Source organism: Echiichthys vipera (genome assembly GCF_963691815.1).
Source record: "Echiichthys vipera genome assembly, chromosome: 17".
NCBI classification, from domain to species: Eukaryota; Metazoa; Chordata; class Actinopteri; order Perciformes; family Trachinidae; genus Echiichthys; species Echiichthys vipera.
Genome location: NC_139842.1, coordinates 23,282,502 through 23,426,680, shown reverse-complemented (window position 1 = coordinate 23,426,680; position 144,179 = coordinate 23,282,502). Strand labels below are relative to the sequence as shown.

Sequence of the window (144,179 nt, the reverse complement as noted above, 5' to 3'; positions counted from 1 at the left end):
CACTTACTCTTAATCTACTATTGAATGCTTTTACAGTCATACGACAATAGAAGTATACTGTAACAATAGGCCAGTCAAAACGCCGGTAATGTGTGATACAGTATACTGCACTGTAAAAGCCTGTGCGCATCTTCACACTGTCTGCTTCTCCCTCTTCTCATTAAGATAAGACTTCTCATGAACTCTGAATCAGGTGCGGACATTACAGCTAAAGTTTCCCTTTCACACACGCAGGACACAACAGGAGATTGACCATGACAAATGCGTTCTTACTTACTGGAAATACTCCGCTTGGTTTAGGTGAGGGTTCCCGCCTTGGTAGAGCTCGCAGGAGGCAGGACGTGACTCAGATCACACCACGGTCATCTAGCCGGTCATAAACAACTGAGTCTCTTGCTGTTCCTTGAAATTGTTTGACAATATCAACTTCTTTTCTTACCGACAGAGATTCCTGCATCATGTGGTCTCTCCAGTTAGACAATTTTTTTGCTGTCTTTGTGTAAATCACCCTCTTCTTCACTTTCAGATGTTTGTTTTCTTCCGATATTGTGAATGCCACGTGATAGAGGTGTCATCAAGACACCTACACTCTTGCGGTGAATTCTCCACACCATGAGCTGCTGTATTCACACATGGGCTCAATTGACGATTACTCTGTCTTTGTACTACTGGCAGGGTAAAGTCTGTTTGATGTCTGATCCAACTTATTGCATTCTCACATGCAGCTCCTGTGGGTAAAGTCTAGATAATTTCAGGTTTGCAGTGCACGAGTGTGAAAGAGCCTAAAAGAGTCAAAGTGGCGATGTCTGAACTATGGTAAACACTTAGTAGATTTGCACCTTTGTAGAAACTGTAGAGTCTTTAGAAGAGAAACAGGCAGCACAAGTATGGTGGATACGCTCCGTCCAACTCAGTCAGCCTGAGGCATTTGGCAAAAGACGTTTTATAGCAAATCCCACACTGATAAGAGAAGCCAAAACACACACACGGCAATCACAGTATGTTGTCAATGAATCCACAGAACAAGTGGTGCAGCTGAAATATATCTAACAATGTAGTGCAAGGTAAATAAACATATTCCTGGATCTGAAATGATATACTAAAACGTTGGTACCACAGGAGTAAAGCAAAGACAGCTGTGTCTCACAAATCAAGGAAATGAACAAGAAGGAAATTTGATGTTTTAATGATTGGTTATATTGATACTTATACTTCATACTAAAACCACAACAAAGGAGAGTATCATACCTGTAATTCCAACACAGGAGACCATAGGGATATAACAGAGGCAGTAGTAGAATACTTTTTTCATTCCACTATCCCACTGTGTCACATGGCAAATGATCCACTGTGCTCTTTGGATTTTCTGCACCATTAATCATCCCAAATATAATGGTTTATATGTTACCCGTGGATCCATGTGTAAACCACAGAGACACAAAAAACCTTTGAGGCCGATCCAATGTTACACATGATAGTCTCCTCTCTCTCAGGTTTTTTGCAAGCATTGTCTCCCATAAACACAGTAAGGGTGCTTCTGAAAATAGAACCTTCATTTTTCTTTCTTAAAAAGGTTCATCACTATTAGCTTTGCTAGAACCCTTTCAGCTGCCAGACATGACTAACTTGTCTCTCATTCAAATTCATCTTTGCTGAAACTTCATCACTTTAAGCGGCATCCAACTGAAAATTGGCCAAATATATTTTATTCCCCCCTTCTAGTCGAGTAGACAGTAATTCAGGCCATTTGTTTCATTTTGCTACGAAGCCAAACGCAGACATTATTCATATTTCCACTGATTTAAATCTAAATCACCAGAGCTGAGACAGGCTCTGCATATATAAATCAGTCAGGCTGATTCAAGCAAAGCGGGCGGTTCCTGTTGCTTTTCTCTGAAGTCCCTCAAAAAAGTCTGGAAGTAGATGATTCTGCGTGAACCGCGCTGAGGCAGTATGGCACACATCATTGCTTAGCATGCATTCCCTCTGCCTCAGCCTAATTCATTTCTCAGGCCTGACGCCTTGCTTTTGTGGGGCTTCAGAGTCTTTTCTCTGTTCTTTTGGGGCCACAACCCCCATGTGTGAGTGCTGATGCAGGCCCCCGGGGGTCACGGGAAGGGGCCCTCTGTTTAAACACAGTTGTGCGCTCTGCCGGCAACCCGAGCATTCCTCGGGGCACAAACAGGTGGTAAATTAGGCAGACGGTGACGGATTGCCACCCCGGAGAGAAAGAAATATGTTTTGTTTATTCAATTTTTGTTTTTCATCATTGCCGTAGCTACGGAGACGGAGGACACAAAGGGATTATATTCTCGCCTGACACCCTCCTCTGCACACATGCACCCTCCCTCTCCCAGCCACCAGGAGGACAATGAATCAAAGCGCCGCGTGTTTACTGACGCTCCGGGATAGTGCTCAAAGGCAGGGCGCCCCCCCAGACTCCCTGGCCACCCCTCTGTGCTCACCCAAGGGTAACAGGTCCCTGATCATTCACTCAGCTGATAACCAGAGGGGACAGGGGCCTCAGTGCGGTAATTAAGCGAGCTCTAATTTCATTAGCCCTTGCTTGTTGGTGGCATGCGGTGTCAAGCTGCAGCACACTACCCAAAGAAGATAAACCCAGCTGGAAGTTTGGCTATGAGGGAAGCTCAGTTGGCAGCCATTGTGCGAGAGCAGGATCATCTCACACTTATCTCCTCTCTCACTGTCTCACCAAACAGTGTCAGCATGCACCATTTTGTAGTAGACTGTTTGACCCTGTGCTCTCAGTCTCTCTCTGGTGTCTATTTAGCTCAAACCAAGTGGCAGAAGGTGTGTGCGTGTGGATTTGTGTGTGTTTAAATATGCTGCGCAGACTGAGAACATACTTGAGAAAGAAAGCACAAGAGGCAGACACTGACAGGGAGACTGAGCCCGGATGCTGTAACCGAGTCTCCTCGGCCTGGAGAGGAGAGCGCTATCTCTGCTGGATTCTCACGCTGTGAAGTTGGACGGGGCTCTGGGAGCAGAATCCGGATAGCTCATGAGGTCGGAAACAGATCCCGATTCTCCTGGAACTTTTTCTGTGGCTGGGAAGACAAATAGTGGCCCCTCCTCCCTCCCCCTCACACACCCTTTATGTGTCTGGATGAAGGAGAGGGCTGCAATGAATGGCAAGGCTGTGAGAGCTCGCTCTACTCAGCCCAACAAACCTTCTTTCTTCTGAAATTGTGTGCAATTTGCTCACACCATGCATTGACACACATACTCACAACACCCCACTCCTCCGGTTCTCTTCATTCTTGGCATTGATAGGGGATGACCGGCGAGCACTGAAAGTGATCATGTTCAGCCAGAAAGGCAAATAAAAAGGCTAACTTACCTAGCTATGTGAATAAATACATTTGGATATTATGATTACTAAAGTATTTTGCTAACCATGCCCCCACATTGTATGACCCTTGTGTGTAGAACAAAAGCCCATTAACTTGAAATGTTAAAGCATTAAATCAGTTCTTGATAGAAAATGAAGAGCTAATGAGTGCATCTAAAGTCATTCTCATCTTCTAATCCAAGTGACCCCCCCCCCCCCCCCACACACACACACACACACACACTCACACACACACACTTAAACTTTAATAGTACATTCCTAGCTAAACCCATGGGGTACAGCACTTCACTTCAAGCACAGATTAGCTCCATCGCTGTTGAGCTGTTTGCCTCTTGTTGCAATCACAGTGATGAAGTAATAGCTGCTTCAGCTGACAGGGAATCAGTGCAGGGGACTGTTTGCGAAGGGAGCTTTACTCATTTCCTGGTATGAAAATATCTGTAACAAGTGGTGTTCCAATAGTTACCAGGTTGAGCTTGCTTTAGCCTCGGGTCACCAGTGTTCTGTTCAAAGTCCAGCTTAACACCTGATGGACCAATTGGAAAGGATTTGTTTCAGCGGTTATATTGTTAGCAGATGGGCCATTTTTCTATTAAAAAAGTCTCTTTTGGCCATTTATGTTGGCAATAAAGAACTTAATATCCACCTCTTCCTCCTCAAACTCAGAACTCAGCCTGACCACCTGAAGGAAAAGTGTTTCTCTGCCCCTCACTGGGAAGTGTGCTGTCAGATGTTCTCCACTGGGTCCCTTTGTGCTGGCACAGGGAGCGCTGTGGAAAATGTTGCTGTAATAGGCAGTATGCTCATAGATACATAAACGGAGATGCTGAATTGGCCGCTGCTGTCCATTTGAGGGACACATCAATTCGGGGATAGGTTCTCTTAATACATGTAGATCTATGGAGGCAGGAGGTCTATCCACTATTTAAATCATCATTTCTCGACAATTTCCAAGTGGATTGGTTTGTGATAAACCTGTTTATAATCCTCAATACTTGGTTCCATTCAAATTGTGTTTTCGTACCAAAATACCTTTTCTTGTGTTGTGTTTATCATTATCATGTTCATTTCTGCTGTAAAATTGGGTATTTTAAACATTGTGGTCTATGAGGATTGACTCTCTTTTTTGACTCGCTTTTTCTTGAGTTTTTAAACACACTCTATGGTCAGTGACAAACAAAGTCAGCAGTTTCTGAGTCCTGTTTATACGGGAGGTTTTAATGAACCAATTATACAATGTTGCATAAAAGTGTTGGCATCTGTTTGCTGCCTCAGACGGATGATTTATTTAACACTATTAACTACAGTATATAAAAGAAGATATCATTACACTGTTTTATTCATAATGCTGAGCTGTACATTTTTAGGTTAGTTTGTTTTGCATTCATACTGCAGTTTCAGCTCTTTATCCATTACTTTTAGCTAACTAGATCATTTGGATCTGTGGTCACTTTCTAACACTCAGTCAGGTGTTACAGCTAAGGTTGTCATGAATTGTACAATTGCACACTTCGTTACAATACTCTCTCTTTTTTTATTAAGAACCTTCAACCTTTTCAGAGAAAGTCACTTCATTTTTTTCCCTGTTGTTTCATCTGTGCAGCCTTGGGTTGAAAATCTGATATTTGATCTGCTTTTTTTTATAGCTTCGGTACTTCGATACTATCAAATGTGGATATGCACTGTTTTAAAACACATAGATTTAGTATCGATCATTTTGACAATCTTTGTTACTGATACAATGTGTGGATATTTTTTCCCAGGGGTATAAGTATCCCTGGTTTGGCTTATAATATGAAACAGTTGTTTATGTAGGTGATCTGACTCCGACTTTCTCTTCCACCAGCTGTCCAAGTGCACGTTCTAAAAGGAGACAAGGCAGGCGAGTGGTGGAAGTTCACCGTCAACATCATTTCTGTCTACAAACAAGGTGAGCACCGTATCCGCCGCGGGGACCAGCTGCTGTGGGTGCGCGCCAAGGACGTGGCCTGCAAATGCCCTAAGATCAAGCCCGGGAGGAAGTACCTCCTCCTGGGTACAGACGACGATTCCCCCGGGCAGAGCGGTGTGGTGGCGGACAAGGGAAGCCTGCTAATCCCTTGGAAGGACCTGTGGGGCCGTCGGCTGAGGAAGTTCCAACAGCGTGACAAGAGAGGAAAGTGCTAAAAGCTGGTGGAGAGGAGAGAGGGCGAGAAATTGAGGGAGAGGGGAAGGCAAAACAACATCTCCACTGGGATGAATGCAAGGAAGAGGAGAAGATGAATGGAAAAAAAACTGGAAGAATAAAAGATAGAAAGACACAGGTGAAAAGTAGGAGAGATGGAGGAATGACTGAGTGCTGCTGCTCTGAGTTGGAGCGAAGAGATTTAGTGTTTTTTAGGAACTTTTGTGAAGGAGCTCATTCTACAGTTGTTCTGTTTCTGTTTGTCTTTCCAGGTTTGTTGTGTAATTGCAGAGTTTGCACCGAATGTTACAGATATGTCACACCCATATGTCCCTTAGTAAGTTGATTTAAAGAGCAATGCATCTACTGTATCCCCCTTTTGTCTTTTAAGAGGATCTATTTCTACTGTGGAAAGCAATATCTAATTAAATGAAGAGACATTCCATGGCACTGAGGGAGTCCACTCATGTATGAAAAGTTGCTCTTGTAACCTGCCAAACATCGGATAAACCTTTTCAAAAGCTAAAAGTGAAAAAAATTGTGAAATGATTCCCAACTGTAGAAAACAATAGGTGCCATCTTGCCTGAGAGCTCCCTGCCCATGTGTGAGTGTTACCTCAGTGAAACAACTGGTGTGTTGTGGGAACAAAATGCCATAATGACGCTCTGCTCATTCTGTACAATGATCAAATATCACATCACAAGCACGTCTCTGCTTATCCATACATCAACAGTATGTTGTGGTTGTGACCTCTGCAATGTAAAATACCCATACGTGCATACATAGATATTATTTTTAGTAGATGATGCTGTAGCATCAACTAGATGTAGAGTAGACATGTCAACCATGCACTTATTTTTACTAGGCAAAGGTTTTAGAACATATGAGATATGTTCACATTTCCAAAAAGAAAGAAAAAAAAAAAACTATCGTATGATGCAAAAAAAAAAAAGCTGTATAGTTCAAACCCTGCTTGGTCTGTATAGACTGATGTTTCTGGTTGACAGTAACAACCCTGTTTGAATTTGTCACGACTAAAGAAGAATTAGGGTTGGGCGATATGTATGAATTTTGGCCACCGTTATCCCAGCAACCAGCGATTGACGATATATTCACCCAGGTGTGTGCGATGGCGGCAGCTACCAGCTGGGGAAAGGTTTTCAAGTAGCGAGTTTATTATGAAATTAAATAAGCAAAATGAACTCACATCTGCCAAGGAAAGACATTCTTACACTTGTTTATCAGAAAAAGTTTCACTAAACTTAGATGAGCTTAAAGTGTAATCCCAGCGTCTTTTTTGGCAAATACTCTCATCAAATAAACGATCAAGCCAATTTTTTTCCGTAACAGAGATATCCCGGACAGTTGCTAACAGCCAAATGCGGCTAACATTGATTAGCTCGGGGCAGTACAGTGAAGGCATTAAAACGTCTTTTTTAACCACTAATACTGTTCAAAATAACAGCAAACCTCTGCAGCAGCATGAGAAGAGTCCCTACACATAAACCACGTCTGGCTGTTAGCGACTGTCAGCGACTGTCTGGGATTTCTCTGTTAATAGTTGTTACACAGAAAAAATTGTTTCGGTGGCTTATTTGATGAGTGTATTTGCTGAAAAAGGCTGTGGGATGATTTTACGCTGGAATGTCACTTTAATTGCCCTATTGTCGTAAAAGACTTCATTCAAACTGCACAGAAACAAAATGAAACTTACCAAATCTGTCTTTGTTAGTCTTTCAACTTTTCCCTCTGGTTTGGTAAAAATGAATCCTTCATTCATTAAGTGAGATGTGAAAATATGCCGACTCTAAACGCAGCTTTTCCCTGCTGTCTGAGGAGCGGCAGCCGTGGCTCATTCTTCTGAGGAAGACCTTTGAGGAGACCAGTAAATCAAAATTATAACAATGGCCCAAGAAACTATAATGTTGCCAATAGCCTATATATCCGTCCGATCGCCCAACCCTAACAAGGATTTAGTGTCTACTCTCTAATAAAGGACTAAATGTAAGTTGGATGTCCCAAACATCTGCAAGTAAGAGAAGTGATGAAGTGAAGCGTCTCACAGAGTATCGACCTATCAGGCAACGCTCATACCCCTGACATACTGCATGCTCATTATTTCCTGTAGCTGACTGATGGCTAACAATGATTGTGAATTACGTACACATTTAATTTGTATTCAGTATTCAGTGTTGTGGGAAAATAACCTGTGGAGTGATGAGATATCACAGATGTTTATTGTACAGTGCATTCAGCACGCTGTGTCAAATGTTCAACACCTCAAAGCAACTTTTTTTTGAGGACTGGATTCCATTATCAAGACTTGGTACTCGACAAAAAGGCATGACCGATTGTCTACGTGTTATATAGCTGTATAGTATTACTTTTTTTTCATTTTTTTTTGTTAAACATTAACTAGATCTATCTCCATGTGAACTTAACTAGAGTTTTAAATACTAGAGGCTTAATAAATGACAGACAAATAAATGAATGTCAGAGAAATGTCTCATGTTTACGTGAGCACCCAGACTCAGTTTACATAAAATCATGCAGTGCATAAACACATACACAGGACTACACACAAACACACACACATGAACACACACACACACACACACACACACACACACACACACACACACACACACACACACACACATACACACGAATACACACATGAACACACATGCATAAATAAAAGGGTACACCTCAGTACTCTGTGCATCATACTGTATGTATCTGAATAAAACAACGCACTTATAGAGTCTCTGCCAACACATGCGTTCCGTTTGCAGAAAGGTACTCCCTACCAGACTTCTGCTCTCCATGAATATTATATCTGAATAATTATCTGCTCATGTTTATACATTGGCTTGTAAATGTTGTTTAGCAGTGTCCATTGCAAATGGTTGTGTAATGTCTTGTAATACTAATATATTATGTTTATCACAAATGAATATATTTAATGACACATGGAACGATGTGGCTTTTGTGGTTTTTATGTTTGATCTTTTATTTTTTACTTTTTGCATTGAATTGTAGATGGCTGTAATGAAAAGTATTGATGTTTGGCTATTGAACAGCCTGATAGAACTGAAAATTAATTCATCTGAAATAAAGCTGTGTCAAAAAACAAAGTGGGGGTGCTTTCAGCTGATCTTTTAGTTCTTTTCTCCTTTTATGATCGAAAACTCATTACTTTCAGAAAGCTGCAGCGCACTGCAGGCAGACCTTTAAACTACTCTGATTGCGTTTACTCAAACAATGTGCTCTGATACAATTTAGAGGCAATGGCATTTTTACTTCATCTGTTGTAATCGTTATGTTTGTTGTATAAAATTCTGCTCAGCCAACAGCGACTGAAATAGTTAATCTAACAACAAAATTATAATTACTCAAATAAAATAATTACCTGGAAACATATACTGTTGGACATTTTGGGTAGCATTTGGGATTACAGCGCAGAAATCACAGTGTAATTATTATTAACACAGGGTATTAACACTATGGGCTGTGTATATATTATGTAAGCACCACATAAGAAGATAAGGTTAGAAGATAAAAGGGTAACGATTTAGTGTTTTAGAGGACTAAGAGTGTAAATTACAAAGTTACAATGCATATTTCACATTTCTGAGTACCTATTTAAAAATTACAGGGTGCTGTTATATTATCTCTATCTATTGACAAGGCAAGGAAAATAGGCAAACAAGATAATGAGTAAAATGTTTTGGTATAATTTACTTTCAAATTATGAGATTTATTTTAAATTGTAAATAACAAGTTTTTTTAATTTACAGAAGTTTTTGATATTAAGGTTGTTGTTGAGGAACAAAACCAAGCAGGGTGTGCCTTTAAAGCCATGGAACAGTTACATTTATGTTCGTTGAATGGTGGTGAAATACACAGGGGACAGTATCATACTGTTGGAGTCCAATCCAAGATCCATAACAATAAAAAGTGACGTCAGAGAGGAACCTCGATGAGTTTTTATTCCCTGTCATATAACCAGATCATGAACGATTGCGGAGCCAAACACATATACTTAATTTCGCAATCACCCAACGAATTCTGCATCCAGCTATTCATAAATTCAAGAAATGACAAGTCAGTTTACTCTGTTTTTATTTATTTATTTTAAAAGCACCAGGAACTAGAGTACAGACACAGTGATGAGCATCACTACAATCAAGACAAAGTACTGATAATGTGTGAGATAGCTCCTTTAGAGTATTCAGGCCGAGCAATTAAGCAGCCTCTTTTCACCACTTTTTACTGTAATTATAGTTTGCTGACAGGGTATGTTAAAGTTTATGCTAGTTTTTTAAAAAAAGTGAAAGTCTGATTTCTCTTCATGACATTCTAAAGATGTGACATGTAGCCTGTGCCTGCTGCTCAAGTATGTATCGATAATTCGATGTGATCATTTATCATTGGAATTATATTGTGATTAAATCATATTCAGATATCAAGATACACAATCCTCATCTAAATTAATAATAACAAGCACATACCTCTGTTTTTTCAGAATCAGATGTGAAATATTTTGAGTTTATATTTTGCATCTAAGTTCTTAATACAATCAGAAAATACTCAGTATTTTTCATTTGTTCTGTATTACGTTAACACAGGAGTATAGAAAAATACCCTTTACCGTGTGGTTATTTCATATAGACTTCTTATTTATGAAATTACCAGAAGACATGCTATATCATGATATACCGTATACTGTATCAGAGTATGAAATTACATATCTGGATAGAATGTTTGGCCATGTGGTCCAGTCCCATCTGTACCCTGTAATTATTTATTATTCACAGGGTAATTAAAAAAGAACTAACAATATAATTCCGTTGGGGCAACCTCAAATGCAAATATGCTACAGCCTTCCCTTGTACCTATGGGAACACAGTTAGTATCTTTTTGATACTACAGCATATAAAATATAGTACATACAAAAGATTTAAACTGTCATTTATGAACATTTTTCATCTGCTGTAACACAAGGTGCAGGAGTGTAAGTAATAAAGGGCTCAGCGGGCTCAAGGAGCACTTTGAAAAATGATGCAACAATAATGTAACACTGTGGAAAGAAGGACTCCTTAGAAAAACTTTTTAAACTACTTTAACTTTTAAGGGATGGTTATCCCATTGTAACAGTTACTTTTTTCAACCTCAGAAAAATATGTATATTGCCTAAAGGTAAGTTGCCAGTGTGTCATAAAAGTTGTGAATCCAACAGTTAAGCAAGTAAAATGAATTAAAACATTAGCTTCTGCCAAACAACTTCAACCATATCCTGCAGTGCAGAGCATCATTTGTGTTGGATCCTGTGCCTCTATAAACTTCACAGACAATAAGCACTGGCTGTAAGATTGCTATAATGCAGGCATATTACAAAAAGGGTGATATCAGCGACACGTCTAATCCAAACCGCAGATGTTATTGTTGTAGCTGGGAGGTTCTGGCATCAGTGGAAACCCCTTAACCTATTCCTGTGGGAGTTTTACACAAAAACACACAATTCTGAACCTGCTCCAAATGACAGTCCATCTGTCTTGGCTTGAGGACAGAGTATTGATATACTGCTCCCGCAATGCCCAGTGCAAAATACTCCAAAGGGGCCAACCAATTATACAGTCACTGCTGAACGTTTAAGCTGTGTTCTCCATTAATAGAAAGGCTGCCAGGATTACTGCTAGGGTTGTCACGATACTAGAATTTCAAATTCGATACTTGATACCATTTTCAATACAAAGGGGAGAAAATTAGAAAAAATGAAGGTCGAATTTTTAAAATAAAGATGAGAACAATCCGGCTGTTAAGTCTGAGGTAACAACTACTTCCAGGTCCAAATGCTCTATTGAAACAACAACAGCTGAAAATGTGAACACATCTTCTTCATCCATAAGAAAGAGGTAAAATGACAATTACGTTGTTTTAAAAACTCAGTTTACACAATGAGGAACACGATACTGTGGCGTAGAAATACGAGGCTCAATGTGGCTTGGACCCAGAAATCATATTTTGAAAGGATGTGTATAAACATTCAAATTCTCTTGTTTATGTTATTGTGTTGTAGAGCTCAGGGGCTTCTGTGGACATTAAATGATTCCATGAAGGAGGTTAAACTTTGGATTTAGTTGGTAAATAAGTTGTGAGTCAGGTTTCTCCACAGTGTAAACAGGGATCTGCTCCATGCTAATGTTTTCAGCTACAGTCCTGTTTATCTCCTGTGTTTCTGATGACCTGGCTCCTTATTATTGTTGCTGATTAAATAGATTTGTAATAGCAGCTGTCACTGTTGCTGGTTGACTTTTAAGACACGTTATTGTGTCATCCTGTTAAATTAACGTCTCTTAACGTTAGACGGGCAGGACTGATGACGTTAGCTGCTTAGCTCCGCTGTTAACGTCAATGTTTATTATTAGACCCTAGGCGCTTGTTTACATCCTTAGCCTTTCCCTGGTTGTTGCTCTTATGCTAGATAGTTCCCAATCAGCACTTTTGCTTTGTTCATTATCTACTAAAAGCGTTAGCAAAGGTAGCTGTGTTCATTCAGCTCAGTGTTGTTAACGTGATTAACCAGCGATCATGTGCTCAGAGAGACGAGCTGTAACTTCTGTCTTGTTTTGTCTGCAGCGCTGTTGGGTAACGTGGCGGAGACGGCACTGTTGATGACAAAAGTACTGATACTCTTACAGGTTAGTATCTGATCCGAAACTAAGTGTGAGTAGTGATTATTTTCTGTGTATCGTTTTTTTGACAACCCTAATTACTACCCATAAAAAACACTCTTACTAATGTTAGATGGAGGCATATTTAATGGCTTCTCTGACACAATGAGATCACAATGTCATTCAGAGCCTGCAAGACTGTTGCACAAGCTCACTGTGCAATTTTCTCTCATGATTTGGGCGGGATGGGAGAGTTGAAAAGAGATCTGGGTGTGTGTGAATTTCCCTCTCAGTATGTGCAAAGACAAAGCTGGAACAACAAACCCGCAGACATGATATGATTAAAGCTTTTGGCCTTTATACTACGCAAAGCAGGGGTCAGGGTTCCATCAGCAGCACCAACTTGGAACTTTCCACACAGATGAATCCCTCAAGTCACACCACTGCCATTGTCTCCCTGTTAACAGAGAGAGAACTCCTCCGAAAACAAAGTCAGTCAGGGCGGCGCTGATGATGCGACACGCTGAGGTTGTCCTCGGTGTGGTGGCGGGGTGGCCCTCTGCCCTCTGATGGTATGCTGTGCTGACAGCTGCCAGGAAATGGAAACAGCAAGTGGCTGAGTGAAATGGCTTAAACTCCCATGGCATTTTTTCTATATGTCTGCTGCTGAGGACAGGGTGGAAAAGACCCTGATTTCTTTGTCAGATTGGACCCAGAAAAACATTTGTAGGGTCTGAATTTATGTCTTTTTCCTTATTGTTCCTTACCCCCTAGTTTTTCCCTGAAAGGTAAGCAGTGAGTGTTACGAGACCGCTGCGGCTGTCTGCAATGTTGAAACAACATCACATCAGGGATTATGTGACTTCCATGCGTTTAGCTGCATTTTATAATGCTGCAGGGACATTAGCAGGTCCTTAGACCAAAGTGGGCCCAAATCGCTAAAACAACTTTCAAAATTGTTGGTTTATTTGTGGAATTTCCTTCTCTCTAGAATGAAAAAAACAGCACGAGTTTTGTCCAAAACCATAAATCTACAGACACACCGTGGTGAAACTAGGGCTGCGATTGATTATTTTAGTAATTGTGTTTTCCACTGAGTATTCCATCCATTAATCGAGTAATCAGATAAGAAATTAGTTTTGCTTTATTAAAGAGCACTACTCTCCTCCAAATACTGGAAAATGTGGACTGGGATTCCCTCCACATGGCTCTCAGCCCAACACATGAAATAATTTTTTTTCACATACAGAGGGAGAGTGACTTCATTCTCTGCCCGGGACACCATTACTCCACGATATCTTCACATCATTATTGTATTACATTATTAATGTCCTGAATGTTGAGCACAGGGCCTTTAAGATGCATACCATATAATCTGTCAAAAACTACTAAATAAACCCATTTATTGCATTGGTGTCATAAAAGTCATATTAAAGCAATATACAAGTGCCATATACAGTCTGCTGCGTCAGCCTTTAGGCGATCAGCTCCACGGTGCCATCTCATCTGCATGTGCTGCCCCCCTGCAGTGAGGCGGAGCCGGAGCCGGATGAACGTTGCTGTGTCCAGTGTCGCTACCTTGTAACGTTGTCAGTGTTACCCTGTGTCAGTCCGCTCTGTGGAGACTGGATACGATGTGGTGACGTGGTGCTATTGTGCTAAGCTAACTGTGTTTTACAGTAGACACACTGTACAGAGTTGTCCTTGAGTTTCAGCTTGAAACACTCCCAAACTTTGGACACTTTCTGTCATTTTCTCAGTTTTTTTTCTCTGCTCCCCTCACTATTTTCTCTCTCTTCCTCCACTTTGCTATCTGCTACATCCACCGTTGATGTGGTGTCCACAGCGTGAGCCTGTTTTGTGACTAATAATCATCTGGGGGGAAACACAGTGCGCTGTATATAACTATATTCAATTTGTTAATTTGTTAAACGAAGCTTTGATGCAAATAATTTGCACCAAGATTTTTACATGAAGCGTCCCAGACAGCCTTATTCCAATCAAAACCTCATCAACAGGTCTAAAAGAGCCTTTTATAGGAGAGGAAAAGGGAAAAGGAGGTATTCAAATAGTCCAATAACAATCTAATTAGCAGGTAATTACAGTGTATTGACAAGACACTAACTGCAGTGTAAATGAACAGTGTTTTAATGACTAAGATTGTTTTTTATAACAGAGGGAGAGAGCAACCTAATTATTGAGATCTACCCAAATAAGTGTGGTGAGACAGCTGAAAGGCCTGTGATACTTAAGTGGATTAGTTGTTTGGGAAGAAGGAGGAACACCAGAGGGGATCAGAGAGACTGATTTGCATCCACAGATCTTTAGCACCACCGTTTCTAATCTCTATTCACAGATGAGCCCAGCACCTCAGGGGAAGCAACTGTCCTCTAACTTTTCTCCATGAGTGCCAACACATTTCAGACAGGGAGGTTCAATCATTTCAATCAAGTCCCATCAGATTTCAAGTCCGATTTTATGCACAAGATCTCTACCACCACCACTTTAGCTGGAAAACTATATGCAATCATGGTCTTTTGTTTTCTGAAACCCACTTGGCCTCCTGCTCCTTTCGTCTTAACCCTCCGTAAAACCAGAGCACAGATGCTTTTTTGTTTGCTCGTGAGGACCCGACAAAAAGGGGAACAATATAACACTGTGTTTTCTCAGCTGACGAAATGTATTTTCAAGTCCCGTTTACTTTGCTTCTTGCGAGGACAGGCCAACAATCATATCATTTACAAATGCAGAGCAAATTTCAATTCACACAAGAGTGTATACTGATTGCCATGACATATCAAAAACACTATCAATACTTCTGAAAATAAACCTCAGAAATCCTCCTTGCCATGTGGACATAATGAGACGGCAACATGCTTCTCTCCTTCGCTGCTAAATGTTTTTCACATGTCAGCTATTTGACTGCAATCTATATACACAATCAGGTGGAGTGGTGCATTTTCCACTCCTGTTTTTTAGCGCCTTCTTCCATCCGGCGTCTATGGCCACTCATTTGCTTCCCAGCCTTCATTCAGTCAGGCTTCAGCAGAATGGGGCTCCAAGAAACAAAGAGTGAAGCACCTTTGGGGATGGAAGGAGGGCTTAAAGAGGTACTTGATATCAGCCCACTGCGTGACAACCCCACACACACATGCATGGGCACATGCAGGCAAAAACACACTGTGAAAAAAACATATATGTGCACGCGCACACATACGCATACACACACAGTCACTCCAAATGTATTACACCATCCGCTTTTGACACCTTCAGAGCAATCCCCCACCTCTTCACTTTGTCATTCACTCTCTCCAAAACTGCCTCTCCATTTCTCTTTCTTGCAATGCACATGGTTCAAAAGCTGTATTTCTGGCTTACTAGATTGGAGCACAAAGGCTCTTCTTATGCATCCTGGAGAAGCTCCACTAGAGAGGCCTCGATCCCATCCTGGATAGGAGAGCGCACACAGACAGAGTTAGTTCTCTTTTTTCTCATTACCATTTCCATACAGGATTAAGCCACTTGGCTTTTGGATGGTGTGTACTATATTTTTCACCCTTCCCACCCCACCTCCCCCTTTATTGTCAAGGTCCAAGTGAAACGATCAGTAACACCATCAGCTGATAAACTAGCTCTTTTCACGCACACTGCTGGGTCCAGAGAATGCCAGAGTGGATGGAGTCTGCACCATGAGGAGAGTCCTTCAGCTGCCTCACACTAGCACCCTGTTTCCACCCAAGTCTAAACACTAAAACTAAAAGCAATCTGACATTTTAAATGCCGTTTAAATATGACTCCAAAGTCAGAATCTCTTTTTTTTCTTCCATTAAGTCAAACATAGTTTTTATTTAAGGTTTCCTGCAATGCCCCTCAAGTGATTATCTCTATACTATATTGTAAGTGGTGAAGTTCGTTGTGCCATGGACTCAAATTGCTTAATTATGATCGTTGCAATATGTATTTCTTGGCTGGGGCCCTTCTGTGTGGAGTTTGCATCTCCCAGTGTCTGCGTGGGTTGTCTCCTGGTTCTCTGGTTTCCTCCCACAGTCCAAAGACATGCAGGTGTTAGGTTAGTTGATTACTCTAGGTGTGTATGTGATTATATGTGACTGTGAATGGTTGTCTGTCTCTGTTCGTCTCTATGTGCCCTGTGATAGACTTCCGTCCTGTCCAGGGTGGACCCCGCCTCACGCCCGATGTCCTTATCGGCTCCAGCACCCCAAAACCCCGATAGGGACAAGAGGTTGAAGATGGACGGATAGATGATATCAGCCTACAGCCATATCACTGCTGATCCAACATTTCCTACATATGCTAGCTCACATTCAAATAATTTAACCAGCAAAACGCAGGGGGACTTTTAGTATAAAGCACAAGAAACACAATCTATTCATCGAGCTGAATATCTGACATCTACTGTAAAGTAAACTAATCCAATACATGTTGGGCTATAATATCCATAATTCTTAGGTATGTATTTATCTGAAGCCTCATTATTCATCTTCAAGGATGTGGAAATGATTATTCTAATTAGATGATTTTTATCTGAGATGAATTTAGACAAAATATGGAAAAGAGACAGGGAGGCATGTGGAAATGTGGAATTTTCCTCCTCACTGCTCGGCTGTATCCTTCTTTCCTTTCTCTCCTCCACCCTCCCTTCCTTCTCGTCCGAATACATTAATATCTGAAAGTGTTGGCTCTGACCAAAAATACTCATGGACTAAACAAAGTGCAGAGTGACTTCAGGGTCTGGGATCTTCAAATAAACCCTGCCTGGGTGTCATGGGGACCAGGAAGTGGAATTAACTGCTATATTAGCTGACCTTCATCTTGTTGTTTGTCCCAACCTGCCTGGCTTGGCCCTGGGCTGGCCCGTAACCACGGTCTCCGGGCCCAACAATGCGGGCATTTCCCTCAGCGAAAAACACAGGCCTCTGGGGTTTACTGAGCAAACAAGATGAACCCTGCCAAACACTCCTGGCTCCCACATTTCACAATCACTTTTTCTATCGCCATTTTTCCCTCTTTGCTCTTGTCCATCCATGGAGCTTTGAGAAGCTACCAGACAGTTCTGGGTCGAGTGTGAGACAGAAATGTAGGAAAACAGAGCGCTGACCTATGTAGAGATTTAGTGTTAGAAAAACCTGCGGTGGACCCATAACTCTTAGGATGTCTGGCTTTAGTTTCCAGAGTTGCTGCAATGTAAATGTTAAACTTTTTATTTCATAAATGACAATCTTAAAAGATTCCCACCGCGCAAACTGCGATGTTACAGTTTCTGATGATCTACTTAATAGTCACAACACCAGGAAATGATTCATATTTATACATTAATTATTATAAATGTTGCTAAATTTGCAGAGCGTCAGCAACCATACTGTGAGAATCCCATGAACAAATCAAAATATTAACCTGACAAGTCAACTACGTAGTTTGTTACACGGAACCATCTGAGATGCCGTCATTGGGCACTGTTTGGAAAAGGGAAGGCACTTTCAAAAAGTACCTGGTGATTGGATGAGACTGCTGTCTATCAAACTCTTGCCATAGCCAGTCCAGAGAAGAGTGAAAACTTTACCAGTGTCGTTCTCTGCTCTTCTTTCAATGAATACTCTCCAGTTCTAATAAAACTGATGCCATTGTAGCATCTAGACTAACACTTTAACTTTTTGTTAGTTACATCGCACGTACCGAAAACACGCCTGTAGCTGCCAGTAGCTCCTAACAGGATGCTGATTGGTCTGAACTGCTGATGGTTTGCATTACTTAGAGCCTGACAACAATGTTTTTTTTGTGTGAACTTATCATGAGAGTCCAGCTGCCAATCAAAGTGATAAAATATGCCTAAAGCTTTTATTCTGATCCAAAACCCTTTCTGCAACATGTATGAGTCAGAAGGTCAAACATTAGGAGCAATGTTATGAAGAAGAAGTAGTGTGTCCTAGTTGTGTGCATAATGCATTCAACAGTACGTACTTTGTATGGACAGCTGCTTTTAGTACATACTAAAAGTAAAAACAAATGTAGAGCATCCGATTTGGAGCTTTCTAAGATGAGAAGATTGATGCGACTCTTGTGTCCGTCAGTTCAAAATAAAGCTACAGCATGCAGCCAATTCAGCTTAGAGTAGCACATAGCCTGGTAACGAGGGAAAACAGCTAGCTGAGATCTGCCTACCACCGCATCTAAAATTAATATGCTTTAACCATAACTCATATCCAATGAAAATGTCTTCATACACTTTTCTTATATGACCAGAAACTGAATTTCATTTCAACAAGCTATAAGTTTTAAAGGTCTGGGTCTGCTTTCTTCATTAGTCCTTATGTTGTTCCATCCCACAGAACCTGACATAAAAGCAGAGTTAAAGTCAAGTGGTCCTGAGTTGCTAGTAAATCAGACTCTTTGCTTGCTTGAATTAATACAGGAAGACATCAAATGGTCAGGAAACAGAACTGTTGTATAAAAACCAGTGGAGAGCTACAGGAGAAAAAAAAATCTATTTTACTGCAAGGCCATGACTTTTCCGCATTTCCTGTGAGTAATAAAAGCACTGCATAAAGTTCATCAGAGGAAGACAAATCTGTGTCGGCAGGAATAAAAAAACAAAACAAAACAGAGCTAAATAATAAACTATAATATGTCTGAGGATTGAGGGTTATAGCCCAAATCCCTCCCCACAGGGCAATAAATAGTGGACGTAGAATGTCAGAAATACGACAAATATCAATGCTCAGGATCAAAGAGAGGAGAAGGAAATAACCCCCCCTGTTAAGATACAAGGTCTGATGATGCTATTTGGTCAACTGTGTGTATGTAAGTCACAGGGTGGTCGGATTCAATCTTGTAGCGGCATCAAAGTGGGGCGGCCATCAAAAGCCCAGCATCAGCACAGGGATCAAACATGCCTCAGTCACAGCAATCATCCGCAGGGTCACAGGAGGAGGACCTGGGTCAGATCCCCAGCCGGGAGGAAATCTATTTACACACACCTTCACCTTCAGGATGGTGACCTTGGGCTTCCTGCTGTATTTTTTCAGAATTATTATGTGAATTTCTATGGATATTTTCACAACAGAGTTGAAATCAATCGGGAAATATTTTAGATTTGTGATTTCTATCAATTTGTACTTGTATTCTTTCGCCCCCTTTTTGCTTATTGAGTTGTCCTGCACAAATGCGACACAGTGTAGAGGATGAAGTATAAATTATAATATTCATAATAATATTAATACATGTGAAGAAATAACCTTTCTTTAAAGAATAGTTAAAGTGTTTTATATTTCTGGCCTCATTGATTTTGTTAAAATTTAAGGTGAATCAGACAAACATTTTTTTCAATATGAAAAAGATATTGATAATAATGGTAAATTTGGTCAAGTCTCCAGCACCACTCGGCAGTTCAACAACGTGGCTAAGGCCAGCAACATGCAAATGCCATAACGATTTCACCGGCCCTAGGGTTCTGGAATGTTCACATGAAAGTTGTAATGTGACGCAAGCGTGAGCTACATTTTGTGTGTTACTAGTAGGTGTGCTACAACATACAACAACAAGAGAAATTTTCAGTTTAGATTCACTTCTGCATAAAATAACAACAGCTAACCAGTTTGATGAAGCTCTGGCTCAGGCATCTCCAATCCTCCCGCCTATGTTTTTCTTTTTTTTCTTCTTTGTGTGCAGAAAGCACATGTTTCTTCACAGATGCCATGTTTGCTTACTACTGTGGTCATAGAAAGGCTCTGATTAGCTCTATGCACTGACATTTGTTAACTTCACCGCTGTGTAAGAGCGCACGTTCAGTATGTTCAACCGGAACATGCGTTTGCGTGGAACATGTTTCTTCCATAAGAGAGCTAAAGCCAAGCCAAGCTAAATGCTAACATGCATTTTAGTGTGTGTGCTGAACAGTGTTCCCACAGGTGATCGGTCCCTGACCTGCAGAGCCAAATCCCTCTGGCAGACTACGCAAACTGCCACCTGTAAAGTGTAAAAACATGACTCTATTAATGTGGTCAAAATCATCACTGAAACTCATGCCAATGGATTTTCTGATTTTAAGAATAGTCTTTATGTAAACAAGAAACGAATAGCTGAATCTGTGTATTGAACGACCACATCCGACTCCATTTTTTTGTTTAAAAACTGATTTGGGTACAGCCCTAGTAAAATGTTTACCATCTCATGTGGGATCCAAATTCCACGGCAATCCATCCAATAGATGTTGAGATACTTTAAATCAAAGTAAGATGGTGATTTTCTAACCATCTGTGCAGTTATTCTCTCAGTCACAGCTGTATACGCCAACAACACTTTGGTGCGAACCATTTCATTTCAGTCCAGTCAGGCCTGTCCTGATCTCCAATAAAGAATTCATGTAGGAGCTGGTCCACGTGATGCACTGTGCTCAGCATTAAATCAATAACAAGGGACCTTTCGAGATAAGTATAAAAAGAAATCCTCCAGGCCCATCTAAGGGAAAGCACTGTGATCCCTGCTGAAAATGACTGACCAGAGGAATATAACCACTTGGCATTACACTTGCCCTCTGCAGCCAGAAAAGGAAAACAACTCAATGCTCTGGACTCACTCTCTGCTCATCCAGTCATGTTAAAGATTCCTGAGTGATGTGTGCTGCCTGCTCCCATCTGGACAACAACTCATTTTTCGATGATGAAAGAGAGGACAGAATGTGGTAAACCTGCACGGAGAACTACAGCAACAGCCATGTCCTATGTCACATCTTGTTTAAGGCTTGCCACACAGGCTTCTACGTGCCTGCAACTAGTCATGCATGTAAATCAACAGATCCCAAATTTGTTTTGCTTGGGAAAACAAGCACTCTACGTTTAGGCCAATTTAACAGCTTAGCTGTCCTCATGCGAGTGAGGGAAGCGTTGATAAACCAAGTACGTCTAATGACACAAACTCATTACCAGAGTGTGTCAATGCATCTCAATGCGTGTGCATCTCACGGGGGGAGGTGTGAATCTTTTAGCACTTTGATAAGCAGTGTCTACATGCATGTTTCCTGCAAATTATCTGCATTAATAAATTCATTCTCTGCAAATAAAAAAGCTTTTGATAATATAACTAAAAAGAAATATATGGTGTGTCATGTAGATGTATTTGAAAGAACTAAACTGAAGTCTTATTTGGATCTAAACTCAATCAATCAATTTTATAACATGGAATTGTTTAAGGTACAATTCCAGTGAAATGCAATCCCATCAGCTCCTTTAACTTGTGCATGATTCATCATAAAGCAGAATGTGGGAGAAGGGTCTAGCTGCAGAGCTCCAGGCTCGGACCCCTTGAGTCCCCAGCTTGGAGAAAGCAGTGACACCAGATTTTGTTAACATGAGGATACAACAGCATGCCTCATAGTTCATTAATGAAGTTTGGAAAAGCCACGCTACCTCAACCAATAACAACATAATGTTAGCAGCACTCTCTGTCCCACAAAATATGTTGAGCTTGCTAGCAATGATATAACGTTACACGCTATGCAACATGAATAAAACTTCCCACGCTCCTTCCCAACAGCAAAAAAAAGTACTGATCCACACACCAAATTTTTTTCACCAAGTTTTATATTGATCACATATTAATCACAAATAAAATAAAAATAAAATGCATAAACATTGAGAGCCAGTTTGTAACTGGTATGCTACCAGAAACGTTATCCACACTTCAACTGTTCAACTGACCTTTAGTTAGACTTTAGATAACACACACTTGACTGTCTTGGCAAACACAGAGAGACTGAATATAGTGCAAAATAAGAGGCGTTGCATTATTTAATATTGTTCTGTTATTGCGGACACATGAGGACCCTTGTTGTGGCCAACCAGTATCATGTTGAATGATAATCTGGTCATATGGCCCAAGCCTAATAGACAAAAGATGAGTCACATTTTGTTTCCTATCTTGTTCTCACTCTGACTCATTCTCACCTCTGTCTTTGGAAGCGATCACAGCAGAGGCCTCACTGACCTCTTCCTTCACTAATGCTTGTTTTTCCCCCCTGCAGAAAGCCTCCACCACTTTCATCAGCCAACCTTTCCTCTAAGGCGCAGAGAAATCATTCTCACTAACCCTTTTTGACACTGAAGACAGTCACTCTGTGGGGTTTACTGAGGATGTGTGCAATCCTTTATTTCTTTGATCCAGACAGAACGCTGAAGGATGCTATATACAAGCAAGGAAGAGGGGTGAGACATTATCTGTGTTCTCTGTACTGGACCAGTCTTCCGGTTTGGGCGGCAAAGGGACTCGTGACAGACTTATTCCCCTTCAATTTCACACGGATTTTTCTCACATCACCAAAATTGTTCCACTAGGAAATCTTTAGGACTGGGTACCATTCACATTTTAACTGATACCAACCGATTTAACGTGAATCGGCACTAGGTGACTTAATTCGGTTGGTACCAAGATCTGTTACCATCCCTAAAGGTCAAAAATTTCAACTGGAACGCAATCTGAAGTCAAATTTGCGACTCAGAAAGTCGGGGAAACCTCACCAACCCTGAACTCCAAATCCAAATGGCTGCTCTGTGCATCAACAGTAAAACTGTGAAAGTAAAAACTGTAGTAATATATTGTTTTATTTGTGTTTCATTAAATCAGTCGTATACACACATTACTCACTATCTCCATATGTGGACTGTAGCATTTGTATGTGCAAAATACCACATAATGCATTGTCATCAACCAGCACTGCTAACTAGGGCTGCCTCCAAATGGTCGACCAAAAATTCCTTAGTAGACCAAAATTTCAATGGTCAATTGGTCGCAGGAAAAAACAAACATTTGGAGCCATTTCTTGTCAAAATTAAGTGAAAATCTATGTGAGTGAAGGCTTGAGAGCTTTTAATTTGAAGGGTCAGATACAGATAGTCGTGACACTCACTCACTGTCAGTTTTTTTTTTTTAACATGGGAGGTCCCTTAGCTGTACATCGCGGTTAGAGAGTTAATAATTAATAGCCAATCATGTCCGGAAAGATGTCTGAAATATTGGATCATATTGTAAAGAACAAGGATGACCCTAAAAAGGTCACATGAAAACTTTGCAAGAAAAACTTCACCTCACACGTCCGCGACGAACACGATGTGCCCCATAAACATAAATAAAATGTAAGTAACATTAGCCTAGTCTAGCTACCTGACCATGACGGCCCGTTCCGACAGTCTCCTTGCTGATTTTTTCTGACAAATTTAGCATTAGAATCTGAAATAGCATCTTATATATATATATATATATATATATATATATATATATTTATATATACTCGTCTAAAGGTGGTGGAGAATGAGCGAGCAAAGATCCTGTGGGACTTTCAGATACAGACTGACAGGATGGTAATGGCAAACCAACCAGATATCGTGGTGGCGGATAAAGGACAGAGAAAAGCTGTGTGGCGATACCAAGCGATGGGAACATCTGCAAAAAGGAACACGAGAAACTTGAAAAGTACCAAGGGCTCAGAGAGGAGCTGGAGAGAGCCTGGAAGGTAAAGGTGACAGTAGTGCCCGGTGATCGGAGCACTAGGGGCAGTGACCCCCAGCATACTGCTCAGAGCCCTCAAGCTCCCTGGCCTCTGGTAGTGGACCCAAGCTTAGAGAGAGGGTCAACCACCTGAGCACCCGCGGAGGGTGAGAAGAAGATTTATATATACCTACATATATATATATATATATATACAGAGAGACAAGAGAGAGAGAGACAGAGAGAGATAGAGAGAGAGAGAGAGAGAGAGAGAGAGAGAGCAAACCGCACTGTGAAACAAAAGTTTTCTGACATGTATTACAACGTGGTCAACATGGGTGTGACGTTAGAGGAAACTTTCGTTGGCCCGCTGTCATGCTATCTTGATTTTCAACATAATTATCTGTAACCATCTGACAGCATGTCTTGTGGGGTAACTGATTGTTGCTAGTTTGAAATACGCAAGGTGGCTATTAACACATATTTCATGTTAGCCTGAGTCTAACTGATGCTTCATATCACTGAATGAGATTTGTGGTTTTGTTACATCAGATTAGACAGATGAGTTAATGACTGACCTTTCTGTCAACTTGGGGGAATGAGGTCAAAACAATGTCCAGACCTTGACATCCACAGAAACAATCCTTTTGATGGAGCAGGAAGGGATTACCGGTGCGACAGCTGAAAGACATTGAAAGATGGTAATCATTAACCCACTTTGAATAAGACGTCAGATCGGAGGGGTCAAGACCGCATCAATAATAGGAGAACCACAGGCACCAGAGTCTGTACGTGACTTTTACTGGGGCAGGCAGATCATATGGAATAGATAGATGTGAGCCCCGAATCCCTTTTATTAGACTATTTCACCTTGCGTGCTGCATCAACAAGAGGGAGAGTGGAAACAGTCTCCATGTAGACTCAACAAACTAAAGGCGTGTGTGTGTGTGTGTGTGTGTGTGTGTGTGTGTGTGTGTGTGTGTGTGTGTGTGTGTGTGTGTGTGTGTGTGTGTGTGTGTGTGTGTGTGTGTGTGTGTGTGTGTGTGTGTGTGTGTGTGTGTGTGTGTGTGTGTGTGTGTTTGTGTGTGTGTTTAATAGAGTGTACAAAACTAAATGAACATGGTACGTGTATCTGTAGACTGATTTCTATGTCCAGCATGCGTGTGAAGCTTGACTGGGTTCCCCGCACTTCTCTCCAGGGGAGGTGTTGTGAAAAACTCGATGGACGTCTCTCTTCCCAGCATCTGGCTCTTAGAAGTGTCTGTGAACACATGGGCCCATTAGTTCCACCTCCGGGTGGACTCCCGCCCGATCCACACTGATGTGATCTCACAGGGGCCCGGGCCAGCCCTCCCTGGGGACCCATAACCACCCAGGCACCAGAACAAATAGCTTAGCGCTTACGCACACTTCTTTATGGCAGGTGATTCCTTGCCCTGTTTCCAGAACATGCAGGAACTTCAAAGTATCACACTCAGACCGTTGTTCTCACCCTTGGCTTCCACATCTCTAACCTGCCACGTAGTTGGATTCTCGGCCATAGCCATAGTGAGGCAACCACAGAGTGAGGTCACTGAGGTGGGTGTCTAGGTGTGCTTTGATGTTAGAGAAAGAAATTGAGTAATGAAAGTGCGTTCATATATACTGTAGGAAATAAAGAAAGTTATTGCACTGCCAAGAAAGTGAAAATTTACCAAAATGTTGTACTATTCCTTTAATAAGAGTTGAAAAAGCCTGTCCTACCATGGTTACTGTTGCTACTGTACACCTGTCTGGCTTTACATTCTCACACAGCACATAATGCCGTTTACAATGATACCAATGACAGATTTACCATTAGTAAATCAGTAAATCGTTTTTAAACGATCCTTAATTCCATACAGAGGTAGACAAAAGTAACTTTTCTGGCTGTTTCCTACGCTAAAACAATAATATTCACTGGCAGATTTGATCAGCTATAGCTAGCTAGCTAGCTAATTAGATTAATATTTGCTTTATGAGTTGGTTGCAAGTGCAGACTTTTTAACATCTGAGGGTTGCTTGTTTTTAAATGGGAACCATTGAAATGGTCTTAAAATATGTACTTAATGTCCAGATACATTATACAGTTATTTCCAGAGTTATGTTCTAGGCAAAGAGCCAGCATGCTCAGTTGATAGTCAATGTACAGTAGGGTTGTCAAAAAAAATAATCGATACTAAAGATTTGTATCAGATTAGACACTAACTTGCAAAAGTATCATAACAGTGCAGCCTCTGCCTCCTCCACTTGACATGTAACGTCACCCAGATGCGCTGCAGACAGAACAAGACAGTAGTTGCAGCTCGTCCCTCTGAACACAAGTTCATCACGTTAACAACACAGAGCTGAATGAACACAGCTAGCACTGCTGCTGGAGGCTCTTCAGACCAGTTTTAGTAGAAAATGAAAAAAGCTAAAGTGCCACTTGGAAGTATTTAGCATACGGAGCTAACGACCAGGGAAAGGCTAAGGATATAAATAAGCTGTAACAGCAACCTTAACGGTGGAGCTAAGCAGCTAACGCCATCAGCCCTGACCGTCTAATGTTAAGAGATGTTAATTTAACGTGTCTATAAAGCCAGCCAGCAACAGTGACATTTTTTAATATTGTAGTGTCATGACAGTGATGGTGCTGTCGGTTAACCTTCTATGTTGCATCTTCAAAAGTGCACCAAAAATGTGACACTGAATTTGGAACAGCACATTGTAATTTCTGCATCTATTATTGATTTACCGTGTGTGCCCCTAAAATTTCTGGATGCACCCCTAAAATTTTCAGCCACAGTGCTCCTAGTTAGTCTGGAGCCCTGTCGATTAATCACTGCAGCTCTAGATAGACCTAATACCAATCAGAGCAACTTAATTCTGTAGCACTGAGCAACACATTTTAGTCAGGCTCCGTTTTCATGCAAAAAAAAGTAAGGTGGAGTTGTCCCAACCTCAAATTACAGCTAAGCAGTGGACTTAAATGTGTTTCTGAAGACATTTGAGACAAGAAATACAAAAATTACAACAATAAAAAAATGCTGTCCAAAAGCTTTGGTGGACATACACCCTTGATGGAACTGAGCCACTGTTAATGTTATCTATTTCACCTGTGCTTTTCCTACTAAGATGTCAAAATGTCTGTCATGAAAAAGACCTATTGAGTGTTCGGAGGAGGGGTTTAGCAAACGGGCATTTGTCTTGAGAAGCTGAAAAGGTTTATCAGCTAAGAATATATATTTTCTTTTCTGTCCATCACATTTGATTCAGTTTGACTTTAGCTCAAAGCAAAGACTGTGTGCCACAGTCAGTCATGTTGAGTGCCCATTCAAGTGCTGAAAGATGGGCCAGTAGGATGCAGAGAGGAGGAAATTGATGGCTGAGGGAGAGATGTGGAGGGGGGAAGGTTATCCACCAGCTGAGGAAACACGGCGGCTGGCATGTCCAAGCTTTTTGTGGTAAAAATCAGCTCTGGGGCCAATGAAAATGTTTATGTAGAAAAGTTTAAAACATCCACACGGGAAATAAGAAGACTACTCTTCGTTGACAGGAAACATACATCCTCTTACACACACATTACTCAGACGCAGCAAAGGACAAATTCCTCCTGACACCGTGGATAGGACTTGTGAATGTGCTGTACTTCCACCATAGGAATTAGATGTCACAATGGCACAGTTAGCTGTTGAAAGCTTTACACATCGCAGTGCACTGATTTCAGAACCAGATACAATCATTATGCAAGCCTCCACTGTTTTCTTTTTACCCTGGTATGAATTTGGAGTCCCACTGTGCATGGCTGCAGACTTTAGGTGACCACTAGTTTCATTTCATGCCAGAATAATGAAAACCCACATGAATGTATGGAACAGGCTTAACAGTTAATTAACTGCAGTGGACACTTAGCAAAATTCATACTTTGATCAAACCGTTTATCACATGCTATGAAGAAAATGATTCAGTTACACTGTAACTATGTAATGATGTTGCTAACATTACATTTTGCTAAGTACAGACATTAAATTTCCAGGTATTTGGCCATAAACCAAAGTGACATTTTACTTGATGATGACACTAGATGAAACTTTAAGGGGATGTTATGACAGTTCACTCTGAGGGAAACGTGAATATATTTATCAAATGTCACAGTAATCCATCAAACAGCTGTTGAGATAAGTGCTGGGCAGTATACCAGATGCAACGGTACATTGGTTTGAATTTACCGTAGAATATACATTTTTCATATACCGCTACCTTGCACAGCAGCCGACAATGTCACAAGGTGCTGCAATAGCATCCAATTTGTCAGAACTGAAGAGTTTTCCTTCATTGAAAGAAGAGAAAGATATGTTTTCTCTGTTCTCCTGACTGACTATGGAGAGAGTTTGATAGACAGATGGTTCATCCAATCACCTGCCGGGTATGTTTTTAAAAGAGATGACACCTTCTCAGATGCTGTGAAACAAACCATCTGACAAGTCAGGTAACATACCAGAGCATAGCTGAAACAATTGCTACGGCACTTCATTATAGGCAGCAAAGTGTATAATATTGTTCGCCAAGAGCACTACGGTTTGGGCAAACTGTGAGTGTCCTAGGGGATCCCTAATGTATACACACAGTTATGATTTGCAATTTACACCACTAAAGGGCATGCTTTTAGATTCTATGTGCTCCTGACAGTAGAATCAGGCTGTTAAGTCTGATGTAACACCCTTTAAAATATGATTTCCCGGTCCAAACGCTCCATTGAAACAAAACATACCACGGCCCAACATGTGAACAATTCCGATCTCCTCTGTCTTCTTTTTCATCGATAAGAAAGAGGTCAAATGACATGTTGTTTTTTTAAAACTCAGATCTGTTCAAACAACAGGGAACGCGTCGCTGCAACGTTGTAGAAATACGAGGCTTGGGCCGGCTTGGGCCTGGAAATCCTATTTTGAAAGGGCCACTATAACCCTATAATAAGGCTCAGTCATTATGGGAAAAAAAACATGCTATACCATGAAACACCAGAATCATAAACAATACCGTGAAGCAAGTTTTTGGTCACTGCCCAGCACTAGTTAAGATATTTCAGGCTGGACTGACTGTCAGAGGTTGGCTGAACTTAATCTTGGCCCCGTTTGAAATTTCTTTCCATCATGGTCAAGATCACTAGTCATCCATTCCTTCCAATACACTACTTCACTTCAAGTCACTGCTCCTAATTCCATCTGCTATTAGCGGCCATCTTTGCCAGTGTAGAGAAAGGCATGTCATTTTATCTGCCAGGCTAGTAAATATGTCAGATCCAAATTTCCTGAGGCATGAATGGCAGTAGAGAAAAGGCATTACTGCTAATGGAATTACAGAGACATGTCACAGAAGTGTGTATTTGCCCTTTTATCTTCTTTTAACGCCTTGTAAGGCCTGGATGGGACACCGAACAAGGGAAAATGTGTCTCAGGGTTGAAACCACAAGAGATTCAGGTCTGTTGAACCGTCACATATAATGGAGGGGAAACAAACAGAAACTGTGGACCTGGGGATGACATCACCAGCCAAAGCTCTGTTGCCAGACGCTCAATGTAGGGAATATCTTTTTTCCAACACTTGGCAGGGGAAACATGTACACTCCGATCTCCTTTTATTGCTATTTACCTCCTTGCCAAGCTTTGTTGAAAGCACATAGTTTCACAAGATGAATGTGAAACTGAAAAAAAAGACCCAACAGCACAGATTCTACCACCACCCAGCCCTCCCTCAGGTTTCGGCTCTGCATATCATCTGTGTGCTTCTAGTTGTCCTGAACCCAAGTCTTTTAGTGTTGATTCTTCCCACCTATAAAGGATTCCTGCAGGGCTGTGCACTCAGCTTTTAGCGTTGTATCTCATGAAGCAGCCAGAGAGGTGCAGCAGCATCACTGCAGATAGCTCAGGTGGTCTGACCCACAACAGAACAGCACTCAGCCACCCCACACTTTTTCTAAATATGTACACAAGTTCACAGGAGAGCACCAGTGAGCCCAGAGGAGGCCGTGCTGGCGCTCGCTGCTACACCCTCGAATCATAAATCCACCATCGGACAGACAGGTTGAGCCGGAACGTTTAGACACTGTGGGCCAGGTGATTTATGGATCTATGTAACCTCTGGAGTTTAAAGATAACAAGAGCAAATCTCGCCTGGGATGGAATACCTCTGCAGCACACTGATACTGTAAAACCACTCTAAAGACATTTCACCCACTCAACAGGAAAGGGTGAGTGAGAAAAAATGTATGAGTTATGTGATAGAGGGGGTTATATATTATAAAAGACCCCCAGCACTTATATTTTAATAAAGCACTGAAATAAAGCCTGCGTTATGCAGGGAGCTTATAGCCTCTTTTAGCAGCTGAAAACAGAGGGCGTTTAATGAGAAGTCGTTAATGGAAATATTATTGGAGCATACTGTTAACAGCCTCTTTCACTACTCAGGCCATAACCATTTCCTTCTGACTTCTTTGTACATGCTGTTTAGATCGAACATCACTCACTCCCCACAAGAATCCCCTCCAATGACCTCCAACAGCTCCCACCAGCTCTCTGCTACACAAACCAGCACCTGCAGGACAGACGAGAGTGCCAGTAACTCACACGGTGGCAGATCCCAGTGCAGGCCTTTATGGGTGAAGGCTTTTCTGCACATAGAGGATTTACTCTGATGACAGAACCCTAGGCCTCGCATTTAATGGAGTGCAAGGTTCCTTTTAATATTTCTACAGGTGCTATGGACGAGGATACTGTAGCACAGGGGGTCTTCCTTTAATGGAAAGCCTCGTAAAGCTTTCCATAAAAGCTCCTTTTTAAGCGGAAAAGATATATGAAATACAGAGAAAGGAAGATTAGAAAAGCGTGACTTTTGAAGATGCTGTAAAACCAAGGGCAAACTATTTAGCTTAATTTATAGAATGTCTGCAGGTTTGTTAAAGTGGACCTATCATGCCTTTGCCTATTTTCTGTCATGTAAATATACTGTTATAATTTCGTTCATGCTAAATATGACCACGTTTCAAATAATGAGGTAAACATGTGCATGGGTAACTCCATAAGCAGATCTGCTCAGGATAAGGACTGCTATCAACGACTTCTTTCACACAGTTTTTTCTACTTTCTCGGCAGTCTGACATCAAGCCTTCACAGATTTCCAAATAAGTTCATGTGCTTCAGTAGAATGTGCTACTGTTTACTACATGTAGTACACATAACTAAATCTACTTAATTAGAGTACAGATACATGAAAAAAGTGATAAAGTACTTTACTTTCCACCACTGCCCAGTCCACTGCTAACGACATGTAGCCACCACACGCAGACAAAGCTGTAATATTTGCTGCTTGTGTTGTTCATTGCTCCCTAATTTAGTATCACAGTCCTGCTGCAACATGTCTGGTTCTGTTGTGTTTGGTTTATAAAGTGTTATTTGTGATTTCTGATGGTAGAAAGTGCTGCTGTATTCCTCCACAGTCCACTGCTAACGGCATGTAGCTACTGTACATGCTAACGGCAGTAGTATGGAGACCAGGAGAAGAGAGAAGACCAGGAAAAGTCTGACCAATCACATCAGACTGGGCTTTTTCTCGAGGAGGGTTTAAAAGAGACAGACGCTGCAGCAGAGCATCTCAGACAGAGGGTGCAGCAGCTATGAGCGATACGAGAAAAATAAAGTGTTTTTTTTTAATTATTAAAGCATGTAAACATGTTCAAGGAGAAACACAAAATACATGTATGAACCCGAAAAAGCGTATAATAGGTCCCCTTTAAAATACCTTTTCTCTGCTGTTTAAGATCTATTGTAAAGCTTTCCCTGGTGTTTTACTCATACTCTTGTGGCAGTGTGTTTTCCTTGCTGAAAAAGTAAACGAAGAAAACCCTATCCACCAGTGTTATATTAGCTGTAAGTTATAGTGTGTGGTAAAGAGAAACCTCCTCTCATCACTATCTAGGACATTACAATTTGTCTTAATTACTAAATCGTGTACCCTTTGATACCAAAGACCACAAACTCAACTAAATAATTAGGGAATGCGGACAGATTGTTGTTATTCCGCTTACACCCATTTCTGTGGCTCACACAAAAAGCCCTCTCCGTGTTAGGTGTTGTGTTTAAAGGCACTGAGGAACAATCTAGTACTGTTTCCCCAGCCGCATTCAGCTGTCATCATCCCAATTCACAAGGCCTAGATGAGCAGGAAGACACTAATCATGTCATCACCGTTCTGCATGGAGCAAGAGCCCTGTTTAGTGAGATGGCAGTTTGTAATTGTGCTGTCCTCCAGAGCTGTGGCAATGTGGTGGGCCACGGCAAGAAAAGCAGCAGATTAACTTGGACTTATATCTTGCATTCTTTTGCAATCCCTTGCTGAACCTAGCTGCTGCGTCCTGAACGTTCGCCTCTAATGATGTTCATTAATGACGGAGTTTATGTTCCAGAAATACTTCAAAGACCTCCACGCACACACAGCGTAAACAGTTAACACACTAATGAAAACATGGTGCCACACATCAATTTTTATGTCTACAGTTTGCTTGTACTCCTAACACACAAACAAAGACACAGGCACACATATTGTAGCAATTGTTCTGAGCCATTTCTGGATGCTGACTTAACTTTTTCAGAAAAATCTGTTCACAAAACTGAGTGTCTACTGCCACGCTAATGGCTATGAGGCTTTACTAAATGCTAAGTGCTAATATAAGCAGGATGACACGTTCACTTCCCTGAGTGTATTTATTCCAAGGGGAGAAGTGAACGTGAACCAGAAGCATGAAGAGAAAAGATGAACAGATACCAAACGTGCGCTCACTTTTCATGTCAACGCCACACACAACAGATGATCTTTTGTCCGTAGTGACTGTGGAGGTCACTAAAATCACCACTGGTCCATCACAATTATTGGGCTTCATGAAGAAACTTCAGACACTTAGCTGCTGTCACATCAGCGATATCTGCAGCTCTCTGGCCTTTCAAACTGAGCTGACACTGCGGAGTGGGTGCAGCTGCCCTGCATTCTGGCCAAGAGGCGGCCAACAGAGTTTACAGCTTACAGATTGCCTCATTAATGTTATCAGGGTCCCTACTAGCATTGGGTTTAAATATGAAATATTGCCGAAATGGGCGCTTTCGTGTTTTACTTTGATACCAAATCCTCCCCCATCGTCTTGTCAGTAACTCTCCTCCTGCTTCTCTGTGCTGCTGCTTTACAAAGCAGGGACTTTCAGTTTAACTGAACAGGTGTGAATTACAGTTACAGCCTTCAGATTTTTCTGTCAATGACGAAAAATATTCGTCACCTCTGACGTGAACAGAGATTATGATCGATTCTTTCGCCCCATAGTCACTGAAGTAAATATTGGACCCATTTTTTACAAGGTACATATCTTTAGAATATTCTGACACAAACATGTAATTTTTTCAGATGTACAATTCTTGATAAAAATGTACTTGATACTGTTACGAAACCTGTTTCTGTCTCAGCAACAAACTCTCGCAAAATCTGGCAACACAGCGAAGCTGTCTTCAACTGCTGTTTGCTAACGCACTAGCAAACTCATTTTCATAATCTTAAAGATGGCCTGTGTAAATATCTAATGTAAGCAAAAGAAAATATTAATACATTATACAACTATAACTTTAATCCGTCCTCAAAACACTTGCAACCCTTGCAACCCTTGCAACACTTTCAAACGAGGCAGGGTCACTGAGGAGACAGGACGTGTATACCGTTTCATACTATTGGCTTCAGTTATATCTTTGTATCTTTGGTATAATGTTGACCATGTCCCTGATCTTAGATTAGCATGTTAGCGTGCTAATTGCTACCGTCATTAGTACTACACACAAATGATATTGAAGTTAATGTTACTCGTTTTGAAGGTATTTGGTCATAAACCAAATTTGGACATATATTAGTGCAAAGCACCTGCAGGCAGTACTGTCCAATATGTTGTGCACAGCTCTGTCGAGGGGTTGCAGCATAGAGACAGATCTGCATCTTCATATACCCCTGACAACCACTTGAGATATTTTTGGGCTGCACCACAGAGGTTTAACATATTGCCTGTCTTGCATTTGGAAGTGCACATACCAGACAATAACCCAGCTATCACTAGGGCCACCTAGTCTTATTGTTTTTGGAAGGGTATGGGGACTATTCATTGCTTGGTTTGGTCTCAGTCTTCAACAGAACTCGCTCTGCCTTATGCTGTTACTCACTCTCAACCATCTTTAGACTGTGTGAAATGTATTTGGACTTGTTTCAGGTGGACTTCCTCGCTGCACAAGCACACACATTCATATGAACACCTCCAGCAAACGGGTGACACAGAATAGGAGCCACCACCCAAGGATATCCTGGTACAAGCTGTTAGCATGGCATTCCTGGCCACTAGTATACTTATTATCTTTTGTATGTAATTTGTATACATCTTAGTAAGTTATTGTACATACAGTTTTGACTTTAAAACACATCTGCAGTTTTGACGAATTGAATATTTAGAGAGTAGGAGTATGAAGCAGATAACAAAACCCTCTCTAAGGAGACACTGTAGGAGTAATCACAGTTATGGATCATAGTGTTTTACATGCATGGATTTTTCTGCATAAACATTTCTGTGTTTTGTCAGAGATGGCTGGTGAATGTTCATCTGTGAGTGGCGCTCAGCCAATGAGGTGAAATGAGGAAAATCTTATTTTGTGCAAAAACAGAGCTGAGCGCTGCCACTACATCATGTGGAATTCTTTGTAAACAGAGGTGTTACAAGTGCATACCAGAGTTGTCAACACATACAGAACATGCTTTATGTCCTGCCACAATAGTATTACACACCTTCTGTCAAAAGGGGAAAAAAATCCAAATGGACTGAAACTACAGATTTTCTCATGTCTGCAATCTCCCATCACATTTTTGGATTATTTTACTAAAATGACCAATAAAAAAAACACAAAATAATAACTGTACTGATAATAAATCACCCACTTTTTGTACAACCTGTTTTGTTCTAACCAGAAGTGTGTTAAAGACAATAGCTCAATATATATTACCTGTAAAAAAAACATAATAGATGTTTAACTATGTTCAACAGATCGTTTTACCCTGGGGTGTCTATGTAATCCAGCAGCGTAGCGACGCTGTGAAGATTAGAAGTTTATCCAATTAGCCTTGTGCTGAGACTGGCTGAGCCAATCAGCCACATCTAAAGGCCGCGGCCACACTGAAGTGCTGCCGGGCCGCCACACATCAGTAGAGCCACAGAGGAAAGTGAGAGGCCCGACCACTGGAACACTGGCTTGTCCTCTGTGTTTTTCAACAAACTAATATTCAATTAATGCCCTGTTTCTCAAATTGGCTTTGAGCTTAAGTATTAGGGAGGGGAAAGCTTAGGTAATTCAAGCATGGATAATATTAATACTGCTTGGAGAGACCTCACACTGTGTTTTTTCTCATTTCTCATTTCCTTATGCAGACTTTAAATAGAGAAAAAAAAGGTAGATCTGTTAGGTGCAGGTTCAGAATTTCAATGTTTTGATTGAATTTCTACATCGTCTACAAATGTTGAGAGATGTACTGATCCACTTTTTTAACATTTCTGCTACGATTCCAATACCTGAATTTATATATCTGCCGAGAGTTACACTAATTGCATTGCAATTTTGAATAAACTTAAAATGTAGTCCAAAGCAATTTATTTGAACTGTAGGTTAAGTAGACTTCACTTACTAACAGGTGTAGGCGGAGTGAAAATTGGTAGTGCAATGTTTGAAAAACCTTGAACAATTCAAGGGCACTGCAACGCATTATCAATTACTAGTAAGGAGATTTTTATACATGAGTTCAAAATTAATACAGTAATTTCAAGAGTGTAATGGCAAATTTACTACTTCTTTATAAGGCAAGAACTGTATAGATAAATAAATATCTATACTGTCCAAATAAACTATCAAATTAAAATCAACAACAAGAGTGACTGCTCCTTAAATCTGCTTGAGACATGATGGATGAACACATATCAAATGTTTTTAATACACAAATTCATTTTGATCAAGTAATAAAAGGTGAGGCCAGAGGTCTGTTTGTGTCGGACATTAAATACAGGAAGTGGCAAGTGGCTGCTTTGGTTACCATGCTGCTGGAATAGCTAACGGAAAGATCAGCCTTATCAATTTATACAACAAGCTAGGTTATTACCGCTAGAAGGAATGATGAAATCATTTTAATCATTGAATGTGAGTGTGACTGTCACTGTCCGTTTAAAAAGCCAGACAATAGTCCATCACTGTGAAAATACAAACGGTGTTAATGTTCTGTTTATGGGCCCGAGAATGGGACTCTTTGGAGCAGCTACTCTACCTCTGTGCTAAAGATGTTAGCATAAGAAACTAGCCTTAGATTGGTCGAAGTTGTCCCAGCACAGCCGGAAGGTCATTCTCCACCATTAATACGTATATTTGGTTTCCAATGACTGACTTACCTCAGTATGGCAACCTGGCACGGATACTGGATCAGACCCAGCACTCCAAATTTTGCTTGATTTATATAGAATTTCAGGTTTTCATGAAAGTCATCTTCCCAAACTAACTTGGTTCTTGCACTAATATGTTTTACTGAAATATGATAACAAGATGGCTGAGACACGGTGGTCCATAAAACATCCTGCTATTCAAGACAAACATCTGTATTGGACTGAGTCTTGTCAGAAGCACAAAGTACAACAATCTGCCTGATATCATTCATAATTAGGAGATCAACTTAGCCTATTTAACAGGATGATTCTGGCTCACCTCTGTGGTTTTCACTCATGTATCCTACACTGAGCTCCCACCAACATTTCCATAATATTTTGCCATCATTCTCTTCTAAATACTGCCCTCTGCAGGGCAGAAGTGGTACGGCTTTATGGGTGAGAACAATAAGTCCACTTTTAAATTGATGCGCATAAAGGGAGGCGGTATTTTTCTGGTCATGCTTCCTACTCAAAGATTAATGTTACACACAAGGAGTTTTAAAGACATTTTGAATTGCAGTTCTGTGCCTTTCATGTTCACCCCGCAAAGATGCCACCATAGAAGGTCAGCTGCAGTGTGCAACTGAAGACTCTTTCAGTGAAGGTGCCACAGGTCATTTATGTCTAAAAGAGAATTATGACTATTTTTCCCCATATGTCACAGGGGCAAAGCTTGGGGGACATAGTCATGAATGTGTCTCCACCCGCACAGCTGGGTGGTCTGCCAAGCTGAATGTGACCCCAATAAAGACCTTTGTGCTGAGCGGCTCTGAACGGCGCCTTCTCTAGCATGAACCTCCCTTTTGTTAAAGTGTCAAGGGACACTGATTCACAACACATTATGCAAAGCACAAAGTATAAGATAGAAGGCTTATTGAAATGTACTGCAAAGGCATCAGCTGACCTTCGTCATATCAATGTGATCTTTTTGTTCTGGAATGAAGATGGAAATTTTCTTTGGTTTTTGTGTCATCAGTTCATATAAGCTGCATGACACAACGTACAACTAAAACCTGCATGTGATTCTTTTTAAAGTCACCTTATGAGGGTTGCAAAGTTCATTCTGGTGTGTATGCAGTCAAAACAATATAAAAATGTCAGTCGTATATATTTTTCATCATATGCTGTATGTTTTCTATCATGATGTCAAAAAGGGCCACGTTCATTTTGCTCTGAAGTTTTTAAGACAATGAAAAAATTCTCTGTGCTTTCATCTGTCAAGTATTTAATTCGAGTCATGTGTCCTTCCGTGTGAAATCCAGGAAGAAATGTGTGGAGCGAATATTGAGGCTTGTGTCGATGATGTACGTGATGACAATGTTCAAAGCCTCGTGAGCCGGCCGTGCCACGTGACTGACTCAGGAAATGGTTTGCGGCTTGGCGCGCCATTCAAAATAAAAGGTGCAACAAAACGCAATGGCGTGCTGCTTTTATCTCACAATTTGTGAATTTGGGATTTTCTTGCATGTTTCTTTGCTAGGTATTCAAGCTCCTTCTGTCCTTGCGATGGAACCAGCAAAAAAGAGGGGATTTTCCTCTGATTGGAACATTTTGAGCTGATCTCTCATAATAAGGTATGCACATATTAATAACTACAGTAATATGAATAAAGTGAACACATAGCCTATCCCTTCTTCTAATTTATTCTTCTCATTTCTGGTATTTTAAAGGTGAAGTGTCTGTTGTGTTCCAAATAACTGGGATACAACAATAACACCTCATCTATGCTGAGGCATTATAGAGCCCTGCATGAGAACAAGACCATCCAACCAATGTGGACCGAGCTCAGGGCTCAGGCTCAAGACAGCTTACTAACATAAAATGACATGTGTATTGGTTAGCACTGTCGCCTCACAGCGAGAAGGTTCCTGGTTCGCATCCCGGCCTGGGCCTTTCTGTGTGGAGTTTGCATGTTCTCCCAGTGTCTGCGTGGGTTTCCTCCGGGTTCTCCAGCTTCCTCCCACAGTCCAAAGACATGCAGGTGTTCGGTTCATTGATGACTCTAAATTGCCCGTAGGTGTGAATGGTTGTCTGTCTCTGATCGTCTCTATGTGTCCTGTGATAGACTGGCGTCCTGTCCAGGGTGGACCCCGCCTCACGCCCGATGTCAGCTGGGATCGGCTCCAGCCCCCCCGCGACCCCGACCCCGGGATAAGCGGTTGAAGATGAATGCATGAATGAATGAACGAACATTAATTTGAATTTTAAATGTGTCATCAATGATATCTGTAATAGAATTCTGCCTTTTCTTGTCATCAGGAGGGAGGAATGATGTGGCTGAGGCCTTGGTCGACATGATGGCTGAGGATTCCCAGCCCTTCACTAGTGTGAAGTGAACAAAGCAGGACAAAGGGTTTAGAAAGCTTGTTAAAACCCTACCTATGTTCTCCCCACAAGGCAGATTCGTATGTGAAATGTTCACACAATTCCAAGAGTGTTTTCTTATTTCTTTTAGGCTTTGAAAGATAAAAGGAATCCAAGGAGAAAGCCAAAGTCCTTGAGTTGAAGGCATCTGTAGTGAGTTTAACATCTGATATGTGGACGTCTACACACTGATGCCTAGCTGTGACATGCCCTGTTATAAATGTGAGCACCTCTTTGCATTCTGTTGTTTAAGGGGTGCTGCATTTCCCTGAGCCACATACTGCTGCAAGTAAAAGCAGCACTTATGTCAGAGTGGGGTATTGCAAGGAAAGTCACTTGCTTTGTGATTGATGGCGCAGCAAATATGGGTGCTTGAGCCAGGCAGCTTCATTTGCTTCACAAATTGTGTGGTGCATACTTTAAATTTGCTTCTTAAAAAGGCTCTTGATCAAAGCACTGTGTTGTCTAAAATCTAGGAAGACAGCGGGCAATTTCAAGAAAAGCACCACTGCGAAGGAAAGTTCTTTTATTCCATTGCAACATTCTTACGGACACTGTTTTGTTTAAGTTGCTGCTGCAGTGACACTTGAATGAATCACTATTTCTTGTCTAATGTCCCAGGAGAGGCTGACACAGGTGTAGGAGGTAATGGGCCAGCACTGAAGCTCATTCAAGAGGTGGATAAATGCTGGAACAGCATAAACCATATGCTCCAACATACTTTATGTATGACCTTAGGGCACCTGTAGGAGCAGCTTTGGCAGGCCTCCACTATCATCTGAACAGTGTGATATAATGGTAGGATCTCTAAAATTGCTGTCCCCATTTAATGATGCCACAGTTGAGCTGTCAGAGGAGAAGAGAGTGACAGGATCAAAAGTCATTCCTTTGTTATCAGTGCTACACCTTGCACTGAAGGAGGAGGACATGGGAAGTGTCCAAACTCCAGAGACCACAGGAGTGGCTGAGAGTCTGAGGAGACAATTAAGGGAGAAACTCTACACTTTCCAATCCATGAGCATTGTTGACGACGGTGCTCGATCTGAGGTTCAAAAAGATAGGCTTTCAACAAAGCAGCAGATGCCGAAAAGAGGCTCACTTCAGGATGTGGTGCTGTTATTAGAACCAGCAGCACCTCCTCACACATGGTAATTAACACATTGTAATTGTGCAATTGTAGGCCTATTAGGTCACTTATAGACTGCTTTTCTATCCTAGGTAGCAAACTGTGGCACCGTTTGGACACCACAGTACTGCAGATGAGCACCCAAAATGTCCAAACATACCTGGGTGAACATTGGAAGACTGGAGAACCCCGGGACTACTGGGACAGACAGAAGAATGTATATCCCAACTTGTACAAACTTGCCTTTGTGTTTCTTTGTACCCCAGCTTCATCTGTGCCCTGTGAAAGGGTGCTTTCAAAAGCACAGTGGAAAAGTTATTTTTGAATAAAAATGAATAAAATGATGTCCCTGGAGACACGAGCACATTCAATCACAATACTCTCTCCATTTTGTTTCAACTTCCCCCCTCTGTCCCTGCTTTCATTCAAAAAAACAAAACAACAGACACATTATAAATGAGTAGCCTGCATTATATGTTTATTGGCATTATCGTTCAAAGCTTCATGCCATGGTGTCACACTCACTCTGTCTGTTTTACATGTATCATCCACTTGATGGCACAGTATAGAAACTGAAGCACCGTGGAGCTTCAGCCCAGGAGTAAACCAATTGGATGGAAAGCTTCAATCCTGTATGAGGCTCCATCGGCCATCACCATTCAATTCACACAGTAAAAATGTGCTCTACCATGTTATTTCATATAGCCTTTTTATTTATTGATGGCAACAAGGTGGCATGGTGGCTAGCACTGTCGCCTCACAGCGAGTGGGTTCCTGGTTCAAAGCCTGGCTTCTCTGGCTTCCCACCACAGTCCAAAGACATGCAGGTGTTAGGCTTATTGGTGACTCTAAATTGCCCGTAGGTGTGAGTGTCTGTCTCTGTTTGTCCCCATGTGCCATGTGATAGGGTGTACCCCACCTCACGCCTGATGTCAGCTGGGATTGGCTCCAGCCCCCCGTGACCCCGATAGGGACAAGAGGTTGAAGATGAATGAATGTTTATTTATTGGATTACCAGAAAACCTGCTATATTAGCGATACACATTGTTATCCAGATATAAAAATGACCTGTATCATTTTGCCTTATCACCCAGCCCTAGTTATGATATACTAAAGAGCTAAACACAGCTTGTCAGTTATGGGGAAAGTGCAGCCAATGAATCAGTTATGAGTGTTTGTAAAATTACAAAAAGGCACACAAAACACCAGCATATTTTATGGAGCCCTATTTACATAAACAAACAAACTTATTAACTGTGCAAAATTCAGTTGAATATAGTATTTTTTGCCATTAAGAATACTGTATTTCCTCTTAAAAAAACAAAATTAAATTTAAAATGAAAATAGAATAAAATACAGTATATTAGATTACACGTAAGTTTGTAGTTGCATGTGCAAGTTTGGTTAAAGAGAGCGCAGTGAGTTGTTTTGGGGAATTTTTATCCCAGAGTCAAACTAATAAATGCCCTTTTAATGTGCAGCATTTGGAGAAGTGTGAAGTTATGTCAAACAGCAAGGCTATCTTTTCTGAATTGTTGATTGTCACATGGGTCACTCATGAGCAAGGGAAGTCAAATAATAGATAACAAATCAAATACCATAATGATGATCCCAGAGGCATCTGGGAATGAACGAAACTAAGCAACTAAACTAAAGGGAGGGGGGCACAGTCTTATACTTTGAAAACACCTGCTCTAAAGTGCTGATAATGTAAATGACTCTGTACAGGCAAATGGTTGTCTGAAGAAACAGATTTCATTTTGTGCTGCATAAATGTCTTGTCTGCTCTCTTCCTAGTAATTGTTCCGAGAGAGTCCAAAGTGCATTCAGAAAAAAACATACAAACTGTGGAAGAAAACGTGACTGAGAAAGGGAATAACAGGACAAGGTCACAGTGTACTTGGGACATAGGCCTGATAAGCACACATTCTGTTTAGAGAATAATAGAACTGTATTTGGGCATGATGACGTCTGGACACAAAGTAGACCCTACTGATGGTAAATGTATGAGTGTGTAGTGGAAAGACCCGATGGAGCGTGTAATCGTTGTCAGCACACAAACATCAGTATAAGAGGGTAAGCTCTGTTAAGAGACACTTGGAATTTGGAACTCTGTGATGAGTGTGTTGACCTTGATCCAATCAATTCCCCTTGATGGCTGTGAGACTTCTCTCCCCTTGATGGCTGTGAGACTTCTCTCCCCTTGATGGCTGTGAGACTTCTCTCCCCTTGATGGCTGTGAGACTTCTCTGCTGACTCCTTCTTGTAGACCTTTCTATTGGCTTCTCTCAGGGTGAACGATGAGCTTTAGCGCCCCCATATGGCATTGACATAAATCACAAGTCTCACTTTAATTGATCAAAAAGGAAGCAGCCTGTATGTGCTATTTCCATTTTCCATTCAAACGATACCCTTCCTCTCAGTTACTTTGACAGTTGAAAACCGTCTCAGAGGCTGATATGACATGAAATTGTCTACTGATTCGCACTGCATCGCTCCTGCAGCCTGTATCTGATGAACTAAACAGAAGGGATCATGCAATGTATGAAGTATCATTTCATATCAATTCAAGAGGTTAGGGGCAGTAACAGCTGGAAACTAAACACTGCAAATTACCAGTGGAGTTCAATGGCTTTCTTGTTAACCGAGAGTAAATGCAATAAGATTCTAAAATGCAAAACCATAGTGGTTCTTTATATGGTCTGTGTACAACAGTTGTGTCTCCTGGGCTGGAAGAGGCTCATATTCTGGAGAGTAAGTGAAGTCTTGTAAAAAGAGTCTGAGGTATTGGTAAAATTGTTTTTTTTATGAGTTTCAGTGCAGTACAGGTGTATACACACTTGATGTTGTGTAAAAAGAAAAGACAAAGTGAAATTGCAGTCCATACTTTGAGCACTTCTGGCAGTGACATTTTAGGCAAGTGTTGAAGAAATGCTGTAAACTAAGTAGAGAGTGTGGTCATCAATTATCAACATGCAGTGGCTGAACAGAAGAGAAATGTGAATCAAATCCATATTCTGCGTGACCACCCTTTGCCTTCAAAGCAGCATCAATTCTTCTAGGTGCACTTGCACACAGTTTTTGAAGGAACTTGGCTCATAGGTTGTTCCAATCTTGGAGAACTAACCACAGATCTTCTGTGGATGTAGGCTTCCTCAAATCCCTCTGTCTCTTTATGTGATCCCAGACAGACTGGATGATGTTGAGATCAGGGCTCTGTGGGGCCATACCACCACTTTCACGACTTCTTGTAACTCACTGTTTCCTGTAGACACTCATTATTGTGTACAGTATATATATATATATATATATATATATATATATATATATATGGATCACAGACAGTGTTTCTTAGCCTTTTTGACCGCAGGAACTTTCCCCAGGGACTGGGAACCTTTTGAGGAAGTCGTTGCATTTCGACTGCAGGGACCAGGGTTTGCAGGGATGACTGTCACTGATTGATCAAAAACACACATAACGCTGCTTTTTCATCTTGTGTACCACTAAGTAAAGTTAGGCTTTGCTCCTTTTAAAAAAGACTGATCTCACGAGCAAGAACACTGAACTGCAGGCTGCAATGTCTAGTGTGTGTGAGTGTGTGCGTGAGTGTGTGAGTGTGTGAGTGTGTGTGTGTTTGTGTGTGCGTGCGTCCGTGCGTGGGTGTATGCGTGCGTGCGTGCGTGCGGAGATGAGCATGAGGAGAGAGAGCATCACAGAGCTGTGAATGAGAGACATAAAGTGTTATTTTCTGATTGTTTCACAGTGGTTACTAACCATCAACACTCAGCGAATGATTTACTGTGGAGACTGACACTCTCAGTTTCATTTTCCTCCTCTGCATTTCTTTCTTTGCATCCAAAGTGCAGGAGTATGCCATCGCTGTGAGACAAAACCTTATAGGCTTATTTTTTGCTGAATTTTATAGACATGAATATAGATACTGAAGAGACAAATCCATCTCAGCCAGTCAGAACAATGTGGCCTGTCCTTTGTAACAGATGCTCATGTACTGTGACAGTCCTGGTTCTGTCAGCGTGATCATCCCTGTCACCATCATCTGTTACCGACTCATTTGTTGTTTTGTCCCATTTGGACCCTTTCTCTGAAATGGAAAGGGTGCCATGTGTTAGATCCCACTTACCCATGTACAGGAGGTACGGGTCCAGCTCTCATTTTTAATAGGGTTTGGTCCCTAGGCTTAGGAGTCAAAATTCACTATAGTTTAATCATCAAAAGAATTTATAAGTAATGAATCTATAAAGAGCTGAGGCTGAGTGGCTTTGATCTTATCTGAATTTGGGTGATGAAAGGGCTTTAAATGCCCGGCCGAACATCCAAACCTTTGTGGGTGGACACAGAGAGGGCAGCTCCCAACTCTGTACAAAGTTCCAAAGCTACTCTCTGAACTGATATCCAAAGTCCCCAGGTTGAGCAGAAAAGTGTTCCAAGTTAGACTGTGTGATCCCAACTGTTGAGGATGGACGCCTCCCTACAGGCCGCTTTCAGGCCTCAGTGGTCTCAATACTACGACCCTACTTGACAAATGTCACTATGAAAACTGACCAGTAGAGGGAGCCATAACACAAGTCATTAGAAGCTGCAGCTTAAGTCTTCTGTGAACTATGTGTACTCTTTAAAAAGCACATTTTCCTAAATTATAAAAACAATAGCAAAATATTGGTGTTACTGGCTGTGTAGGGTGTTTAACAGTGGCACTACTGACAATTACAAGCCCTTTTACTTGCAGAGCTTTTTTCCATTCTAGACTTTCTCATTGAAGCATCATTACTGGCAGCTTTCACTCTAATGAGAGTATAACCCTCTGAATGGGATGGCAGTTGTTGCAGTATTCACAGTCCATCCTTCCCTTATTCATTAAGCCTACATATGCTGACTCATGTTATGACTTGTTAGTAATTACAAAATTTCATCTAATTATATGCCATATAAGCAGCCATTACCTGTCTTTTTGCAACCAAAGAATGATGGGAAATTCACGTGTTTAATGCTGCAACGGGACCGAGGATGCTTCCTGTTCACACGACCCACAGTTTGGGATTGACAGCCACCACCTGAGACAGCAGGAGAGTAATGATGGAGGGAAGGAGAGATAAACCCACCAAGAGACTTTAACACACACACAAAAATGAGTATTCATGATTCGGTACAGGCGTGTGAGACATACTAATAAGCATTTCTGCTGCAGTTATAATGTGAGCAGGTTTGGTTCCTTGCTGCATGTGTGTGTCTAGGTTCCTGCTGTAACTGATAACAGTTGAGATACAGTGAAAGTAGGACTGGTTATGGATAAAATAGGGCATGAATAGAAATAGCTCTCGAGCATGGTCTCCTCAGCCTCAGGAGGGACCGCTCAGTGCTGTGTCAGTTGCCTCATGTGTGCTGTTAAGCCAATGACTGTCTCTTCTCTGTCCAGGTGCGTGTACGTGTTTGCTCGTGTGTGGGAGATCCTGCCCAGGACTCACAAGCTCCTGGAATCCATGAGAAAGCATAAGGCCTCTGCCAACTGCATTAAGATTAAAGGCACTGACAAGGAATGTGTTATTGCCAGCTCAGATGGGGCCTGCATAATCTGGGGCCTGGTGGAAGCCAGAACTCGCCCACTCAAGCCCTTCTGTTTCTTTTTTGGTGAAACTAATTCACGTCACTGGAATGGTTGAGTCAGTTTAGTTCGGATGAAGGTGATCGTCTTGTTAAACCTTCAAAAATGTGCCTAGAACACTATTTATCTGTAACAAAAACAAAAAAAACATGAAGCAGTATTGATTCCCTCCTGGGGCATGCAGTTTCCACACTCTCTGTCTATGTGGGCATTTTGAGAGGAGTCGGGTGGTCCTGGGTTACACTGATCAGCACAGGACACAAGGCAGGGCATTACTAGGGAACAATAATGAGATGCTCAGAACATGAATTAAAGAAACTTCTAAACTCTAGACCTGTATTACATGCTCGTTTAGATGTAGTTGATGCTCCAAACATTCAGATGTGTAATATGCGAACTGTAAACTCTTGGCTCTGGTCATATTTTACTGTAGCACAGCAGTCATCACGGGCCATACTGATAGTGTGTTGTTCTTTGAGCTCCAGTAATGGAGTGCTCGGGTAGATGACTCAGACCACCAAATGGTCTCTGTTGCGTACTTCATCTTTGGGAATGACATGTCCTTCTTTTAAGAGACACAGGCAAATTACCTCTCCATTTATAGGCAGAACATGACTAAAATATTAGACCACCACGCAACCGCACAGACCTCATTATATGTGCTGCAGCACTATAAAATATAATGTTCAAAGAGTTGTGCTTTGTATGAGATAATCACATCAAAGACAATTAAATATAGTTCACACATTAAGGAAAAAATACATCTACTGTGTGTACACCTGTTTTTTTCCCCTGGTGATCCATTTTCTTAGTGTGATCTAAATCGTTTTCTACATCAGGGAGAAAAAGTGTGAAACTAAACACCATCTTGCGACGGGATCACACCAGCCGCAATGCAAAATTGGGGCGTAAAGTTTGTGTGTGTGTGTGTGTGTGTGTGTGTGTGTGTCTCTCTGTGTGTGTGTGTGTGTGTGTGTGTGTGTGTGTGTGTGTGTGTGTGTGTGTGTGTGTGTGTGTGTGTGTGTGTGTGTGTGTGTGTGTGTGTGTGTGTGTGTGTGTGTGTGTGTGTGTGTGTGTGTGTGTGTGTGTGTGTGTGTGTGTGTGTGTGTACCCCAAAGGTCGACAAACAAACTGACACTGGAACAATTTAGAAGCAGTATATAAGAAACTGTCGATGTTGACCTAACGTTAGCGGATGAGTTTTCTGGTTGGAAATAAGAACGTAGTGTTCCAGGTCCAGCACTGAATCATTTAGTGGTTCAGCACTGATTACAGAACTTAAACAGTATGAATATTTAGCAGTGTATCAGAATAGGCCTACTCAAAGAGGTACTGCTCACTTAAACGTGTTTTTGAGCTGTAAATTAAATGATATGACTGTGCTGTGATAAAACACACCAATGCTAGTGTTAATATTGACATTTCTCACCAAATTTATACAAAGGTTTATTGTTTAAAGTGGCTCAACACGTCCCCTCCTGTTTCAGATCAGCCCTAACCCTGAAAGTTCAGTACTGAGGTCAAATCGAACAGTTGGGACTTCTCTTTGACAACAAATTTAGTGTTAAAGGCTTCTAATCTGGGCGGCACAGTGGTTAGCACAACAAGTAGGTTCCTGGTTCAAACGCCCAAATCCAGGCTTGGGCGTTTGCATGTTCTCCCCGTGTCTGTGTGGGTTCTCTCCGGGTTCTTCTCCAGTGTCCTCCCACCATCCAAAGACGTTCAGGTGTTAGGTTCATTCATGACTCTAAATTGCCCATAATTGTGAATATGTGTGTGAATGCTTTTGACGTCCTGTCCAGGGTGTACCCTGCCCCACACTGATTTCAGCTGGGACCCGCGTGATAGGACAAGCAGTTGAAGATGGATGGATGGACTTCTAATCTTAGGAATCTTGCCCCCTCCCTGAGTCCCTTTTAACAGAAAATAAAAAAAAATAAAAAAAATTCTAACCCAAAATGAATCCCCGGCCAAAACGTTTTTAATCTAAAAAACTAGAAATGTGAGTCAAAAAGAACCATTTTTAACGTGTTTGTAAGTCCTAAACACAGGATAGAGAAAAGTTTAGGTCAGACTTTGGACCACTTATAAAAACAAAACACCCTTGCCTCTCAGGGCTTCCGTTCATAGTGAAATGGAATTAGACGTCAGTGTTAGCCGTGGAAGAAATCCTTTTTGCAAGAGAACTATTAAAAGGCCGCTGACTTTGAAAACGGAAATGCTAAATTGCTCTAAAAAATAGCATCAAATAACAAATGAAAAAGCATGCAAAAATAAGGAGACAACTGCCAAGCACAGAGGTGATAAGTGTTCAGCCATGAACTCTCAAACATGCACAGTGCTGCTGTATATGAGAGATGGCAGCAGCTCAGTTATATGTTACACCCAGTCCCTATAGGGGCATGATGGCAATACTCCGGTTAATGGCTTTTTCATCACACCTCCCCTCTGTTGTCAGTGACTGTGGGAAAATACCATATAGGCACATTAATATGGAAGTCGTCAAAAATATGGAGGATGTCAGAGGAGTATAACTAGTGTAGTTCCTCCTGGCCGAGTGGAGCCTTACATTTAGTTTGTGGTCATTGTATCAGAGTGAGATCAAGCGGGACGTTGGTTAAAGTCCCCCACTTACCCATTGGCACAATCAGATAAATGTGAAACTTATTTTGTACGGGGCCTAAGCTGATTTTGTTATGCTTACCTAATGATGCTGCTACAGGCCTGGTCTGCCGGGGGATGATCCTGTCCCTGATCCTCTGAGCTTCTCTCCTCTCTGTCTGTATCATCCATGTCTCATCAATGCATGTTACTAATTCAACTTCTTCCCCGGAGTTGTTTGTGCTTTGTCGTCTCTCAGGTCTCTGTTGATCGTGGTGGTGCCTGCTGCAGTGGTCCTGCATGACGCTTCCTGCTGCTATTATTACTTTTACTCATATAAACTATCATTAGTCTGATAAATTATAACATTTGTAGCCATAAAAACATCATCAGTAATTTATCTTATTGTATCACAGCTGTTATTACCACTACTCATCATTGATCATGTTTGCCATAATATATCACTTTAGCTGTGCTTGTTTCGACTATTCTACTGTATTAACTGCCATAAAATATAAGTCATATTTACATTACTTTAAATATCATTATAGTTACTGTTACTTATGTGGTTGCTTGCATCTCTGGAAGTGTCTCTCTGTCTGTCTTTGTGTCTGTCTTTGTCTCTCTCTGTCCATCTGTCCGTCTTTTCTCTCTTTCTCTCTCCTTTTCTTCCTCCCCAACCGGTGCAGATAAATGTCTGTCCTCCACAGAGCTGGGTCTGTCTGACGTTCCTGCCTGTTAAAGGGAAGGTTTTCAATGCCACCGTAATCTACGGGGGAATTGTTGGGTCTCTGTAAATCATAATTGAGTCATAGAGTGTGGTCTATACCTACTCTGTAAAGTGTCCTGAGATAACTTTTTCTATGATTTGGCACTTTAAATAAAATTGAATTGAATTTGATCTCAAGTTAGATTTACTTGAGTTAGAGTCTGTCGTGTTCGTTCACATGAACAGGTGGCATGTTTGGTGCATGGTGTGTAAGAGAGAGGATGATTATTTGCCTCCTCGTCATTGAGGCGGATGATGTCAGGAAAGAAGACCTTTGCGTGGTCGTAAATTCAAGTTGTCGTATTCTGAGCACAGGCTCTTCTGCTGTGTGCACTTGTGGCTGTTTCTAGTTCTCAGCTTAAAGTAGTATTCTCGACATTCCTCTCTGGAAATGGAGCCTGCTGGTACTCCACACCACCATCAGCACCACTCTGAAGACAAGCAGGAGGGAAGTAGGAGGCTCCCCTTCTTGGCTCAGACTCACTCCCCAGGTTGCATTAGCAGTGAGGAGGAGAGTAAGTCATATTACTTTTGCTCACTGCTGCAATAAATCTGCATTTCTTTTAGTATAAGTAAGACAGCCTTGTGCAATAAAGCCTATATCCGTGCAGTGAGAAAAGGAGATGGATAAGCCTGTACTTGATAGCCTAGGAATGATAGCAATAATCCAGAACACTGTAACCTGTAATAAATGCCTTCCCAGCCTTAGCTAATGAATTTCCTCTGTAGACTGCCGAGGTCACACACATTCACGCAAGATATGCGTTCTTCTCCCTTCTTCCTTTATTAAAAATTCTTAATTGGCTGAAATCAATTGCCAGATACGTGGCAAGCTTGTGGAGTAGCTCAAGTAATTTGAAGAAAAATAAATACTGCCTGAGAAAAAGGCATTCAAATGACCTAAAAGTTGTTTCTATGACTCCGTTTTTCCAAACCTTCCTCATCCATCTCAGCACTTTCTGAAGGTGTTCATTAATATTCCGACACTGCTGTCACAAGCCAAAGCCACCACTGCTTTCATCAGATAAGGATGAACGATTCACACAGTGTTCTGTCCTGCACTAAGTACAGTTTTGAGGTCCTTGTACTTTACTTGAGTTTCTCAGTGTTTTGCTACTTAATACTTTACTACATTGCAAGACTTAATCACTGGCATGTCCTTATTTACAGGGCGATTCTTGTCTTGCATGCTTCATTTCTGTTTGAATTTATACATCTGAAAAAATGCTGGAAGCTACCGTCTCCACTGTGTGACATATTTGCAAGACCTACTCTTTTTATCCGTCTGAGGTATTTGCCCCTTTGTGATCTAGGATACTATGACATGAAACAAAAGCAGTGTCAACTGGGGCTCCTTGTCACATTTCAGGGGTCTATGAGTTGTTAGCATTTCCACAAAGAGAGGGAGACATTTCCCCTCTAATCCTCTCAGATAGTTTCATTTAGATAACGGTTTGATAAAACAAATAGGAAAAAAATCCAATATTATTATGGGTTAGTCATAAATCACCTCATGACCCCTCAGATTTATCTTCTGACCCTAGACTGAACTACCAAACTCTGTATAACGCAGTGAAAACTAAGTAAAATGCTTTAATGCGTCAGTATAACCAGTCTAATAGCCTATCATGTCAGATATGATAAAATAAGCTTCAAAGGGCATTTTCTATAGAATGAGACTATACTTTTGATACTTTCAGTTCATTCTGCTGAAAATACCCTGCTACTTTGATACTTGATACTTTGATAATAGTTTGAGTTAAACACTTGAACTTAATGATCAGAGTACAAGTCAAATAAAAACATTTCCGTGTCAGATTGGTTTCCAACACTGCCCACATGAATCCACAGTGTGCACTGCTCTCTTATCTCCTCCAAGTGCAGGAAAGTGGGAGGTGACAGCCACACAATCACAAGCCTTTTCCAGGCGAAGTTGGGAGCGATGGGCGGGAGACGAGCGCTCAGTGCTGCAGCTGGACGGCGGAGCGGCTCATGCTGTGCCGGGCATGACGAGATGCAGCTTGTGACAGCGGTGCCGGAGTAATAATGGACGCCTTCAGCAAGTGCTGGGATGGACGAGGAAGGTTTACTGTCAGCGCAGGGTGGAATAACAGTAAGCTGTTGTGCCTCCTGGCTCGGCGATGGTGTCACCTCTGCGCGCTTTTCCCTCTGCTGTCCGGAGAGGGGACACTGGCACAGAAGTGACACACATGCTTCGGAATTTACACAATTATCAGTCCGAGAATAGACGAGCGAGGGAGTAGAGATACTGTCATGGAGAAACAGAGCAGAGTTAAGGAGGAAATGCCGACATCTAAGGAGGAGAAGCGCAAAGAGAAGAAGCCGAAATCTGGCAAGCTTTTCCGAAGGAAATCTTTGAAGTCCGTGGGGAGTTTTATGAACAGAATCATCAAAACTTTGGGCACTTTGACCCACTTTGGAGACGCTGACGCGCAGGACGCGGAGGACGACGACGGGGGGTTTCGGAATGGCGCACCTTGCACCCTCAGCGCCGGCTCTGGAATGATTAAAGAGGACGCACAGGTGACCTGGGAACGCGTGGTGAAAAACACTTTGAGCACGTCTTCTTCCCTGTGCACCGGCAGGGAGAAACTACTTAACCAATACGCAGACAAAATCCCAGGAGTCCTGGGGCTGAAAAACCACGGGAACACCTGTTTCATGAACGCCGTGGTCCAGTGTCTGAGCAACACCGACCTGCTCGCAGAGTACCTGGGGCTGGAGCTATACAAGCTGGACCTGAGTCAAACCAGAGTCAACGGGGTGGTGAGAAGTGATGAGACGAGGATTGCCAAGGGAGAAGTGACGGAGCAGTTGGCGTCACTTGTCAGGGCTCTGTGGACTCTGGAGTACACCCCACAGCTGTCTGTGGACTTCAAGGTACCCACTTCACATCAGCCAAAACACAGTCTACAGGTGGATAGGAGCTCAGCAGAGTGTACTTACTAACACAGTGTAGGTTCAGTGACCATACTCACATGAGGCCCTTGGTACCTTAAATGCAGAGTACTCACTGTTGAGTCAATATAATCACATGTTATGCACACAGTATGCCACCAACACCACCATGGATTCAGAGGTGTCTGAATGTAATGTTCAGACAACAAAGGGATGTCACAAGTCTTACATCATTTTCTATTATAGCCAACCATAGCAACCATTCTCTTCCTACATGCACTAACAAGCATGCAGTGCTTCACCCTGTGACTTCATTGTTTTCCTGTCCAGTGATGATAAGGCTGTTAATACAGTCTCAGGGCACAGGGTCAGCAGGTGACTTTCAACACCGCTGCCATAGAAGACCCTTTATAACGACACTCTGGCAATAGGAATAAGGTTCACACTGCTGACATTGTTTAAGGAGCAATTCCAGTAGGAAGTTAATCATCACTTACAGTTGCAGGTCCATGCGGCACTACATGGTGTTTTGTTTCCTCTCACAGCATGGTGAGTGAAGTAAGGTACAGGTGAACGTTCAGTTGTACATTAAAGCACATTATTTTCATTATCCATCATTCTGCCCATTTTCCTTATGAATCATTTTGTCCATAAAAAAGTAAAACAGGCAAAGAGCTTAAAGTGATGTCTCCAAATTATATGTTATATCCAACCAGCAGTCCAGAAATTCCAAAGCTTTTCAGTTTATTATCATGTATGACACAGAAAAGCATGGCTTTCTCACTTTTAGGAGACATGAGACCAGCAAAGGTTTGGCCTTTCTGCTTAAAAAATGACTAAACCGAATACTATCCAAAATAGATGCCATTTAGTTTTCTGTCTATTGATTGTTCAATTAATTGATTAATTATTGCAGCTCTACACAACGGTGTGTTGTTAGAACTATTTCTGTTGTGATGTAAAGTACGGTGTCTTAGGAAGGAGGTGATTTACCGTAACACTCTCCACTTAAGAGCCTTCCCTCCCTGAGGATCAGGGGCTATGACGACAGAGCCCTATCAGGAGACCCTCAGGCTTTCCTAACTCTGCCCACGCTCTTATCTGCCTGCAGCTCTTTTCTCTGGATTTCTTTGAGCTATAGTTCAAGGCAAGACGTAGATAATATGGAGCAGAGAACAAAAAAAAACCCTCCACAATAGATCTATTCTTGGAAATGCTAATTACGCTGTAAGAAATGGTACAAGCATGGCCACTAGAATCTCCTGACCCCTACAGTACTACACTTTAATTCCTTTCCTCACACTGGAAGATATTGTCACTATGAAGCCTACCTAATGAGCAACTACGTTATTTTGCTGCATGTGAAATGCAGTCAGAATCAGTTTTTTCGTTGGTTCGTTTTTTCGTTTGCTCTCCCATCTGCTGTGGACAGACTCTACTCTCCTGTCAACCAGAAGGCTCTCTGCCAGTTATTACCCATATCCACACTTTCCTTTTCCTCTTATCTCATGAGACTCCGATATCAGATACTTTCAGAACAACCATCAGAGGAAACAGCATGGACACATCTCGCCAAGATTAAAAGATAGATTTAAAGAAAAATACTAAACATTCCCCCTTGTGTGTGATTAGATGTTTCCTGCGTTAAAGCGCACACACACACACACACACACACACACACTCACACACACACACACACACACACACACACACACACACACACACACACACACACACACACACACACACACTGCTGCCTCTCGGCTGTGGTTTGTGACCGTAGGAGGTCCAGAGTTCATGCCGCCTAGGCCTTCTGAAATTGCCTGTTGAGTAATACCACAGCTGCCTGCAGGGAGGCATTATAAAATAATCAGATAGCTCCAAGGCTGAGTGTCTGAGAGGCAAAATTAGCTCCCAGTTGCGGGAACTCCAGACAGCACACGCACCCCTTATAAACAATCCTCCATGAACGACCCGTCCTTATTTAAATGCTCAATTAATCTAATGCTCTTGTAAATTGATTGTCATTCTTTGCAGGCCTCTGAAAGTCAGGTGTTTTGTCAGAAGGGCATTGGAAAGGTTTATCTGAAGCACCCAGATAAAAGCACCGTAGTTCCCCTCTTCACATCAAATGAATTTTAGTTCAAATTCACAAAGGGAATGCGTTGAAAGAAGTCTCTTTTTTTGACAATTCCTTTCAACGGGACGTACACTGCACTTTTTTATTATTTTAAATGAATAATGTTGTTTGTGTGCATCTCCTCTGTAAATGTGGACTCATACTCTTTGATCAAAAGTTCTTTAAGTTAATGAGTCAGCAGTGGCCTCCTCGCAGGTCAGTTTGCTTCAGAGTCCCAGTCAGGAGACAAAACAGAACAACAAGGTCCCGCCCAGTACCTGGCGCTCTGTAACATTCCAGTGCCACCTGTCTCGTAGGACAAGAGAGGTGGAAAGGAGGGAGGCTGCTTTTTATTAATGTTCCCTAAAGATTCGGCATGACTCCGCTGCTTTGTGCTTACGTTGTCCTGAGCGTCCACTCTCACACGTGTCTGATGTTTCTTCAACCTGCGAGCAGTTGTGCTTTTGATCTGGACAGCTCATGAGTGCTCTCTGCATCCCCCCTGGCAGGATGGTGTGTTTGCACAGAGGGGCCTGGACAGGGACTGAGTCTGAAAGTCAAACAGTTACTCAACAGCCAATTTATCGCTTTCCATAACATGAGAGGCCTGAGAAAGAAGGGGAGTTAGGGTGAGCCGAGCAGGAATGTTGTCCTCCCTACAGTGGATATCGGTGGGCCTGCTTAGGGAGCTAAATGTGTGTAGTGACAACATCCTGTCTTGCTCACAGGTATGTGTCAATATTTGCAGTCTCCATGTTGATATTTAATGATTATCTATGTTGCTGGTTGCAGGAGGTCAGACTGCTCACTGGAGATGTACAGTAGAGCAGTGATTCTACACCAGAGCTAATGTATCCAGGGGGCTTCTACAGTTGCCAGTAGAGTTTTCTCTGATACAGATACCAGTGTCACAAACGCCCCTCATACTGCTAAAAAGGCTGGTTTCACTATCAGTGAGTGTGAGAGTCTATTCACTGATCCGATACTTCGTAATTTAGCCCTGAAAAAATATCGACTTCTAAAGTAGTTAATGGTTCTTTTCCATAATGACTGACTGGATAATACAGACGGGTCTATGGCATTCATGCTCTGTATGTAATTGATCATGTTTTACAAAGGGTTTAACCTGAGCCAGGCCGTACAACAATGATAGCAGTCATATCACATCCACACAGGTGTTTTTGTTAAAACAAAATCATTTCTAATTTAGAAAAAAAAAAAACACTTAGTATTGGCCGGAAATGGGGATGGGAATTGACAAAATTTTATTGATACCAATGCCATTATTCAGTGCGTTTACATGCACATCAGTAACTCGAAAATGACCTCCCCCCGGTTAAGGGAATAATCAGGTTATCATGATAGGAAACAGGTCTTCTTGGCAGTGATGTTACTTGCTGTGGCAAAATCCTCCCTCGGTTTAAAGGTAACCCTCTATTATTGTTGTTGTTTTCACGTTGCTTCCTGGTTTATTCTATTTCCGGGTCAACAGCCACCGTCGCGGAGTGGTGAGGGGGGAGTCCTAACCCCGGCACATGCGCAGACAAGAAACCCGATAATAATCCGGGTAAAGCGTTCACATGCGTGAAGGAATGAGAACCTGGGGTACGGTGTTTACATGGTGTTTGAGAAACCGGGGTATGCCCTTAACCCGAATATAATCAGGTTTTTGATTGATTCCAGTTATCGGGCTGGTTCTTTATCAATTCCCTATTGATTCCTGATCAACTTTCTGTGAGGAATAACAGTAGGCATAGACAGGGTTCACTGTTATATTATCCAAGATTGAACATAGTGTAGATGAAATGAACGATTTGTTTGTCTTCTTTTAGGTTTTCTTAGTCAAAGAAAAAGATCTGCTGAGCCTGTCTGTGTGGGGCTCATTTCTATTTTGTTTTATTTTTTAGAATAGAAATTAGAATTTAAACAAAAAATAAATATCCCTATATCAAGTCTGCTGTAACAGTTGTGTTGACGGAGAATACCCACTGGAAGCAAACAAACTTGCTCATTAAAAAAACATTTTGTAAATAAGCAATCTGCACTTTTCACAATTTACGTGACGTTGTGCCTAGCAGCACTCTGCGTTTGTTTGTTTCTGTAATCCTGGAACCAGAGACACAGAAAAGAGCACGTAAAGACGAAATACAGCTTTGAGTTACAGTTGAAATACTTAGACCCTGGTCTGACAGAGCACTCTTTAGCAGCCTGGGGCAGCTTTTTGTAATTGTTTTTCAATGAGAGTGAGGTGGTTGGGAATATAAAACATTCTCTAAATGATGCAAGGGGTAGTTGGAGTGTTTCCATATTTCGTCTTTATCTTTTAGTTAGATAATTACACACATTACAAACTGGCCAGTGGCCATTATGTCACAGAGAGCAATAAAAGACACAGCATTTTCCACAGCCTCAATTATATCACAAAGACAATTGGCACCTTCAAAAGGCTGAAGGTAATTACTGTTATTACTTTGCTGCACAACAGCTTTAGGTCAGTGTGTGTCCATGATTCTTGTGGTTAATAACAGAGCACTTCTGCTAAACAACCCAGAATGTTTCAGGGCATCAATTTAAAAAAGGAGCTGCTGCACTACAGTCATCTCCAGTCCGTTTGATATAGAAACTTTTGTTGTCTGACAGAATACTGTGTGTGTGTGTGTGTGTGTGTGTGTGTGTGTGTGTGTGTGTGTGTGTGTGTGTGTGTGTGTGTGTGTGTGTGTGTGTGTGTGTGTGTGTGTGTGTGTGTGTGTTAGTGTGTGTGTGTGTGTGTGTGTGTGTGTGTGTGTGTGTGTGTGTGTGTGTGTGTGTGTGTGTGTGTGTGTGTGTGTGTGTGTGCCTAAGAAGGAAAAAAAGCCCAATGGGATTTTTTGTTCATAAACTCTGTAGTAAACAAAAGTTTTTCATACTTATTATTTAAGCAAGATAATAAGATATTCTTCACAAATTAACACCGCTTGTTTGACTTTTAAAGCTTAAATGCAATATCCAGAAGTAAAAAACTAACATTAGGCTATAAACAAACTAACGCACCCACATGCATCCAACTAGTCTGTCTCAGTGGATGTGCAGTGCTCTGATTAAGCCTGTCTGGGCGCTGTTGGCTTTGTACCGCTGCAGAGAAGTATGATTAGTTTGAAGAAATACACACAAGCAGATTGTTTGTCTATCCCAGAATGATAAGCTGGTGTAGCCAGCACATACTGCAGTGCTGTGGACATAGGTCTGGTAATGTGACACCAGCTTCCAACTGAATTCCCTTTTAGGTCATGATGACATTTGCAGTCTCATTTGGACACTCGTTAACAACCACCTAAAGACAAGTACAAGCTACAAAATGCAAGAGTGGTCTATTTATTAGTGATGGGAAAATGAAGCTTCATGAAGCATTAGTTGTGTTTGTTGAGCCCACTAGATGGAGCTCTTGGTTTAAAGAAAAAGGCTCATTGAATGGTGATTCAGCTGTGCCTTCAACCTTTTGTTGAACATACAGCATCATCTAGTGGACTCAGGAAATTGAGACATGTTTTCATATATCTTGAAGCCTCATTCACTAACATTCACGGACATATCGGAGAACAAAACAATAAAATCTCTTAAGCCTGTGTTAACTGCACACCTTATTTCTGGCATCAAATCAAAGACCCATTCAAAAAACTCTTTGACTTCAAATGAAGGAACCAGAAGTGAAAAAATGCTGACTCTTCCAGGTTTTAGGACTCTTTGTCCACCTGGCTCTTAGTCCACATGCCAGAGACACACGGCTGTCCAGCTGTATCGGCTAAACAAGCAGCTCTATATTTGCTATCCTTTCATATTTTAGCGCCCAGCCTGTCTTTGAATTATTGTAAGGATCCAGTGTTGGCGTGCTCTCATCCCTCTTTGACTTTGAGATCCATGAGGCAAAGGAAGCTTCACTTTTAAGACAAGATCAGAAGAGAAGATTAGAGAACCTTATCGCCCTGCCAAGACTCCACCAGCAGTTTTTCACTGTTTATGAATTTTTATGTGCACTTCTTGCACTTGTCAGTAACCAGATCTCAGAAACTACTTTGAAGGCACAGTCACAGCTTTACTTTAAATGAGTTATTACTCCACACTTACTGAACTTCCCATTTCAAATGATTTCAGAGAAGAGTTGACTGCAGTATACTGATCTGCTCTCTGTTGTATACAAACTACTGCACACCTGCAGCTTTATATTGGTTAGCACTGAGCTGCTGCACTGGAGAAATATTGAGCTACATGCTTTGCTCCAGGACACTTCAGTGCTGGTTGTTAAAGGAGCAACAAGTGTTTGAATTCAGCATCTCTGCCCTTCTTTTTGAGAATGGACTTGCAGCTCTTCATTGACAGGCCTCTATCTTCATCATCAGACCTGCTACATCACGTTATGGTGTAACAGCTATAAGAGGCATATCACATATTAGTGGATTATGAAGCAATGATTACAGTCTGCAGCCCGCTCTGCCATAATCTCTCATCACTGCCTTTGCTTCTCCCGGCTGCCAGCTGCGGTTCATGCAGCTAATTCCTGCTTAATTGAGTCGGGTGCCATTCACATCTGAAGTGATTATACTGTGTGGGATGTCTAAAAGTCTTCAACCTACTTTTAAGAAGAATGTTATTCACATGTCTTTCATGATGGAAAAGTTGAAATGTAGATCCTTGAAAGTAGAGGGGAACGCAATACTTTTTGACAGTGAACCTTTTATTAACAGGCCTGTTTTTTATACGTGTTATGGTAGGTGGCCACAGGCACCGGCATTTCTACACTTCCCATTCATTGTCAATGCAAGCAGCTGTGTGATGCATTGTGGTAGCGCGGTGGTCCTCATTTACATAAACATGAGGTCCAGGGCGTACAGCGCAACTTGAAATTCCCAAAAACCTTTTAAAATGAACCATTGTTGGTCTAAAATCAAGACAGATTCAGCAACTGCATAGTTTATTTCTCACCCCTCTAGTCCAAAAACACTGCTGTGAATGCAGTGTTTTTGGACAATGTGTATGCCATTAGAGGCATATCCAAGATCTGAAATAACTACAACAGTCAAAGCGCGGACCAGGTGGAGACAAGTGAAGCGTGAAGAGTGTTTGTGCAAATTTGCAATTCTGAGATTCTTCTGATCAGCTTTCTGTGAAAAAGGCCGGGGTAGAGCTGCCCGACAAACACACCTGAGCTGTCAAAACCAGTAAACAAGTGGTGTTTGAGATTCACATTTCAGAGAATGACTTATTAAGGCAATTTTATTTGGCTTCTTCAGGTAACCACTACGGCTTTAATTCTAACAAGCTGTCCCATTCTAAAAGCTAGTTAAAGCACCACTGTTTTCTCTTTCAGGGAGGACAAAATTGGCACCTTCTGGATAGGATGAATATATTCATAGCTAGCAGAAAGTTGCTTTGTGGCAACATCATCCTAACTCATTATGCAGCTGTAGAAAACTGACACTGCATGATGTGTGATTTTCCTTTCTCCAGACTATAGTGTCCAAGTATGGGTCACAGTTCCGTGGTAACTCCCAACATGACGCTCTGGAGTTCCTCCTGTGGCTGCTGGACCGCGTCCATGAAGACGTCAACCTGGCCTCCCACAACAACAACAACAAGAGCAAAGCTCCCGGAAAGGTAAGAATGGAGCAGGCTGGGCTGATGTAGCAGCTGTTAACATGATAGTCCTCACTGAACAGGAAACATGTGGCCCTTTATAGTAACATTTTATAATAAAAGTTCACGCTGCATGCCTAATTGATACATAACTAATGCATGACTCATTATGATTAAATACGTGCATTAATGCATTATATATCCCAAATTACTGTGGCTTGATATATAGTGAAGTCATTTTACTTAATGTGATGTCACAAGTCCTGATGGATCATCATTTTAGAAAAGTAAATTCACACTTAAGACACACATGAAATGGTGCAGGTCAGTGTCTCAGACTATTACATTGATCACTTTTCTCTGCTTTTGCTGCGTGAAGCCTTTTGAATGTTTTGAGATGTTTTTCATATCACTAATGACTATATGTGTGTTGTTTATTATCAAGCTAGCAAGTCTAACCTCTCTGATAGTGATGTCCACAAGTCTTTTGATAATTCCACAGACATCACAGTTTACTCTGCAAAGGTAATTTGTTCTGCGGTGCAGTTTTCATGCCACTGAATCCAGTGTGGCAGTCTAAGGTGTGCAACCTTGCTCTGTGTCTGATCCATTGCCTGAGGACAAGGAGAGTTCAAGTGTGGCGAGTTGGTGTTTGATTTTCCCTCAGCACGTCTCGTCCTTGAGGTAGGCCTGCTGGCACGGAGCATCCTGATCCATCCTTGGATGGAACTTTGAACTTCTCTGCAGTGAGCCATTAAGGCAGAATTTTCATGTATTATTAAAAACATGTTTTTACTTTTATATAGACATCCCTCTTTTTTGTAGTTTTAGCAGGGTGATAACCAGTGGCATAATTTATGAGAAGCGCTACACTTTCTGTTGGTGAGTCATTGCAAATAAATGTACTCAAACCCAGTGCCCTTTGTTTCCTCAGGCACTAACTGCAATTATTTATTCTGTAGTTTCATCATTATGGGATCGGGAGATACTGAGATCAGGAAGTCTTACACACCCAAGGCTATACATTGGATAATTTAAGATATAACACCCTTTTTCTATGAAGTTATTATGACCGACCTGCAACCTTTTCTTGCACTGACTACTACTTGCACTGGTTTTTTTTTTAAACTGAAGAGGAATGCACTGTCAGCATAGCTGACATAAAGCCAAGGTCATATTGAAAGTTTTGGCTAGTCTGTGTGAGGAGGGCCAGCTCCTTTTTCTGGCTCAAGTGTAGAATTTGCTCCTCTTTTTAATTGCTGTTGATACGTAATCCTTCCGTTAGCATCTTAATATAAAGCAAGGTGTGTGTGTGTGTGTGTGTGTGTGTGTACGTGCGTGTGTGTTCGATTCGATCTACTTCACACTTTGCAGGTGTATTAGTGTGTACCTAAGCAATACAATTTTGACATGCAACACCAGCGCTGTAGACCATTGTAATCAGGTCCAAGTTAAGTCCAAGTCCAGGTCCAGTCAAGTTTGAGCTAAAACCAAGTCCAATGGCAGTCAAGACCAAATCAAGTCCAGTGCTAATGGAGTCCTGTCATATTATTTGGCTTTATTACCAACTGTTTACAGAAAATCAAATTTGTTAAATAAAAAGAATCCAACACACGATGATGAATAAAGGATAAAGGCCAGACCTACTGTACATATGTGTTTGTGTTGTGCATATTATGGTATGTGCTTTTCAAACATGGCTAAATACATATGTTATATGTTGATGTCAAATATGATTACAAAAATGTAGTATCTAGGATCACATGTTTTGGCTTCACTTTTGAGGAGCTGTCAAGCCATCCGTCTTTTATATACAGCCTGCTGTTTGGGGCCCATACCACAGGCCAAGCAATCAACCCTTCACAAATGTTTTGAACAGGCACTGCACTTGAGTAACTCACTTGTGAGTAAATAAGGCAAAATGAGTGATGGTGAGTGAAATATCTGTTTATGACTATCTAACAGAGCGAGTACTATGGACCATAGTTCACCTTCATCTTCTGTAGGTGCCCAGCTCCCTGTGTCAGTGAACAGCCCAGAGTTTCTCATGTGTCTGTTCATACAAAGTACTGTGACACACTCACATGAACTGAGCTTCCCTGTTGTCGTGATCTGAGTTGTCCTTTTATTCTGGTGGAGAATTAACAATGGGGTGAGGTTCGTCTTTGAGTGCACATTGGTCCACGAAAGATATGACAGGAGGTCAGGAGAACTGTCGATGAGGTCTGCCATGATAAGTGAGCAGCACCTGAGGGAAAATGTCACTGCACACAATAAACCTTTAAACAAAAGTTGACTTAATCCTACATCCTGCTATTTGCTGATGTCAGCATCATCATTCATTTGACTGAAGGAACAGATGGGTTTGCTTGCATCTCCTCTAGAGAAACTTAGTTTTAACTTGTCAGAACAAAAATCCTGTCCCCGAATGGATGGAAGCCAACATGACAAACATTTTTGATATCCAGCAACCAGTCACTAATCGAGCAAATACTAGCTGAAGTGCCACTAGTGCTAATGGTGCCAATGAAGCTAAAGTTGGGTAGCTCCTATTCTAAAATACAAGCAGTGCGCTTTTGTTTTATAACTAGCACCAACAGAGGCAGGATGAAGCCAAGGCTGGTGGGAGTTGTTTGGAGGGAGTGTTGGATATATCTGAAACAGATTCCAGTGCAGCACAGGATGGAATTGCCCAGTAGTTTAGTGTGAACTAAACAGGGACTGTAAGTCCTGTATCCATGGTGACTTGAATGCCTATTATGCAAGCAGTAGCGCCTTGATGGCAACATTTGTTGCCCAGTCCAAATGCCACTTTTGGCCAACTGCCTTGAGTTGACAATTCTTATCCAAAATCTGCTATGTAATGAAACAAGCAAATCAATGTACAAGGCCTGTCGAACAGGTCTGCTATTTTGAAAATTAAAGTTTTAATTGGCTCTTAGAGACTTGCAAAGATAAAAGCAAAAGGTAATGTCAGAAACAAGCACATCAATAACAGCATTAACACCTGCAAGATATGTTGGATCAGCTAAGAGTGCTAAAGTGCGTCCTGTCAAGTCTAATTTTTAGCCTTGGCATGTTTCAAGGGAGGCAATGTGGGCCTGTCAGTGAGCAAAAACATCTCAATAACTATCAGATAGATTAGACAGGACAAAACTTATTGACTTAAGTGATCCCCTGACTTTTCTTCTAGCAGAAGTTTGGCATTTTTGTTTTTTTAGAAAAATGTCCTAAAAGATTTGGCTGGATGGCTGTGAAACTTCAATGAAGCCATGAAACCCAAAGAATGACTTCTAATGACTTTGGTGATCCCCTGACATTCCACACTAAACCACTATGGTGAACGTTTGTCCATGTACAAGGTATCGATGCACTAAACTAGAGCCTAGAGAGTCTGGTTTGGTCACTTTGGGTGGCATTTCTGTGTTTTGCAGATGATGTTGTGGCTTCATCTAACTGTAACGTGCGATATGCACTAGAGCTGTTTGAGTGAGATGCAAAGCAGATGGTGATCGGTACCTACAAGAGGAGGACCATCCATTTGAGTGAAAGATGGAAAGAACTGTGAGGACCACTGGCTACATGCCTGGCTGCAGTACTGCCGAATGGTGAACTACAAACCAAATTTCCCAATTATCAGTCTTTGTTCCAACCTCCTTCGTGGTTGTAAGCTTTGGGTGGTAACCAAAAAAAATAGATTGGAGGTACAGGTGGAGTATGCAAAGAATGTCATCTTTGTACAAGTTTGACCACAATCTATTGCATTGATTGCATTAATCCAATTGATTGCTGGATGTGCTGCTTTGTATGAATATTCAACTGCAGTATTAGCCTCCTGTCTATTTAAGGATTATTCCATTCCCTTGCTAATTTTTGTGTCATTTCGTGGGACTTTGAAAACCTCTGACATATTTGATTAGGGATCCTTTCAGAAGAATACAGTCCTGTAATAGCATGTTCTGCATATGAATAAATATATGAATAAATATCCCTTGCAGTGTGTGAGAGAGAGAGGGAGAGTGACAGGGAGTGCAGCACTATGGCCTCTGTCCAGAGGAGAAAATCTCTTGTGACAGTTGTCTCTTATGTTTGTCCAGGCCCTCTGCCATCAGCCAGTGTGGGCTCTTCGCAGACACCAAGGTTGTCATGGATTTCAGTTTTATCAGTGAGGAAACATGCGGCCAGATAGGCCTCTGCTCAGTATCAGGAATGGGAGGGAAGTAAATCTTCCTCCCCATGAATCATAGTCTATACCTTGCCTTATTCTCTGTTCATCCCTGTGGTAGCTCTTACAGCACCTCTGTAAGAATGTACAGTAAAGCTGTGGTATGCGGTCTACTATCAATGCCCAACAGACAAAGGGGCTTTGTGAGGGACAGCAAGGGCCTCACTGAGGGCAGGAGATTGTGGCTGTCGAAATCACACTCCTCTTAGGGTACATCCACACTAACTAACTATCCATACCTTTGGAAAGAATGAAGCAGGCACCCTACCATGCCTTTTGTGATTTCATCCTGCTTGATTGGGTGCTCCTTTCCCTTTGCCATGGCTTCCTTCGGCGATGGATAATGCTCTATTACGTTCCAATTTGCTGCCATTCTTGCTTTGCAACGACTCCCAATCTGTGCTTTCCACCACTGTTACAGCCTATACTTGTGTTACTTTCAGTAACAATTCCACTTCACCGTCGGTCCAAGACAATAAATCTCTAGTCTTACTTTTCACCATTGTTGTGCTTCCCCTGAAGTATTTTCAACTTGCCCGAATGGTCATGTTTTCAGATGTGGTAATATAGACAGAGATTATTTCTGATATGGACATAAAACACTTGTGGACGGAGATCGTTTTTGTCTTTAAACGCCATATTAGAATGAAAATGTGATCATTTTTTGTCTGTGATGGTTTGTTTGCTTGTTTGTTTATTGGTTCACCTCAGTGTTAATCTCCTCTGCTGCCACACTCTTGGAGCTCTGGTGGTGCTGGCTGGCAGAGTCATCCAGGGTCACAGCCAGGCTGATTTGAGGCGTCAGCCTTGTTTACCAGTCCACGCACGTTCCCACTCACAGCCAAGGAGTCGGCGAGCTCCATCCTCGTCTGCTGCCAATGCAGGAGCCTGTGGGCCGATGCTGATTGTTTTTAAGCCTGTGCTGTTAGTTACCACTAAGCTTAGGAGAACCAGAGCCCAAAGAAAGTTAGGAAGAGTGTATGCCCCCCCCCCCCCCCCCCCCCAATCCATTGCTCCATCCACAACCCCCTTTAGCTGGCACTGTAGTGGCAACCACTGAGTGGTTGGAGCTGAAGTATTTTGTATTTGTAATGGAGGGTGACGGCTCAACATCCTACACACACACAAACAGACATACACTACACACAGTCTAACATTTAGCGCTGACTCCCCATGGCTTTGACTTGGCGTACATTCTCTCTTGGTTTGTTGATTGTTCATCGCTTAGGAAACACAGTGCAGTGCAGCGCAGTGCAGTGCAGTCTCTCTCTCTCTCTCCCTCTCTCTCTCTCTCTCTCTCTCTCTCTCTCTCTCTCTCTCTCTCTCTCTCTCTCTCTCTCTCTCTCTCTCTCTCGCTGCTATATGAATGTGCCTCTTTGTAAGTGGCAGAAAGAAAGAGACACTTGTTGTGCAGCCCTGGTACAGAGAAGGAGAGGTGAGACTAAGTTTTCTGCAATAGTGTGGCAACGGGTGGTGGGACAGTGAGCAGTAGTGACAGCCATAGAGATGGGGAAACAGAGAGAGAAACGGCAGAGCATGAATGTTTCACATGTACAAATGTGTCAGGTTAAGTAAAGGAATTGATTTTGGAAGAGGGCCAGGCCCTCCATGGACAGGAGATTACCACAAGACTGGACTGCACTACATTTATCATGATCAGGATAAATGCATGTGAAGGTTTTTGGCATTCTCCCGTGTGACTGGAGTCTCACCTACAGCACCACAGTCTGGCCTACTGGTTTACAATACAACAATACCATGGCAGAAGAAGAAAAAGACTGCATATTGAGAGTAGGGAAGCAAAAACGGGCTGCAGCTATCGAATCTTTTTGTAATCAAGTATTCTACCAATTATTCTTTTCTCTCCTAATCGGATAAAAAAACAAATATTATAATTCTGTGTAAAAATGTATTATAATTTGCGTTATTTTGCAAAATAAATAAATAATGTCTAGGGTTGGCCTATTTGCTGTGGTAACCTAACAGGGCTGTGTGTGTGTGTGTGTGTGTGTGTGTGTGTGTGATTGTTTGTTTGTGTGTGAGCGTGCTCGTGTGCATGAGGGGGGGGGGGGGGGGGGGCAAGCTGTGTGTGTGTTAAAAGGCAGTACACTCCAATTCGCAATTTACCATGAAAAGTTTACTATTTAAACAATTCAAAGTAGTGCATACATTCTACGTGACACAGGTGTTTACTCAAACAGGTTTAGAGGACAAATAGATTTATTTAGAAAATGAATTAGAGAAAGATATTATCAGGAAGAGCGAGTCGCTCTCTTCTTGTTTACTGTAACAACGAGGAACGAACAAAACTCCACTGACACATTTACTCAAAAATAACTATAAAGACTGATCAGGGAGTTGATGTTATGTTTAACATTCATGAAAAACTAAACATAGAGGCGTTCACCAGGGCCGCTAACGTTACGCATTCTTTTCCTGTTATTCAATAACTACGGCAACCACCCTCCTTAAACCAGAACAGTGGCGCTCGGTGAAGTGGCGTTAACAACGGGCTGCTTTCAGCTCAGACGCTGACTCATCGATGCTGTGCTGTTGCGGTAGAACAGTTTTAGTTAACAGTGGACACATTGGACATTTTTGTGAAATGATCCCAAACATATTCACTGCCTTTTCCGGATGTAGTGGTGTGTATCCGCAAAAACAGTCAGTGTGGAACAATGATCCCTGCACTGAACAGGCCGCATAACGCGCCAGGCAGAGATTTTGCCTCGATGCATTTCTGAAATCGAGTAACTCGAGTTACTCAAGTATTTGTTTCAGCCCTAGAAGCAAATTGCGAGGAATTTCCTTAATGGAATTATTATACGTGTCAATCAATATTCAAAACAGCTGTACAGGTGTGGACCATAATCGCTAAAAACACAATGAATTAACGACACAGAATTTCAATTGTTATAAGGAATTAATGCCCTCACTTAGAATGAAAAACAACCTCCAGGCTTTATTGGAGGACATAAATTAGAGGAAGCTGAACATTCTGTATCAAAAGAAAGGGCTTTAGCTTTAAATACATATCATCACTCAGTAAACATAAAATAAGTTACACCAAGCTCATATTCAAGTTTTAGTTTAGCAAAGAAATATCCTGTGGCTACAGTATAGGATGCTTTCATATAACAACCTTTCACTGTGTTTACTGTGTTACTTTATTAAAGGAGTAATGGCAAATACAAACAGTTACTCAGTTGGGGGTTAGCAATAGCTCGCTATCAGGACTGTGCTCTCAGGTCTGCCACAGTGGGCACATCCTCGATAAGCCTGGTCCTCATCCACCTACACAATCACAATGTGTCCCCTGCTTGTTTATCAGTTGTGTTTTCCTTCCTTTCCCCCGCCCGGAGATTTGATTTGTACTGTGTGGGTGGTTGTGTACTTAAATTAGACACACATCCAGACAGTGACCAAGACACTCTACCAAGGTTTCCAGCTTGGTGTCTTTTCTCTCCTTCTAGCAGTACATGCCCGTAAATGCACCTCTAAACGTGCACTTGCCTGTGTGTCAGTGCTGCTCCCCTCTCTTGTCAGCGATGGATGTGAATGCTTCTGGTGTGTGTGTGTGTGTGTGTGTGTGTGTGTGTGTGTGTGTTTCCTCTCTGCTCTGCCTTTTTTTGTCTGCCCTGCCAAGCTAAAATGGCTTCCTGTGGCTCAGAGGCACCAAGCTGGAAAAGCAGTTTGAAGGGCAGGGTCCGAATATGACCGGTCTGTGTTTCAGGCATACAGTTTGAGGTCTTCTCTCACCTCCGACCCTGATCAGTGTTGATTGGCTAAGACCCTATAGTCCCAGTGAAATGAGAACACATTTTTTAATTTGGGTGAGTACTACATTAGAGTACTTTTTTACAATTACTATCACTTCTCTTACTGTAAAACAATTTCAAATGTTTGATTACTCATCATGAACTTGGACGAAAATGAATCCAATTAAATGAGACGACTAGCCGTGGCAGTCATATATAACGACACGTCTCAGTACAGAAGCTAAAGACGCCCCAACTTCTGTTTCACCCCAACAGATGATGAGTTGTCTGTGTGTACACGAGTCTAAAATGAACTTTATGCGTTCATCTAAATGGAGTCAATAACTCTCTGTCAGGCACAGAGGTCGGATTGGCTTCTTAAAACAAAGGAGCTGCTCACTGTGGCACAGACACAACGATCCAACTGTTCTTTAAAGCTTTGTGATGCATGGTGTTGTCTGGAACAGTCAAAGGACATTTCTATAAACTGCTCTCTGCAGGGAGCCCAGCCCAGAAAACATAGTCTTATTAAGTTGTGGTGAGCTTTGAAATGAAAGGAAAGAAAATTACCATTTGCTTTTGTGGGATGTTGACTTCTCTGTGAGGATACATGGCTCTAATGACTTAATAAGTGAAATATTTAAATCAGCGGCACACAAAGCCTTTTAAGTTTAACTCAGAAGCACACAAAGCGTCTTAAGAGTCACTGTTTGAACTCTCATAGATTTGTCTTCAGACGTGCTTCGCCCGAGGAGAAGAATGAAACTCAGAGAAATATAGTTCAATCAACAGCCTGATTTGTTATTTAATATGAAGAAATTCTCTCGCACGAATCATTCCCAACCATGCTGGGTCTGATTGGCAGACAGCCCCGACCCCAACAATTTAAGTGATTCAGATGTGCTGAGTGGACGCTTTCCAGGGAGTGTGTCAATTCAATTGCCTGAGACCGTTGTTGATAGAAATGATTTAAGCATGGAGACGTGCCTTTCACGCCGCGTCCAGTTTTAATGTGTTATCTTGAGTTTAATGGAATCAGCCTGTGAAGATAAATGGATTTTTATCAATCCACCCTCACCAACAAATGCCAGTTTAGAGAAAGAGCTTTGATTTGATATCAGTGGCAAACTTTGCATTTCTACAGTACTATACCTTTTATACTATGAACATATTTATTGTTATTTGAGATGGCCATTAAAACTCTGCCTTTCCAGCAGGTACCAGATGCTCCTGTGTGTCTCTGTTGATTGATGTGTGTGGTGTTTTCATCCTCATTTGTGTCGCCACAGTCCTCAGCGGCAGCCGCACAAGCAGGAGGGTAATAATAATCTTCATCAGCTCAGGAGGCCGAGCCACCTTCATTAGAATTAATTTCCTCCTCAGCTTCTCCTGCTGCTCTCTTTAAGGTGGGATAAATCTTCATAAAAGACATCTCACAAAGTCATATACACCAGTAAATGTGATATCAAGTATACAAGATTTCAATGACATTTTTACCAGGTTTCTTTTTAGATTTTAAGACAATGCTGTTTAAACAGTCTATGCAGGAATGAAGCAGAGAGGCAGACAGACATGGCTTCAGTGAGCAGTGATTGACTGGACCTGTTGGGCTCGAGTGTTTGTTGTATGTGAGTGTGCATGGAGTGTGAACTGACAGCTGTAGCTGTGCCAGTCGGGCACTGCTGCAGTGCCCTTGAACAAGGCACCAATCCTCCAAAACTGCTCCAGCAACACTGTACCATGACTGACCTTGAAATGCATGTGCGCTGTCTGCAAAAGATGCATTTCAACTGCTAATCACCTTGTTTAGATTGACAAATAATGAAAGTAATTTTATATTTTGCATAACTTCTTATACATGACTTGTATTATACTTTGCAGTGCCTTTTACTACAAAGAACACATTACTTGTACACTGAAACAAACGTGTGTAGCTGATGCTATCATGGCCTGATGAAATTGTTTGTCCAGCTGGTGGGCGGGGCTTTGCTTTGCTTTGGCTCCACTTGGACACAAACTTTCCCATTTTACAGCTAAACGCTGCACTAAAATATGTTTCACTGTATTCAAGAAATATGCAACACAGTAACAGAATCTCAATTCATATTTGATCAGCACTGTCTCGTTTCACAGTTTGATAAGAGTTCAGATCAGTTATTGATTCTGAAACTCCTCTGCTCTGATTGGTTGATTTTCTTTGGGTGCGGTGGAAACCAGTAGATACCATTAGGAGCACACAGAGAGAGGACTCTGGGAGCAGAGGGTGGAGGTAAAGATACATGACTTTTTCACAGATACTCTGTTTCATTGTGCTGTCAGGGTATAATGTCCGTTTCAGCAAATATGAAAAAAACAACATATTTTTCATAGAAAGTTACCAGCTTCACCTTTGGAGGAATACTTCCAGATTTTTTTGGGAAAAAATCAGCCTTCTTGCTGAGAGTAAGATGGGAAGATTGATATCATTCTCATGCTAGAATGGTAAATATTAAATAAGTAGCATGTAGGATTCAGGGGCAGAATTTTTTTTTTTCATTAGTATATATTCGCAAGAAACTCAGAATTGTTGTGTTTGTATCCCCCTGCGTCTGTGACAGCCGTGTCTGGAGGCATTATGTTTTCTGGTTGTCCGTCCGTCCCATTCTTCTAAACGTGATAGCTCAGGAATCACTCAAAAGTGAACTGAACACCTGATTCTAATGATTATTATTAACATTTTGGATGTAAATTGCAACTTGACTGGCTGACGGAGGCATACAACGGCAAGCTCCTAATTCCAGCTTGGATTGTTGGACAAAACAGTTCAAACATGGCAGAGCATGTGAGAAAATACAGTGTGGCAGTTAATACAGTTCTTACTGTCAGAAGATTCAAATAGATGAATAGATAATGAAAAGGTGTAGACAAACAAACCAAGACCATTTTTATTAAATATACTCAGTGTCCTCCATGACTCAGTCTTCAGTCACATCATTTGAGGGGTTCACAAGGTGTTTTTGGTCGAGTAGACGTCATATTCAGTCATCACTCAGTCATCACTCAGTCAGCTCATGTCTTTAAAATGTGACTCATTGTCATCACACCCAAAACAGAGAAATATTTGCAGATTTCTCAACCTTGTTGCTTGGTATACTGCAGCCCTCTGTCAGTCAGAAAGTGTGTTGACATCATGCATCAAGACATTTTAGGCCACAAGAGTAGAGCCTCCCTCCAGACCAGCTACTCATCTTTCCTTTCTCTTATCCTTGTTCATGTTGCCATGTCTGATGCAGTCCCCTCTGTCTCTCTCATTTCTTGTTGAAATTCATTTTGAGGTCTGTGCTCTCTTGTCATTAGGTTCTTGCTCCCAGGCGAACAGAGCCAGCACACTCGCTGCCTCCACAATGGCTCTCTCCTCGCAGGAGGATTCAATCAACAGCCTTTGTGACGTGAAAAAAGAGGATACCACAGCCATCAGTATACAGCCGTCATAATTCATTTCCATTTTTGACCAGCACTTCAGTCTCATGATTTTGAAATCATAGAGAGCACTTCCATTACATCTGTTGTTGAGATGGAATTGATCAACTTCTTTTTTTTTTAATTGTTTGGGTGCCATGCTCCTGAGTGTGTTACATGCAAAGATGCCAAGTAGATGTAAACAGCTGCCAGCAGTAGAAGCAGAAATATCGGTATCTATTGGTATCAGCATATATGTTTTCCAATATGCATCAGGGTTTACCGCAGCACTAACGCCTAAAAAAACAACACAGGCCTGTTGCCATAAGTAACGATTTCAAAAAAAAAAAAAAAAAAAAAAAAATATATATATATATATATATATATATATATATATATATATAATGATATGGGCGATATTCCCTGTGTTACACCGTTTTCTAACAGCAGGCTAGCGTCAGACTGTCGCGTTGCATCAATGCTCTCTCTCCACACTCTGTCATAGAATACGTGGAATAAGCTGTAAAATATGCTCCTGAAAAAAGATGATGATGATGATGTTTTGTAGCACTTGTTAGCGACCAGCTTTCTAAATACACGTATAAGCTTCAAAATTCACAAGGTGGGTATTGACTGACTTATTTTATGTCATAGGACAAAACGTTATTCAGACCTTATTTAAGGCATCTAACCAAGAAGCCACTCAAAAAAAAACACTGACTTGGATACAAGGGAAGCAGATGTGCAAAAATGTTAACTCACTTCTGGGACTGATATCAGGCAAGTTACGTATTGCAACGTAATGCCAAAGTGATAATACAGTACATTGTACAAACTGAAGATCTGACAGCATTATAGATGCATTATTGATACAGTAAATATACAGTATATATATGTATTCTCACAGCTTTTAACAGGGCTCATATGTATTACATCCATGACCTAACCAGTAGCTGCAGTATTGAGAGGTGTACTGACCGGCTTCAGGGACAGAACCCAACGTACTGCGTAGCTTATGTACAATCAGCAGTCCTCCTGTTACAACCCTGAGGTCAGTTTGAGTCCATGAAGCAATGTCTGGGCACTTTGCATGTCCATACAAACCCCACCCAGAGTGATCGCCCATGAGAAATAATGGGCCGGAGGGTCAGAGAGAAAAGCTTCCATCGTCAGTATCATTGGGACTATTTATAGAGAGGTGTGCACACAACAGGAGGCAGTGCTGAAGGAGACTGTCCATTATTTATCAATGCTCTGTATGTCAGGTGTGTGTACTACTTTGACCTTCAGTTACTCAATAACACTCTTTTATCTCGCTCTTTCCCCATCCGTCTATATCGATACACACTCATCTGTACTCCTGCCCCACATCTCCGTCTTACCTCCTGCGTCTCTCTGTGTTGCGATCACCACAGGGATTTAGGTGCTGTCGGGCCTTGTTCTCAATCACTCCACTAGAGTGCTTTCTTCTTCAGAAGCCGCAGCACATGTCCATCCCTGTGTGTTTCCACGGCTTGTTTAAATTATTCACATCAGGGCCATTACTGGGAACACTCGTCCCCCCCATTTATGATGTGAAAAACCACCCTGAAAACCCATCAGGATGAGAGGGGTGGTCGGTGAGGACCGGGGGGGCACATTTCCTGGATTTTTACCACAGTGAAGTGAGAGTGCCAGAGTTCCTTTACAGTGGATCTACTCACAGATATGAATCACTCGCTGCAACATTTTTGGGGTGAATAATTGAAAGCCTCCCCGTTGGGACAGAGTGCGCCATTAATCTGTGTGATTTCAGGCTTTCATGCTGAAGTACGGATGACCAGGAGTCAACCGTGTTGGATTTAACAGAGACTTTGTAGTGAGCTGCTCATCTGGGTTTGCATCCACACTGCTGAAAGGGATAATGAGTAAATGCAGTGCTGTTTCCATGGCTGCCAAATCTCTTTTTTATGACATTGATCTCACTGTGGGAAAGTCTTCTAAGCAAAATACAAAGCCTCACGGAGTGATTTCATGACATGAGCATTTTCTCACTTGAATCAATATTGTGCTCATGCTCATATTATTTTGGATATTATCTGGGAAAAAAGTGTTCCCTACGTTTGTTAAAATAATAAAACTATCTAGAAACCACGATTTCCTGTGTTGTCAGTATATTTCACAATAGTGTTCCCATTAAAATGCACTCATATCAGCTGGTATTCTCTATTGTTTAAAGGACATTATGCTTCAGAGGCAGCTGTGTGATTTCCTGCAGCCAGCTGCACAACAATGTGCTCATCATGTCTGGCCCTCTCCATCACTCTGGCCCCTCTCTCTTCCCCCTCAAGTCAGCACAAAAATCAGTCAGTGAACTCTGGCCTCCTGCTGAGCCAGCGGCCAGGCTCCATCCCACCACTCAGTTGCATGCTGTATCTTTGTCATTTATCTAAATCCCAGAAATCAATTACAGCACACTAAGGTGCCAGGGTGAGGGATTTGAGTTTTAATTTTCTCCTTGCTCCTCGGGCACTGGCACACGCCCCTCTCCTAGCATTGAGGCTTATGGATTAAGCAGGGGTAGACAATTCTCTGGCTTTCCACATCTTGAATATAAGCAGTTGCACGTTTTTGCGTTAATTTTTCTCCACATTTTTACCTTTACAGATATGAGTCTCTATGGTTTGACAATCAAATAATGCTGATACATTTTGTTGTAGGACACTGACAGTCCTGATTTACAACTTAAGGATATTCTCAAAACATCATTATTGCAAACAGGATGTTAAAGAAAAGCTTATTTGTAAAGTTTGATATTGAACTCTAACCGCCAGTCTGAGAGAAGGAGCAGGACTGACCTCTCACTGAGGAAATATTGCTTGTTTGATATCTTGTTTTATGGCTGCATGGTGATAAGAGGGAATACTGTGCGTGGCTCTGATCAGTGCAAGAATAGTGGCAGTAAAATGTTTGATAAGAAGCTGTATTATTTACAACTTTGTGCAATACTGTTGTTAGCCCACACTAGCCATGTTAGCTCCCACATGCTATGTTTACAACCCATACCCTTTTATTTTCTTCAGTTTGCTCTTTACTATTCTGTGTTATGGTTTGTGTGTCATTTTGCAGTCTTCAACACACACACATGACTTAACTATACACTTTCTACACTACTGATGCTGCTAAAACATATGCATTGGCACTGTAACACAGCTTGTATTCCATCATTGTTACATACTTTGAGCCAGTGTGTGACAAGTTGGTACCAGTGAAGTGAAGAAAGCAGCAAAGAAGCTCACAGCTCAATCCACAAGTCCTACCCACTGCTAAACAATACCGCAGTCCCAACTGATACTAAAACACCTCAGGTAAACCAAACAGCTTTCCAACCAACTATCCTGGCAGGAAGTAACTGACACAAAGAGAAGAACCAGGCACTTTTACCTCCCAAAGTGTTGGGTGAATAGCTCCAAAAAAGCTGTGCCAAAAATAACAAAGCATACGGTTACACTATTCCAAGACTGTTCCAAACCAAATCAGTAGCCTTTATAGGACCTATTTAAACAAATCTGTGTCATCTCCAATTCCCTTTAAAAGCCAGGTGTACCTGCAGCTGGTGCTGTTATTTAAACAGCAGATTAACAAAATTGGTGGTATTCTTCTGAAAAAGAGACCCTCCACCGTTTCACAGTCCTCTGTCCACTGTACACTAATAACCTTTTATTTTCTCTGACACCATCTGAATCCACTTGTACGCTTAAATCATTCACCTGAATGTAGGCTGTTACTTTTTAAAGTATGTATTGTATTGATGTACGAGTGATTTACTTAATGATCAGAGGCTGCTTTCAGTGATTGCTAACGTTTCCATGTGTGCAGTAAAGTTACGGCTGCAAATATCGTTGGACATTATCGCAGAAAAACTAAAAACTATAGTTATAAACTTGACAGCAGACAGACAAAATTAAACTAAAGTTCCTCCGCAATGTAAATAATATTTTCCTCATTCTTGATGTATTATTTTACCCATCCACTGTTAATCAGAATCTTAATTTCTATGACCTGCCCGACCAGACCAGCATACCCGTTGGTGCACAGATGAGCGTAAGTAAATTTACTACTTACAAAATGTGTGCGCTGGGCCTGAAAACAACTGTGTTGGACTGAAACTGGCAATGACAGTTGCGCTGCTCTGTGTGCCGTTCTGGGTCAGATAGAGCTCTGTGTCTGCTGCAGGAGGAAGCGACATAGGTTCATTTACTTCTAAAATGCTTATCACAAGCCTGATGTATGTGATAATATTGGGAAACAAGCCAAGTTAAAGTGACAATAAATATCTTTTATATATTTAATTCCTGTACAGGAAATATTTAATTTAAAAAAAGTACAATTGATGTTATTGGAAATAATAGTAGTGTAACAAAGTTAATGCAGAACAAAAAAATAGGATGAATGAGGTGTGGAGATCAGATGCAATACTGTAATGCAATACTGTAGCTATGAAAGCAGAAGTGTGTATGAATTTTATGCATCTTGACAAACCAAAAAGCAAACACACATGTGTCAGTATAGAGTATGTGCACCGTTTGTATTGTACAGAAGAAGAATACTAGTGTGGAAGTGTAAGAAAAATGAAATTTCAAATTGCTCCCATGTGTTAGCCGTCTAGCGGTCAGACCTGACTCTAAATATAGCTTCTCAGATCTGTTGCCTGCCTGTTTAGTTGCATTTTTATCAGTGTAAAGTTGGCATATTTTTCTGACAACCAATTTCAAAGATAGCATCTCACTTTCAAATAGGCATCTCTTGAGATGGACCCCTGTTATGTCGGGGTCACTTTACAACAGTGAAACAATTTCTTCAACCAGCAGCAGTCGCAGCTTACTCCATGGGATTTGCTATCTGGCTCATGATCGTTTCAATGATTGAGGCTTTATCAGGTGTCTGTGTGCATGTAACCTGCCCCACTTTCTCACTGTGCTTAAATGTCCACATCCTCGGCAGCTACTGTCAACACAGCTGACATGTTGCAGTCCTTTGACACGGCAGAGCTGAGAAGTGATAAGACCAACTTAGTCTGCACTCTGTGGCCTCAATGTTGCTCTGTTATCTCTACGTAAAGATAGCAATGGAATCCGTTACTGCATGGAAATCTCACTTCTCATTTCTGACGCCTTACGTACATTGCATGGTTGACCAGATCCAGTAACAAGAAGATCAGCTGGATTTCAACAGTCCAGGAGAATATGACTAAGTGATAGAAAATCCCTCAAATACTTTCTTTCCTCTTGCTATTTTCTGTACTAGTGCAGTACTCATTGTTGGGCCCATTTGGAGCATGTAACTGTTCAGAGTGTGTGCCCGTTCAGAACGGTTGGCCCCTGGAAACACTGCTTTCCGCACTCTTGATAACCACTCATAACCGATTATCACAAACATGATGTATGTGTTAATGAGGGAAAACAAGCCAAGTAAAAGTACCAATAAATATTTTTATATGTTTAATTATTGTACAAGAAATATGGGGCGACTGTGGCTCAGTGTCAGAGTGGGTCGTCAGCGGTTCGATCCCCACCTCCCCTGGTCCACATGTCGAAGTGTCCTTGGGCAAGACACTGAACCCTGAATTGCTCCCCGTGCTGCGCATGGGTGTGTAAATGTTGTGTGAATGATTAGATTAGATGGTCTGTAGATGTCCACTGCCATCAGTGTGAATGTCTGTGTGAATGGGTGAATGTGACAAACACTGTGAAAGCGCCTTGAGTAGTCAGAAGACTAGAAAGGCGCTATATAAGTACAAGTCCATTTACCATTTAATAAAAAGGTAATATTGATATTATAGAAAATGGCAGAAGCATTTGAGCAAACTTTAAGGGCCAGCTTTAGCAAAACTGTAAAAATCTGAAAAATAACTTTCCAAAACTTGATCGAGCATGATCTGTACCACATTTGGTGATGTTTGCCCAGAATTTGTATTCAAGAGGCTTCATCAGTTCATGTACGCATCTGACCAGGTGGGGAACTAATGAAGCCTCTTGGAACCAAGTCCATTTACTTTTGACTGAAATTGCTTTGGGGATAACGTTAGCTTTGTTTCACCTGTTAAAGCAGGACAAAGTACACCTGTATCATCCTTTTTGGTAGACAGACATTTATGACCTCATAAATTCCCATCAAATTCTTATCAAAGCCTGGCTCACCTTCAACCCAAGCAGAGGTCTAATCAGCAGAAGAACTGATGAGTGTTCAGGGGCTTTAAAGCAGGGGTTGACACTTGGGTTTCAAAAGCACATGCCCATAGGGCAAGTACAGGTCAGCTTCAACTTGCCTGAATGTCATGTTCACTTGCCTTCAAACCAAGATGTACTGCACACTTTGCACCGCGAAAACACCATCTTCTCCTTTATACTGAACCAATGGAAGTTCCACGTTCCAGTCATTTTCAGAAGCTGAGATCTCTGCACATTGGCAAATGAGTGTGATGACATGGACATGAATATCCAGTTCATAAGGCTTATGATCATATTCAGGATATGGTGATTACATGAGCACAGAGAACTCATGGTTATTCATATTCACTGTACACATGAAGAATACCACTCTGTTAGCAGAGGCACTGTTTACAGAAACAAACCAGCTTCAGGAAATATGAAACATTTACTATAACTGAACAACTTAACTGCTACTTTGTTCTCTGCTCTGACCATCAGCAGCTACAGCTGTCTGCTCTGAGTTCATCCTCTGTCTCTCTTCACCTACACACACACAGACTAGCCTCCCTACTGTACTGAGGCATTCCTGAAATGATCTACGTATTAACTTGCTCCGCACCGCTGCCAGCCTGTGTCACTAACAGCACAGAGGACAGGAAATCAATGGCTGCAGATACACAAGTTCTTTCACTTCCAAAAGACAAAACTGAGTTAGAACCTCTGATAAAACAGACCAGAGCGACCTGCTGCGCTCGCCGCCATCTTTGCACCGATGTCAACAAACAAAGTCAAAAGTAGATAGCGCTATGCTGTTAATTTTTCATCTCAACCAATTTGAATCGTCACACATTTATACACTTTTAAATGTCTCAAGATGCATCGTTACATCCCTAGCTCAGATTTAAGCACCAGCCAGAAGTTAGAGCGAAACTGTGTGCACACACACTGCAGACTGTCAGCACACACGCAGGCTTCAGTAAGGTACGCATCTATCTATCTATCTATCTATCTATCTATCTATCTATCTGTCTATCTATCTATCTATCTATCTATCTATCTATCTATCTATCTATCTATCTCCCCCCCCCTCTCTCTCTCTCTCTCTCTCTCTCTCTCTCTCTCTCTCTCTCTCTCTCTCTCTCTCTCTCTCTCTCGTGTATACATACATATCCTCCTATCCTTAGAAAATATATTTTTGTACATCTCCTTGAACTGAATAATGTTTTGCTTTGCTTGAGTTTCACATTCAATTCATTCCACAGTTTGACCCCACAGATTGAAATACACATACTCTTCACAGTTGTACCAACAACCTTTTTTAAATAGAAATTTCCTCTCATATTATAACCACCCTCCCTGTTTAAGAACATTTTTGTATGTTACTTTTTCCATGCAAAGAGGAAAACATGAGATAGGGGTTAGAGATGTGCCATTGTATGTGCCTGTTGAAGCACAGAGCAGCAGGAAGGTTAAGGTTTCAGCCTCGCTTTGCAAAGCTCAAATGCTCTGAGAAGAATAGAGTCAAGATTTGAAATGGTGGTGAACTGTAAAGGACCCTCCTGTCTCTCTGTCTGTCTCTGTCTCACACTGATTTCTCAGATGCATGCACACACCCTCCACTTCCCTCTCCCCTTTAGAAATTCTAAACCTCCTTTCAGAGGAGGTCATGGTCGAGCTGCCAGCCTGTGAACAGTGGCAGCCAGTATGGGACCAGGAGCTCAAAATGGCAGGAATAGTAAACAGAGGGAGAGAATGTGTCAACAGAGAAGGATCGGAGAGTGCATTTCCGTTTGGCACTGCCAGCCCGGTGTAAAAGCACAGCTGAAATGATATGATGACTTAATGCATTCTCAAGTACCTGACTTTTGCACCAGGCTATTGTGGGGTTGATAGCGTGCGGGCGGAGAAGTGCTAACAAGGTACTTGCATGCACCATGATGGCCTTTTAGGCAGAACCACTTGGTGGGTAAAAGAATGTTTTCAGGACATTTTCCTCATAAGGATACTGATACAGTGAGACTGCTTCAGAACTTTTAGATTCTACTCCTCTGTACAACCATTTTACAAATGAATAAGATTGTTGGGCATTTTGGGAAATACTCACTTTCTTGTCAAGAGTTAGATAAGAAGATTGATACCTCTCTTAATTTTTTAAAGTTTTATCGATCTTCTCTTTGAACTCTAAAGCGAATGAGAGTATTTCCCAAAATGTTGAATTATTCCTTAAACTTGTCGAGCGTCTGGCTTTTTAACAGTGATATGTACTTTTTATTCAGGACCACGCTCCTTATATTGAACCATTTATTGCAACAAATGGAAATACAGTTATGTTATCACTGGAATAGCCAAGCAGCATGCTAAGCCAAAACAGTACAATACAGAAAACCCACCATGGCGAGAGTGGACCCAAAGCAAGACACTGAATATCATTTGAATCTCTGAGTCATGTTAGGACTAGCTTACCCAGTTTGTGACAGCACTGGTGTAGCAGGGATCAGTGCGGAGGGTATCATATTTTAATGAACCACCTTGTGTGAGGACAGACTGTAATTGGTGTGCGACATAATATAATTCAGTCAGCAGGCTGTTGATCGATAATGGCAGGAGCATATGAAGTGTGTGTCCTGCATGAGTCAACGCAATCCTTTTTTTAGTTTAGTTCATCCCACGTATATTGTATCTCTTCATGAGTCAGAGAAATACACGTAGTTAGACGTCTCAGAACATTTGTGCATCATTATATGTACATGTATATGTAAATCTACATAATAAAAGTTGTTAAATAGTGAAAATGTTATATTGAACTGTAATACTGATGCAGAAGGTTGTTCAGTTACTTGTGTGTCATTGACACACAACAGTGTTTGTGTGCCACTCCACTCATTTGCTTTATGCCCTTGCCTTTTAGTTATGAATGTGTTTTTCCTCCTCTTCTATCTTCATCCAAGGCTTGCTTCCTCTTTGTTGGAGGGGAGTAGACTAAGATCAAAGAGTAAAGACAGGAGTTTATGTTTAGGTCAGAGCTTTCCACAACTTTTGAATATCACGTTATTTCAAAGGGAAAGCAAGAATGTGCTAAAGCTGCTTTCTACAGGAGCACCTGTAAGATTTCCAAATTTATTGTTGCACTGCCCCTATATACAGTACGAATCTCCTCTCACAACGACAACCTGAGCAACAGCTAGCCTAATGATGGATCTCAGAGTGTGACAGCGTGGTGTTTATTGGTGGCCTCCTCTGTGCTGCAGGTCCCCGGTGGAGCTGAGGAGGTACTGTCTCCTGATCCGTCCCAGACCCAGCAGCCCAGACTCCAGCACAGCTTTGTCCAGGAACATTTCCAGGCACAGTACAAGTGAGTCCTGTCCCTTCTTAACATACCACACACACACCTGATTAGATCTACAAATACACACTCAACAAATCAAAAGGTCTTCTCTTAGGTCTTTGTGACCAGTAAGACCGTACAGTGATTGCATTGGAACTATACTACCACCATAAAGTTTATTTCTCTGGTCTGCTGTAACGTTATTGGATTTGGTGAAGTTTACATTCCAGTGCCAAAGTCATTATCCAAGATAGTGTTACAAACACCAAACACATTAGTCATGATCCAAAAGCGTTTCTCTTATAAAAGTCAAACATACTGTTTAAAAATACAAACAATAAAGCATGAAGCACTGCATGAGCAGCTAAACAAGGTTATGTTAGAATAAAATAAGATTTGTTGTTATTATAACACCAGGACTTTCAAGCATTACACTGTGTCTGTAATACAAGAACAATGCCGTTTATTTATTTCCATATCTCCTACATGGATCATCAACTGGTGAGGACTTTTGCCTGGGACATGCAGCTTTAACCTTATCACTTTAGTGTAATATCATGTATGTAGCCATCAAGTGCATATTTAAACTTAGTTCATTTTCGATTTCTAAGGGCTGTTACAAACGGTGCAGAGCAAAATGCCTCTAGACATAATTGTATAGACCTACACGATGAAACGTGACCTACAACCAATCAGAGCAACAAAACGGCAGTGAATGTTCAGTGGCAACAATGGCGGTCGGGTCGCAAACACTCTCAAACTACAGTTAAGCAGCTAAACTAAAATTTGATTCTGAAAACATTTTAATGCGACAGAATATGGAGTCATTTTTTATCAGCCCTGTCTACTTTGACAGTTTGATAAACTGATCTGAACAGACCTGCAGACAGGACATGTAGGACCCGCCCTACATGAGATAAACAGTTGTTTGGCAGATTCATTCATCCAGCGTAGCCAGGATTGTGCAGTGGCAGACGGATTTGCATTTTGAAAGTGAGGCTTATGGGCAACCAGTCTAGACACACATTAGTTAACATAAAGAAAGAACACGTACCAGCATAGCTATCTAGCGCTATCATGCAGCCCTACTGTATGTATGTATTCTGTAAGAACAGAAAGTTTGACAGATGTAGCAACAGTAACTGAGGGGTCTGGGATTGGCAAACAGTCAATTCCTGTATCTAACACCCAGGGCTGTAATTTCACCCTTAGGAGCAGTTTAAGTGTTAAATTAGATTCATAGCTTTAAAGCCATAATGAAATGTGAAATTATTTCTGTTATTATTTTCTAATGTACTAAGCTATTTGTCTCTCGAATAAGCTTGTCAGCTTGTTTTATTATGCCTCTGCAGCACAAGTTGTTGGTGGGAGGTCTTACAGCCGCCAAAAACTTTTCTTCCAAAGATGCCTGCCACCTCACAAGCAGGAAATAGCTGACATTTTCATCACATTGTTTCACTCGAGCTGTCTACTGCCTGAATTAACAAGGCAAACTCCTCCACTTTTAAGATTTGGTCGCTTGAAGCAATGCAAATAAAGAAGTATCCTCTGTCATTAGCAGAGGAACACTATCCATAAAGTATGATTACGCTGTCGATGAGAGAGTCCGGGGTCAGTGGGGCGACAGGGAGGGGGGCAGCGATGTATCTGTTTGCAGAACATTTTTCATTAGTTTTATCTGTCATTCTCTGCAGCTTTTGCAAAAACAGCGTGCTGAGTCTGTGTTGATGTCAGCTGTACTCTTATCTATATGGAACTCAACTTATAGTGTATCATTAAGTGTCTTTGGACTTTTGTTTTCTGTACAACTCTAGTGTTGTCAGGTGGTCTAAATGTCATGCAGCCCTGCAAGACAAAGGTCACAGTCTAAATAGCCACTGCAAACACATCTCTGTAAAGGACAGCCCTGCACTTTGTCCAAGAAAGATGTTATTCCTTCATTATTGCTTATGAATAGGTAAATAAAATATAATTGTGTAACACCTGCGTAAATTCAGGTCCACATCGTACAGTTCACCATGCTTACACAGTGTGGTATTTCCGCTTCATTGATCATGTAATTGGTACTGAGAGACACAGAAGCCTGACTAGAAGCACAATATATCTGCACAGCCTCTCCAGTAATTGACAGGCAGGCAGGAGTCGTAATACTTAAAGGTCTAGGGAAAAACTCCTCTGGTACCATACCCTAACTAAAGCCCTTTAGTACCGTACAAGTACTTCTTTAGGGTGCTTACCGTCTGTACTGGGGGGAATACAGTAATTGGGGTTATTGTAGTAATTGTTAGCTGTGCCAGTGGTCAAGTGTTTTCACCTTTGTCTAGTGTATTTTGGATCACAACCAGGTTTTTTATGCCTCTGTGCTGGAGGCATTATGTTTTCAGGTTGTCCGTCTGTCCGTCTTTCCATTCGTTCTTGTGAATGTATTATCTCAGGGACCCTGTTGAGCGATTTTCTTTAAAATTTGGCAAAAACATCCACTTGGACTCAAAGATGAACTAATATGATTTCGGAGGTCACTGTGACCTCACAAAACAAGAAGAATTCAAGAATTCCTATGCCATTAAGACAAATGTCACACAAATGTCAAACCGGATAAAATGATAAAGTGATGTATTATATGTTATGTCCAAAAGGTAAAAGGTCAACTTCACTGTGACATCATAATGTTTCTGTCCATTATTCAACGGCATTCTGATCTGCCAGGTTGAAGATGTGTGTGAAGCATCCATGTCTCATACAAAATACACTTAATACATTTTTATTCTTTACTACATATATTACGTAAGTCTGGGCAGTTTGGATGTAAACTGCAACTTGATGGTGGTAATTGTAATTATTTACTAAACTGGTTACTATTGGTAACTGTGGTGATGCACAGCAAAGCCCCAAACACAGGCTTTTCACCCCAATGTACTATATAATTCAACCTTTCTAATGCAACATCACTCCCATCAATCAGTCATCCAGGATATAAAGACACTGTCAATTCTATCTTTCAGCAGTGGCCCACTGGGAGAGGAGCATCATTCAGATGTCCAGTTTATTTGGCCAAATCATTTTGGTGCCAATTTCAAGTTCTGGTGTGGTCTCAGAAATATATTATTATATTGTTGCAGTCATGGTCATGTTAAAATATATGTTTGCTCTGGTTAATTACATGCAGCTTTCTACAGTGATGTTTTGGGGGCTGCACTCTTTTATCAAGTGAGTTTGAAATGTAGAGGTCACTCCCTCTTGGTTTGCTTTATCCTATTACTTAGATTTAATGTGGTCCAATCTTTCTTTCGTACCCATGTATTTGCCTCTAATCTCTAAGCACTTTTTCCTTCACTTCCTCTCGTCAGCTCCTGAGGCTGAGGCGAAAGCCCAACAACATCCACCCTCCATCCACCCATAAACCGATGACCATGTCTAGGCTGCAATAATGATTATTGTCCCTATCGATTCATCTCCTGATTATTTTTTTACTTTATTAATTGTTTGGAAAAATGTCCATCCCAGTGGCTGTTAGTCCATGGTAATGTCTTGTTTTGTCAGTCCAAACCCAAAGATATCCAGTTTAATATAATTTAAAACAAGCAGGACATCTCCATATATGAGAGACTGAAAAAAGGCTTTTCTGCCATTTTTGCACGAACAATTTAGATCAATTGATTATCAAAACAGTTGCTGATTATTTTTCAAACCAACTAAATGAATTGTCGTCTAATCCCTGCAGGTCCAGACCACAAGGACCGATTATCGAGGTCTTAGATTCAACACCAGAATCTAATATATGTTTGATTAAGTTGTCCCTCCAGACTGAACTGCTAATAACGGTACCATCCTCCATCTGCCCGTTCCCCTGAAATCTGGCATCTCTGTGTGACTGCCTGTTATACATCTGTCAGTGCATCTTTTAATTGCTACCCGCCCTGTCAAATGTTTCAGCTGTGACACTTTGGGTGTGTCTAGACAGGAAGCAGCAGTCTTTGCAGCCTGGCAGGCAAAATGGGTTCCTCTCACCCACTCAAACACTGTGCTGGCCAGGGAAAGTGAGTGAGGCGGTACAGAGGGAATATATACATGACTGCGTTGGCTAAGCCCAAACTTTACCGAGGGACTCGAACATATACAATAAGTGTACAGTCTGAGTCTATTTAAACAATGACAAAAACATGCATGCCAGGGCTGAGATGTTTAAAATGGAGATCAGCGCTTTTTGAATGCATTGTCGCTGGAATTGGACTTTGAACAAATAATTCCTGACTCATGCCCCTCCCTTTCCCTTTGAGTCCCAAAGGTCCTGCTACTGCCTTTGCACCGCCTCACCGTGCAGTGTCAGATGTGATACAACATCTAGAGTTGACAGACCGGAGATTTATCATAGTAATAGCACAGTTTCTCACTATGCAATCATCACGTCCATTGTACATGTTCAGACCAGTTAAATCACTGTCCAAGCAAGCCAAGCCAGAAGTAATTTGATCTTTATTCACGTTACCTGTCGTCACATGCTGGAGCTGGTCAGAATCAGAGCTGTCACTTTCAGTTCAGTGTAAAACACAGCTCTCACCTCTGTTCTATAAATCTAATGCGCTTTACTTTCTCTGATCAAGTGAGTAAATCTTAATTTAGATCAAAGACTGTGATCTTTGTCTATATGTGGGTGACTCACAGGGTCTCAGTGGAGACTGCGATAAAAATGTCTCTCTTTCAAGCGTTGTTCATTACAGTGAAGCCGAGTGACGGGCAGCCGAGCGTTTCACATTACAAATGCGGTGCAGTTTCAGTGTGGCTCGGCTTACTGCGATGCCACTTTCTCCGAGAGACCCTCTCATCTCTGAATCAGTCGGACTGCGTGACCTTTTGTTTTGATCATATCTCCCGATGTGTTAGGGTTTGAAGGATTGGGTAGATGATACTTTGGAGTTCACAGGCCCAGTAATGGCTCAGTTTATGATGTGTGTATTGTCATTTTAATTAGTGAATTATGAGGCATGCATTAAGGTTTATGCCTTTTCCATTTCAGAGCATTAGTGTGGTGGATAAACTAGCGTTCATCCCCCAAAGGAGGAAAGCTGCCAGGCTGAGTGGGAAGAATTAGCTGCCAGACTATTTCATTTAGAACCTACTGACGCTTTGTTTTTTGTTTTTTAATCGCCTCTCTTAGTAAAAGAAAATAAATTAGCTCAAGATACCTGTGTTACTCTGGAAGATCCAAAGCTCTAGCAGTGCGTCGTAGTGTAAAGAGAGATGTTTTAGAAGCGTGACAGCACAGCTCAGAGTCATTTCCTGTGTCAGTGTCATGTGTGTTTCATCCCTACCCCGCCTCTTTAGGAGACTAGTAGCAGGAGTGTATTGATTCCAATGGGAAAAGTGAACATGAACACAGATTATGACCGATCCTTTCGCCCCATAGTCAGTGTAGCAAATATTGGACCATTTGTCACAAGTCACATACTGTATCTCCCCAGTGATGGGGACTCGGACTCGAGTCGCACTTCAGTCGCACACAAATGTGACTTGAGACTTGACTTGGACTTATGATTTTGGGGTGTGAGAAAAAATGAATAGCTCTGTAGACTATGGCAGGCTTTTTAATATTGCAACAATTTTTTTTAATGGCACTTCACGTCAAAAAGGTCGCGACCCCTGATCTTATGTGACCCAAATAAAACATAAATAGGCTTCATAATGCATATATAACTGATCATCTATCTACATTATGTTAACTACACTTTTGAACGAGGCCTGCCAAGTAGGAGACAGGAAGTGTACACCATTGCATTCCATTGGCGCTGCTTGAAATGTGCTATCTTTAGTTATAGAGAATCTGGTCCAAAGCATCAAGCTCAGGGTCTATTCAGCATGGCTGCATCCCAGACAGGGGGATACATACCTCTCAACCTTTGCACGCTTTCTCCATTAGAGCATCACCATAATACCACCTCTTCCTTTGCTCCTTTCCTCTTTTTAAGTGTTTTAGAGCAGTGCAGGGCACATCTATGTTTTAGTGGAGGCTGAGTGTGATTTGTATGCATGGAGTGCAGTTACCCTCACTGTTTCCTGGCGAGAACAAGACATCCGTAGGGCAGCCATTCTGCTCTGCCAAGAGGGAGAGATCCACTCAGAGCCAGTGTCAGCTGGGCTTGCTTGAATAGAGCTTTATTCACCCCCCGCCTCTCCCTCTCCTCCCCCACTGGGTCTGTCAGGTGCCTTCCTATAAGGAAAGCGCATTTGAACAGTTCATCTATGGCTTAATTTCCCATGGTAGGATGTCACTCGAAGGTCGTAAAGGTTCAACACACAGAAGCTTGGGGAGATATGAGGATTAGAAAGAGGATGGGGAGTATTTTTTAGCCATGGTTTATGACACCAAAAGAAAATTTAGCTTTTGAAATGAATCAATGGGTTTTCATCAATATGTGAAAATGTGATTGTTGTATGTATGGGATTTAAGTCGCCCAGAGTACTGTCACTCTATGTTCTTTATTGCAACGCCAAGTCTATTATCAATTCATGAGTAGCACTGTGTTTTCCATACTGTCATAGTAGCAGTGGTGAATCAAACCCGTCATTGATAAATGTTGCAGACTTATATCCATCATGCTGATAATAAAAGAAATAAAAATGAAATAGTAATTCACAATGATAACAGCAGCACTGTGGCATGGAAATGAAAATATGCTCCTAGATCTGTCTAACCATAGATGTTTAGTTAAAATATTGTATTAAAATCCATTGTGGGGAGAGATTTACATGCTTTCCGAATAACTAGTGCAATTTCTTTAATTAACTCCTTTATCCTTGTCGAAATCACTGGGAATGTTTTACCTGAGAAGCCTTTCAGGATCACCAGCCTTCACCCAGTGATACCACAGACCTGCAAAGAAACTTCAGTCTTTTAATATGCTTTTCTTAACTTTTAATTAAAATGAAACTTATGAGCTTCCATGCACATGGTTGCCTCCCCAATCTCTGGTTGTCACTTCTAAGTGTGGAAAACATCCACCAAAGATAGATCAAGCCCGAGAGGACAGACCAGCTCACTACTGACATGGTTTAGATTTGTGCTTCCCAACCTCTTTTGGTCTGATGTCCCCCCGGCACAGTCAGATGAACTCAAGTACCCCATCATCAATGCACCAAATGGGCTCAATTGAAACGATTAAAACTCAATGTTTTTTTAACACTATAAAATTAGATATTGTTACAATCTCATTCATACAATTCAATTGTCAGTGTTTAGGCTGGTTTGGTCAAGTTTGCATTTGTACTAAAAACTAGAAATTTCAACCCTTTACTGTTCTTTTTCTGTTTTCTTGTTTAACTGTAAATCCTACATGCAGCTTATTGTCCCTTCTCTATTTTTCCAGCCTATGCTTAATTAGTTCCTAATTAGGGAAGCTTATTTAAGAGAATGTGAGTCTCTAGCTGTGTCTTAAATTGAATAATTCTGTTTGTTCACTTACATGTAGTACACTGTGAAGGCTATGTACTCACTTGTGTAGTGCGCAAATCTTGACGGGGTTATGTTGTCTCAAATCACACATTTTTGTTATTCACTTACCAGAACAACCTCTTCTACCTTTAAATGGTGAATTGCAAATTCTCTGTCGCCTGTCACTGTCGCCCGCCAAAATATCTGCCAGCTTGTTTTCTTACTGTCCGACTACAGTATAGTGTTACCTAGTAGAATAAAATACATGTATAACTCAAGTTGGTATTGTTAGGTGATAACCGTTTTAATCACAACAGGTGCAGTTTTCTTGCCAGTGCTCTGGTCCTGTAGTTTTCACTATGTAGCAAAGATGGAGGCCGTTGAGGGTGAGTAGTGTCCAGCCTTCCACACTAAACTCTCTGATCATTATCAGTGCACCATCCTGGGACTTGTAGTGCACTGCATGTTGCCATACTTCATCAGTGTGAACGTGCTGTGCACTCAAAAAGTAAGTTCAAAGGTGAAGATCAATCAACTCCATTGACGCACATGAAATCGACGGATCCCATTCACATTCTCTGGAAAGCAGGAGATCTGGCCGCCATGATGGATACAGCACAGCAAGATGACTGACCATTCAACGTATGCAAATGAGGACTGTCCACTATATCGAGCAAGGCTTGTGAAACTCCAATCAAACAGTCAAACTAGCCAGCGCTGATCAAATATGAGCTAAGATTCCGTTAATGTATTGCCATGTCTTTGGGTTGTCAAAAATATCAATACTCAAATAAGTATCGATACTAAAAATCAGTAATCAGATACAATACTAAGTTGCAAAAGTATTGATACCAACAGTGGCGTCATCGCCTCCTCCAGGTTACAAGCAACTTGACCCTGCAGCGCTGTAAGCACACAGACACGCAGCTCGTCTCTCTCTGATCACACGATGGCGGACGCTAATCCAACCTAACAACACTGAGCTAGATAAAAATGGCAAGTTATGCTGCTGGAGGGCCTTCACGGTTTCAGTAGAAAAAGAAAAAAGCAAAAGTGCCATTTGAAAGTATTTTGTATACGAGGCTAACGACACCCATAAGCCGATTTGTAAACAATGCTACAACGTGGTGGTGATGGAGTCGAGTAGCAAATCAAACTTGGCGAAACACCTTAAAGACCAAGTGTGGACTGGAGCACACTGTATTCTGATACCTTCTGTGTTTTAATATTCTGTACACTTTTCAGCAAGTTCATTTTTTAAACTTTTTTTTTTTCTGGCATGTTTACATATTCAGTCTTACAATACCTCAGATAATTTGATAATATGTTGTCATTGTTGCTGGTTTGTATTTATAGTTCTTTTTTTTAGCTCTACCTCAGGCAACTAAATATTTATTATTAAGTTGCCACCCTCTCACTGCCGAGGTGCTGTTGAGCAAGGCACTGAACCCCCAAGTGCTCGGGGCGCTGGTCCACTGGCAGCCCCCTCACTCTGACATCTCCCCATGAATTTCCCGTTGCGGGATTAATAAAGTAATTCTTCTTCTTTTATTGTTGTCATTTTTGCTGGTTTGTACTTGTATTTAATATTTTTGCACTACCTTAGGCAACCTAATATTGTTGTCATTGTTGCTGGTGAGTGTTGTTTTTGAAAGTTCAGGTCATTTTCTTTCTGCGGTATCGAAAATGGTATTCAGTATTTTCCTGGGTATCATCGGTATCAAGTTTGAAATTTTAGTATCGTTACAACCCTCCTATGTCTTGCTTAAAATGTTTCTAAAAGCATATATTAGTGTGCTGTTTACCTGTGAAATAAGAACATTTGAGACCTGGCAGCCATGTTGATAACAGTTGAGCCAAACCAAGCACCGAGCCGGCCGGAGCCAGACGGACCGTCTTGGGTTCCACGTCTTTCTGTTAGTTTGAAGGAGTTAGTTGGATCTTCACCATACGCTTGAGTCTGTGTGCTCCAGTACACTTTGGACCAATTCTCTGAAGTTCCTCTAGATTGAACTTCAACCATACATTACATTTAGCTGAGTTTTCTGTTACTTCTTTAGCTATGTATCAGTTCTGTTGAGACTTCTCACCTCTCTTGCTAATTCATTTTCATGCACTCCTGATCACAACACATAGCTTGTGTTTAAGTGTTAAAGCTGACTAAATATATCATTTTTATTTATTTCATTATTTTCCAAATGAGTTGCTATATTTCCACGTACCCTCCATCGACTGTATAAAAAAAGAATGTGGGCCCGTTCTCTTAACTTGATCCAATCGCTCTCGCCTCTGGGAGCTGCCATCTTGTCAGACTTTGACTCCTCCTCATTTCCTCTTACCAAAAAAGGACATTGATGTGACGTTGGGGGGAGGGAGATATTTCTGTCTGGGTGACGTTTACAGAATTAGCCACCGCCCGGGAGCTAGGCTAACAGAACACGTTACTAGGGAGTGGGAGTCCTGTGTCTCAAGAGGAAACTACACTGGCATCTTGCCACCACATGAATGACCACAGTCCAGGTCGAGATGACAGAGTTAGCATGTTAATGATGCTAATCCTGACAACTAGCCTCTGAGGAGAAGTGAGGGCCTGAGGCTAGCTGTCATTTAACTGTATTTATAAACTTTAACCTCCGATAAAATAAAAACAAGCCTGTTACAAAATTATTCACCCTCTTAAGTGTTACAACATAAAAATACATACTAGAATGTTTTTTTGTACCAGACCTTAAACAGGTTTAATGATGCTGTGAAAACGGCCTGTTTAACACGGGGGTCAATGAGAAACTTCTCTATTGTGCAAACTATTCGTAGTGGACACTTATTGGATCAACCAGGAGGTGCTTCTTTTTAAATGTGACTTTATGTACAAAGTATTTATGGTCTACCTACACTGATGATTCTAATTCATGTAATCAAAGAGGTTGATAAAAAGCCCCTATTCAGGATTCACTTAATCATCGTGCATTATCAGAAAGTCTTATCCAGGAAATCCTGCACAGATTAACTCTGGACAAAAGATTGAATTTAGCTGCAGGACAGTTTACAAAATCACTTCCAGCAATCAGTCCATTACCTTCAGTGGGCTCTCTGACTCATTGTTCAGACAATTGCCTTAATGGAACAAATTCCTCCTGTGAAGCTCAGTAGGATTCACTGAAAGAAGTCTAATTATGAACAAAGCGACTGAATGGAAAACTATTGTAATAGAAAATCCCTGCCGTACGCATCTGAACATTTCCTTTCAGTGATCTGTGCATTCAGATGCAGAGGAAAAAAGGCCATCACTAAGGAAAGCTCCCTACTTTTCTCTGCTTGGTATCCTGTAATGACATCACATTAGCGTTAGTAGAGTTGGTAAGAGTGATGCAACAAGATGGAAACAGCTTCCCCTTTATCGTCCCGATCACCCCGGGGGGCTTCTTCTACTACTTAACACACCCCCATCCCAACCGCTCGTCTCTCATTCTCACCAGTTACATCACTCATCTTTTTCCGTTCTCACAATCAGATCAAGGGTTTCTATTGAACACCGTGTTCATTTTCATCGTGTTGTTCACTTGTGTAACAAGATTAAGCCATCTCCTTTCCCGCGAGACTTAATCAGAAGGACTCCCACATCCAGATTAGTTTGTATGTCAAGTTTTTGTTTAAGACTAATGTAACTGTGTACATTTTTTTCCTCAGATCTTCACTGACATGCCCCCACTGTATGAAACAGAGCAACACCTTTGACCCGTTCCTCTGCATCTCACTCCCCATTCCCCTTCGCCAGACCAGGTGAGCACTGCTGTTTTTAATACACACAATTACAAACTGTTCCAGGCAAGTGACTGCATCTTTTTTAGACAGCAGCAGAAACATGTCTTTTACCGCCTGGAAAACATGAGCCGAACTAGTCGAGCATAACTGCATACTCCAGCTATACACTTACATAACTTTGTTTATTTCAGGGAGCAGCGCATTGCAACGACTGCTCACGCTTTACATTGAAGGTTGAATATGGAGAATGAGCAGAACAACGGCATCTAGTGTCTCAAGATTGTAGTCGCAACAACAAAAAATAATTCCAGCAGTCGGGTTGCCAGGTTGGTCAGACCCGGCCCAGTAGCCTACAGGAGACCGGAGTCTGTTTGAGCCGTATTGAACCCGTCCCCTCCAGCAAATCACACCATAAAAACAAGGATTGCAGAGGAGTTTTACTGACAGTTAGCATTAGCATTAGCATTAGCCGTTCCATCTAAGTAAAGATGAAAGTGATGTTAGCGATCAAGGAGCAGCGTAGCCATGTGGGCGTGCGTTTGAATGGCGTTTCTCTCCTTTCTCTCAGTCCATGGAGTGAGTGCTCGGCGTATATTGACTCTGGTTGTTGCCCTTCTCCGCTCACTCAGCTGCTGGGACAAATAACGCCCCCTTCACTGGGGCTCCGCAGCAGCTGCAGGATTGGAAAACTCCATTTCAAAATGCCCTGTGTGTGTATTCTTTTTAGGAAATATCTTAATAAAGAGTGTACGTATTCACCTTCAACATCAATGTATTTCAGGACTCAAAAAAGGTGGCGTGTGTATGGGCTGTTAAAGAGACAGTGGGGCACGCACTAACTCACCTGCTAGAACCTGCGGCCCTTTGCTGCATGTTGCCACTTCTCTCTCTCCCCCATTTTGTAACAACCTTCAGCTGTACTTCAAATAGAAATAAAAAATTATTTTAAAAAAGAACAAAGAGACAGGCGCTAAATCAGAGCATTTAAACAGGTAGATTCAGACAGACAGTATGAGTACATCAATAGAAATCCAAAATCCAATTATGAACCTGAAAATGAGAATAATAGCTCCCCTTAAAAGAAATAGTTTTACATGGTTAAATATTTTATTCCCTTTTTTCTTTGAGTTAGATTCGAGGCTCAATACCATTCTCATATCTGTCCATTCAATATAAAGCTACAGCCAGCTGCTTAGCTTAGCACAAAGGCTGGAAATAGGGAAATAGCTGGCCTGGCTCTGAAGTTACTGCGCCCTGCCAAGAAATTGCCTGACACATAACACCCCGTAAAACTGTCATTTGTCATTTTTACACTTCGGCTTTTGTAAGGATTAAACAAACAACATAAGTAGTGAGCTTACACGTTGTTAGTAGGCAGATTTTGTCACTTTTGGACAGAGCCATATTCCCCATGTTTCCATATTTTTATGTCTTAATGCTTAGCTAAGTAAACTGGCTACTGGCTATAGATCCATATTCACCGTACAGACAGAGCGTCATCTAACTCTCAAAAAAAGAAAAGACATGGAACTATTTCTTTAAGCTTGAGTCATTTAAAGAATGATAACAATAAGAAAACAGGCTGGACAAAACCCACGCACTACATACAGTGAGAACACCAGTAATTATGAAGCTGGAGGGCAGGTATCAAAGAGGAAATGCTTGTGGAAAACCCTCTCATTGAGAAACAATGTCTTATTCAACTTTACATCACAACACCCACTAAGCCTCTATGTCAGGTCAGCGTGGGCCAACCTGTTCAGGAAATCCTGACATTTTCAAGGATGGAGACCCCATTCACTCTTTCTTGAGCGAGCCCCTCCCTGACTTTGTTCATGTGGTAGTGTCTTACTCAAACACACTCAAAACTAAATCCAGAGACAAACTCTAGGCTTTTGTTTTAAAGTCTTAACACTGTTTTTCACTTAAATAGTCCCAACATGCTTAATTCAATTCAATTCAATTCAATTTTATTTATAGTGCCAAATCATAACAGAAGTTATCTCAGGACACTTTACAAACTAGGTAAAGACCACACTCTATGATAAACATAGACCCAACAATTCCCCCGTAGAGTACAGTGGCATTGAAATCCTTCCCTTTAACAGGCAGGTATGTCAGACAGACCCAGCTCTGTGAAGGACGGACATCTGTCTGCACCGGTTGGGGAGGAAGAAACGGAGAGAGAAAGAGAGAAAAGACGGACAGATGGACAGAGAGAGACAAAGACAGACAAAAAGACAGAGACAGACACACTTCCAGTAACTATAATAATATCTATAGTAATGTGAATATGACTTATATGTTATGGCAGTTAATAGAGCAGAATAGTAGAAACAAGCACAGCTAAGGTTATAAATTATGATAACAGCAGGAAGCGTCATGCAGGACCACGGCAGCAGGCACCACCACGATCAGCAGAGACCTGCGAGACGACAAAGCACAAACAACTCCGGGGAAGAAGCTGAATTAGTAACATGCATTGATGAAACATGGATGATACAGACAGAGAGGAGAGAAGCTCAGAGGATCAGGAAAAGTATTATCCCCCTGCAGACTAGGCCTATAGCAGCATAATTAAGCAGAACAAAATCAGCTTAAAAATAACAACATAGCTGAGGGCTCGTAAGCCCTAACTGTAAGCTTTATCAAAAAGGAAAGTTTTAAGTTTACTCTTAAATATCTTAGAGTACTCGTTTGTGGTATTTATTGTTCCTGCTCATGTTGTGGAAGCTAAATGTGATATTATGTCTCCCACTGCTTGCCTCTTCTCCTGTCTCATGGAATTGGCCTCATACTGACATATAAACCTCTCAAACTACTCCCCCGCCTCTAACAGACACAACTGCTTTTGTAATTACACTTTTTCTCATTTGTTCGATTTTGACTCTCAAAACATTAAAAACATGCAACCAAGGCTTGCTGGAGAGTTTCCACAATATCAAAGAAAAATCTGATTTAGATAAACATGAATTCTATAGGTACCAAGAACTTAGAGATTACTTTATGAAGGAGATCAGGATGAACCACTCCAGAGACGTGACTGGTGCGATCCAAATCATAACAAACACATACAAAGAAACCAAAGTTAGAATTACATCAGGGTTATTTAAAACATTTATATTAAATAAACAATCAACTAAATACATAAAAGAAAAATGGGAAAAAAGAAATTACGCTAAAAATCACTGATGAAGAGTGGCCAAACATGTGGAAAGTACTTCACACATCCACTAGTTTGCGGATCTGGAGGGATAAATCTGATACGTTTTTTGATTTCACCCAAAGTCAAGAGTTAGCAGTTGAACAAACATAGGGTTTGTTGGAGAGACTGTGGAGTAAATAATGTGGATCACTCGCATATTTTCTGGAAATGTGATAAAATCAGACCCTTTGGAAATGTTTTACACGATGTGTCGTTAAAAATACTTGGATATAAGACTCCTGGATGTACAGTACTGTTGTGTAACCTGTGTGAAGAAAATATAAGAGCGAAGGACAGATATGTGGTAAAAGTATTACTAACAGCAGCTAAGAAAGCTATCACAAAGAAATGGGGGAGGAAAGACATCCCTACACAGGACCAATGGACTCACCTGGAATTCTAGACAATGGAGAAAAAAAAAGAAAAAGAAAATGGACAGACTTATTTGATAGTGACTCCCATGTGTTTATATTTGTTTTTGTATTTACTTGTTTTAATTGAGGTGTTACATCCCAATAACGGAAAATCCTCAATAAGAATTAAAGTGAGAGAAAAACATGCAACAAAGGCAAATATTTCCACCAAACAACACAACTTAAACTAATGGTGGTTAAATTCATATATTTTTGGGTAACTCTCTACATTTTGGCGTCTTACATAATAATCACTTGTGATGCAGCATAGATTCTTTTAAATGCATGAAAATAAATAAACCCTTTGATTCCGCCCAATAATTTAATGTTATGATACAGCATGTATGATCATATGTGCATTATTATGTACTTAACTACATACATACAATGATAACTTATGATACTGCATGGACTATTACAGCACGCTGAGTCCTCACTACAGCTGGTTGTTGAGGTGTGTGTAGGTGAGGATATGTAGGTAATCATAATGTATTATAAGTTCCATCAGTCAACTTCTTGTATATAGTCAAGAGCATCAATAAGACACCGAAATAAATAATTTTAAGTCACATCTATAATGTTTTATGACGGTCGATGTATTGCACCGGCAAACATTGTGTGTTTATGAGTGTGGTCATGAAGCATTAAGAGTGCATTATACTGTAGAATGTCACCACTCTGAAATGCTCACACTGTTATTTGTTTTATTGAACTGCATCACAATTTTTCATGTCACTTATTGGCTGAACCAAAATGGGTCTATACTTTTCAAACTCAGTATGCTTCATAATGTGAATAAATATAAAATGAACATAAAAGCAACCAAAGGATAAGTGTGGGTGGAAATATCCAAAGAAAATAAGTAGTTGAAATACTCTGAACTTCACATTTAGATTAGTTCCTGACTGATTGCCACCTGTTTCACGTAGAACAATTAGATTCATAATTAAGACGTTTATTTCTATCATCTGTGAATAGACAATTTCCTTTTATTTTGCACAGTTAACTCAATAGAGTTTTGATGTCTTTGTATCAGATCTGTGTTAAAAGGGTGTGAAAAATGTGGGAAGCCAATGAAACAGAAGAAAGTGATGATGAAGGTCAAGTGGATCCCAGTTTCATTAATCATGTCTAAGTGATCCAGATGTGTAAACAGAACAAAAGTGGGAAGACCTTTGTCTGACTTAAGCATTCGTTTTCAGCTTTTTCAGGTTTCTGCTCTTTTATGTAGTATAAGACATTTGTCAGTGTTTGAGTTGGACATCTCAGGCTGGGTATAAATGAAGTTGACTGACTCTAACCAAACCTTTATTCTAACATGAACCATCCATCCATCCAATGGTTCTAAACTACACATCCTGTTTAATACATGGATGTATTAAGAAAACAGGATACAGTGTTTGAGGCAGAGCCCTGTTCATTCCGATGAAAGCTTCTCAGCGGGCACATGAAGCCAAAAAAGTTCAACTTCCGTAAATGAAATTACCAGGATAATCAGCACAGCTTATGCACGGTTTGGCGCATAGAGCAGTCGCAATAATCGTGCAGCTCTTCTAGACTTTCCAAATTTTATTGGAACACATGCATCAAATCCTGATATCAGCACGAGTCATTTTTGTAGATTGTGATGCATGAAACAAACTGATCAACTGAGTTACAGACTTCTCTTTTGCCATGGCAGTTAATGGGAAATGTCTTTTGGAGCCACGTGGCATCAGATGACGGACACAGACTCAGTTAAAAACTTGAATGGATACTATAACTTTATCTTCTTCTTTTTCTGATCTTTTGGGAAATACGCTTATTTGCTTTCAAGGATAGAGTTAGAAAAGAAGATAGTTATGGCTCTTATATGTTCATTAAATTCTACAGCCAGTAGCTGTTTAGCTTAGCTCAGCACAAGGACTGGAAACAAAATCTACCTACCAGCGCCTCTAAAACTACTAATTGTGAGTTTTATTTGTCCAGGAAGTTACTGCTCCAAGTCAAGAGATAGACCCGCACACTTTAGATTTTGCACAGATTAAGCAATATACAGTAATTGAGAATGATAGGTGCTGATAGGGGGGGTTGTTACCTTTGGACAGAGCCAGGCTAACAGTTTCCCCCTTGTTTACAGTTTTTGTGCAAAGCTAACCAGCTGCTGGGTATATGGTCATGTGACTTCTTAATAGACCTTTATGGATCTAAGGGGCATCCAAGGGGTACCACTCAAGCTTATGTTCACATACTCCAGCTATACAGTGAACCTCCAGATATGAGTCATATTGATCTCTCTTGGCAAGAAAGTGAATACCATCTTTAAGGTTAAAAAGAGGCTAAAATGTACCTGACTTTTACCATGAATCAGCTCAGAATGTTTTGAACTCCTTTATGTGTTTGAAACACAGAGGTGTGTGTTGATCACTATTTTAAGGTTTGGCTAGGTTTCTTCTTGCTTGTTATTTCCTACCTTTTTAGTTTCAGTCTGTAATTGCTCATACAAGTTCAGCCAGCATCCATTCTAATTTGAGAAATCGTTTTTAAGAGCTTCTTTCTGACAGCGTGCCAAATCAAGTGCATTTAGTTACCGTTTCTTCTTTACCGTGTGGCAGACAGGGTGAGAGAAAACACTTGTGACGGATAAACAGAGGAGTAAAACAGATGGTTGTCTTTGAAAATAGTTTTAAATATATTTCTCTGTGTGCAGAGTTCATCTCACTCCCAGCCAGATCATGTCTGTAAGTCTTAAACACATCCTGTTTGTTAGCAAACCAACCGTTCTCTGGGCCCAGCCATCCAAACACTGGGCTCTAGCTCCTGGCAATCATCAGCTCTTTGCATGTTGGATCATTTTGTTTACACTTTATGTTTAAGTTCTTTAAGTTTGCTGTGAACTGGCTGTAGCCATTAATCAAACTCATTAACTGTGCAACTCTTTAGGGCTGTACATTACTGTAGACAGTGTTCCATTTTAATTGGTTATTGTATCATAAGATGGTTGGTCAATAAAATGGGAATCACTGTCTCATTTTAAAGCTTTAGGTGAACAATAAAATCCAGCTTCGATACAGAGTGGTTGAACACTTACAGTGTTTTTGTTTTATCCAAGCTGGTATGAAGAATGGAGTTAGCATAAATTGGGGATACCTTCATGACCCGAGGCTTTGATTAGTGCAGCCAATTATTGTACTCCTTTTACTGTGCTCTTTTGAAGTTGTATGCTCCCAACCCAAATCAGCGAAACACATCGGTTCAGTAGTTATTTTGTTCAGATGTACAGATTCAACGATGCCTGTGCCTGACGAGAACCGGCAGAATTATGCTACTCATGTTGTTAAAGCTGACTAACTGGCTTCCAGTAAGTCAATCTTCAAAGACATTTTATGGCTTAGGGGCAAAATACATTTCTGACATGCTTGAACAACATAACCCCAGTTAGTCCCTTAAATCAGTGTTTCCCAACCCCAGGGCTGTGGTCTGGTAGGTCTCTGAACCTGTGCTACTAGACCCATTAAAACTACTGCAACAATTATATAACTTTATGGGATATTTTTGCAGTATTTACCTTAAATATGGTGCTGGTTGATACATGAAATCTGTTTGAAGCCACTACATGAGTGTTGCTGAGAGGTCTGTCTGTATTTTTTTATTATGCGAGCGCGATATCTCAGGAACCCCAGGAGGGATTGTCTTCAAATTTGGCACAAATGTCCACTTGGAGTCAAAGATGAAATGATTAGATTTTGGGGGTCATAGGTCACTGTGACCTCACAAATCCGTTTTGGCCATAACTCAAGAATACCTAGGCTAATTATAACAACATTTCACACACATGTCTAATAGGATAAGATGAATGAAGTGATGAAATTTTATATCCAAAAGGTCAAAGGGTAACTTTCCGTTCATTATTCAACACCGTAACTCAGAAATACTCAAAATACACTTTATACCTTATTATTCAATTCCTTCAATATTCAAAAATACAAATATTATGTAAGTCTGGACGGTTTGGATGTAGACAACAACTTGACTGGTTGGCTAAGGCAGACAACCATTTACAACTGCAAGGTGCTAATTCTAGTTTAGTAATTATCCACAACACAGTACAGAGCAAAACGTTAAGTTTCAGTCACTTTTGAGCTTTGTCTTTCCCTCACGTCATTTTCTGCATTTTAGTTATAGAGCCCAATATCACAAATTTGTCTGACACCTGTCCTTGTCCTGCTGAGATCACACCTGCCCGTGATTCACTCAAATTGTGTGACGCTCAAAAACTCAATGAAGACTCAAATTTGCAGCAGTTTTTACTGTAAATGGTGCAACATACACAAAGCAAATGTAATTGTCCTGTCACATTGACATATTTGCTCTGTCAGAATTCATTTGTGTATCCGCAGGAACTTGTGCAAGTAACTTGATGCAAAGCATCTTGTGGCCACTGTGAACACAAAATTTAAGCCCCTTAACACCCACACGGGTGTTTTCAGTTCTTCTGGCTGATTAGACCTCTGCTTGGGCTGAAAGTGGGCGGGGCTTTGATGAGAATTTGATGGGAATTTATGAGGTCATAAATGTCCGTCTACCACTAAGAATGACAAAGGTGTACTTTGTCCCGCCTTAACAGGTGAAACAAAGCTAACAGGAGACTCAGGAAGATGTCAATCAACAACACACTAGCCTAGTGTTGCTAAGCAAGCCCTACCGTTTTCTTGGACTTTCAAAATAAAAAACAAGACGAAGAACTAATGTGGCGGCGTATTGCTGGCTTGAAGAGGCTACGGGCTGCAACAGACCTAAAAAAAGGATGAGGAGGACGGTTCAAAAAAAATAAAAAGACGTTTTAATACAACGTGGAAAGGACTGGCGACTGGCTTTTGTATGACGGCACAATAGAGGAGATGCATTGTCGGGATTGCTGTGTGTTTGGAGAGAGGAGGAAGCAGAGGGGGGAGTCTGCTCCTCCTCCTCTTTAAGGACTCAGAGCCTCAGTCTGTGCTCTGTGAAAGGGTTTTCAATTAGTGTCTGACCTCCACATTACAGTGGAATGGAGTTTGGTTTCCGTTCATTATTATTATTGTTATTGTTGTTGTTTATCTAAATGTTATTCAGTCAAAATAGTCAAATGTCTTATCTTGAAAAGCAACATAAACGTATAAGTCATTTGTTATAAATGTAACATTTATTGATAATCTAAAATTAAATAAATGTTGAACCTGGGTATCTAATGGCACTACAGTGAGAAAGAAACAGTGACTAATGGATTGCAGTTGGGTGTTAACTAAATAAATGAGCCTATCAGATGATTGGCTGTTTTTATTGCTGTTATTTTCTATTCTAAATGCTGCCACACCAGGTCAGACACAGTTTTAAGTCCTTATGTAGGTCTAGTCATTAATGGGATTAAGTTAATAACTCAACAACACTTTAATGTGGATTCTGTTCAAGTTCAAGAACCATTCTTGTGCATTTTCTGAGCCCTTATTTAAGGCATAAAAACATTTTGGCTGGTAAACAAACACTTCAGGCCCTTCCTGTGGTTGTTCAGGGGCTTTAAAAAAAACTTAAACAGGGAAAAGATGGAAGAAACTTTAGGACTTCTGTACATTGATTGTAAAAATATATAAAGAATGGACCTGAGAGGATGTCAAGAAATTTCCAGGTGTCTCCAAACAGCTAGAACCTTAGCTACACAACCTCCTCCTCACAAACACACACACTGGGAGACCCCCTCTCTAGTGTTAGCTTCCAGAGCTATTATATGGATGATTATAAAAAAAACGGTCCACAGGATAAAACGTTGAGAACCAAGTGAAACTCTTTGCTCAACTTTAGTTTAGGGTGCAGTCAGCAGAGGTTTACCTGCTGACATGTGACAGACCCTCATAGACCCTGACTCTGTATTTATTTCATCTCTCAGAGCCACATTGTATGATGATCAAGAACACGCCAAATGACTTTGGTCAACTGTTTTAATTCAAGGACATTTTTCTAGGTTAGAAGTTTCTGTGATAGCTGGTTTATTTTTAATTTTTTCTATGACACTAGCTACAGTCTTCAGACTTCCACAGGTACCTGATAGGGTGGACTGTTATTCAAAGAAGCCATTATGTCCCAGCACCCTGCTCATGTCAACGCTGCCTTTGGAGAGGTCAGAGCCAAGCGCTCCCTGTTTTAAAAATGCAATAGAGATTCCATTATTTGGCACACATAAAAATAAGTCCTAATGATCTATTATTAATGCTAAAATGTATTGATTTATTCATGAAAGTCTTCTTTTGTCCCTCTCTGGTCGTAGAAGAGGCTGCGGTAGAAATGCCACAGAAATCAAAATGGAGGTTGTTTTATTTCCTCACCGTCCCTGATTGTGTGTCTTCATCTGTGGCAGGTCGTTGTGTGTGATTCTGGTGTTCAGCACCAAAGGACAGCGGTACCTGCGGGTCGGGCTGGCTGTGCCTCTCTTTGGCTCTGTGGCCTGCCTGAGGAGGATGGTGGCTGACGAGGGGAAAATTTCCCCAGATCAGGTAACAAAAAGCAGGAAGAAATGCACCCCGATTCCTTTTAGATTTTCCTGTTTTAAACCGCAAACCTTTCTAGTTGAGCAACGATTGACTGAAATGGACTCTTCCTCAGCCAAAATACTCTAAGCTGGAGCTGAGATTGGAGGGAACAATAGTGCAGTGAAATTGAGTTTCATCAAGTGGGATGGGAGTTCACTCCCACAGCGTTTTTATGAGACTTTGGCACTGTGATATGGAAACTAACCTGCGTTTGTGTTTGTTTATCTACAGGTGATCCTGACGGAGGTGTACTCCACGGGGTTCCAGCGCTCCTTCTTTGATGAGGAAGATCTGACCAGCATAGCTGAGAATGATGTCATCTATGCGTTCCAGGCTCCGCCCCTGTACATCAGAGGAGGCTCTGCACGGATCTCAGGTATCTGCATGACTGAAACTTAAGTATAACAATCTGTAGTTAGAACATAACACACACACTGTCTTTGAGGAGTTTGTGGTACTACATTCATTCATCAATTGAGTCCCTTCTTTGATGTGAATATACACACAGATCTGAGAGCAAAGGAACCAGTTTTATTAATTTACTTTGCTAAATGAACCCCTCAGGGAACACACCTTACTGCAGGGGGCCCTTGGAGAGCACATTAAGGAGAACTTCACATAGAGCTCTGTAAATTACACCCCCTGTGCAGATCAGATTTATGTTTTCATTTCATCTGTTTTGCAGCTAGCGATGTAAAATGTGAGCTCAGAAGTACCTCAGTGTGCATTATCCCTTTGTTTCTTGCTTTGTGGCTTACACAGACCGCTTCTGCTCCCTTGTCCTCTCTTAAAGTCCTGGAAGTGTAGGCACTGTGTCAACACTTCTGTTGCACCTGAGAAATATGACTTTTATTGCTTTAATTATATTGCTCAATGACCTAAAAGGAGCTCCCGTCCCTGTGGCAGTGTGACTGATCTACATGCTTGCATAGTCTAAATCCCCTGGGTTCTCGCTGGCTCAGCCTGCCAGGGTTGATATGGAGACTCTACATCACCACTCAACACTTTTCTGTGCACTACAGATTGTCCCGTCTTTCACATTTGCCCTGCGAGAACACATGTAAGATATTGTCATCTTTAAAGAAACATCAATGTTATTCAGGAGGTTCAAGATGAGAAAGTTGAATACTGTCATGGGTAGCAGATCAGAAGCTGTGCTCACATCTGTTGAACCAGGGGTGCCCAATCCTGGTCCTGGAGAGCTACTGTTCTGCATGTTTAAGGTTTCTCCCTGCTCCAGCACACCTGAGTCTTATCAAACCTAAAACATGCAGGACAGTAGCTCTCCAGGGGCAGGATTGGGCACACCTGTTCTAAACAAAGGTTTGATTATTTCTTCAAATCTAATAAAATAGGATTCATGCATACAAAAGTACAACGCGCACGCGCTGTTGAATTAAAAACTGCCGCTCCCTGTGGAGGTGAAGAGAGAGTGAGTGCATTCATTAAATAAAGAGTGACCAGGTGAACTTAATCAGGTAATAAGGAGTGACAAGTGTGATAACCATAGCCAATCAGTGATGAGGGTAGGAGAGCTGTAAAGGATGTGAGGTAGGTAGGGAAAGGAAGAGAAAAAAAGAAAAGAATATAGGAATCTTTACTACAGTTGACATCTTAAGGAAACTGTCAAACATGAACACCTGGCTTATGCCCTTTCAAATGTTGGAGTGTTCCTTTAAATCACAACAGGATGTCACTCTTTAAGGTCAATTAACTGCTAAATCACTGCACTCCTTCATATTATCTTGTTTCAAATAACGCCTCCGATGTTTGGAACCAGCACTTCGCCTAACCATCCAAGAGAAGTTGTGTGACCTACATGATGGGTTAACTGTGAAAGGAACATGGAGGGGGAAAGCAGTGACGCTCGAGGCTGCAACATCGAGGCACTGGACACCCTCTTCCGGGAGGACTAGTTTGAAAATATGGATGTCAACGACCTAGAAGCTTGTTTCAGTGAGCCATGCATTCATTTTCAGAAAAACCCACTGGAGTGGTGGAAGTCCAACAGGCAGCGGGACAAAAACCTGAGCGTTGTTTCTGTGGCAGCAGCTGCTGATACCTGCCGCCTCTGTACCAGAGGAGCACCTGTTCTCCACAGCAGACTGATCATTAACAGAATGCAAATGCGGATTTAATTACGTTTTTGTAAGGAAACAATGTTTTGAAGTTGTGGTTGTGAATAATAAATCCTTAAAAGAGTAACTGTAACATTACTTGATCTCCTATGTTACTTTTTAAGGCAAAAACTTGAGCGAACCCAAAGGGATATTTTAAAAAAAGCAGCATAAGCTTGTTTTGATAGTTTATTGAAAACAACATTTTTCATAAATATATATCCCAGCAGTCTCTCTTAAACTATTTATATACATAAATTAGATATTAAGTTACATAATTATTTTTTTTATACTCAACTTCACATGAGTGGGCCTATTTCCTGCCTCACTGTGATTAATCAGAGCTGCAAAATCAAAATAGTGTATGGGTAAAATGTTGCATTAATGTATAAAATGCCTTTTATTGCATTTTTTCTCTCCAGTCACAATAATGATCTGTAATGCTTTTAGGCTGTCTGGCGCCATAAAAATCTGATCTTCATGCCCCTTCTGTAATAGCTAAATTTAAAAGGTTTGATCTCAGAGAGACCCTTAATCAATTATCCATAATTGATTAAACAAAAGCAAAAATCTGAGTCCTGTGGGTTGGATATGAGACAGAATAACAAACTCTCATTAAGGGTCTCATGAAAGCTAAACTTGGTAATCTATGCATTTTTATGTGCAGTGGTAATGTTAAGGAAAGTTTATCAAAGTGGATTATGTCCTTGGGCGTTAAATTGAGCCACATCGTGAGCCAGTGTGGAGCCTGTGGAGAGCAGCGTCCTGGTTGCATGGCAAATGCACTGTGTCTTGTGGGCAATTAAAGCAAAAGATGCATGGTGAGATCTGAGGGTTTTATCATGATTCAACATGCCCATTTGCGGTCAGTTTCCTTGTTACTCGTAACTCACTTGATTGATTGAAGTCAACTGGCATCCATTCAGTAGATTCCGAGAGAAGTTACACACTTAAATGTTACTGTATGTGTGTGTGGTATGCCAGCTGCACAGTGGCTGACTGGAAAGCCCTCCAAAGGGTTGTTAACACAGCCCAAAAGATCATTGGTTGCTCACACCCCACCCTGGAAGAACTGTACAGCTCTTGCTGTCTTAGTCAGGCTAAAAACATTCTAAGGGATTCATCCCACTTGATGCTTTTAATGTTAAATTATTTCTGCACTTTAAGGGATTGTACTGTAAATTTTGTGTTACTGGTATAATGACAATACCATAATAAAGACAATTCTAATTCTGATTCTCAATGATAGAAAAGCTCCTGGTGTGAAGGGCTGTTAGAGACGGCGTGAGGTACTCAGTAAAGATCAGTTCAGTGTCTGCTATGAATGAAAAAAAGAACATCCCTTCTCATACGTGAGTTCACCACTCCCGACCCCCCTGCTGTAAATGAATACCTTAGGTCATCTTCTCATCACTGCATATATCACCTCTCCTCTCCACACAAAGTCATCATTTCATTATTTTCCCCGCTTTTATAACACAACACATGTCGAGTCACAGTTACTGTTACTGCACCTGCCAAGCTCTAGGTTATTGCACAGCACAAATGTTGGTTACAAGACTGGCTTTCACTATTACACTGTGGATGTGCTAGTCATGTGACAGGCTTATAACACAGCATCGTAACCACACAAATGAGTGTAGTAGTTAATTATGTGCTCTTTGGTTTTGGAAGCGATCTTTGGTTACTTTAACCACTAAGCTACTTAGCCGGACGTGCAGACGATCGGAGCTTACATTAGAGCAGATAAACGCACAGTTTTTAATTCATTCTTTAGAAAGGCTAATGAAAAAGATACCATCCTCCAAGATCTTTTACTGCAGGGAATCACTGCCCCATGCACACCACTTCTCCACTCATCTTCCCTATTTAGGAAAACAGAAGCTGTAGGCGATGAACAGACGACAGTCCCTTCACTCCTGTTTTTATCATTACTTTGACACCCTACATATGTCCGCTGAACTGAGGAAAGTGGAGATACAATTTTGTGTTTGGATTGCAGCATCATGTACCATATGGTAATCAAGTAATTAGGCTATACATTAAAAATAAATAATGTATGAAAGTTCAAAGTGTTGTTCAAAAGTTTCATCTCTTTGGGAATTGATGGTGCACAGACAGAAATTAATAAGCACAGTGTCACAGCAGGAGGTACTGATGCCAAGGAAGAGACTTGAATATGGAATCACCTGCCAAAAAGTATTTGGAAACAGATAATTGGCTTTCACAGTCAAGTATCTATTGCACATTCTCTCATGTCTCTCCCAAACAGAGAACAAGCCCTTTCTCTTAGTCATTCAACACCCAGTTTTCAGTAAGATGAGATAATGGCCCATACTGTAGCTTCAGTTTGGCTTATTATCATATGGTCTGTTTGTTGTTCAAAGATCCCCTCCACTCAAAAATGTGTTTATCTTGTGTTAATTTCCCCTAAAATGTCTCAACTTGACTGTACTGACGCTATCTGAGCAAAGTTTGTCACTGAAGAGCTGCTTTCACATTCCTCTCCTGAATGAGGAGATGTCTGTGCACTTCCCTGAAATCTGAGATTCAAGCACACGCTGGGCGAGCTTTGGCTGGATCGTTACAAATTCAAAAGACAATCCCTGTCTAACATGCAAAAAACAGAAACAAATCCTGAAGCCTCCATTGCAGAGCCGACTGTCAGTGCAGAGAGAAAACACACTGTCATCATAGCTGCCACTGACAGTTAAAAGCTAACAAACAACAGAAACTAATGAAAGATGCTGACTACAACCAAAATATCTTTATAACACGAGCCTGTGAATGTTCTCATTCGTCCAGGTCATCGTTATCCTCAAAGCAATTTCAGTCAAAAACAACTGGACTGGTTGTTTGTCTAGGAAGACGTTTCACCTCTCATCCAAGAGGCTTCATCAGTTCATGTACGCATCTGACCAGGCTGGGACTGGTCCAACTAACTGGTGTGGAGATCCAGGTATTTAACCTCTCACAAGGCCGATGATGTCACTGAAACCCTTTGTGCTCCAAGTGCCCACGCCCATCGTTAGAGTGACAGTCGGTGGTGGGCAGTTGGTTTCGACGTCGTTAGTGCTCTATTGAGTCTGAACGACAGTCGTTGGGGTCACCCGGGCCATGTGTGAACAGTTGTCCTTTGAGGTTAGATTGTTGAATCTCCTGGGAAGGGATGAAAGGGCGGCATTGTAAATTGGAGATAAGTGGTGTCTCAGACCCCCTCCTCTGTTTAGCGATGGTTTCTCCACTTTTACATAGATGGCTTCTTTTACTCCTCTTTCAAACCATCTGTCCTCTCTGTCCGTTTATGCAGTGGTCGTTTTGTTTCTCCAATGTATTGGAGAAACAAAACAACAACAAAACAACCACTGCATAAACGCATGGCCCAACACAGGAGAGCTAACTCCTCAGGCCTGGACTCGGCTGTCCACTTACACCTCAAGGAGAAAGCCCACTCCTTTGATGACAGCAATGTCCAAATCTTGGACAGAGAGGACAGATGGTTTGAAAGAGGAGTAAAAGAAGCCATCTATGTAAAAGTGGAGAAACCATCGCTTAACAGAGGAGGGGGTCTGAGACACCACTTATCTCCAATTTACAATGCCGCCCTTTCATCCCTTCCCAGGAGATTCAACAATCTAACCTCAAAGGACAGTTGTTCACACATGGCCCGGGTGACCCCAACGACTGTCGTTCAGACTCAATAGAGCACTAACGACGTCGAAACCAACTGCCCACCACCGACTGTCACTCTAACGATGGGCGTGGGCACTTGGAGCACAAAGGGTTTCAGTGACATCATCGGCCTTGTGAGAGGTTAAATACCTGGATCTCCACACCAGTTAGTTGGACCAGTCCCAGCCTGGTCAGATGCGTACATGAACTGATGAAGCCTCTTGGATGAGAGGTGAAACGTCTTCCTAGACAAACAACCAGTCCAGTTGTTTTTGACTGAAATTGCTTTGAGGATCTTTATAACACCTTTTTGATGAATTGCCATTTAAGTTTACACAGACTTTCATGGTACCCAGAGTCCTAATGACTTTGGTGATCCTCTGACTCTTCCTTTCGTGCCACCAAGAGGTTCATATATGTGGATTAGAGTGAAATGTCTCTCTCTCTGAAAACAGTTATTGGATCAAACGCAATTAAATTTGGTACACCCAATGGCCCTCATTTATCAATCTTGCGTGATAACGGGCACAGATCTGAGCGCCCAAATCCACTGGCTCAAATTTGCGTACACAATCTCAGACCTGACGTGAGATTTCATCGTAGCTCCCGCTCATGTCGAAATTGATAAATGCCGAAGTTTGCGTGGAAATGGTCGTACGCACGTTTTTCTGCCGTACGTTTGTTTGATAAATGAGGGGCCAATGTCCCCATGTTCGTGTAATAAACTCGATCTCTTGACTTTTCATCAAGTGATATCATCAGATCACTCAGTTTGGTATATACTTTGACCAAATACACGCAAAACTAATGATGTTCCCATCAGCCTTAGCTGTACTTTTTGTTGCGCTAATTAGCAACTTGACTGACGTTAGCATTTAGCAGCTCTGTGACAGCCTGGCTATCTTGTTTGGCAAATGAGTTAGATCAAATCAAATATCTGGCAGTATCACAATATTATTGGTAGACTTTTTTTATCTTCATCTGCCTGTTACACCTTAACAATTTGTGTGTGAAACATTTTTCCACAAATAACCATTAATCATGCAAACCCACAGGGGGCTGCTGCTCTGTGCAAATATGAGAACACGGAAATGGGACGATTCAGTCATTTATTTTGGAGCACAGACTCATAAAACTGTAAAGTGCAAAGTGAATTGTGTTTTTCAGCAAATGATGGGTTATATTCGGTAAAATGAACAACTATTGTAAAAGAGATGTGGGTAATATTCAGACAATCAAAATAAGCTTAAGTCATAAAACATGCATGTATTGTATAACCACCTCCTTTGTGAACAGAGCTTAGATATGACTGTGCAGACAGCTAATGGGATTGGGGAAGAGGGTGCGGGTCCTGTGGCTGTGGGAAGAGTAGATCCCTTTAGGGGCAGAGGTGTTTAATTATGGGCCTTCACATAGTCTGGCTGTGTTTAGTCTGGCTCATCCTGTTCATCTGTTTTACAATGCAAGAAGCCTGAGAGTGTAGGGGAACTATGAGTTCACAGGCGTCCTGCGGTTTCGTAGAATTAGTTTGAAGCTTTTTGATAATAAGAGATTAGGATCGACAGGTATGTACCCTAAACAAAGTTAACTCTAGGTGTTTATGTGTGAGTACGTGTGGGTTACCCATTTGTTCCCAACCACGTGTTTTTGTGTTGTGCTAGAAGTGGCTTTTCCAGTGTACAGGTAGTTATGGGAATTGTCTGACTGTGTTAAACACATCCACACAAGTGGAAACACACAAGCATGCGCACATCTCATACTTCTACTATTATTCACCTGTAAATAAGGTTTAAAAAAAAATCAGTGACAGGAGCCTTGAAAAAATGTGTTAAAACAGTATCGTCTCTGACAGTGAGCTATAGAACATGATTTAATAAGCCATGAGAGGTAGGTCTCTTCCCCACTGTCCCTGTATAAATCTTAGTGGGACAGCCCCGGAGGTGACCTCTGCATTTTACCGCTGTTTCATGAACATGTTTCGCTGGCCATTTAAAATAAGATTTTACCCCATGAATCATTCCTGCAGCTGTCAGAGGTCGCTGCTCATGTAAATTACAGCGTGTGATTTAAGCAGGATTTTTTTTCACTAACTAGAGCAACATTAATATCTTATCATTACTCTCAATCTCAGGGTCAAGACACTGCAATCAGAGGATTCATGTTAAAGCTGTAGTGGCTTACATGTAGACTCTGATTAGTTTGGAAAAGGTCTTGCCCTTCATACAGTGCACAGCTTAATGTCTTCACACCTCAATTATTTCTGTAAGAGGAGGGATGTGCCAACGCAGACACATGCTATTTTGCAAGGATCTCAGTAACAGGATGCTCAGGAGTGGCATTTGCTTTGTCAGTGATGAATCAGGTGTCAGGTGTAAACAACAGTGTTTAATGAAACGTTTGGGGAAGGCACAGCCACCGTGGTCGATCGATACTCTCTCATCTGCGTCTGCGAGTCTAATTTACCATGTGATTTATCACTGTGAACTTCTGAGGCGCTGACCTGCGTCTGCAGCCCAGAGCTTGTCGGCTAAGTGAGGAGAACGCAGTTCTGCTGACGTCACATTTCACGAGGATCTTGTAATCTCAGCTTTTCGCTCAGTCACACTCCTTTGTGTTGATAGAGAGACCAGGGGAACGGGAGAGAAGTGGTGCTGCTTTGCACCCCACCAGGAGGGGATGTGGAGCAGAAGCTGCATCAGATAATACCTCCTGCTGAGAGTGCAGGCAGCCATTGGTCCATCTGTTCTCCCCTCTGAATCACTGTTCCCCAAATAGAAAGCTGCTGTCTCACCACTTCATACATCTCAATTCTCCTACTCACCCCTTGTTAGCAGTGTTAGGTTTAATGATCACATTTTCAGTGCATGAACTGTCCATGTCAAGGAGAACATGTGAAATATGTGCTTCATGCTGTCAGCTATCAGTGTCAAATCTTTGAAAATAAACTGTTAACCAAAAGAATGTGAAGTGGGTGTGTGATCAGTAGCATCTAGATTTGTAAAGAAACTGTAATTGCATCTATTTAAAAAAAAAGAAAAGAACACAATAGAAAGCACTCATTCCGTTGGCTTCCTGTGATTCGTTTTTGTATCTCTTTCCAGTTTGTTGTCACACTCCCTCACTGACTTTCTCCTGTGTTATTCCTCCTCCGTCAGGGTATCATCACAGCCTCCCATCCTCCCCGTACTCCACTGGTCCTGAGGGTCAGAGGTTACCTTCATCTGGGACATTGTCATCAGAGTTCCTCAACCAGGGCGTCCCTGTAAAGATTCTGCTATTGGTGTGCAACGCTGCAGGAGCAGGCCAACAGGCTGTTAGGTAATTATATCAGCTGACCCTTTTTCAAACCCTGCTATCGTAGCTTAGTAACCGTATCTAGGCAAGGCTTGCCTGTCAAGATTTGGGTTTCTCCTCATGTTCAAGTGGTGTGCATGGGGCTCTAATAAGACTGATACTAAGTTTCTCCAGAGTTTGGAGTTTGTTTTTTTTACCTATTACAAAAAAAAAGATACTGTGATTAAACTGAATCGGAAGTAACTGTGTTCAGCTGTGTTAGCATGCTGGCTAACCTACCATTTTATCCGAAGCTAAGAGGCATCTCATTATCTAACTACATAATTTTGTTAGGTTATAGCTTACACTTTAAAAAAAACCCTGTTCAGGTTACTCACATTCATTCAATCAGTCAATCAATTACTTTATTTGTCCCCACTGGGACAGGGGGTTTTGCAGCAGCGGAATGCATACATTTACATGCAAAAAGACCATACAGAAACTAAATAACTATATTCAGTAGATACAAAAACAATAAGCATTACCTTACACAGGCTAGCTACAGCTGATAAAATCTGCATGTGACAGCTGTTATTTTAGACAAAATCTGTGGTTGTTGTCTAGATATAGACATTTTCTCATATGAACTCTGGACAATGTCATGAGCTGGTGATGACATGTCCCGAGTTTCGCTTTCACACATGCAGCACACGACAGAAGATTGTGTGTCAGATGCCTTCTCACTAACTAGAAATACTCCAGTGTGCAGGAGGCAGGACGTGATGCAGATTACATCATGGTGACTGATCCGGTTCATAATTTGGTCAGAAACAACCGAGTGTCTTGGCGTTCTTTGAATTTGTGTGAGGATTTGGGTGTCGGCACTTACCACAGAAGTGCTTAAATCTTGTCGTCTCTCCAGTTAGAGATTTTCTTTGCTTCTTAATGTAAATCACCCTTTTTCTTCACCCTTGGCGATTTGGTTTCTTCCACTTTGGCGCCAGCAACATTACAAAAACATCATCAACAACGCCCACTCACTGGCTGTGAATACTCTGCACAATGAGCTAAACACACGGACATTACACAGTTTGTACCAGGAAGCTGGGAGGTTCCACTCTGTTTGATGTTCGATTCAACTGATTCGGACATTGGTGTTCTCACATACAGCTCCGCCGGATCATTTCTAGATAATTTCAGGTTTGCAGTGTATGTGTGAAAGGGTCTGTTTTTGTTTACTTTCGTGTGAAACCAAAGTGTTTCCATTACAAAAAAAGGCCCCAGAGGGATTTACGAGACTCCGGAGGTGACGTACCACTCTGAATGGGTTTAGATCACCAGTGATCAGTGATACAGCGGTGTGCTGTAGTACAGAATTGTTGCAGTTTGATTTAAGGTGGCCCGTATGATTCACAGCGTCAACTTATGTACAAGCAACATGAACATCTTAAAAACTTGAGGTGCCGTAAAAGTGTTTGTTGACAGACCGGCTTGCACCGTGCTTTCAGTACGCTGCAAAACTAATTTTAACAACCTGTGCAAAGTTGTGCGTGCACAGATCATTTTCTGTGCTGCGTTCTACTACACCTCTGGATAAAAGTCTACTCATAGAATAGATAAAGTCTACTCTACATCACCGTGTTGTTGTGGCGTCGAGCGACTCACATGCAAATTAGGGGCGTTTCAGCAAGATAGATCCACCTCATTCTGGATATTCGACCCTAATGGAAACACACCTATTGTCAGTCTTATAGGTTTTGTTGGTGTTCAGTAGGTCGGTCCATATTATATCTAGCTTTGCTCTGGTGGAGCATTTGAAGGTCATGTTAGCTCCCTGTTACATAAAGGACTCATCTCACTGTGAGATGAGTTTCAGACCAAATGGCCGAAGCAATCTGACATCTGGCACTATATAGAGATCAGACATCTGTCTCCATGACAGTCCAGAGGGATCAATATAGGTGAGCTCGCCAACACGACTGTGGGAAAGTCCAATCCCCTCCATGTCTCACACTTTCTCCTTTAACCGCCTCAGGCTCGTTGATCAAACCACCCACCTATCTCACTCTCATCAGTGACAGCTGGAGGACTTGTCCGGGCCAAGTAAATGACATTGGAGTGACATACTTGTTTCTCTGTAGAACTGCATCACAGGTACATTTCTGAAAGTCAGATAAGTGTGAAAGCTCTCAGTTTTCATTGATTTGTTGAAACTGTGAAACCTACAGATAGCCGTAGAAAGGATTTAATCATTTTTTACATGGAATGTGTGAAAATGTGCACTGTTTTTACCATTATAACTCATGAAAGTTAACTATTTGATTTCACATTTTTCTTGCTACTGATTCTCTATCTGTTACTGCATGATCCCGTTTAAGAATCTCTTTTAATGGGAAAGTAAAGTTTAAATTCTGACTTCTAAATGTTTGCACTGCATTTCTAGGATGGGGGAGCTCTAAGAGTTGCAACCTCAATGTTAATGACCTTTGAATTTAAGTTTGTTTGCCACAAAGTATGCAGCAAAAGAATGGAATTGTTCTTCTATTGCCGTTTCCAACTGAATTAATTGTACTCCTGTTTTGTTGTGTGTATTGTCTCATGCCGTGTCGTGGTCGCTGCAGCTGCTGCTCCTCAGCCACCACAGAATTTTAATGGCTACCATCCTGAACAGTAATCCAACCGCATTTATTCAGAGGATCTCTGTGCTATCCATGTATGATCTCATGGGAAAACCGTATGACTGAGGATTTGTTCCACAGTTTTGTTCCTGTGTCTTTGAGAATCTACATAAAAACATGAAAATGATTAAAAGGATGAAACAGTGTCTTTACATGTCGAACCAAATTCACTTTTCATTCATTACACTTCTGTTCCTACTGATTAATCTAGTTTATTAGCATCGTAATTTACTCTGTATGTGCCCATGTGTGTCTTTGTTAGTTTCTTTATGCACATGCATGCTCACATGGTCTCATACTAATAAATCTCAAGCATACAATGGAGGGCTGCCCTCAATTAAATGGGTATTATGGTGATTGTGTCATGTGAGCTATCATTTCAGAGGGATGCTTTTCCCTCTCCTCATCATCTATTTTCACTCCTTATTATCTCTCTCTGCCCTTCCATAGATATGCTGTAATGAGAATTCTGCTCTAATGCTGATAATGTTAATAAATAATTATTTACATTACAATAGGATAAGGAGACGTGTGAGCCTGTCGGGCCTCATGTGAAGCAGTTGAGCAGGGGTGTTGTCCGCTGACTTTTTAACCTTTTTTTTAATCCTGCTCAAGGTTTGGACCTCCATTCCTGATGAGAGAGGACCGGTCTATTTCCTGGGACCAGCTGCAGCAGAGCATCCTCAGCAAGCTTTATTACCTGATGATCAATGGAGCCCAGGCACAGGTACTGGACAGCTACTAATAATTATGTGATTATTGATCCATGTGAGGAAATTTAGTTTTTTAAGGCAGGGACACCCCAACCCAACTTTAAAGAACCAGTGGTGACTAAGGTCGACTGTTGAGTCGCCTCATGTCACCTGCGTCTCACCCAAAATGTTGTACTGGACCACAAAGCAAGATTACAGCTGACGGCCAACTAGCACACACGCTCTGCACCTGTGTGAGAGGAAATGATTCTTCATACCAACAGGTGGTGGTCGTCTGTATTCATCATTCAGAAAGCAAAAGTCCAAAAGGATGGATTCAAGACACTAGTTAGCAAGTTAGCACATTAACAACATAACCAGATGTTGAAAGAAAAATGTCAATGCAGAATTTTTGTCTAACAGAGACTGTAGCAGGCTCAGTTTTAGAGACAATTAAGATATTGGTATCACAGGAAACTGGACGATCTAAGGAATCCATTCATACCATCCATGCAATCAACGTGCTAAATCTGCCGACTAGTGCCAATGAGGGATTTTAGTGATCAGCCGTTTAACTATTAACCGTCAATGAGACATTTGACCACCTATTACCATCAGTTAAAGAGTTCAAAACTATATTATTACAAAGATCATAATTCAACATGAAATACAACTCACAGGGGCAACGGGCCACACACATCTTTTATTGGAGAGCTTAAGCACAGCTGTGTGTCTAAATGGAATACTCCGTTTTGCTCCATACTTCTCTGCTGTGGGCGTGAGTGCGCCAGGCAGACACACAGCTGACAAACTGTGGATGGAGGGTGCGTTGGAGCTGGTAGGTATTCTCTGACTCATACGAACTCCCTCAAGTTGATATGAAACACATCTCAAACACATTCTGCAACTGCCAGTAAGAGTGTGGGAATTATTATTATTATTATTATTATGATTATTATTAATAATAATAATCATAATAATATTTACTGCATCACAGCCAGAAAAGTCCTGGAAGTTGTTGTGCAGGCCTTGTGTAATAGGTCAATAAAAATGTTCTATGATGCTTGTAAAAAGTATATTTAATAGCCGTGTCGTGTGGGCGGGCTTGTCTTTAGCACCAGCTGGGGGCAGAGAGGGGACACGGTTCCCTCCAGCCGTGCTGGCTTCCACACCTGTTCCAAGACAGGTTTAGTGGCTCTGGACAGAGGAAAGCATGCCCACACAATGGCAGTGTGCAGTACAGGTGGGAGAGCTTAAAGTGGCAGCTGGAGGCAGAAAAGAAAAAGGTTTTCTCTTGCTGCACCCACTGGCACACCACACCAGAGGCAGGTTAACTGCTTTGGGACACTCACTCACTGACTGTCTCACAGAGGGACATCTACAGTCCAAGAGAGACAGAGACACACATATGGCTGCTCTGTCCCATCATCCTGACCATTTGTTTCTAGTTTTGTGTATAAATAAATGGAGAGATTTTTGGACAGCGCTCTTTAAAAAACAATTCAGTGACTCTGTTACCACTGCCTAACAAATGGCGTCCACAGCAGTGATGTTACATTGCTTCTGTGCCTTTATTTCCAAACTAAGCACAGCTAACGCTGACTCAGCTAGTGCTAGCATTCACATTGTTCATCCTAATCATTAGCTTACAGTGGTAATCTACATAACTGCTTTTTTTAAGAGTTCATTCAAAGAACCCGGAAAAGAACCGCAAATGGAGTCGGTCTTTAACACTATTCGGAAAAGTATGCAACTCCTTTTTATGTAATTAAGGGTACAATCAGTGTTCCCAATGCAATCAAATGGGTCAACCAACCACCAAAATATAGCATGGTTTATTTACTGACTAATGATTATCATCATGTACACTTTATACTTTGACAGATAGACACAGTGACTACACATTTTTTTCATTGTGTCTAAAATGACTAAATGCACAAATTCATATTTCATTCCCCTGAACTGCATTAATGAAAATGAGTTTTTACAATGAACCAACCATTAATGTCAGGAATGAAAGAAATGATTACAATTATGCAAATGAAAATGCAGTTTTTACATGAGGCTGGAAAGCTTTTGTTAAGCCCAAAGTTAGCTGGCTAACCCGTTAATCACGCAATGTCATACAGGAGTAAGGGCTTTGGCATTTTTTTAATAATGAAATTTGATTAACACACAAAATACTAATTTTCCATCGTTTGTCAGATTTTTCCATCATATACAGTATATTAATTAACCTTTAATTTATATAGTCAACAATTAAAGATTGGCCCTTTTAATGTATTTATATATCTATGGTACTGCACTAATTTCTCACAATGTATATCATAATACATTTGCATACATATTGCTGTGACAGGCTGTAGGGCGATGTGTGTGCTAATGAGACTGGATTGGATCAGAGGTTGAGTCGTTCATCTTTCCACGCACGGCTAAAAACAAGCATGGTTGTCTTGTGTACCCTGCCACTGGGTAATTATAGAAAAGCAAACAGCACAGCTTGCTTAGATGCACCCCTGCTGTATGTCACTTTCAAATCAGTTATTTACTTTACTCAGGCTAAAGGGTCCATTCTCTTGCTTGCTGCTACACATTCACTTGTTTGTACTGTAAGCGCGCCTGGGTTTCAGCATGTGATGGTGTGCTGTTGGTCATGTAGCCAAACCGATTTCCAGCCAGTCTGTCTGCAGCCAGCTGACACCCAGCTGCAGTAAAGAGCCATGTAGAGCATGGGTTGTACAAGGAAACTGTTGACCAGCTTGCTGCTTATTACGCAGTGCTCTTGAAAGAGAAGAGTCAGGTGCAAAATCTTCAGTTCAGTTCAGTTTCTCTGCTGAAGATCTGTAGTCCCCTTTGTGCCCCATGCTGTCAGCCATTTAATTAAAACCAGGCTCGTACAGTATAATCCGTTTGCTGGAGCCTACCTCTGCCAAGAAAGGAGCAATGCTCTGAGCAGATGTTTGCTCTAAATCTTTCATCTCAATAGAATCTGTAGTTTTGTAATGAATTACTTTCACAAGTGGATGTTTCCGCTTCTGTCTAATTTTTGCTTCAGCAAAGATGCCATTCAAACACAAAAGGCACGGCCTCTCTGACAGCCATTTCTCCTGCTGCTGACATCTCTTGACATCTTAATTGTAGCAGGGGCTGGCTTGATGCTCACTCAAGTTCACAGAGTGTACTACAGTACTTAGGCAGTACTTACTACGTTTTCATTTAAAAACCTGTTTCTTTGGCTACGTGTCCACACTACTCCACCGTTCTCGAGTCTAAAATGGAGACGTTTTGAAACACACACACAAACACACACATACATTTGTTTAAATAAGTAAAGGCTGTATTTTACTTGAATTTACTGACCATGCCCCCCGGCTATGATATCAAAGCTCTGTGTAACTTATTGAAAGATAGTCAAAATGTTCTCACCACATTGCACTGGACCAGGGCTGGTTTTAAAAAAAACAACGTTTTTCCGATAAATGATACACAGTCGTGAATGTTACTTACACTAAGGTGAATTCTATACACACACACAATGCCCAAACTCACAACATAATGAAACTCTGTGCTCTTTGCATGTGTTGTCACAAACAATCTTCACTGAACACAAAAAGTGATTGGTCGAAATGAAGACCCAGATTTTCTCATGGGGAAACATTGCAGACTTTGGAGTCTCCACCAGCGTCCGTGGAGCCCTCACGCTTGTGCCCTCCTCCGAAAGGATGCTGAGATGAATTTTCACAGGTTTTCCCCTCCTCTTCTCAGCAGTCACGCTGACAGGGGTGACACTGCTCAGAGCCTGAACAGATCTCAGATGCTCATTTGTTCATTTTGTTCCTTACTAACACTTACTCTCTTTCTCAGACACATACAAATGTGTTTACAACCTTGTTTCTGGTGTCTCACATATTCCTATTCATCCTCCTCCACTGGGTGACATGTTCACAGAGACATGCATACTTACACACAGAGCACAATATTTTACCATACAAAGGGATTTTATCTAAACCATAACAATTGACCTTTCAAGTAGGTAGTAAGCTCGTTAGTCAGAGGGAGCGTACCTATGTTCCCCGAGTCCTATGTTCCCCGGGTCCTATGTTCCACACTTTGTTTGTGACCAGGGAAAATGGGTCTGATGTTCCCCGCTATCACAGAAAGGGTCCTATGTTCCCCAGGTCCTATCTTCCACACTTTGTTTGTGACCAGGGAAAATGGGTCTGATGTTCCCCGCTATCACAGAAAGGGCCCTATGTTCCCCAGGTCCTATCTTCCACACTTTGTTTGTGACCAGGGAAAATGGGTCCGATGTTCCCCGCTATCACAGAAAGGGTCCTATGTTTCTCGGTCTGTTATTTTTTTCAGTGCTGAATTCCCCGGCAAATAGGCCTATGTAGACCCCAACACTCCCCCCTTAACCTGGCCCTCACCCTAACCATGACCTCTAGACCTAACAACTGCTGAGTTAAATCCGCAAAGACAGAGGCTTATGCGACCGGGGAACATAGGGATGACCCCTAGTCTGACATGCAAATGTTTTCTGTTTACATTAGAGCAGATAAGTCACAGGCACCATGTTTAATCTAGTCGTACACTTTATTTCTTGCATTTTGGACTTTAAGAGAGGGAAAACCAACTCTTTACAGTATCATTCTTAAAGGGCCAACAGCCCCTACCGTTCTTAAGTGGTATTTTTGGTGCTGCTTTCGCAGAGATAACCAGATAGAGACAACTTTCTGTTTTCCTCTGAGCTTATGTTACCAACAAGACAGGACAGGACGGTGATAACATATCTGTTGATTTTCATATGAAGTAGATCAAACAAGTCAGCTTAACTCTGTTCATATTGCTAGCAGCCTGGCTGCGGCCCAAAGCAAGACAGAACTGTAATTTGAACCAGAAACCCCGATCTCAGTGCTCTGATAAAGGCAGAGTGAAACACTTTGTATGATGAAAGCAGTCAATAGTATGAATAAGTAGGCAGGTTTTGTCACTTACTGGTCTAGCTTAGTTGAAAGAATGGTTGTGACATATTAAAGGAATTGTCCCCTGGTTTTTGAAGCAATGTTTAGGGGGGAAAAAACTATTCCTGAGAAGTTCTTGGGCTCTTTGGGTGGTCTTCACATGTACACACAAGCCTGGCACTGGAACTCACACTAAGCCCAAGCAGATCTGTAATGAAAAGAAAAGTTATTTTGGGTTTACGCTTGTCACCTAGCATTCCAGTTTTTTATGCAGCAGTTTGAACAGGCAGAAAAGTCGATGAATTCTTTGGAAAACACCTATGAACCACAGGGAAGTTTGATACCTGCAGTGTCCATAAACACATGGTGCTAAAACACTGAAGAGAAGATTATTCATGGCTCTGCATGTGTGTGAGAGAAAGAAAATCTTATTTGTTACTACATCAAGTATGTGAGTATTAACTGCTGCATTATCTCAGAAGCTGCCTGGCACTTGTGATACTTGAACTGTATATATAGTAGCCTTCTGTATATTGCATATATGAGACAGTGGGTCTCATGCTAGAAGCAATGTATGGATCATTTTTATCTTATTTTCGCTTATATCCACAATTTTCTCTCATTTTGTTAGTACCCTTTAGTTTCTGGGAATCATCCCTGTTTTTTTATATTTTCTCTGAGGTAAGAACATTTAATGAGTGCGTTCCGAGCACTCATTAAACGACCGGCCTTTTTGATGGACTTAAATTAATCTGTGTCCTTGTAAAGTTTCAGTATTCTTGAGATCACAGACTGTGAACGCCCACCCTCTCTCTGATGGCTGAGAGGGTCATCCCTTTGGCCTTCATCTTCACACGGCACAACACTTACCCTTATATAAGGTTTAGGAGGCGTTAGCATATGCTAATAAACAAGTAGCATTCATCATTCAGCACATGAATATGAGCAGATTTGGACAGTAAAGAACGCTTTGTGCGTCAGGAGTTGACTTCTCTTGTTTTTTCTTTTAACAGAAGTCAACGAGAGTGTTGCTACTTAAGGCCCAACCATTCAGAAGCATTGTGTAACTTCCCCTACGGGTTATGCATTCCAGTGGGTTCATGTATTCTGTGTATCAATATTTTTCAGGACTGAGCTGTCTTCTTTGGTCTGCTCCTTGTCATCAGACAGATCCTGCTGGATTGAGCTTGACTCAGAGTGGGTGTTTGTGTTTGAGCTCAGCCAGCAGCTACATACTAGATTTCACTGGAACAAGACAAAATCAATTTCATTTTTGCAAAGCGCCCCGTCACTCCTAAAGCACTTCCAATCTAAGCAGATCTCAGAGTAATATGAGCAGGCTTCAAGATAGAACAAAACATATTGGTATCATATTGTTCTTTCTTTGTTTCTTATAAACTTTCCAATCCCTCCGATCCAACGGAGAGTGATATGACATGAGTAGTCTGTTATCTATGGGTTTATTAATATTTTTCCTTCTGTAAAATAATACTTGGAATGCAAACTGCGCTTAAAAACTGCGCTCCATGTTGAAGTGCTCCATGTTGATTCATGCTCAACTGCTGTGAGCTCAAAATGTCAGGTGCAGGTCTCGGCCTATATTTCATGATGACCCACTTTGTTCTCCTCTGACTTTGTGTTGCTTTAGCACGAGTGGGCTGTTTAACATTGTTCACAGCAGACTTGTTAAATAAAGTTAAGAGTCAAAGTATGTCAGATTATATAAACTCACTCCAAATTCAGCATTTTAAAAATTGTTTGGAAGAGCTGTCCAAGAGCAGTTGGACAAACAAGACTCCAAATAGCATGTGCCAGTCACAAATCACTGACACCAAAACGGTCAAGTGTTGACTGTAAACACCCTATAGGACGTGCCAGGTAGTAGACAGAGGATGTATCTTTTGAGATATAGAATGAATGAGAAATAATTTCTGTCTATAAAAACTGGAAATGATCTGCTTTCATCAAGAGGGACATGTCAGTACTTACAAAAACCATATGAAAGTTGGTAATCAGTCTTCTTTTGCGTACACATATTGGCCTCATAAAACATTCCCACCCACTTTTTTATGTTCTGAAGTCTCCACAGTGAGCAATCGTTTTGACTGATCACTGTAACGTCACGAGAAATGTTGCTGCTGCTTCTTTGAAATCCTGAGCTATGTGTTCTCACTTTGCCATCATGAACCCATCTCATCGTAGTTATATGTAAAACCATGATGGATGTATGATATCACAAAACTGCAAGCAGCCACGTTTCCTCAGTACTTGTGGTGAATCAGAGTGTGGTGGCTGCGCTCATCTTAGACCTCAAAAAGACTTACTCTAAGAGCCTGCAGTCACGCTGGAGGCTCTGTGAGGCTGTACGTACAGTAGGCACAGCGGTGCTTTGAGCTAAATGCTAACATCAGCATGCTAACATGCTCATAATGACGATGTTAACATGTAAAGCAGGTATAATGATTACCGTGTTCTACATCCTAGCACATCAAAGGGATAGTTCAGATATTTTGAAGTGTGCTTATATGAGGTGCTTATCCATATTCAGTGTGTTACCTACAGTAGACAACGTTCTGTGTGGGAGGGAGGAGGTATTTTAGCAACCTAACGAAAGCCCCCCCCGGGTGTCCCAGTAGCTCACCAGGTAGAGCATGTACTGTCAAGGCTGAGTTCTTAGCCAGGGGTTCAGGTCCAGGCCAGGGCCCTTTGCTTAAAAAAACATCATCATATTAGGTGTACCTTATGTTTAGAATATTTTCACAGTCTTACCTTACACGAAGGAACTGATACTGTTATCTGCTCTCCCTTGACAAAAACGTTATCTTGCAGAACACAGGAGTTGCTGGTCTATCGCTGTCTCGATTAGTTTGTTTATTTGTTCGTTTGGCAGTTCCTTAGCCTTTATAACACTTAAGTCACACAATAACACAAACTGGGGATGTGCCAACCACCCTCCGCTGTAGGTAATACACTGACTGTTGATACGTACCTCATAGACTATAACCCCACTTCAATCCCCATCACTTTAACATGCTAACACTTGCTCAACAGCACTAAACACAAAGTGCAGCTGTGGCTGATGGGAATGTGATGAGTTTTTTAGGATATTAGGTCATAAATCAAACAAATTAAGAGTTTTGACCTAATGATGGCACTAGATTAAAAAAGTCAGGGGGTCAAACTTATTACAGTTCCTCCTGAGGGACACACTACACCAGTGTTGTTTAGTTTGAGGGGAGGATATTTATGAGGCTTCATGTGGGAGAAATAAAGTCCTGAAAGTTGTGAAATGCATAGATATGCCCTGATGTTACGTTCACGGCTTTACAGTGTTTTTGTTGTGCACCTCTTTCAGAACACCAGAGTGCTATTCAACATCCGTGTGGTGGGGGGATCAGCCTTTTACAGCTACCTGTCTCCTCAGGATGGGCGGCCGCTCTACCACCCTGCCGTCGACAGGTGAGGCTGTCAGAAATACACAACGCATCGAGTTGATCAGCATGAGCATGGTTTCCAAACACATTTAGAATAGTCTTGCTGTTCTGGATGTGTTCATTGGTTTTTCAATAGCGCTCAACATACATATATACTATATTTAATTGACTTTTCCTAACTTTTTTTGGCTTTTGTTCTTGTAGAGACTGTATAAAAGGTCTTGTATCTTTTGAAGTAAGTGTGCCTGAAAGGAATATTTGGACACGTTTTTAGTTTTTCTACACAAGATATACAGTATATCCTCCATGTTTCACAAGGTCAAATCATTTATATTCATGCAGGTGCAAAACCTATAAGCCCGCATTCCAGAGTGACTGATATGATTGGAGCTGACTGGCTGTCCGGACACTTCATTCTCCTATTATTAGACTAGAGGATTATTCGATTATTCTAAATGTGTTCTTTTGTTGTAGAATTACTGGCATTATGTTCAAGACTTTCACCGCTGAAATGACCCAATGTTCCCACTGGCTCATTCAAATTCCATCTAATGTAATCAATTTTAATGCAATTTAAATCAGCTCTAATCTAATAAAGTGTTTCTTGAGAGAGGCTACAACTACAGGCAGGCAGCAAGTTACTGAAGACATTCTGACATAAAAACACACGGCACACAATAATAAGACGGGTAAAGTTGTTATTCCCAGCACGTTTCGATGATTGGCACTGTCTATACAGATGTTCTGAAACAGCGCTTAATCTTTTATCTTTTAATGCGTATCACTAGACCTTATGTTACAGCATTGACTACGAAATGGGCCGACATGTTATCGACATGTTTCCCCAAGTATAGATCTGAAGCTCTTACCTGCAGAAGTGGATTGCTGTTTCAAAGGGGCATTTTGGCAACATCTTGACAGGGCTTTCATTTGTGTCAATGTTAAGAACAGTTCATTCATCCACTGAACGGTGCTGATGGGAGCAGACACTTCTGAGATCTTTTGAAACACAGATGTGCAGCACACAGTATGCTAGGAACTAATTTAATGATTGTGATTGAACTGTAATGATTCTGAAATAGACTCTGTCCTCAAGCCAACCACATTGAATAGTTCAGGAATGTACAATTGTATTAATCTACTATGCTCACTCCTATCAGCCTCTGCCTGATATAGACAGTTATGATAAAGATGACCTGAGTAAATAGAAAATGCAGTTTTATATGATGATTTCATTTATTAAGGAGAAAAAAGCTATCCAACCCAACCTGGCTCTATGTGAAAAAGTAATTGTCCACCAAACCTTGGTTGTGCCAACTTTGGCAGAAACAACAGCAATCAAGCGTTTGTGATAACTGGCAATGAGTCTTTCACATCGCTGTGGGGGAATTTTGGCCCACACTTGTGACAGAATTGTTTAAATTCCAACACATTGGAGTTGTGTGATTCCTAAATTTTCCTCTAGCACCACTGTCGGGTCAAAATGTTTAGTTTGTCCAATACCAATATGCTGCAAAACCACATTCCCATCAGGCTCAGTCGAACTTTGTGCAAAGAGCAAATATTAGCATGCTCACACAATAAACTAATACGGTGGACATGATAAACATTATACCTGCTAAACATCAGCATGTAAGCATTGTCATTGTGAGCATGGTTTTTTTTTCGTGTACAATTTTACTTCTACTTTCCAAATATATGTTGACCCATATCATATTGACTTCACACAAACAAAAGGAGAGACAATGCACTCGGCCATTGTAAGCATGTTAAAAAAAGGATATCAGGTCAGACCAATGCTGTGACTGCTTACTGATAACAGAGCTGCTAGCATGGCCGTATACTTTGTTCTCAAGTAGTCAAGTGAATAGTGTCACGTATACTGTATATCCCAGTTCAGTGAAAACAATGTGTAAATAGCCATGGTACCATTTCTCTTTGCATCAGCAATTTTCCTTGAAAGTAAGTTTGAGCTGCTCCTTGCAAGATTTAAGTTGAGCTTTTCCCTAATTATGTTGCAGCACTCAATAGCAACCAAAAAAACGGTTTACTCTTGACAAGCATAACAGTTCTTTCTTGACCTTAACTCAAAATCCATTTTCTCGACTTTGAACCACTTCTAACAATGTGTTCAGATGAAGACTGTGACATGTGATTGTGAATCCAGGAAAAATGGAGTATGTTGTCCATGTACTGTCAGCTGTGCACTGTGGGAACTGTGTTTAGTTATCAGTGCTATGACAAAAACAAAGGGTACAGTACACCTTTATATTGTAATGTAGCTTATAATACATTTGTTTACTGGAAACATCCACAACTAAATCCACAATACAATCCCACACAGTTACTGCCTCTCACACACATTGTTGATTTTCTGCCCTTCCTACTTCATTAAATACTGTAATGCTGACACCTAGAGGATAGAAAGCCTCAATACAGGTGCACCCGGATGATTAATAACTGATAAGGCTGTCAGTGCGGTACATTTACTGTGAATGTTTGAGAGCTGGAAAGTGTAGCAGATTTCAGAAAGAATGGTACAAGTAAAACTGGTGATGTTAGAGCAGTTGATGGACTTCCTCTGCAGTGGATGACCTTTTACTTTGGTGTTTTTTAGAGCTCTGAAGCTGTGCTGCTCAGGAGGACCTCCACATGTGAAGCTCATCATCGAGTGGGAGTACAGGATCAAAGACTGGTCAGCAAGCTTTCTCTTCCAGGAATTTGCTCAAATATTTTTACATATTTACTCCACATATTTGCTCAAACATTTCTCTCCATTTACCTGACACCAAAACTACTGTCTGCATGTTTTATTTAACCACGTGTTTGTGTCCTGGGCCGCAGCCTCTTTGGTAACATTCAGGAGGAGGTGGTGAAGGATGCAGAGAGCGTAAGGAATCAGATGCAGCAGAACGTCCAACAGTACAGCTGCACCTTGGACGAGTGCTTTCAGCTCTACACCAAAGAGGAACAGGTAGTTATTTCCTTGTCATCTGATACTTGCAGTAACAAAGGGCTCCTGACACTGAGCCTGCCTAATCAACCCTACCTAAGTCATGTTACTTCTGCTGTTGTTAATCATTCTTTAGAGAAAGAAGCCAGTAACATCGGTGATGAGACAAACACTACCAAAAACAGACATACTGTTTCTCATTTCATTTTACACGATTATTATAATGACTACATTTTTTCCACTCTGCGGTAGCTCCAATTATTGAGAAGACACTTTATATGGGAGAGTGTGGGCCATACTCTCCAAATCAGATTTTTAAACAGGAAACGTGTCAAATAGTTGCACTTTTATGCAGACAATATACACAATAGATATTATGACAAAAAAATTATGAAAAAAGTTTAAGAAGATACAAGATGTTTAGTTTATTCAAGCATGTTACCAATAGATTTGATATGATTTTCTTGACTTAAATGTATGCCTAACGTGTTTTTTATGTTTTAGTTACTGATTACTGAACTCGATATTCAGATTATAAATATAGCAGCAAACAATATTTGCTATATAAAGATATAGTGTTGTGTATAGTGATTTTTTTGTCACCCCAAGAGCAGGGCTTTACAGTAACAGTTGCCAGGTTGCCAATGGACCCACCACTGTTCGACATACATAAAATGGCAAAATGTGCACCCCAAAATCAATAAATTCCTTATATTATTTTATTGATATTTAAAGATTACTATAATTGCTAATATTGTTACAATTAGAACCAGAGCCAGTTGAGGTGGTGCGGGCATCTAGTAAGGATGCCCTGGGCGCTTCCCTAGGGTGGTGTTCCAGGCACGTCCAGCTAGGAGGAGGCCTCGGGGAAGACCCAGGACCAGGTGGAGAGATTAGATCTCCACACTGGCCTGGGAACGCCTCGGGATCCCCCAGTTAGAGCTGGTTAATGTGGCTCAGGAAAGAGAAGTTTGGGGTCCCCTGCTAGAGCTGCTGCCCCCGCGACCCGACCCCGGATAAGAGGCTGAAGATGAGATGAGACCAGTCTTAACACTATGGTATAAAGATTCAAGAAGCTTTATTTATCCCAAGGGAAATTATTTTAATTATAATATGTAATTATAATCAACAACTGGTAATTAGTTGTTTATATACTTTTCTTTATTTTTTTACATGAACAGTACATGTATCAGAATTTAGGAATGTGTAGTCTAATTTTCAGTACTTAATGTCTGCTCTGTGCAGATAACGTGCTGACTTTGTGTGACTGGCTGATATCGCTGCTGCTGCTGCTGCTGCTGCTGCTGCTGCTGCTGCTGCTGCTGCTGCTGTTGTTACCTTGTGTCACCACCCAGTGGAGCTGTAGCCTCGGGCAGGACACCGCTGTCGTCTGTACTCAATCCATCCTTGCCAGTGTTGCTGGAAATGGGCCAACTAAATGAACTAACCTTAACCGCTCATGTGGCTTTCAGTTTCCCTTAGGAATGGATGATAAACAGACACCTAAGTTTGGGATTTAAGAGTCTCAGACTTTATTAATTATTCATGTCAATCATGAATACTGCAATCATAATTTTAGCATTTCTCTCACAACTTGTAAGTGGGACATCAAGAGGAAATGTATCACATGTAGGCACATTAGTGAGACTGCTGTCTGTTCTTCTATTAATCTAAGCCTTAAAAAATGAAGACATCATCATAATTATCATATATCTTGTCCTTTGAGGTGGGAAAGGTCTCTGTAGCTCTGTGCACTGAGGAATACATATTATGGTAATTTCCCTCATTAGTCAGAGATCTGCACTGCATGATGATAGATATAATCAATGACACCGTAAAGCATGATGGGCTTTCTTTCTTTCTTTCTTTTAAAAGATAGTTTTTTTGGGCAGTTTTTCAAGCCTTTTTTTATATAGAACAGACAGGAAATGGGGAGAGAGAGAGAGAGAGAGAGAGAGAGAGAGAGAGAGAGAGAGAGAGAGAGAGAGGAGGAGGAGACATGCAGCAAAAGACCGCGGGTCGGAGTCTAACCCACGGTCTTCAGCCCTTGTTTATATGGGGCGACTGCTCCAACCACTCAGCCACCGGCCGCCCCATGATGGGTTTTCTTTTGCTAAAATTTTCTAAAATGTAGTAATGGCTCACAAATGATAAACAGAATAAATCATGCATGGATTTTTTTTTTTTTTTTTTAGCCTTGGAGAATTTTTAGCCATGGTAGCAGAATAATAATAATAATAATGATGATTTATTTATATAGCATGAAACTGTGGATGGCCACTGTTGATCTGCTCACCACTTTGCTCTAACCTGAAATATTAGATGGATTCCAAAGAAACATTGTACATGTTTCACCAGACAATGTTTCCTTTTCTCTATTTGTTTGTTTCTTTATTTTGTGAGTGACCTACATGGAAACTACCTTCTCAAGCATATGACACAGCCCAAAACAAGCAGAGGAACTTGAGGTTTTAAAAGTGCTTGGATTTAGAATAAAATGCTTGAAACTGCTTGGAAATTAGGTTATATGGGATGAACTCTATGATATAAAATGGAGAAAAGAAGATCTGCATATTTGAGGGACTGAAAACTGAAGAGAGACTGAAAAATCAGAATAGTGGGTGATTATATTTCTCTTGCCCAATTAGTTGACTAATCCCTGCAGCTCTTAACAAACTCGAAACATTATTGTTTTCCTTTAATTTTTCAGCCTTCTGTAGAGAGATAAAAAATAATTTGGGTTGTTTATAACACAATGACATTTAATGTGATGAACAAGTGAAAATAACCAATATACTGAATACACGGTATGTACTGCACCGTATACAAATATGTAGTTTGCCATAGCTGTAGATGCTAGAAAAACACACTGAAATGCTTGAAAAGTGCTTGAATGTGACTTTGATTAAGGTGTAGGAGGAAGCCATCCAGCTGGTGCTTTGTTGTTAGGTATGCCACTGAGTGCTGAGTGCTGAGTGTAAAATTCTTCAGAGGATAAGGGCTCGCTTGAGATTTGACTTGTTCTTTGGTGAGATGTGGTAGGTTGATAGTACTATTCAATATTTAGGACATCTGATCATGTGTCATAAACTTACACCTTCATGAATAAAATAATTACTCTCTGAGGTCAAGGGGACCACAATGTCCCTTAGACTGCGCGCATGAATGTTTCATAAGACTGCTGGTGTTAAATACTTTATTAATACAGGCATTCTGAGGAAAATGCCCTGTCAGACAATCTTCACAGAAGATGGCTGGCTCTGCTGAGGTAATGAGCTACTAGTTCACCGGTTACCAAAGCAGGAAAAGATGGTGGGTCAAAGCGGAGGGATGAGGGATGGCGGGGGTCGGTCGTTGTGGGATGGATACGGGGGAACTGGGTCGAGGTGTGAATGTGCGTAAGGAACTCGGTGAGCTCGACTCAGGGTGGGGTCACGTCGTCAGGGTGTGCTGGTCCATTAAGCCGCGGGTTCATGTCCAGGAGCTTCTTGCCATTGCACTCTTTAGCAGAGGGGAGAGGAGAAGAACGGGAGAGAGAGAGAGGGGGTAAGACACGTGTTTATATATGTTACACAGGTGATTATGTTGATGAGATTCAGGTGGTTTGCTTTCTGAGGCGTGGGTGGTGGAAGAGGGGTGTGGTCCTGTTTCTGAACCTCAGTTAGAAAAACTACATATGTAATGGTACGCTTTCTGTGATTGGTTCAAATGGTCTTCAAAATGGACTGCTCCAGAGTTCACTTGACAGCGGCCCAAGACCACCCCTTCGAGGTTGACCAGAGAGCAGTTGTTTGGACTGCACCAGAGTTCGATTCCGGCGTTCACACCAACCCAAACGAAACCGCAAACACTTCAAGGTTGTTTCAGCCAGACTAGACGAGGCTGGTGTGAACGCTCCCTATAGTATGTAAACGTGCAAAGAGATTTGCTGTCGATTTTGAGTGAGAGAGCAGTTTGTGAATTTTGAAAACTGTCGTCATTGAACATATTTTGTGTCTAAGCAATGGAGAGTGCCCCACAGTTTAGTTTACATTGACTACTGTTGTGCTGACCCTGTGAACAGTTTTGAACTCTTACAAGGAAATGAATGTCACCAATAACTGAACTGTAGATGAATGACCTTGTTGAATGCAACATCTAGTAATATTGTATTTAGAGGGAGACAGGGAAGGTGAACAAAAGTAGTAGCCATGGCAACAGGTTTAAAATGTACCTCATGTTCCAAGTGAAGTTCATGTGAGATTTCAATATAATGAACTTACATGAAGATGGTTACATAGTAAGTAATACAGAGGAGGTGGATATTTAGATTTATCTAGAAGAGGTGGAGCATGTTTTTGGAGGCTTTGCCAAGTTGATAGCAGGAAGAGACAATTCTGTTGACCCCATGTTTGTGTCTGTTTCATCTTCTTTTCCCCTCTCCCCCACCAGCTTGCTCCAGATGATGCCTGGAAGTGCCCCCACTGTAAGCAGCTGCAGCAGGGTATGGTGAAGATGAGCCTGTGGACGCTCCCAGACATCCTCATCCTCCACCTAAAGCGCTTCAGGCAGGTGGGAGAGCGGAGGAACAAGCTCACCACATTCGTGCACTTCCCCCTGGTGGGCCTCGACATGACGCCTCACATGGTGAGCCGAAATCACGGCACTCACCCTCTCCAGGCTGGATGGAAACAGTCCCGGCGACCTGACCTGGTTCCTCTCGACTTTCTGTATGATCTGTACGCTGTGTGCAACCACCATGGAGGAATGCACGGTGGACATTACACAGGTCTGATAACTACCACTTTCTGAGAAACCACTTGTAATAATAATAATAATAATTTTATTTATATGGCACCTTTCAGACACTTAAACAGTGTACACAAGGAATAGAAAAATAAACATAAAAGATAAGTTGAGATTTTTTTTAAACCATTTACAACAAATTAATGCAGTCACCATAGTGACAAAACAAAATTGTGAACCACTGGTAGAGCCTTGCCAGTAGATCTCAAGCAGTAATTAGGCTTATAGAGGGCTAGCAGATCGCAGATATAAACATCATCATGGAAAACTTTAAAAAGGAGAAATGAGAGCATGTAACCAGTGAAAGGCAGCAGAGAACAGTGTGATGTTGATGATCACCTGAGCATCAAAAGACTACCCTGGAAATCCAGACGCACCGCTAGCTCTGCCTCTGGACACGTACCGTTGGAGCTCAAAATCCCAACTAACCAATCAAATCATCTGTTCATCTTTTATGGGTGGGCGTAACCGATGACAACAGTGATGTGCCGTTGAAGTCAGTTAGATACGTCACCTTTGTCATTGCTCTGCGTGGTCGTGGTCAGTCATAGTGCTATCCAATTGCGAGCAGTGGTATTATGAACTGCATGCGTTGGTGATAGTGCGACCTTCCCTTGAGTTGGGATGGTCTATTGCTTGTTGCCAGACCCTGCGTCTAGATAGATGTGGGTATGGATTTCCAGGCAATCAAAAGACCGATCTTTTTACACCTAGACCACAGGCCTCTGTTTTTAACTTTAACATAAGCATGTGAATGTTCTCATTTGTCCAGGTCATCGCTATCCCCAAAGCAATTTCAGTCGAAAGCAACTGGACTTATGGGTTACGGGTTATTTGTCTAGGAAGACGTTTCACCTCTCATCCAAGAGGCTTCAACGTTAACATAATAATCCTGACACTGTATACAGTATATACATAGTTAATGATGTGGTAAATGTATGTGTTAATTGTGCTTGAGGCTGCTAACGCAAGTATCAATCCCTGTATAATGTTGCAGATGGTTTGGTAATGCTAAACATTGTAGTTATTTTGTGCTAATTTAATGACTGTTATAAAGTAGAAACAATTTGGGTGAGCTGTGATAGTCTATTTATGATAATTAAACACTTGCCCCCACAACACTTTGAACACACTTTCCCATTAAATAAGGCATTCAGACTACACAAGTGGCCAGAAAGCGCAATTATAATTATGTCTAATTTTGAGCCATTTAACTGAAGGACATTTTTACATATCCAGGTCCTAATTTCATCAAAGCAAGACATAATACAGGACCAGAGAGAGGTACCAGGCTTCATCAGGACAAACAGTTGCATATCAGACACATTACATTAAAGGGGTATGCATGACTTGACCCAAGGGAAGCATGTAGATGGTGAATAAAAGACCCCACTAATCTGTATATAGATCACCTGTTTATGTTATGTGTATATGCTGTTTGTTGATGTTATCAGATTTTTAAAACCTTGTTATTTATTCCCATCCTTCTGGGGATTGAAGCCTTCTGTAGGAACTCAGTGGATGGCCAGTGGTACAGTTATGATGACAGCAGTGCTGAGCCTGTGCCAGAGGCAGAGGTGTGCACCCGTGGAGCCTACATCCTCTTCTATCAGAGAAGAAACACCATCCCCCCCTGGTCTGCCAGTTCCTCAGTCACTGGTTAGTCCTTTCAAATCCTCTGTAGTGGCATTAATGTTGAGAACAATCCGATAGAATCTGACTCACAAAATATAGAAGCAATGGAGGGAAAGTGGGCGTATCATTACATCTCACACCATCATTAAATGCACTGGCCATATGCAGCCTAGACCACCCCATGTGGTCTGAGTTATCAGATTGCGTCCTGGTTGCATTCACACTTGTACTTAGGCCTATCCACTTCTGATCAAATTACTCAGGATGGATGGTGCTCTCATTCTCTTTTTTACAGGTTCCACCAGCTCATCCACCTCTGACCACTGGCTGGTCCGGCTGGCAGGGGACAGTAAGAGAGGCAGTGTGGTGTCAGGAGGACAGATCCCTGGACCTCCAGGGCCCATACAGGCCCCTGAGTCTCCTGAGCTCCCTGTGTTTGGAGAGGAACCCCCCAAAACAGTAGGAACAAGTAGGTATCTCTGGAGTGGCATGTATAATATGCTGTAATTGTATTGACTCTTATACATATAGAAAACACTTGTTTTGAATAAGCAAAACAATTATTATTTACCTCCTGGTTGATTTGGCAACTCCTTTGGTCCTGTATGAAAACAATTTGAATCCAGCCAATAACAAATGAGCAATAAGACCACATTATAAACATAACGCATGGTTTGGTAAACCCAATACTTTGAACAATGTGATTTAATTTATTCATTTTATTCCAAGTGCTTCTTAATTCAATTGTGTAATTTAATGTATTTTGCATACGATTATATCAATGTTTCACTAGCTATCAATGGCAAATTAAAACATACATAAAAGTATACCATAGTAGCAGTAGTAGTAGTAGTAATAGTAGTAGTAGTAGTAGAAACATGTTGTGTCTTTGCCTCTAGATGGGTTTGAAGCCAAGCCGTTTGTCCGTGGGAGCCAAGGCAGGAGTGTAAGCATGAGATCACCAACTAAGCCCAAGGAGACTCTGGGCAAAGTTCTGCCTCTGCGGTGGTCTTTTGGCCCCAAGGACCGCATTAGACATCCAGCCCAGACCCAGCCTGGAGAGCTGGTGGAATACCTGGAGTCTGGGCGCCGCCCACGATGTACCAAAGACCCTATCATAACACTGGTGGCCACCCCACCACAAAGGAATGGCAAGGGAAGAGCCTTTGAAGTAGGACAGGACTGCAGCTCACCTAGTGGTAGCAGTCTTAGTTATACAGACAGGGCCAGCTCCGACACTTACTCCCCCAAGATACCAGAGGGACAGAGCAGAACTTGTGTGGAGAGAAGCATGAGCCAGGGAGCTGGTAACAGCAGCAATGTCAAAGCCAGGGATGATGGTTCTCTGAGGCAGAGGTCATCTAAGAGAGCAAGGCAGGACCACGGCAGGACCCTGGAACTCCAGCTTCAGCTTCAGAGAGGGGCCGTTCTAATGGGTCATATGAGCCACAGTGCCCCTCCAAGTAGAGATTCCACATTGAGAAGAACCAAGGTCCCGACAGGGGCAACCCCCAGGGCACAAAAAGACTTGGTACAGATGGCAATTCAACATGAGGACAGGAGAGGGGAGAGGGGACAGGAGGGCCGCAGCCATGAAAGTCTCTTATCTTTTTTCAAACCTGGTTTCATGAAGAAAGATATTCCTGGGTCCCCAATCAAGGAGCGAGACCGGCGTATGAACGGCCACGGACAACTGGGAAAGCTGGCAAGCAGTAATTTCACCAAACTGTCCGTCTCCAATGGAACGCTGACCACCGCAGCCACAGAAGAGAGGAAGGCCAACGTCATCCCGCGCTGTGACACCCATAACGGCAAAGTACAGCAAGTCAATGGAAAGGCTGGGATTCATGACCCTGTAGACATTAAGCGTGCTCACAGCTCCAGTAACATCCAGACGAGGCTGGATTTGACATTTCGCAGGTGTGCCTCCCTGCAGAGGAACGGGGAAATAGTGGCCCCTCCAGCCCACCGCATCCTGCTGTCAGACAAGCCCAGCTACGCCACTCTGCAGCGGACGCGATACAGTACCACCTCCCTGGGTAGGTACAGACCTGTCCTTGAATCCCGTTTTTAAAATAGGTTACTATGCCAGTTACAGAATTATAAGAGCTCTTGAGTTTTTCTGTTCTAAACTAAACTCCGGTGAACACAGTTAGCGATGATGTAAACAGGATTTGATTGCTGCTGACTGCGTAATGCTGCCGTAAACAGCGGTGTCAAGCACACTGCACACTCCAGCTGTGTCCGATACTATCATTTTCTGCATCGTTGTGATTCCTAAATGCATCAAATTCACTTTGAGAAAAGAGGTAGTCAGAAACAACAGATTTGTAAAGCACTTGATTTAGCTTTTATTCGTCATTATTTTTATTAAGAAAAATATGACAAAAACAGTTTAAAAGTAGTCACTGCTGTGCCGCACAGCTGTGGTGCCGGGCGAGGATAGAGAAAGAGATGTTTATTTCAGTGAGAACACTTCGTCTGTTATTATTATAGAGTTTAAATATGACACACTGTAAATTCAGATGGATTTTGATCGGCTGTCAGTGTTCCAATCGTTCATCAAATCGCTCTGAAAGTGACCGTTCGCCACTGTCATTGTCATTCTAGTTGTGGTGTGGACGATTTTTTAAATTCTATATTTAAACTGGAAAACTAAATTAGAGAACAAAGTATTAATACGGGATTTATTCTGAAATATTGTTCAGAATTTGACAGAATATCCGCTGTGGCTATACCACTGTTGTACTAGCATGTTTTTTTAAATAACCAAGGCACTTCAACAAAAACCTTGATCAAAATAAGAGAACAGTAACCATTGTGTCAGAAGAGAAAATGAAAACAATGTTTTCTTCACTGCTTTTTTCACCAAATCACGGAAGCCCTAAAAAGGTCATAGATTATATTTCCTCTGTTTAATTTATTTGAGATCTGGAGAATCAGTGTAGCACTGTCAGGGGAGCAGGAGAATATCGATGAGCATCACATATCTCTTTAATCAAGGCCTGACACAGGCTGAAATCACTTTATGCCTTTTTAATACAGATACTGTTCACCTCAGTGTGCGTCATCTAAGAAGACGGTTAGGTAGGCTTCAGCTTTATCAGAGGTGCGAATGAGCCTGATGTCCTCATTAACTACATAGGTTGTTTTTGTTTGTTTTAACTAACTTTTTGTCAACAATATTATATTACAACAGCATAAATACCAATACAGGGAGAAGTTTTACAATGTGCACATACATATCATCTGCCGGTGTTCTTCGAGGTATGAGAAGTGTTTATGAGGAATGACATGTCAGGTGTGATGGAAATCTCAGGCCTTTCACGTTTCCTTCATTATCTCTCAAATTAATCTCGTTATCTCGGGAAAACGGAGGGAAATGATCTTGTTATAACGAGAAAATGGAGGGAAATGATCTTGTTATCATGAGAAAACGGAGGAAAATGATCTTGTAATGAGAAAACGGAGGAAAATTATCTAGTTATCATGAGAAAACGGAGGAAAATGATCTCGTTATCATGAGAAAACGGAGGAAAATGATCTTGTTATCATGAGAAAACGGAGGAAAATGATCTTATCATGAGAAAAACGGAGGAAATAAAATGTATGTAATATATGACCTTTTAGTTCTTCCGTACAAAATAAAGTTTTTTGTTGAAGTGCCTTGGTTATTTTTAAAAAAAACCTGCCAGTACAGCAGTGGTATAGCCACAGCAGATATTCTATCAAATTCTGAACAATGAAAAGATATATTATACAATATTTCAGAATAAATCAAGTACTAATAACTTGATCTCTAATTTTGATCTCCAGTGTATAGTTATTGTTCTTGGTGTGGATGGCTTTAATTACATGCAGCTTCAGTTTAAACTTCTTTTAGTCTGACTTATCATTATCAGTCATTTTAGCATAAATACCAATACAGGGAGAAGTTTTACAATGTACACATACATATCATCTGTCGGTGTTCTTCGAGGTATGAGAAGTGTTTATGAGGAATGACATGTCAGGTGTAATGGAAATCTCAAGCCTTTCACGTTTCCTTCATTATCTCTCAAATTAATTTCCTTATCTCGGGAAAACGGAGGGAAATTCTAGTGATTACTGCAGTGACTGGTTACCATGTGACTGACGGCTTTGTATTTCTTTGTCTATCATAAGTGCCTCTGTGACGGCCTTAAAGGACTGTTGACTCTTGGACCTCTCTGCTGATTTCCACGCTCGGCCCCCACAGAAGCCACCGGCAGGAGGCATCGCTGGAAACAGATGTCTCATTTTCACTGCATGGTTCAGCTCGACTCAACTCACTTTTTCTCTACTTAGGTGTGATTCCCAGCTGATTGCCATAGCAACGCTGCCTAAAACTGCCGTGAAATCATCTTTGACACGACACTTGCAGAATACTTTTATGGAGAACCGAACAGAGGAACATTTTAAAGATGTGGGTGGAGGTTTGTGCAGGATGTTACACAAACAGCAGTTCTAGTGAAGGTTCTCTCTGAAGCATCAGTGATCTGCAGTGTTTCAACTCCACCTGCTAGTATCGGCTCAGCTCACTTGGAACCACGACGGAGGTGGAACCAAAAGAAGTAACTATCCACAGGAAGTAAGTACTAGCCACACCTTTTGCTAATAGAAAACCAAAACAGAGCGAGTGGAGTTGAGCAGAGCCGTGTCGTACCATGCAGTGGAAATGTAGCATTTCAAGTGTACGTATTTTCTCGCTCTTCTTCATAGTACTGTCGTAAGTTCTTACCTGTGTGTGTCTTAAACTAAATCTATGCAGAGTTGACTTTACTGAGGAGAAATACTGCTGTAATGTGATTTTATTTGTCCTCTTTTTGTTTTAGAGTCTACTGTTAAAGGTTGAATATGTAGAATCTTTATTAAAAGCTGTATTATTAAAAGAAAAATAATAATACACCCACGGGGCGTTTTGAGGGGTACAGAATGAAAATATTGCTTTTCTATAAAAAAATATATATTTAGTCTGACTTAATATTTTTTTTAAATTTGACGGGTTTGACAATGACTTTCTGTCCCGTTTTGTTTCCTTTGTAGTAGCCAATAGCGTTGGGCGTTGCTGGTTGCCAGGGTTGTCTGTTGTTGCTACAGAAACAAGGAATCATTCTGTGAGTCTAGAGCTAGCTAATGGATTACACACCACTCAAAGAAAGGCTTCCAGTTGAAGACTGGCTAACGTTAAATACTGTTGTCAAATTAATAGATTAGTCCAAAAAAAGGTCGTTACCCTGTTTGATTCATCACTTGACACACTCGGCAACGAACCTGGCAACCCGACTGCTGGAATTATGTTTTGTTGTAGCGACTACAATCTTGAGACACAAGATGGCGCTGTTCTGCTCATTCTCCAGATTCAGCCTTTAATACATGATTTTATTTTGGAGTTTCTGATTCAGTTTCAACATTTGAAAAGCGAAGGTTAATTGGGTGAATTCTCATGTATTTAGCCCATTATACTAATAAAACCATCATATGTTACATGGGCTAAAACATGTAAAATGATTAAACACTGCAAAACGTACAAACACCTGCACTGTCATCTGTAATCATCTGCTTTGTCATTTACTATCTTTTCCATCCTTTATGACCAATGCACTTTCTTTTCTGTCTTTCTTTGAAATCCAAATGTTGCTACATGAACAGAGCTTACATGCTTCATGACATTGCTAATGAAGGAACAATTGCACTGCACCAAAAATGGAAAAAGCGGTGTTTCAGATATTAATCAATAACCAACAGATTACTAATAAGCAGGAGGGGTGAGGAAGGGAACTTTACTTATGATGAAGGCGGCTTTTCACCTATATTTGACAGCACATATCCAAACAGAGAGGACAGGGGAGAGAGAGGGAAGACAATATTCAGAAAAGGGCCTCTAGTCAAACACAGGCTGCTGGTAAGGACTCGGCCTTAGTAACGCACTCACTCACACTGTCCACCCGTACCGTGCCCAAGCACATTTCACGGCTAAAGTCTAGTTCGTTTGACCAGTGTGAGTGCAACCGTACTGTGCCTAGGTGCGGTACGCTTGCCGTCCACAGACCGTTTGGGAGAGATGGACTTTTGTAAAGTAAGTTTGCACATGTACGAGCATGAGCGTGTGCACGTGCACGAACACGAGCACAACGTCATTTTATGTGCGCCTGTTGGGACATAGAAAAAAGAAGGACAGACCGTGCGCGGACATTTAAAACAATGGCGGCGAAAGGTTCACGTTGGTGTGATGCGGAGGTGGAGTGTTTACTGCAGATTTGGTTGGATGAAAATATTCAAAAACAGTCGACAAGACGCACTAAAACTCCGAGGTCTACGGAAAGATTTGGAAACAAAGCGACGCATCGCGATGACGTCAATGCGTGTGACGTGTTACGGCGTGATGACGTATAGGCAGCAAGAAGCATTGTCGAGGCCCAGGTAGTGTGAGTACAAACGGGCCTGGCCCGCGGGGGGAGAGGGAGGGGGGACAAGTACCCTAAAGCACGGGGCACAGTACGGAAGGACAGTGTGAGTGCGCCCTTAGAATATGGGGTTCACGATGGACAAGTTGAGCTACAGGAGTAAAGGTTAACTTAAAGTCAAAGTGAAACCATTTCACCTTGAAATGACTTTGGTCTTCCTATGGCTTTTGTGCAGATTTGTTCTGTGGATTGAAAAAGGGTTTTGGCTACATCATAAAACATCTATAGGGTTTGTTCTGACTAAAAATAAATTCATTAACCAGCCCAGAAGCTTCCAGAGCAATAAAATTACGATTTTGCATTTCCATGTCTGCTGAGCGAGAGTGTGAATTTCTGTCTGTTTAACTGAAGTTGGATTGGAATTGATATTGATAAAGTGCCAATGTTTACAGGACAGGGCTCAAAACAAAGCTCGGTTTTCTCATTTGGGATTAAAGAGGATTCACACTGTGTGCACACATAAATATTCTTTCTCTGTTGCCACAGGGATGTAATGTGTCCTAAATGGTAATCAGGCTCTGTCACATTCACACAAACTGTATAAAAGAAGCCGTCACAGCTGTCCACGCTCCTGTATATTTAATCCACAGTCATTACCACAGATTCTGTTTTACGCATTGTACATTTGTCACTGGGGATAATTAGGGAATGTAAAAGTGTTTGCCTACACTGTAACTGTTCACGTCTCATGTTGTGTCATTTTTCACTGTTTAACAACACTCTTTACCAAAATGAAATGACAGAAAATGAAGGATGTTTCTCTGACATTCTTTGGAAACTATGGCTAGATTATATTTTATTATTAACTTTTTTAAAAGTCTACATTTTGTACCGGATGTGTAATTATGTAATTTAAGTACCAGATTAAAACTGTATGTTTCAGGTTACTGTATACGGTCAGATTAATACATATTGTAAGTGGGGTTGAATTGGACACAACACAGAGAAGTCCTTGTACCGGGCTGTCTATAATGTCTGCTTAATGTACTGCAAGTTTTATGGGTTGCAAATTAAACACAGCTTTTCTCACAAATGAATGGAGTGTAGCTGAATGATTCATGAACACCGTGTTTGTGCATTTCCTCATTCTTATCTCTGGCTCACATGCAGCAATGGTATTTTTTAGGATTTAAGACAGGTGTGCGTCCTATGCAACTGGATTCTCTGCTGAAGGCAAGTAACTGACAGCAGCTAACTCAGAATAGCAGCTGTGATGAAGGCTTGTTTGCCTGGAACTCAGGTCAGCAAAACTACTGAATGAATATCTTTCTATTCACATCCATGTCCTCATTTTCCTTGTAATAAATATATCCTGCCGCTGTCCTTAGTTTAATTGTTTACAAAGCAATAACCAATATGATGTAAGAACAGTTTGCACTGAGTACTAGAAGTGATGTTGATAGTGACGTGAAAGTTGTGGCTGACACTAATCTGCAGCGACTGTACAGAATGTATATTGTGCTATTAGCCCAAAGCTCAGTCTGTTATTTAATAACACTCAAGGAGCAAATGTATTCAAGGACAGCCCCTTGAGATCACCTCGATTTCATAATGGTCAGACACATAACACACAAAAAACATAACAGGTGCAATCACAATGACAAACATAACATACCTAGGCTCCCATATACCCACCCACCCACTCACCAATCCCAAAAACCCTCCATCCTCTTGTACAACACAACGATATAGCACAGAGACATGCACAGTCCATGCGTAGCAACACAACACAACACATAACAATATAACATATCACAATACAATGCATATACCTGTGTATGGAGGTGAATCTGTGTCATGGGATTTTGAAATTAAAAAGTCACTGAATTTCTAGCACTGCATATTTATGCATTGAAAAAAAAAAATGTATATATATATATATGAATGTTTACTTAAAGAATTCAAGGTTAAAAAAATAAATGTTGGAAAATGAAACATTATAAATTACCAAATATACCAAATTCATATGTAAAATACAATGGATACCATTCAATGTTTTAAATTCAATGTAAAAAAAAATTCAACATTAAAAAATACAAAAGCCAGAGTTAGCTGGAAAATTCAGTGTGTAAAATTCGAGGAACCAAGGAAGAGCAATCAATCCTAAATAGTACTCTCAGAGAGCTGTGACAAGGGTGGCTGTTACCGGCGCTTTTCAAGCCGCATCTCATATCTGCTGTGGTGGATATGATTGTACAAGTGGTGCGCACTACATTACTGCCCCCTTTGAAAAACAAATTACAGAAAATGTAATGTTGGTAAGATCGCTTCTAGCTGGATTCGATCTCACCAGAGCAAAACACATAAACGTCACAGTCTGTGCTATTAGCCACTTCATCTCTTACAGTAATCTCTGCCAGTCACATATTATTAACTATGTCCACATCCAGGTAACATTTTGTATTTAGTTGATCTGAAACAACTGGTTACCTTTATCTCATATAGAAAACAACCAAATGTAGCCTATTTATCAAGGGGGTTATGTGACTGACTCCGACTTCAAACTTCACTTTCGCTGGCCAATATATCCGTAGCTCCGTAATGTGTTTGTGAATTTGATAAGAGAGGCTGAGCACAGCTGCTGTTAGTAGAGGTATTATGGCTCCCATTGACTGACTCTTCTTCGTTCCCTGGATGTCAACACTGAATTTTGCAGCTGAATTTGGTCTGTTGAATTTTTTAATTTGTTGAATTTTTTAACTCTGAATTTTTTAACATTAACTGGTATACATCGAGTTTTGCATCCGAATTTGGTATATTGGAAATTTAATGTCAAAATTTTTTTAAGTGAATTCTTTAACCTTGAATTTATGAACATAAATAAGGAAAAATAAGGAATTAAATTCAAAATCAAAACATTCAGATGCGTATTTTCAATGCATGGTAGAAATTCAATGGAATTTTTTAATTTCAAAAGCCGATGACACAGATTTACTTCCATACACAATAGCTACAATCCACAGCACAGCAACAGAACAGGACCAAACCACCATGTTTGTCACCGCTGTGAGAGGTGACAAATCACACAGGAGAGGCTGTCTTGGGTTTTCTGTCATGTGAAATCCATGCTTTATTTTGAAAGAGTAATCTTCCTCTTGTTTCAGGTCACTTGCCCGACCTCCTGTGTCACCGCTCTGCTGTGTTCCCTGATTACCTGATTGTGTCCACCTGTGTCTCCCTCCCTCATGTGTATATAGTCCTCATCTTCCCCTGTCTTGTGGCCAGAGTATTTCGTCTGTTCATGTACACTCTAGCCATTACCACAGCCTTGTCAAGGAATTAAAGCCTGCATTTATCGTACCCTGACTGCATTTGAGTTCTCCTTTGTCTAGGCCTAACAATATTAGCTAATGGGCAAAGAAGAAGGAGCTAGCAGACACTACCATTAGAAACAGTTTCATGCTGTTTTAAGGTGGAGTAGCACATGTGGTTTTGAAAGGACCTAATGAGCTAATAGTTCTTATGGTGCTGGACAGTGTTCCAGTCAGAGGGAGTTCTGAATTCAAAGGAACATCTGACAATTTATTTCTTGGTTCGGGGAATGAAAAAGAATGGTTGCTGAACATATCTAAGTGAATATGAGGATGTGTACGGTAATAAGTATTGTTTAGAATAAGAAGGGTAATTAAAATGGATGCACTTTCACAGTGGTAGTGTCTTCTAGCATTAAAATAATTCTTACCTTTCTGGCATTTTTACACTTTACTTTTGTAATCTTAAAATGCTCCTAACGAATGGCACACGCAAATGTAAAAAGAAATCTGCCAGGCATGGAAACTCATCAATATTAAATTCTCATATATTTCTGATAAAGGTCTGACCAATCATTTTATTTGGTCCAGGCTTCCTGCCTGTCATCCATCGTAGCGTCCCTTCTAGTTGCCCACCGCTGTCACAGCTTGCTAGTTGCACCTCTCTGGCAGAGCACGGGGAGGACGGCGTCAGAGGTCAGGCAGGGGATAAGGAGTGGGACTTTGGAGGGTGGCCGAAGTGTAACTCTGGCGAAAAACAAACCCACGTTGTGAATATACATCAAATAAGCCATCGAGCCAAGTTTTTTGGGTGATCACCTATCAACAGAGAAATCCCAGAGACTCGCTAACAGCCAGACATGGCTAACCATAGCGCAGGGCGAAGTGCTAAACCATTAAAATGGCTTTTTATAGCCACTAATATTGTTAAAACTAACAGCAAACCTCTGTAGCAGCATGATAAGAGTCCCTACACATAAAACGAAGCACCAACAATGTAGTTAACTGGAGTTTATTAAAAAAGACTGTTTTACAATGCTACAAGCCTTTGCAGCCAGCTACATCCATGTTGAGAGGCAGTCCATACAAGTCGATTACTGAATGCACTGGAGTTCAGTTCTATTGAAGTTCAACAAAACTGAACTCAGTAAAAAGCCGTTTTAGATGGTTTAGCACTGTGGCCCGAGCTACTCAGTGTTAGCCAGTGTCAGTGTTAGGCCATGTTAGTGACTGTCCAGGATTTCCCTGTTCATAGGTGATCACCCAAAAAACTTGTCTCGATGGCTCATTTGATGTTTATTCATGCCGAAAAAGACCGTGGGTTCGTTTTACACTACACTACACAGAGTTACACTTTAACCCTCACATAGTCCTCATATTCTGTATGTACTGTATATTGTGTACATTATGTATATTCTGTATTAAACCCAGATTATATCAATTTTTCAGAAACTGAACTTGTTCAAAGTTTTTTTTGTGAGGTGACCAGTGACTGCTAGAGGACGTACTGGGGTGTCGAGATTCAGATAAAACCAGGACAGGATCAATTCACGTTAGCAAATTCATTATGTGAAAATAAATAATAGTTTTGTATTCTCTTATATGGTTAACAATATTAATAATAATATAATAATAATATTAAGCAATGCATTTCATCACGGGCCTCATTTCTAAAGGTTTGTCTCAAAGCAAAATGGAGAGGAAAATGTGCGGTCCTCCACGCACACTCTGAAACTGTGACACTGACGGCACAAGGATAAAAGAGAGAAACTGAAACTGAGATCATTGTGTAAAATAAATCAAAATATTTCCTCTCTTTAATCATATGACTAATTCACAAAAGCCATTGTTACAATTAATACGCAAACACCTGTTTGATGGCTTCTCTCTGCAGTACAAAAAAACAACAAAATGTAGGATCATGAATTCAAATAAGGATATCTTTGGAAAAAAATCCCATAACTCATAAATATGTTCTGTAATTATTAAATAATACTTGCATGTTATGGAGTTTATTGTCATAAATTATACGACAAACACACCGATGCTGTTGGTTGTTGTTGGCTATGGTTATCCTATATCACAGTGGTTAATACAGTCTTTATTTTATGGATTTAATTGGTTTTATTTTTGTTTGTTTTTATTAGAAATTACATAGATTAATTCCCACACCTGTAGCTTTTTTAGATCAATCAAATGGTTAGATATAAAAAAAGGCATGCCATCACAATGCGTAATGACCCACACTCGCTGATTTACTGACAAATGAGGACCAGTGGTCTATAACCTGGTTCCGACTGCTGCGCACTGTTCTCATGGTTCATTTGGATCTCTTGCAACAGGAAAATAAAAAAGCTCAAGTTGCCGCAATGTCTTGTTTCTCAAATGGAATCGGTGCTGTTGACTAATGACGAATGTGAATCCTGCGCACAGTTTTATAAATGAGGCCCCAGATGTATATGTATCAAGCAGAGTCCACCATTGTGTGGGCTGAGGACCCCGCAGTGACTGGTCTCTTCTGTCCTCATGTGCATTTGGGGGGGGGGTGTACGTTTTCTACTTTCTGTGAATGTCTGGCAGTGTAGTTGTT

At 41.2% G+C, this 144,179-nt stretch overlaps 2 protein-coding genes across 2 annotated transcripts in view; both read left to right on the top strand.

The window, feature by feature from the left end:
• The window catches only part of ntn1b (netrin 1b), a 54,284-nt gene extending 45,705 nt beyond the window's left edge, over positions 1-8,579 (top strand). Inside the window, exon 7 of the mRNA XM_083931705.1 lies at positions 5,220-8,579. Within this exon, the coding sequence (XP_083787831.1) occupies positions 5,220-5,539 (320 nt within the window). The 3' untranslated portion in view covers positions 5,540-8,579. The remainder of the gene's footprint in view (positions 1-5,219) is intronic.
• Positions 8,580-50,812: 42,233 nt separating this feature from the next.
• On the top strand, positions 50,813-133,927 carry usp43b (ubiquitin specific peptidase 43b; the record flags this gene model as incomplete). Its single annotated transcript, XM_083931431.1, has 15 exons — positions 50,813-51,624; positions 59,243-59,389; positions 80,229-80,332; positions 91,419-91,511; positions 101,479-101,614; positions 101,882-102,026; positions 110,595-110,757; positions 114,006-114,117; positions 122,402-122,505; positions 125,098-125,175; positions 125,325-125,454; positions 129,865-130,201; positions 131,719-131,877; positions 132,149-132,322; positions 132,753-133,927. Exons 1-15 carry the CDS (start codon positions 50,998-51,000, stop codon positions 133,925-133,927), a joined length of 3,684 nt encoding a protein of 1,227 aa, XP_083787557.1. The 5' UTR covers positions 50,813-50,997.
• Positions 133,928-144,179: the final 10,252 nt, after the last annotated feature.